Source organism: Dermochelys coriacea, chromosome 26 (assembly GCF_009764565.3).
Source record: "Dermochelys coriacea isolate rDerCor1 chromosome 26, rDerCor1.pri.v4, whole genome shotgun sequence".
Taxonomy (NCBI): domain Eukaryota; kingdom Metazoa; phylum Chordata; order Testudines; family Dermochelyidae; genus Dermochelys; species Dermochelys coriacea.
In genome coordinates this window covers 13,831,033-13,969,816 of record NC_050093.1, presented here as the reverse complement: position 1 = coordinate 13,969,816, position 138,784 = coordinate 13,831,033, and the positions used below count along the sequence as shown (strand labels likewise).

The window sequence follows — 138,784 nt, the reverse complement described above, 5'->3', positions numbered from 1 at the left end:
TCAGTGTCCTCGGAGAATGTGGGGTCCTGCCGCTCTGGTATTGAGATGGTTACCATGCGTGTCACTGCTGGACGGATGTGCACGAGTGTATGCTGGCAAGACCCAGCCAGCTGTCCCGGCATGCCTCAGCAGGGTCCGCACCCAGGCAGTGCATGCGGGAGGCGGCTGGGCTGGGTACGCGGCCCATTCCCACAGAGCCAGGAGCTGGGCCACTGCGCTGGTCACGAGCAGCATGAACCACGGTTGGAGGTGACCCTGTGGCTACCCAGTTTCCAGGATGGCTGCGACCCTGCACCAGCCCCCCGCAGGGCGGGCGAGGGGGAGAGCTCCTGGCCTAGCAGTAGGGTCCGGGTGCATGAGCGACGCAGCGAGTGGGAAATGTGGCGACTCCGTGGCAGGGGTTGAGCCGGGAGCCCAGCCCAGGTGACCCCAGGCGCCCGTTTCTGGGTGTGGGAGCGGCTCAGCACCCCCTCTATTTGCCTCTCAGGGGCAGATGGGCAGCAGGTGCTGCTGGTGACCATTCCCGACTTCAGCGCCACCCAGACGGCCTGCCTCATCAATCTGCACAACCTGACCTGCCAGCCAGTCAGCTTCTCCGGCTTCAGCGCTGACGAGGGCGAGGGCGAGATGGAGATCAGCCACTGAGCCAGGGCGGGGCAGAGCCGGGCTGCCCGCTGGGGGGCCAGGCAAGGCGCAAATGGACCCAAATAAAAATACCTCCCTGCGCCTGCCGTGTTCTGGTGCTGGGGTGGCCGAGGGGGATCTCTGAGCACCCTGGCTCTGCAGACTGCCCAGTTCTGGGGGCCTGTATGCACCCCCCTCCAGCTCGCCCAGGAATCTGCGGGGATGGAGGTACCTGCGCTGGCCCTGCTACAGGGTGTTCCACTGCTGCCCACCGCTCTGGGCTGGCAAGGGGTGGTGGAGTCCCTCCCCAAGAAGCCGTGGCTGGGCCTGGCCTGGCTGAGTGACCAGCCGTCCCTGTCGGTGGGGCTCTGGCTGGTCTACACTGCAGAGCACCAGCACTAGCCCTTCGGATAAGGGCAAGGGCCTGAGCCTGCCACGCCGTGGGGAGCTGGCGCTGCTGCCCATGCACTGTGGCTGCCGGAGCCTGGCCATTCCAGCTTCACCACCATGGGATACAGGCCCGAGTCCGGGTTCCTGGCAGGGTGGGTCTGTTGCACCCCACCACCAGCGGCAATGGGGTAGGTGAGGTGTCTGCAGCCTCACCGATGGGGCTCTTGCTGTGGGAACACTCAGCTCTCCCCCCTGTGGCTCAGCCAAGCCATCCTCCCCTTTCCCTGGCGCAGGGCGTCCCCTTGGCCCCAAGCTGCCCCCTGCGAGGCAAGAGAAGACAAAGCTGGCACCTTTACCAACGTAGCTGGATTTATTCGTGTAACAGGAACTGCGTGGAGAAACCCATCTGCCCGTGGGGCTGTATTGCCCCTGCCTCCTGGGCCCTGCCCTGGAGAGGGTCCCAGCTCCCCCTGCTGGGCGGTGCAGAGGTACAGGGCGGGTCCCTCACCAACCCTCCCTCGCTCCCTGAGCCTGGCCAGCTCCTAGGGCTGCCCGGTCTCAAGGGGATGCCGTCGTCTCCTGCCCAGGAGGGTCAAGCACCCTCATGCCCAGCCCCTTGCGGGCAGCTACGTATCCCTGGACTCCTAGAAAGCAGCATGGTGAGCCTGGCATGGAAGCAGGAGGCCGGTGGGGGTGAGTGCTGGGGCGACAGCAGGCTGCCCGGAGCCATGGGTCTCTAGAAGCAGATGACTGCCTGCAGCTGAGCAAAGGGCGGCTGGCCGCGGGTAGCGAGCTGGCCGCCGGGCGCTAGCATCTGGGTTGGGCCTTAGGCAGCAGCGACCGGAGCGCCTCCTAATCGCCAAAGTTCACGGTGTAGGTCTCTGCCGTGGTCAGGGGCTGCGGGGTCCCTGTGCCCACCTCCCAGGCCCTGGCCTCCGTCTCCGTCTCCAGCTCGGTATAGGTCTCGGTCTCCCAGGTGGCAGCGGTGGGCGGCGGCTGGCTCCAGGGGGCGAAGGTGGTGCTGCTGAAGGCGAAGGGGAGGGAGGCGGTGGGGGCCAACGTGGGGGGGGGCGCCGGGGGTGGTGGCGTTCAGCATGCGCTGGCGGAGCCGCTGGCGGAGCCGCATGCGCTGGCGGAGCCGCTGGCGGAGCCGCATGCGCTCCCGGGGCGTCATGGGCCGCCCGGGGGGGATGCGCCGGATGGGCCGGTTCCCGTGCATGGCCATGATCTCCCGGATGCGTTTCCAGTTGGAGCGCGAGAGGATGAAGTTGCACTGCGTGGCGCCGATGTCGTACAGGACGTTGCAGGTTTTGACGCTGGGGTTGTAGCCCTCGGCCCTGGCCACCACGCGGTACTCGCCTGGGTTCAGGATGCGCCAGTAGTCCCCGCTGCTGGCTGCGAGGGCATGAGGGGAGGGGGGTGAGCAGAGCGCACGGGGCAGGGGCTGCCCAGCACCTCACAGGGTTGTCGGCAGCCTTCTGGAAAGAGGCTTAGCCTGCATGCCCCCTCTTCCCCCCGGATCCTTTCAGAGGTGTGCCATGGGGCCAGGTCTGGCCTGAGCAGTCGGGGCCCCCCTGCCGCTGAGAGCCAGGCACCTCCAGCCGTGGCTGTTGGAGGTGGGGCTGGCCAGTTCGGCTGCGTACGGCTGCTGCAAGATACCTGCCGGGTGTGTGCTATGGTGTAAGGGCAGGGAGAGGTGGGGGCAGCACCCGTCCCTGGGTAGGCACAGGCTGGGTGCCCTTTGGTGGAGGGGGAGAACAGCACCATTGCAGGCTGGGTGACGGGGCGGGAGGAGTAGGAACAGTACCTGTCATAGGCTGGGTGCCCGGGGGGGGAGGGAACAGCACCCAGCATGGGGGTGGGGAGGTTGGGGCACCTCAGGGCTCACTGCAGGGTGCCTGGGGAGGAGGGAACAGCACCTGTTGCGGGGGGGGGGGCGGGGCACCCAGGGACCTGCCGTGGGGAGCGGGGGACGTGGCCGTACCTGTTTTCACGTTGTGGTTGATTCCTCCCACGACGATGGTGGCGTTGGCAATGGGGTCCCCCTGCTGGTCTGTCACGACCCCCTTAATGCCTCGATGCACCTGCCGGGGGAAAGGCTGTTAGCCGGGGGGGGCTACTGCAGGCCCCCCCTGACCCCCTACTTCAGCTCCCCTCCAACTCCCCGCTTCGGTCCCCCCCGGCCCACCTGCTCCATGAAGGTGAGCAGCGACTCCTTGTTGTTCTCCCACTCCTGCTGCAGCTCGCTGGCGTGGGGGAACTTGTCGCAGCCCAGGTACACGGACAGCTCCAGGCAGTTGGTGTGCAGGTAGCTGAAGTCGTTCAAGCCTGGCCCGGCAGAGAAGGGGGGACGGACCATCAGCACTGGCCGGGGAAGGGCTGGAGCCCTCCTGTGTCACCCATGGGGGGGGAGCATTCCTCTCCTGAGGGGCCCTGGGGCGGGCAGTATGGCCGCAGTGGTGCCAGCCTCTGGGGCGTGCCCCCTTGAGCCGAGGGAGCGCCTGGCCTGGGTGAAGCAGGCCAGAGCGGTGGGAACGGGGGTGAGAAAGACCAGCTCAGCGATCCCCGCTTGCCAGCACTGCCGGGGGTGGGGGCTGGACCCCCAGAGAGTTCCAGGGTGGGGGGCATTGCGGACAAAGCTCTGGAGGGGGTGAGGCTAGAGTGGCCTGTGGGGTGGGGGGCATCCAGCTGAGGGGCCAGCACAATGGGGGCTGGGGGGGTGCCCGGCTGAGGACGCTGTTGGCACCCTTCCCAAAGGGAGCCCTGTCTGTCCTAGTTCCCCCCCTGCCTCGGCACCTCACAGGCAAGTGTTTGCTGCAGCATTACCCTCCCCCCCCCATCTCCACTCACTCCCGACTCGGGGGTGCCACTTGGCACCGCTGACGATGCCCATGCCGTTGGTCATGTCCTGGGTGTGGCAGCCCCCGCGGAAGGTCTCAGTCATGCTGAGGTGAGCCGAGGCATAGGAGATGGCCAGCCAGCGGAAGATGGCGTGGTCGGGGGTCTCCTGCGCCTCCAGGTTCTCGTCCTCGTAGTCGTCCGGCAGGCGTGGCACCGCCCCCTCTCCCTCCGGGGGCGGCCGCGCCATGTCGTAGGGGTACGACACCAGCTTCTCCCCACCGTGGAAGTTGGCTCCCAGCACGAAGGGGGTCTTCTCCATCCAGGCGAGGATGGCGCGCACCTCCACGGCCACCTGGGGGGGGCAGAGCCAGGGCCTGTGGGCACCTCCTGCCCCTGGCAGAGCCCCGCTCTGCCCAGTGGCCACGCCTGCCTGCTCCCCGTGGCTAATCCCGACCCCATGAGGCGGCCGGGCATTGGCCTGCACCCTGCCCACTAGTTTCCCCGTAAATGCCATCACGGCTCCCTGCCATCGCCTTCCCCACTAGCCCTGCGGGCAGGGTTCCCAGCCGCCCCGCCCTCCTGGGAGCCAGGGCCCCCACAGGCACTCACGTGGGCATCCTCGGCCAGGTAGTGCTCGGGGATGGGGATGTGGTGGTTGGGGACCCGGTGCGGGACCCACTTCCGCTCCTCGGCCGCCCACAGCACGCTGGCCAGGTCCGGGAAGTTCTCGAAGATGTCGTAGCCTTCCTCGTTCCAGTGGCCCAGCGCCCAGTTGCCCAGCTCCGAGCCCTGTGGGGAGGGGCACAACCCGCTCAGCAGCAGGCCTCCCCCCCCCGGCCATGCCCCAAGGGCTGAGCGCGGCTTCCCCTGCCCCATTCCCTCACGGCATCAGCAGGACCCTCCCCCCGCTTTCTGCCCCCAATGCCCAGCCACCCCACTGCATCGCCCCACGGCACACCGGCCCGAGGGCCCTGGTAGCTGGGCCATGCCGCTGTCGTGCCTCTCACCGCCTGGCTGGCGATCTCGTAGCCGTCGGGGTTGAGGGAGGGCACGAGGTGGATGCGGGTCTCGGTCACCAGGCTGTGCACACGCGGGTTCCCGTCCTGGTACTCCTTGCACAGGAACTGCATCAGCAGCAGCAGCAGCTCGCGGCCTAGCACCTCGTTGCCGTGCAGCCCGGCCGTGTAGCGGAAGTCGGGCTCCCCTGCGGGGAGAGGGCGCGGCGTCAGGGCGATGCCCGCCAGCCCCGGGTGCCCGCAGAGCCGGGCCCAGCGCACCGGGTCCAGGGGAGCCGCAGGCCGGAGAGACGCAGCGTTCCCCCCCCCCCCCGAGAGCGCCGTCCCGCGATCCGCCCTCTGATCCCGGTGGGGGGGGGCACGCCCAGGAGCCCGGTGCCACCAGCTCCTGGCCCCCCCCCCCACCGGCGTGGCGCTTTGCTGTACCGAAATCCCCGGGCTGGCGGCGGCTAACGTAGGAGGGGGGCGCCTGCCCCATTGCCCATGCCCCGGCGGGCCAACCCCAGCCCTGGCCCCGCCTCACCCAGCTCATGCTCCCCCGGCTTGTCCGAGATCTCCATGGCGTAGATCTTCAGGCCGCGGGAACTCTTGCCGATGTTGTAGATGCGCGTGATGCTGGGGCACTCTTCGTTCACCACCTTCATGAGCTGCAGGGAGCAGGGAGGCATTAGAGGGGCTGGGCCTGCCTGCCCCAGGTGGCTCCAGGGAGGGGACGGAGGTGGGGAGTCCATGCTGCCAAGAAGGCAAGGGGGCGCGGGGGAGGGGGCCTGAACTGCTCTCCCATGAGGGGAATAAAGGCCGGGGAGCTGCGGCTATTGGGACGCACCGCGGGGCCAGCAGCGGGCGCCCCAAGAGGCTCGTGGAATCAGCTGACGTCACCCACGCTGGCCCCAGGCAGCTCTGGCCCCCGGCGTCGATGAGCCGGCTGCTGGCTGTGAGCAGAGCTGGGGCGGGAGAGGAGCCAGGGTCGAACCGCGCTGTCAGCCGAACGGGGGGGGCCAGTCCCTGGCAATGACTCTGCCGGGAGGGGCCGAGATGCCGGGGACACAGGGTTGGCTATAGCACTGGGAAATGCTGCAGAGAGGAGGCACTTGCCCTGGCCAAGGAGCCGGGGCCTAATGCGGCAGGAGGCCAGGGCAGCACTAACCCCCCAAGAGGGGGTAGGGGGTTCCTTGGAAACACCCCAGGAGCTTGGTGCTGTCCTGCGGGACCCGCAGCGGGCAGAGACTCCGAGCCAGTGCAATGCGCATGGGATGGCTCCGAATGCCACGCCAGGGAGTGAACCCACACCCCCGTCCCCGGGGGGGGGGGGGGTCGCGCACGCACCTGCCTCATGTCCTTGTAGCTGTGGTGGCGGAAGTCCAGGTTGTCGGTGGACGTCACCTCGTTCTGCTGGCTGTAATAGCTGCTGATGGCTGGGGAAGGGGCAGAGCCGCTGGTCAGACACCGCAGCCGTGACCCGCCCGCCCAGAGCCTGGGAGCGAGGGGCTCGGCGCGGGCTGGGGGCAGAGGGGGCTCCGCGCTGCACGGGCCACGAGGCAGGGACCCTGGCGCCCGGGAGGGGCCGTGCTGTGACGGAGGCTCTCGGGCAGATTGTGTGGAGGAGAGCCCCTCGCAGCCAGCTGGTGAGCTCAGCACGCTGGCATTGCCAAGGGCTCTGGTGTGGGACCAGCCCCCTGTCCAGGTGGGCTCAGCCAGGGCAGGGCCCCCTCCTGGGCAGGCCCTTCCCAGTGCTGGTCTGGGTCCCCAGAGGGGTGGGGGGTTGAGCTGGGGGCTGCAGGACCTAGCGCCCCCCAGCAGCAGCCTGGCCCAGCCTACCCATGCAGGGCTCTCAGGTCTGTTCTGCCCCAGCCATCGGGTCCCTCCTGCCCCAGCGCCCAGGCCCCGCGCAGCTCCCCAGAGCCGCCTCCCGCCCGCGGCTGGCTCTTACTGGAGAGGGGGCAGCCCAGCACCTCCAGCCGCATGCACAGGCTCCCGTTCCAGGTCTGCGGGTACACCCGGATGAAGCGCGCGACCACGGGCTCCGGGAACTCGGTCAGCACCGGCGTGTCCTTGTCCACGTTGCCGTGGAAGAGCTGCAGGGAGAGGCCCGAAAGGCAGCGTCAGGGGTGGCACCAGGACACATGGCCCCTGGGATCAGGCAAAGGAGGTGGGTGCCGGGCAACCCCGCCCCCCCCCATGCTCTGCCAGTGCCCCACAATCCCGACCCACAGCCCCCGGCCTGGGATTCTCCCCTCCAGCCCTGCTAGTGCCCCTCAATCCCAACCCCCAGGCCTGGGCTCCCCCCAACTCTGCCAGTGCCCCTCAATCCTGACCCACAGCCCCAGCCCTGGGATTCTCCCCTCCAGCCCTGCTAGTGCCCCTCAATCCCAACCCCCAGGCCTGGGCTCCCCCCAACTCTGCCAGTGCCCCTCAATCCTGACCCACAGCCCCAGCCCTGGGATTCTTCCCCCCTCCCCCCATGTTCTGCCAGTGCCCCTCATTCCTGACCCCCAGGCCTGGGCTCCTCCCAGCCCTGCCAGTGCCCCTCAATCCTGACCCACAGCCCCAGCCCTGGGATTCTCCCCCTGCCCCCCATGTTCTGCCAGTGCCCCTCATTCCTGACCCCCAGGCCTGGGCTCCCCCCAGCCCTGCCAGTGCCCCTCAATCCCAACCCCCAGGCCTGGGCTCCCCCCAGCCCTGCCAGTGCCCCTCAATCCTGACCCACAGCCCCAGCCCTGGGATTCTCCCCCCGCCCCCCATGTTCTCCCAGTGCCCCTCATTCCTGACCCCCAGGCCTGGGCTCCCCCCAGCCCTGCCAGTGCCCCTCAATCCTGACCCACAGCCCCAGCCCTGGGATTCTCCCCCCGCCCCCCCATGTTCTGCCAGTGCCCCTCATTCCCGACCCCCAGGCCTGAGCTCCCCCCAGCTCTGCCAGTGCCCCACAATCCCGCCGCTGTGCCCCAGACACGCTGGAGGCCACCTGGGCAGGATGGAGGCAGGGCTGGGGGCGCAGACAGGAGCCCCCAGCAAGGGGGTGAGGGGGGGGCAAGGTCCATACCATCTCCTCGTAGCCGTTGGAGTACATCACCCAGTTCTGGCTGTCGTTGCTGAAACCCACGTAGAAGGCGGTGACAAAATCATCGCTGGGGAGACAAGAGCGCGGGGGGGACTCAGCACCCCGGGGCAGCTGGGGGCAGCCACAGCCAGGGGCAGAGAGTCTCTGGGCAGGGCGGGGGCAAGGACAGGGATCTTGGCCTCAGGACACAGCCAGGCAGCAGGAGGTAGGGCGGAATCGCAGCGTCAGAGCCCGCACCCCCTCCTGCGCCCCCACCCCCTACCCCAGCCCTGAGTCCCCTCCTGCACCCAAACTCCCTCCCAGAGCCCGAACCCCAATCCCCTACCCCAGCCCTGAGCCCCCTCCTGCACCCAAACTCCCTCCCAGAGCCCGCACCCCTCACCCCTCCCGCACCCCAACCCCCACCCCCAGCCCTGAGCCCCCTCCTGCACCTAAACTCCCTCCCAGAGCCCGCACCCCTCACCCCTCCCGCACCCCAACCCCCACCCCCAGCCCTGAGCCCCTTCCTGCACCCAAACTCCCTTCCAGAGCCCGCACCCTTCACCCCTCCCGTACCCCAACCCCTACCCCAGCCCTGAGCCCCCTCCTGCACCCAAACTCCCTCCCAGAGCCCACACCCCGCACCCCAACCTCCTACCCCAGCCCTTAGCCCCCTCCTGCACCTAAATTCCCTGCCCCAGGCTCAGCCCCCTCCCTCATGCCGAACCCCTCGGCCCCAGCCTAGACCCCGCGCCCCTTCCTGCACCCTAACCCCCTGCCCCAGCCAGGTGAAAGTGAGTGAGGGTAGGGGAGAGCGAGCAGTGGAGAGAGGGGGAACGGAGTGAGTGGGCCAAGGCCTCGGGGCAGGGGGCGGGGCAAGGGTGTTTGGGTTTGTGTGATTAGACAGTTGGCAACCCTAGCCTGGCCCGTATGTACTAGATCTGGGAACCCCCCCAGGGCCCGGCCCGTACGTACTGGATCTGGGAACCCCCCCAAGAGCCCGGCCCGTACGTACTGGATCTGGGAGCCCCCCCAAGAGCCGGCCCGTACGTACTGGATCTGGGACACCCCCCGGCCCGTACGTACTGGATCTGGGAGCCCCCCCCAAGAGCCCGGCCTGTACGTACTGGATCTGGGACACCCCCCGGCCCGTACGTACTGGATCTGGGAGTCCCGGCCCTGTGTGATGACCCCTGTGAATTTCGTGGTTCTCCTGGTGTCCACCTCAATCCAGTGAGCCCGGGTGTCGTCCTCGGCGCACCAGGCACCGTCGAAGAAATCGTCCTCGTTGGAGCCGGCCTGGGGGGGGGCAGAGGGAGAGGGCAGGGTCTGCCCTGAGGCCAATGGCAGGTGGGGGCACCCCGGGGCTGGGGGTGGGGCTGCTCCTACCTGCATGTTGAGCCGTCCGCGCTGAGCGCCCAGGCCATGCCGGAGCATGGACGAGGCCAGTATCTGGTCGTCTTCGATGCGGTGGGACTCCATGCCAATGGGGGGGCACACTGCAAGACAGGGGGGGCAGCGCCCGCGTGACCGGGGTGGGAGGGGCTCAGTAGCCCAGTTCCCTGCCGGCCCCCCGGGTTCCCAGGCTCGGTGCCACGCCCGCGCGCCCAGCTGCCCCCCTGCCCGGGAGCGACCCTGCTGTGCCCGCTGCTGGTGGCGGAGCTCTCCCTGGCAGGCAGCAGGTAGCAGTCAGGCCCTTGGGCCCAGTGTGGGCACCAACCAAGCAGAGGTGCTGAGGCTCGGGCAGCTTGGCTGCCAGGGGCCGTGCCCAGTTTCTGCATCTCCCAGCCCTGGGCAAACCGGCCTCACTCACCCTCCTGCCCCTTCATCATTCCTGCCCCCTGATCTCCAAAGGGGGCACGTGGCTCTGATTCCTGCCCCCGCATGCCTGGCTGGTGGGCTGGGCCCCTGGCACAGGGTCACTCACTTGTTTTCTCCTCCGCGGGCTTCCATTCGTCCTCATCTGTCTCCCACTTCTTCCCTCCCGGCTTCTTCGGCTTCCCTGCAGGTGGTTGGGGTGGGGGGTTAGTGAGAGGCAGCAGGAGGATGCCATGGCTGGGGCTGGGTCCCCTGCTCTGGGCAGGCGCTGAGGGTGCCAGGCAGGGGCACGGAGAAGAGGTGGGACAAGGGCCCATTGCCCTGCACCCCTTGGCAGCAGAGCAAGGCCAGAGCAGCTAAGGGGGAAGGGGCTGGGAAGGGCAGAGGGGGTAGGGGTGGGGGGAACCGTGTGCGCGTTTCTCTAACTCAAGCTAGCCTGGCCAGAGCACCTGGAATTACCTATGCAGGGCCAGGCTGGAGAGCGGGCCCCACTGAGGGTCCTGGGTTCAGTGCTCCAGGGCCAGGCCCCGCTAAGGGTCCTGAGTACGGTGCCCCGGAGCTGGGCGGGATTCTGGGTACGGTGCCCCAGAGCTGGGCCCCAGCCAGGAGAGACGTGGTTCGGGGAGGCAGCTCCGCACTCACCTTTCCGCTCCTTGGTCTTCTCCTCCGCCCACTTGTCATCCTCCGTGTCTACCTCCTCCTCCTCCTTGCTGCTGCCACCTTTCTTGGGCTTCCCTGCTCCAGGAGGGGAGAGGGGCAGGGTCAAGGTCAGTGTGGCCGAGGAGGGAGGGTTAGACCAGGCCGGCGGGTTCCTTCTGCCCCGGCCGCTTGAACACTGTGTCCCGGGGGATCCCCGGGGGCAGCCAGCAACACTGGCCAGCTGGGAGAAGGGAGCCCACATGGCCAGGGGTTTGCTCTACTGGGGATGCGAGCATGGTCAGCATATCTGGGACCGCCCACAATTCACCTGGCCCCGCCCCATGTCCCTGGCCCCTCCCACAATTCACCTAGCCCCGCCCCATGTGTCCAGACTCTCCCACAATGAACCTGGCCCCGCCCCATGTTCCTGACCCCTCCCACAATTCACCTGGCCCCACCCCGTGTCCGTGGTCCCTCCCACAATTCACCAGGCCCTGCCCCATGTGTCCAGACTCTCCCACAATGAATCTGGCCCTGCCCCATGTTCCTGGCCCCTCCCACAATTCACCTAGCCCCGCCCCATGTCCGTGGTCCCTCCCACAATTCACCAGGCCCTGCCCCATGTGTCCAGACTCTCCCACAATGAATCTGGCCCTGCCCCATGTTCCTGGCCCCTCCCACAATTCACCTGGCCCCACCCCGTGTCTGTGGTCCCTCCCACAATTCACCAGGCCCTGCCCCATGTGTCCAGACTCTCCCACAATGAATCTGGCCCTGCCCCATGTTCCTGGCCCCTCCCACAATTCACCTAGCCCCGCCCCATGTCCGTGGTCCCTCCCACAATTCACCTGGCCCTGCCCCATGTGCCTGGACCCTCCCCCTGTGTGCCCTGCCCCGTCCCATCGTGGGCAGCCCTCTCCTTACGTGGCTTGAGTCGCTCCTCGTCCGTTTCCATCTCGCCTTCACCCTCTTTCTTGCTGGGGAACTTCTTGGGCTGGGGCAGGCCGTATTCCACTGCGGGCAAGAGCGGGGCGCACTGAGGGGCCGGCCGGGTGACAGCACCCCGGGGGGGACGCACACAGGGACGCTGCCTCCGAACGCAGCGGGAAGCGGGGGAGAACACGCCGGGGATGCCACAGGACGTGACGCTGGGCCAGCGTGCAGCCAGGCTGGGCTGTGTAAGCACGGGGCATCCCTCCCCGCAGGACCTCAGCCCTGCCCAGAGTCACGGCCCCCCCAGCTGGGACCCCCCCAGCTGCTGGTTCTAACAGGGGCTGGAGCCTCTGTTAGCTCCTGGGGAGGCCAGATCTCCTCCGGCTGGCCTAAGCCGCATGCACTGGCTGGGTGGCAGGCCAGGCCCTGTTGGGGGTGGGAGCGGGTTCATATGGAGGCCAGGGCTGTGGAGGGGGGCCAATGGCGCCTGACTGTAGGGCAGGGAGAGGGGAGGGGGCAGAGAGCTGTGGGGTCCGGAGTAGGGGAGAGGCGGAGAGAGAGCTGCAGGGGTGGGGAGAGGCAGGGTGCTGGGGGGGAGGGCAGGGGCCGAGTGCTGGCGGGGGAGGAGGGTGGGTTTTGGGGGCCTGGGGCCCATCCCGCTGCAGCCGACACTCACCGTCGTCATAGTCCGGCAGTGGCGGCAGTGGCAGCTCCTCATCGTAGTCCCGCTCGGGGGGCGGGGTGGGGGGCTCCATGGGCGGCTCTGCCGGGGGAGAAGAGAGGCTGTGTGAGCCTCAGGGAGGTGAGTACAGCCAGGTGCCCCTGGAGGAGAGCTGCCAGGGCTGGGGGGACTTAGCCCAGGAAAGACCCTCCGACAGGGCAGGCAGGGGGCCGTTCACAGGACAGATCATGGTCCAACCCTCCCCATTGATCTGTGACATTATAGGGTGCTAGTCTGTGTATGAGGTGCTCTGAGGCCAATTCAGGGACAGTGGCTGGAGCAGACCTGAGGGCTGCCCTAAATTGCCCCTCTGCTTCACTGGCCCCTGGGGGACTTTGCAGGGGGCCAGAATAACCCCGGTGTGGGAGCACCCCAGCCCCTCCCGCACTGAGCAGGCCCTTGTCCCAGGCTATGTGGGTCACAGATGGGTGGCTAAGGGGCAGAAGCAGAGTCCAAGGGTCTAGTTGAGCCTGGGCATGTCACCCCAAGGGCACCGCCCCTGCAGCAGAGCCTGTGGGTCCCATGGGAAGGGCCCTGATACCCAAGCAGTGGGGAAGTGCTTCTTTGCATGGGGGGGCTGGGCACGAGGAGCGGGCCCCTCTCCGACGAGCGGGCACACGGCCCAGGGCACTGGAACCTTTGTAAAAAGGGGAGGGGCCCCAGGCCAAAGTGCCCCCTGCCGCCCTGCGGCTGGCTGAGCCAGCTGCCCTTCCTTCTGGTGCCACAGCAGCCCCTGGTGGGCGAAAGGTGTAATTGCAGCGCCTCCGCAGCAGACTATTATTCTGCGGGGGGGGGGGACAATCTGCAGAGGACACGAATTCTGCACTTATGTGTCTTTTGTTTAAAAGTGGAGGGAGCGGGGGATGGCTCCCGGGTCCCCCCGGTTTGGTGCTGGTGAACACAACAGCCTCTGCGCCGATGCAGCCTCAGGCTCACTCAGGGGGTGGCTGACTCAGGGGGTTTTCTTCCCTGTCTGTTCCCCAGCCCCCTTCCTCCCTGGCTTGGGAAGACTCAGGGACATAGGAAACATACTTGGAGGTGGCTTCTCCTCCACCTCCAACGGCGGCCTCTCGGGTTTCTTCCTGCTCGGAGGTTTCTTGGGTTTCTTCTGCCGCCGGATGTATTCGACTGGGGGGAAGGAACGCAGGTTTGTCATTGTCCTGCTGCAGGAGGGAGAGGGGGGGCTCCAACCAGGGGGTTTCTCCCAGGGATGCGGCAGGGGGCTCTCACGTGGCATGAGGGGACAAGTGACTGATGTGTCCAGAGCGGGCAGAAAAGGCTGGCAAGAGGAAGCACCCCTGGTCATCCTCCTCCCCACGCAGGGACTGTGGGCCCAATCCTCCCCGCCTGGCACCGTGGGCATCACTGACCCCTGTTCCACATCCAAAGGGGGCCTTTGCCCCTGCTCAGCCCTGATGCCAGGCACTGGAGGCTCAGGCCCCGTGGGACTTCGGCCCGAGGGGTGTCAGGTGTTTAAGAGCCATCTTACAGGATCCCAGCGCTGGGGCTCCAGGCTCTGCTCCGTCCCCGGCTGTTGGGTAGGGGCCGTTCTGTGGCCCAGACCCCTCACTGCAGCCCCAGGGGAGTGCTGGGGGACCTGGGGAACAGGGGCTTAGGGGGTGAGGCTGCCCCGTCCCAGGGGAGCATTGGGGGTCACAGGCAGGCCCCTTCTCCTTGGTGTGGGGGGGTCCCTGGGTTGCACTTGCTCTAGGGCATGGCTGTCCCCAGGGGGCCAGGGCCCAGCCGGGGAGCAAGGGTCTGGGCAGAGGGGCCGCGGGGAGGTAGCAGCAGCCCCGTACAGTCCTCGTAATCCTCCCGCTCGATCTGCTCATTATAGTCCACGGTGGGCGGCTCGGGCTCTTCCGTCATCACTGCGGGGAGAGACAGACACAGTCAGCAGCTGCCGCCTGCGAGGGCAAGGGGCCAGGCTGGGGCAGGACACGGCAGGGGATGCTCTCTGCTTTGCCAGGCTGGAGCCAAACAGCGGGCAGGAGTGGGCAGCGCAGTCATTGCTACAGCCCCATCTGGGAGGCTGCACCAGGACTGTGGGCCCCACGGGATGTGCCAGGGCCGGGGGCTCCTGGAGATTCTCCTGCCTCCCTGAGGCCAAGGGGACGCAGCGGGGCGCCCTGGAAAGGGCTCTGGCTTCAGGACAAGGAACTGAGGGGCACATGGCCGGGGGCAGGCCCCACGCAGCTGGTGAGCACTCACCGGAGTCGGGCGCCGGTCTCTGGTCCTCCCTGGCGGGCTCCCACGGCTCCGTCGGGGGCTCATGGAACTCATCTAGGGAAAAAAACCCGTTGGGTGGGAGGGGTCCTCTGGGCTGGGCACCTTCCCGCTATGCCAGAGCCTCTGCAGCCACCCCTGCCCGCACCCAGCTGCCCGCTCGCTGCATGGCCCACACGCCCTAACCATGTGCCACCCTCGCATGCTGTTCCCCCCAACGCTCGCCAAGCTGCTTCAGCTCCGGCCGGGGTCCAGGCTTCTGTGTCCAAGGGAGATGGGGCCAAGCCCGTGAGAAGTGCCAGGGCACTAGCTGCAATGGGGGCAGATCCGCCCCCCCAACCTCCACCGCCCTCCCCGAATCGCTCTTACTCTGGCGGCTCCCCGGCTCCTGTTCTTCAGCCCGGCGCGGCTCAGCCGTCTCCTCGGGAAATCCAGCTGGAAAATACAGGGCAGGAGTTCAGAGCACTGTGCCGGGGGCTGGGGAGGGGCGGGAGGGCATGGGGCTGGGACCAAACAGCTCTCTTGATCCCTGTGGGGAGAGTCGCATGGCAGGAGTTCAGGCTGCACATGGACCAGGCTGGGCAAAGGGCTCAGCGCCACCCTGCCGAGAGGAGGAGGACCTCTCAGGGCCTCGGGAAGCCACATGGTCCTTATCCCTGCAGGGACAGACTCAGTATCCGGTGGGGACAGTCCCTGGGGGGTAGGTGCTTGGTACCCAGCCGGGACAGTCCCTGGGCAGGGAGGGTAGGCATTCGGTACCTGGCCGGGAGAGTCCCTGTGGAGGTAGGAGCTCGGTACCCTGTGGGAGAGTCCCTGGGGGGTAGGCGCTCGGTACCTGGCCAGGACAGTCCCTGGGGGTATAGGTGCTCGGTACCCAGCTGGGACAATCCCTGGGGGGCTAAGTGCTTGGTACCCAGCGTGGGGCTCAGTGGCTGGTGCCAGAGGGGGGTTGCTCAGCACCCAGGGACCGTATGCTCGCCATGTTTCCCCCGCCATGCAGGTTGATGGACAGAGCCCAAAGCTCCAGATTCTCCCAGAACTCTCTCCGGAGCCGCCCGCGCTCCCGGCAGGGGCAGGTGGGGCCGGGAGTGCTGTGGAATTAGCTATGGACACTCCCTGCCTTCTCTGCTCCAGGAACCAGGCCCATGGCATGCGTGTAGCTGGGCTGGGCGTGATGTGTGCAATTAGCAGACGGGTTTATCCAGAACCCTCTAGGCCCGCTTTGTTCTTTCGAACTATCGCTGTGTGCTGGGTAATGGGCAACAGACCCAACAACTGGCAATGTGGAGGGGACCCTAATCCAGCAACAGAGAGAGATGGAAAGTGACACGGAAACTGGTCCTGCAGGGAAAGGGTTTTAAAACATCTGGCTGTTTGGCAGAAATGCAGCCCTGGAGGGGACTGGACCAGCTCTATGCCTGAGTGGAACAAGCACGAAATAGCTAATGGTATAACTAAGACGACTAAAGCGGTGGCTTTACTGCGTGGAAGGGGGAAGCTAAATCTTACAAGCTGGAACACAACCCTCCAGGCTTCTCTTACTCAGCAGATGTTTGCTGAGGTTGTGGAAATTCTCCCAAATCGTCTCCCCCCTAGGCCCCTGGGCACCACGGAGTGTTTCCACTTTTATAAATAGAATCAAACAGCCATTCCCGAATTTGCAGCTGGGTCGAGGAAATTAACGGAGCATTGTCAGTTTGGAGAGAGTTTCAATGGGGTGTTCAGTTACTGTGCAGTTTGCAAGATAGAACAGTTGACTGAGGTTGGTTTAACGTTCACATGTGCACTAGAAATTGCATGATCGATGGAGAGAGCTGCTAAAAATGCCCGGGAGCTGCAACAGCACCCATGCACCAAATAAATGGGAGGTCAGCCCAAAATGGACAGCACTCTGGCTGCATGCTCTTGCTGTGGCAAGCAGTTCCTCCGTGCAAAGGGCTGCAATAAACTGGGGCGCAGACAGGGTGATGTGCAAAATGCACAACCACCATCTCACAAGGACAAGCCCGGGGACTTTCGTCAGCTTGCCGGTGACAGCATGGAGTCTGCGGAAAATGCTGGGGCATAAGAAATAAGAGCGGCCAGACTGGGTCAGACCAAAGGTCCAACTAGCCCAGTGTCCTGTCTTCTGACAGTGACCAGGGTCAGATGTCCCAGAGGGAATGAACAGAACAGGGAATCATCAAGTGATCCATCCCATTGCCCATTCCCAGCTTCCAGCAAACAGAGGCTAGGGACACCATCCCTGCCCATCCTGGCTAATAGCCATTGATGGACCTATCCTCCGTGAACTTATCTAGTTCTTTTTTGAACCCTGTTATAGTTTTGGCCTTCATAACATCCTCTGGCAAGGAGTTCCACAGGTTGACTGTGCGTTGTATGAAGAAATACTTCCTTTTGTTTGTTTTAAATCTGCTGCCTATTAATTTCATTGGGTGACCCTAGTTCTTGTGTTATGAGAAGGAGTAAATAACACTTCCTTATTTACTTTCTCCACACCAGTCATGATTTTATAGACTTCAGTCATATCCCCTTTAGTCACCTCTTTTCCAAGATGAAAAGTCCCCATCTTATTAATCTCTCCTCATACGGAAGCCGTTCCATACCCCTAATCATGTTTGTTGTCCTTTTCTGAACCTTTTCCAATTCCAATTCCATCTCTCCAACAGTTTGTGTAATAATAAAGGGTCCGTTACACACGTCTTACACACGGACGGAGCAAGACATCAAATGGATCTGGATACCGGGTCTGCCATGTCCGTGTCGGATAATCCAAGGCTCTTTAAAGAGGGGAAGTTGCAGAATACTCGGTGCTACTAAAAACATACATGGGAAATCCTCACCCCCCTGGCGGTTATTACACTGAACTCAACATACAAATGTGTACTGTTAAACCTCTCTGCTGTGAAGTGAGAGGGTCAGGTATTATTTGACAGAGTGGCCGAGAGAGATTCAGGTGGACAGCAGAGCATAAAAGTTCAGATCCTCCCACGTTATTTAGACACCTAATTCCCGTTGATTTCAAAATGCCAGCAGATTTACAAAACTGTATGGACTCTGGCCCAAAACAAACCTCTTAGACAAGGCAGAGGATGTCGTTCAGGAGGGCACCAAAACCTTAAAACACCTGCAAGCAAAACTTGTGCCTGAAGAGGGAGCAATTCCTACATTTTGCAAAGGTGGTCCAGCGCATTTTGCCATAGGGTGCTTACAGGACTCCAGAATTATACCCAAGGTCAACTGGAGCAAATGGAGTGAAAAAGAACAGGGATGGCCACATTTGTGGTGATTTCGAGGTTGCATGAAGATCAGTATCCCTGGCCTAGAAGTCAGGCTGTAATTGCCTCATTAGCTGGTGGGAGGCATTTCTCTGAGATCTACCGAGCCTGAGCCGATCTACAAATGGAGATTGAAGAATTTCTGCGAGGGGTGAATTGCTGCTTAGAAAAGCCCCTGGGGAAAGGAATCCTCACGGAGACTTTGCAAGCAGTTTACAGCAACTGAAGGTATGAAAGTGACTTAATCAAGAAAGTTTCAGTTCCTAACAGCCAGAAATTTTCTGTTGTGAATGGATCCACCGACTTTCCTGTTGAAAGATCCAGTGTGGATAGCTTTGAGAAGGTCTCAGATGGAGTGAAAGCTGTTAAGAAAGTTGAACAGTCCTATAACCAAGTGGCTGGGTTTGGCCAGCTTGTTGGGGAGACAAGGTTGTTGAGAGAGGAATATGTCGATGCTGATTCTGTGAGTGAGCAGTCTGTGTCTCAGGTTCAGAGGGAAGACTGGGGAGCTGAGTCTGCAGAGCAGAACAGCTAGGCAGTTAATCTCTGGAGAATGCAGGTATTCTCTCATCTCCAGACACTCTGGATATGACTTGTAGTTTCTCAGTGAACTTAACATCTAATTCCATGTGGAAGCAGAGGTTGGTAAGGGAAGGACAACAGAACTTTGAGTCTAGCTGGTTAGTGAAAATGGAGGGTCTCTCTTTAAGACAGAGTCCAGCGGTGGAACTGGCAGCAGTTAAGGATCTGAAAACTGGTGAACTGGCTCCTGTCTGTGGTAATGCAAATTATTTGGCTGGCAGGGAGAAGGACCTGCTAACAGCTGTTAGCACAGAGGGCACACCCAATCAGCCAGTGAATTCTGTTAAGCAAGAGAAATCAGGGTTTGATCCTTCAGGACAAAGGGGGAAAGAGAGACCTTAATTCTGCAAAGGGAAGCCACAGGCTAACCCTAAAAGGCCCAAACCCCAATGGTATTGAGCCAAAGGTGTGGAATAACAAACATGAGTGTAGATGGACACTTGCTATGAATGTGTTGTTATTGCTCATGGTAATTTTTGTAACTAATGTGTTGCTATTACCAAAAACTGTAAAAATGTAGAATGTGCCTAATCTTTTGGGAAATCCCTTGAACATGTTAAAAGGATCACATGAGAAAACACTTTTTGTTAAAAGGCCTTGTTATATTGATGTTTCAGTTAATGCCTGTAAACAGTATTGGAACTTTTCACAGGGGAAAAGACATTCCAGACCTGATGTGCTGTATGGAAAGGGAAACTGAGGCACACTACCATATTGCTTTCATGGCTCAATGCCAAGATTCCTGTACTATAAACAACAGTAATATCTACATTAAGTTGATGTTAATTGGGTTCCAAACATTTGCCAGAGTTTGTATGAATAAAGTAGCTATGTTCTTTAGCTCTTGGCAAGATCACATGAGACATACAGGACCCAGGTTGCAAAAGCAAATCCAATCCACTATTGTTCTAACCAAGTTTTACCTTGAGCTTGTAAGGAGATTCAGAATAGCAGCTGTGTTAGTCTGTATCCACAAAAAGAAAAGGAGTACTTGTGGCACCTTAGAGACTAACAAATTTATTTGAGCATAAGCTTTCGTGAGCTACAGCATCCGATGAAGTGAGCTGTAGCTCACGAAAGCTCATGCTCAAATAAATTTGTTAGTAAGGTGCCACAAGTCCTCCTTTTCTTTTTAAGGAGATTCAATCATGTTAGAGAACATGACTTTGATAAACCATTTCTGTTATACACCAATACTTGCTGTAGTAAGACAGAACCAAGGGATGGGAAGCTCCACAAGTCACACAAGCAATTCCCTTAGACACTCCAGTTTCCCAGTATCAGCACCAGTGCCACTCATTATGGGGACAAATGGTTATGAAAACCAATACCCCAGTAAAAGAAAAAGGGTTCTCTCGATCCCAAGGACCAAACCCCAGACCCAGGTCAATATACAAATTAGATCTTACCCACAAATCACGCTGTTGCCAATCCTTTAGAATATAAAATCTAAATCCACAGGTAAAACCAACATCTTCTCCGTCTGGCTGGTTTGGTTTGCCTTGGTTTGCATAGAAACCCCAGCCTTGGGCTGTAACTGCCCTGCTTGAAGCAATTTGTCCTGAATTGGCACACTCAGTTGGGTCCTGCCAGAACCAGCATTGTTACAGCATGCTCAGTTACTACTGACCAATCTTACTAAGAGTCCTGCACTTAGGACGGAAGAATCCCATGCACCGCTACAGACTAGGGACCGAATGGCTCGGCAGCAGTTCTGCAGAAAAGGACCTAGGGGTTACAGTGGACAAGAAGCTGGATATGAGTCAACAGTGTGCCCTTGTTGCCAAGAAGGCCAATGGCATTTTGGGCTGTATAAGTAGGGGCATTGCCAGCAGCTCGAGGGACGTGATGGTTCCCCTCTATTCGACATTGATGAGGCCTCATCTGGAGTACTGTGTCCAGTTTTGGGCCCCACACTACAAGAAGGATGTGAAAAAATTGGAAAGAGTCCAGCGGAGGGCAACAAAAATGATTAGGGGGCTGGAGCACATGACTCATGGAGAGGCTGAGGGAACTGGGATTGTTTAGTCTGTGGAAGAGACGAATGAGGGGGGATTTGATAGCTGCTTTCAACTACCTGAAAGGGGGTTCCAAAGAGGATGGAGCTCGGCTGGTCTCAGTGGTGGCAGATGACAGAACAAGGAGTACTGGTCTCAAGTTGCAGTGGGGGAGGTTTAGGTTGGATATTAGGAAAAACTTTTTCACTAGGAGGGTGGTGAAGCACTGGGATGCGTTACCTAGGGAGGTGGTAGAATCTCCTTCCTTAGCAGTTTTTAAGGTCAGGCTTGACAAAGCCAGGCTAGGATGATTTAGTTGGGGTTGGTCCTGCTTTGAGTAGGGGGTTGGACTAGATACCTCCTGAGGTCCCTTCCAACCCTGATCTTCTATGATTCTAATTAACACAGCGGCCGTATTGTGAGCTGTTGCACAATGGACAGAAGTGGTGTTGGTCTATAGCTCGTCTCTTTCACCAATCGAACTGGGTACAATAAAAGACCTCACCCATCTTGTCAATCTACAGCCGTGGTTTTCAAACTTCGGGTTGTGACCCAGTACTGAGTCGCAGAATGCAAGGCACTGTGTCGCCTTGCTCAGCACCCAGGGACCCTGGCGGCTGGCCAGTAAAAACGAGTAGTCCCTATCTGTTCTGACACCATCAGCAGGTCTGGCTCCTAGGCAGGGGGGCCACGATGCTCTGCGCGCTGCCCCCATTCTGAGCACTGGCTTTGCACTCCCATTGGCTGGGAACTGGCCAATAGGAGCTGGGCGGGGGGGGTGGTGCCTTCAGGCAAGAGTCACACGGAGCTGCTTGCGCACCTCCTCTTAGGAGCTGGACCTGCTGCTGGCCACTTCCAGGGCACAGCAGTCTACGGTGCCAGGACAGGCAGGAAGCCTGTCTCTGCACCCCAGCTGCGCAGCTGACCGGGAGCCACTGGAGGTAAGTCCATGCCCCAACCCTGTGCCCCAATCCCCCGCCCCAGTCCTGAGCCTCCACAAACCCGGAGCCCCCTCCTGCACCCCAAACTCCTCATCCCTGGCCCCACCCTAGAGCCTGCACCCCTAGCCCAGAGCCCTGACCCACCTCCTGTACCCCAACCCTTTGCCCCATCCCAGAGCCCCCTCCCACACCCTGAACTCCTCATTCCTGGCACCACCCTGCAGCTCTCAACCCCCATACCCTAACCCTCTGCCCCAGCCCTGAGCCCTCCCACACCCCAAACCCCTCATCCCCTGCTCTGTTGGGTCATGGGTATCAACAATTTTCTTCAACTGGGTCACCAGAAAAAAAAGTTTAAAAACCACTGGTCTACAGTCAGCCACGGTTCTTGATGAAGTCAAGAAGCTTCCAGGATCAAGAAGGGTCCTTACCAACTACAGCGCACCTCTGCTTATGAAGATAGCTTGTGCCACCTCACCTTATGAAATTGGTGCAGTCATTTCACATGGGGTGGAAGATCACACTGTTTGAGATCTCTTGGCAGAAGGGAAGGGAGCTGTACCTGAATTGAGCGAGAAGCTCAGAGTGGAGTTAAAAAGTGTCACCGATCCCTGGTGGGCAACGATTCACCAACCGCTGCTTTCGGTTTTAATGAAAGGAGTCCTGGCACTGACTCCAGCATGGTTACAGAGAGGGGTGATGTTCTTGCACACACACAGTCATGATAGCGAGTTCAAAAGGGCCAGCTGACATGGAATGCAGATTGCTTGACATGCTGGCCCACTGGGAAGTGGCAGGTAAGCTGGCCTATGGAATTGGCACCAGAGCCAGGTACGTATGATCCATATGGCACAAACTGAACCCTTGCCATGGACAACGAAACCCTAACAATGACCCAGTGCCGGTGAAAGAGCAAAACATTTCGAGGAGTGGATGTGCACAGACAGCTGTGTCCATCTTTCTTTGCTCACAAAGAACCGTTACGTATATATCAAGGTTGCAAACATGGTTATTCCTATGGGGCTCAGGGCCCACGTAGTCCAAAAATTAGATGAAGACTATTTGGGAATTTCAAAAAGGCAAAGTCTGGCCAAGAGTCCCGGGTGGTGGGCAGGGATTGATACACAACGGAGGAAATGGCAGAACAAGCATCAAGATTGTCAGCGAACATAACACATGCCTAAACGTGCTCCGTTGCATGGACAATGGTGGACCGTTTCTGGGCCATATCTTGCCGTAGGTGCCCCACCTAACTGGCTTGCAGTATTCTGTGTGCATTCCACTAGTTCAGCGAAGAGCATTAAGACTCGGCTTTTCAGGACTGGGAGTTTCCAAGCAGATGGTGACAACGGAACCCAATTCACATCCGAAGATGTCCCATTGTTTGTCAGGAGAAATGGTATCAAACACAGCACCTCAGCTCCTCACCATCCCAGCAGAAATGTTCCTGCAGACATTCAAGCAAGCGATCTAGACTATGACCCCCGATAAAGGTGGGTTACCACACAATATTGCAATTTTTCTCTTGGCCTATAGCAATGCAGCCCATGCGCTTGCAAATCAGATGCCAGCAATGTTGCTTATGGGAGGTAATTTAGGGTCTCACCTGGATTGATTAAACTGAATGTTCATAAGAATCAGGTGGATGTGATTATTTGTGGCTGGGCGGTCAGGTTGGGCAAGAAAATCTTAGTGAGGGACGACCAAGCTGACTGGGGGAGCCTTGGAGTGACTGCATCTGGGCCTCTGCCTCAGTGGAGAGAAACGGCACCGAACATGCCCCAGAAAAGACTCATAACCCAGCCTTGAAGCACAAGTTCCACAACACTGCCGCCTCCTGGAAATCCGGAGTCGCGATACAGTGAGAAGAGCCTCCTGGCCCTGTTTCTACTCCAAGAGATCCTGACACTACAAAGTAGGGAGATGTCACTGACACTGCAACCCCACAAAGAGCAGATGGCGCCCCAGACACTGTTCCGATGCCCACGAGGCGTTCTCCAGGGAGAAGCCACCGCTCAGACTGGGCCATGCAGAATGTTGCGTGTTTAGTGACACTCACGGATTGGTAACTCCTTGGTCATGTCCTTTCACGCTAAAGGGGGAGGAGCCTGTCGTGTGTAGGAATTGGGGGTTGCCCTTGCAGTCGGGGGGCTCTGGGGAGGTGGCGGGCGATGGGGCAAGGCGAGGAGGAGTGCGGGGTGGGCAGGTGCCATGTGCTGAGTGACTGGCAACCCGATCAGTCAATCAGTAGCACTTACCTTTGTCCCATTCCCCGTACGTCCGGGATCTCTCCTCTTCCTCATCATAGGGTGCGGCAATTCTGGGAGTCTCGGGCGGGCTGTAATCCTTTTCGGCTGGTGGGGGAATCAGAGGTCTCTCGGGTTGCCGGTACCTCTCCTCTTCCTCATATGGCTGGGTGGGGGGTGGTATCTTGGGCCTCTTCCCGCTAGATGGCTTCTTGGTGGCTTTGGGAGGCTTCTCCTTGGGCTTCTTGGTGGCCTTTGGGCGCTTCTCCTTAGGCTTCTTGGTGGTCTTTGGGTGCTTTTCCTTGGGCTTCTTGGTGGCCTTCGGGTGCTTCTCCTTGGGCTTCTTGGTGGGCTTGGGGGGCCGCTCCTTTTTCCCTTTCTTGGGTTTCTCTTTAACCTTCACAGTTGTCCCTGTATAAAAGGAAAGAGTCAGTCCCAGGCCAGTCTCTGGGCCCCATGCAACCACCTGGGTTCCAGGTCTCTGCCCATCAGGCCTATGGGACCACCTTCTTCCACCCAGCTGGGCCCCAGGGAGTCATTGTCACTCCGCACATGAAGCCAGCCCCGCTCTGTTGGGGCCTGGCTCTTCCCCTGCCTTTCAGCAGGACATTAAACAATATCCCTGGGATTTCTGATGCCCATGGCCCATTGGGCACACAGCCTTGCCAGCACCTTAGGCCACAGCCTCTGTGTCTGGGCAGCTCCCTGGGATTCCTTCTATTTCCCACACAATGACCTAGGCTGCCCGCATTCTCCACCACTTCCACACAGAAGCAGCCCAGCACCTAGACATTTTAAGTCTCCTGCTATTTGGAGCCTGGCTTACAAGCTGTAAATGATCAGCGTTGGTAATGCCAACCTTGCAGCGCACCAGCCCTATCACACTGGTCATTCAGCCACCGAATCCGGCCGTGGCATGTCTGCAAACCGAGAGGGCGCCCATTGGAACAATTAGCTAGGTTTTTTGTGTGCGTCACTCCCGGCCACTCGCTTATTCAGCAAGCAACTTGGCAGGAGGGGTGTCGGGGGGTTCAAACCTCCTGTTCTACTGATTGGACACCATGATCCTGAGAATTGTTTCTACTCCCTGATGGGGCGAGAGCAATCAGCTGCCCCAGTGAATTCCCACGGTTATGAATATGAGGTTTGTTTTCTGGGAATGTTCTCCAGCAGTCACGGATCATCTCTTCTGCCCCCCCCCCCCCGTGTTCTGGGAACAATCCACCCTCGCCAGGACAGTCAGGAAGCCAGCATCAAAGGGTTGGGGGAAAGATGAGTAGGAAATATCTTGGCATAATTGTGCAGCTCCCGCCCCACTGATCTGACCCCAGGATGGGCCCCATGACAGAAGCTAGCACCTTGATGCACTGTCAGCAGGACACAGAGGCAGGGGAACAGGGAACAGCTGAAGGGGGAGTGGCACAGGTGGGAAGCGTGGGTATCTGGCTCTGTTAGTGCCCTTGCCCGGATGCCCCTTGCAGACTGGTGTGTGATGCAGAGGGCACTCCAGGTGGCAGGTGCTCTTTGGGCATATTGTCAGGGTGGGGGCTCTGAGATCTCCCCAGCCCAGGGCTCCAGCAAGCTCCAGCCAGACAGGGAGGCCTCACTCCATGACTCAGTGGCTGACAGGAAGGCGAGGAGGCTGCTGAGTAACGGCCCTGTTGCTCCACGGCAGCCGCAGGCTCATTCCAAAGCTCTGAGCAGCAGCGTTCCCACGTCCTCTGGTGCATGAGCAGAGAGGCCCAATCCTGGGCTGGATTTGGAGCCACCCCTGTGCCTGGAGGAACAGAGCAGAACTTCCCCCTGCCCTGAGTGCCCGCTGTCTGCCCAGCGCCCCCCCCAGAAGGGTGACCCTCACATGGCCCTGCTGAACTGACATGCCCAGAGCAGGCTGCAGGGAGCAACGAGTCCCCCGTGCAGCATATACAACAACCAGGGCCCCCTCCTCCCCCTTGCTCCCTCGTCCCTGGAAGAAGCCCCATTCTGGACAGAGTGTGTTTCCTCACTCCTTGCCCAACCTCAGCAGCAAATGGACGCTCCCACACCCCACCCAGTCGGTGCTGATACGCCCGGCGGCCGCGGTGGAGCAAACGAGCTGCAGGTTTCTGACAAAACGATCCGCCAGGAGAGCATGACGCGGCCATCGTGAGGAGCCGAACCGTTCATCACCGCTCCCTGCGATGAACGGCCCTCAGCTCACACCTCTCCACCACCTACCCTAACCCAGGGCCCTGCCCTGGGTGACAGGCCATTAGGGTCTCAGACAAGCCTTCCTGTCCCGCTCGCGGGCCCTGAGCAGGGAGCATGGCCCCCTCCCTGGAGAAGCTGGCACAGTCCCACAGGCTGAGCAGAACAGAGCGAGCCCCCGCCAGGGTCCAGCTGCACACCACACACGCGGGGAAGGGCTGGAAAACCTCACCCCTGAGGGCTGGGCCAGCAGCCAAACCCCACTCTGCAGGCCTCAGCCTGGAAAAGCTGACAGGATGGAGAGGGCGGCCCATTTCCAAGCCCAGAGGGCCACCTGCCAGGGGCTTGTGTTGTGGTCAGCACTGGCGAGAGACAGCGTGTGCAAGGCTATCCCTTTCCCCCACCCAGCTCTTCAACCCTGACCCACCCCCTGCTATCCCAGCCCTGCGATGCCCATCAGCTCAGACCCAGCATCCGGCACTGGTAAGGACAGCAGCACAAAGCTCTCCCATGTAGGATTCCCCTTCCTGCCCCATCACTCGACTTGGGTTGGGAGCAGGGGGAAGCGAACCCAGATGCCCTCCGTGCTCTGGGGCCTGCTCACAGCCTGGGAGAAGCCCTGGCAAAGGCACCAGCCTCCACAAACCCCACGGACACAGCCTCCTCAGGACGCAGGAGGGAGAGAGGATGGAGTTAGGGGCCAGCTGAAAGTTTTCCATCATGACCATACAGAAATTTGGCTTTTCCACCAAACCAGTTTTTTGTTGTTGCAAAAAGCTTCTCTTTCCTGTGGGGGATTTCAGTGGAAAAACCTAGTGCCAGAAACCTGCAATATTTAGATCCTGAAATGCTGCTGCGGTGCCCCATGGGAGATGCAGTTCAGTTGCCTCGCTCCCCTCTTCTACTCCATGTGCCAAGCTCCACAGGGGACTTCATCTCCCATGATGCTCTGCAGCCATAGGCTTTCCATGCCCCTCCCCAAAAGGGGAGCCCATTGTGCATCGTGGGAGATGTAGCCAGACCAGGGAGCTGGGCCCATAGCAGCCAATGGAAGGACGCAGCACCCAAACTACCAGTCCCATGAGCATGAGGGGGTGCAGGGGAATGGGTGGGGCTCCCATTTCCCAATCAAAATATTTGGGGGGGTTGTTTTTTTCACTGAAACTCTAAATGTTCTAGTTCTCAGTCACATGCCCCATGCGGCAGGGTTCACATTGCTATCCCCCGTGAGCTACCGCTGTGGGTCAGCATGGAGGAGGATGCCAACGGGCAGGATGGCCGGGGGTTGGGGATGGCTAAAGGCGCCTCCTGCCAGCCACCAGGAAAGCTGCACGACAGATCTGTTTTAAGGCTGAGAGTGGAAGCAGGCAGGCACACAAACACACACACACGGATGCACGGAACCATGTGAACACACACTCACACACATACATTGTGCATCCACCACACACACATACGGGGCACCTTCCCCAAAGACAGTAACCAGTCACATTTATTATTCTGCCAAGCCCATGCTTTCTGGGCTCCTGATTTTTGGGGGTGTGGGCCTGGTTCCCCACCTGGCCTAGGCAGCTCGGTGGGGACATTTTGGAGCTTGGCCTGGGATCGCTCTTGTGACCATCTGACTGGCCCACCTGTGAGCTGGTCCCAAAGACAGCCTGGTGTGAGGGTAACCGCCCCGCCTGTGCCCCCCTGTGGCTGTCTGGAGGGACACCGGGACATCAGCTCCCCACTCACCCTCTGCGCTAACAGTTGCGGGGAGGTGGGCTGGATTCTCAATCAACCCTCTAACAGGGACAGCACGGACTAGCCCCTTCCAGCCCTGCTCCTTACCTGGGCCATCAGCACAGGGGAGAGGAGGGTGCAGCTGAGCTCGTGCAGTGCAGGAGGGGTGGGCTGGGATTGCGGGGGGTGTGTGTGTGTGTGTGTGTGTGTGTGTGTGTGTGTGCGAGCGAGCGAGCGAGCGAAGAGAGACTGTCCATACAGGGGTTGCTCCTTGTAGCTATGACAGATGGGGGAGGGGGTGAGTGAGCCCTGGGATGTATGTGGGGGGAGAGGGGGAGATCTGCCCCAGGGGGCACAGACTCCACCATGGCTCCTGGGCACGCTGCACTAACACAGCCCAGTTTGCTGTGTAATCCCCGGTAGCGCCGACAGGCCTGGGGCAAGTGGAAGGGGCAGCAGCTCCCAAGGCATTTTGGGAAGCTCAGCATGGCCAGGGCGCTGGCTGCTCCGTTCTCCACTCCCCCTCTCCCCAGGGGCACCCAGCACAAACAGCAGCGGACCCCCACATCCTGAGCTGCACGTTGAAGCCAGCCCAGCCCCTCTGCTGGCCGTAGGTCGCTGTCAGCGCATCCCTCTAGGCCCAGTTGCCCCTGCCCAGCCCCTGGGTGCCAGTCACACCTGTGCAGAGTGGATGTAGGAAATCAGGTCTCAAGGGGGCTGGGCAGGATTGGGCCAGGCAGAGTTGGGCCCAAGGGGTGGGTAGGGCAGGATCAGGCCCTCTGTGCCCAGGTGCTCTCAGACACTTACCTTCTTCCACCTCCGTACCTTCTTCCACCTTAGCTGCCTTGCCCTTCCCTGCAGGCTTCAGCCTCCCTTGCGGCTCGGGGGGGGTCCCTCCAGCCCCTGCCCCCCGGCTTCTCCTCCTCGACCTCAGGGCTGACCTCCCGCAGGAAGCCCGCAGGAACCTCCTCGATCTCGTCGTCCGTGAGCTCCGTCGGGGGCTGCCCAGGGCTGGGGGTCAGCAGCCCCACGAGCAGGCAGAGCAGCAGCAGAAGGCGGCAGGCTCCGCCGAGCCCCATGGCAGCCTCACGCCCCCCGGGGGGGGGGGCTAGGGCAAAGTTAGAAACCCCCCAGCCCCAGAGGGCACAGACCCTGGCCTAACCTGGCCTACGGGCTGGCTGGCTGCGCAGGGGCTGGGTGTGTGGGGACAGGGCCCAGTGGGGGGGCGGGGGCTGTTTGTCTTTCAAGCTTCCTTCGGGGCCGCCGGGTCACCGGGCTCTGCAGCAGGCAGATGCGGTGCAGCTGTCAGGACGGGGCAGCTCCGGGGCTTCCGGAGAGGGCGGTGGAATGCGCGGCCGACGGGGGGCGGAGGGGGAGCCGGAGCCAGCCCTGAAGAATGCAGCTCCACACAGCTGGGCTTAATTCAGACCAGAAGGTTGTGGCTGCGTCAGCTTTGAAGTCAGAGGCAGCAGGCCAAGGGCGGGGAGCCAGCAGGCCCCCCCCGACGCCCTGGAGAGGTTGCCCCCCCGCCCACATCCAAAAGTGGGGGGTCCAGGCTGGACTGTACAGACCGGTCCAATACGCCCAGCGATCGCTGCAGCCAGCAAACGGCGCCCGAGAGCTCCGAGACACCTCGCTGTCGCCCAGATGCCCCCACCAGGGTCTCCTGCTCCCCCCACGCAGACGGGGCTTCAGAAACACAGTTCCCCGTGCTGCGGCTGGTCGCCGGGACTCCAATCTGCAGGGTGTGGGTGAGGGGGTTGATCCAGTCCCGGAGCGCAGCAGTGGGCGCCTTCCCCTCTCCCCTACAGCAGTCGGAGTGAACGCCGGGCAGCCAGAGGAGCCGTCTAGCTCTGCAGAGGAAACCAAGGCCAGCCTCCCCTTCCCTTTTCCAGGGGAGGGTGGATCAGAGAAGGCAGCGCCCTTCGCTGTAACCCCATCCTGCCTGGGGAAGGGGAGATGCTCAGGCACCACGGGTCCAGCAGAGACTTCCAGCGGTGTAGGAGAGCCATTCCCAGCCAGCGCTGGGACGGGACGGCAGAGTGCACAAGCCGAGGTGCCCGGGATGCCAGCCCACTGCTGAAGACAGGAGGCCCTGGGAGGATCCGATCCAAACCACCCAGGGGCCGGACGGCTCCAGATCCCTTCAGAGGAAGGAGCAGGCTCTCCCCAAATATACCGAGCAGAGGTGGGATTAGGGGCCCAAAGCCCAGGCAGGCACCCAGGGGGGCACGATTGTACAGCCAACAGCAGAGTCACCTTCTTCTCCCAGGACTCTTGTCGGTTCTGCAGCTGGACCCCTGGATTTTGTGGCCCACTGGTTTCCATGCCACGTCTACTGGACTCGGTGGCCAGGCCCCTCGCTGAACTCAGCGGCCTCTGGTGCAGCAGATGGGAAATTGTGTGCCTTAATGACAATGAACGGAGTCCCCTCTGCAAAGCGGGCCCCCAGTTGGATAGCCAGCTCCGTTTGCCGTGCGCTCTTTCCACGCTCGCTGTAAGCTGCTGGACGCTGCGTGATTGCACCACGGGAGCTGTCAGGGAAAGCCTGCAGGGCGTGGCAGCTGGGGAGGGACAGCAGGGGTCTGGCACCTACGAAGGCATCGGGAGATTGTGGGAGAAGACAGTAGCTGGCTCCTTCTGCTAAAGCAATCAACAGTTTGTTGCCCCTTCATGGCATCATTTGATCCACAAATGTGGTAAAGCTCCTTACTACTCCCTCCACAAAGACTTGGTGACCCACCTCAGGGTATAATCTGCACGTGTCATCAGTAAGGTTCAGAGTTAACATGCTCTGGCAACTTTGCCAGGTTACACAGGGCAGGTTTTCGTCAAAGAGCAATCACACATCAGCGGGGAGATCCTGGGGACCAAATCTGCACCCAGAGGAGAATTCTGCCGCACATTCCCTGACTGTGGACTCTGACGGGCCTCGGTTCTCAGCCAGGCCGTCCCTATGCTGAGTGCAGGACCGAAGGACGTGGCACAGCCAGCTTTAAGCTCCCTTTGCGTTCAGGTTCTGCCCAGCCTCCTATGTCAGCTACACCGGCCCCGCTGTGCTCCTCGTGGCCCCTGGAAACAGAGAGAGTTTCAGTGTGGTGTGCCCTGGTCAAACCAGGGGCTGGCTACCAGGCTGCCCCAGCAGCCACCCATCGATGGGGGGGCCTTCAGGGGGTGTTCCCCAGAGCTCCTTGGCCAATCAGGTATCTGCCCCAGCCAGGCGCTCTGGGATCACTCACGCAGGGCTCCCTGGGCACTGGGAGGAGTCTGTCCTGCCTCACCCCCTTAACACACCCCCAGATCCCTTCCCCAGGGATGTCCTAATCACTGGCTGGAGACCAGAGCCAGCAAAGTCTGCTGCCAATGGCCCCAGCAGAGGCGGGGGAGCTGCCCCCGGATTCCTCCCATAGCTGCAGAGTTGCTGGTGCCTGTGTGTCCCCTCCCGCTCCGGATGCCCACCCCCAGTTCCAAACATCCCAGCCTTTGGGAGACATGGATCTGTACCCAGGCCCGCCCTGCCAAGTGACAAACCTCCTTCTTGTCCCGGCTGCCAGCAGCTGGCACCCCCTGGAGTTTCCCTAGTGTGAGATTGTTCCCTGGCGCTGGGTAGCATTTCCCAGGCCCACTCTGTATCACGCCAATACTGGGCCCACCTCTCCCTCCGCCTTGTGAACTCTGGCAGTGCTCGGGAATGAGCCCCCGGCACCCACGTCTGCTGGGATATGGGGATGTCTCTCTTCCAAGGTGGTTGGACTTGGTCTGGCCCGGCTCCCCACTGCAGGCATGTGGGCCTCTTTCCATGGACCCTAATGGGAGTTGGTTGGACGCCATTATTCAGAGGTCTGCGTAACCCAGCCCGTCTCGTCCGAGGCAGAATCAGCAGCACGGCTGTGATTCCAAACCTGCCCCCATCTGCAAAGCCAACCCGTCGCTGGGCAGCGTGGTCACCGAGCAGCACCGCAGGGTGCCGGGCTACACCCACAAACATCGCTAGTGGCCCGGCTGGCTAGCGACCAGCGAGAATGGAAGGAAACCAGCCAGCTGGAGAGAGCTCCAGCCTCCAGCACTCTGCTCACGGCCCCTCCGGGACAGGCCTGGCCTCTTTCAGCAGATCATTCGACAGGCAAGGGAAGGGACCCTGGCTATTGCTACCAGGTAATTGGCCATCCAGGGCCAAGTGGCACTGGAGGGAGATGCTTGGCTCACAGCAGAGATGGGATCTGGGGTCAAGTACTGGGCTGTTGGCTCATCATCAGTGGGAGACACTGGAGGCCAGAGAGATTCCACGGCCAGCAGCAGGATCTCAGACCCCTTGATCAGCCCGGTCAACACCAACCTACCACAGCACCAGATGCTAGGGCGGAGGTGGCAGAAGAAGAGCATGATCTGGGCTGCTCTGTCATGTGCTCGCAGGCTGGTCCTGGGAGGGAGCGAGGCGCTGGTGGGGTCACACAGGGAACCCAGCCCCAGATCCCAGTGCCTTTTCTCTCCCCACGGAAAATGGGGGAAAGTCCCATGGAAAGAATGAGTCCTCCCAGGCCTGTATCAGAGGCCCAGGTGAAGAGGCTGCCCGGGACGTAAGGGCAGGTCGAGGGATCCAGAAAACTGGCAGATGACCCATCTCTGAGGCCAGCCCTGGAGGCTGTCCCATTGGAGCAATGACAGAGGGAGAAAATTAATAGCAGCTGCTGGGCTAGAGAAAACGGAATAGGGGTCCCGGAGCAGGCACCTGGCGAAGTGCCGGAGTCCTAGGGGCCAGGCAGAGTTCTCAGTGACTACGGGATCGGAGGAGGTGTCTGGCTCCAAGGAAGCTGCAAGTCCCGAATACTTTGGCTCTGAAGGCGCATTTGGCCAAGGCCTCTCTGTGTCGCGGCTGCTGGTGAGTCTGAGTCTCTGGAGGGCTGTTGGGTCCGACACAGCGTTGGATCCAAGGACACGTCCCTCGGCTGGGCCGATCTGGACTCGAGGGCCATGCCAAAGGAGCAGCTGTTCCTTACACGGCGTGAACAAGGCCATTGATGGCTGCAGCTGGCCGGGGTGCCAAAGAACCCCATTTCTCCCAGGGCAACCCCCCATCCATCACAGGCTCGTGAGCACATGTTCGTGTCCTGTTTACCACTTACTGACCCTATCCGGGACGCAAACCAAGCGAGAGGCCAAGGGCTGAAGATAGGAATCCTCTGCTAGCTAGGGTGGTCTGCAGTCTCATGATTAATGGGTAGAAGTTGGAAGCAGATGGGCCATTTCAACGATACAGCTCCTCCCCTCGCCCCCCTGCAAGGGCCCCGAGCTCCTTCTGGGGTTCATTATTTAGCCCTGTTGTCAGGAGAGTGAGTTAGCCAGAAAGAACAAAAGTGAGGCACAAATGTTTAACGGGGAGGGGCGAAGAACCATCAGAACCACTCGCTCCCAGACCGGGGGGGGGGGGGGGATTTCCAGTGCCGGGGCATTTTCAATTGGGAGGGGGGGCTCTTTCTAGTGCCGCACTAGCTCAACCACAAGCTATGGGCTGTATGCAGGAATCCCTTGGGACAGTTCTTTGGTCTGGGTGATACAGGAGGCCAGACTAGATGAGCATCATGGTCCCTTCTGGCCTCCGATTGTCTAATTGTCACCCAGACAGCAAACCGGTGACCTGCCGCTCCTTGGGAGAGGGGTAGCAGCCTCTCACCTGGCGAAGCACAGAACCTCTGCTACACCCGTTCCAGCCTCATCACAGCACATGCTGCTCTCTCCCCCACTTTGCAAGTCTCCCTCTCAGATCTCTTCACTGGCTGAGCCCCCCGGGGACTGGTTTGTTCTGCAGGGGCCAGCCACCCCCACTCTTCCAGGCTCTGCCCACCGTGTGGCAGGATCCAGCCCCCAGAGGTGTGGTGGATGGGCAGGCTGCTCTATTTGGAAATGGAATTTCTCATGGGTCAATACAAACAAGCCAGAAGAGCGACCGAGCGCAGGACAGCCTCTTCTCGCAGAGGAAGGGTGGCACAGTGGGTAGAGGACAAATCTAGGACTGAGGAGACCTGGGGTCCAGTCCCTGCTCCACCACAGCTGCTGTGACAACTTGGGCAAGTCACTTAGCCTCTCTGTGCCTCAGTTTCCCTATCTAACAGCCCTGCCCTGCCTCACCTCACAGTGGTGTTGTAGGGAAAATGGAGGTGCTGTTACTGCAGTAAAAGGGGACAGATAAATACCTTCAACAGGGAGGCTTAAGCCTCAGAACCCAATGGAAGAGGATAAAGGCAAGTGGACCTCACACCCTGTTCCCTTTCCATCTCCTTCTCTGGCCATGACACCCACTGGAATAACTATGGGCTCTGCTGCCCTTCTTCTCCAAGCAGCGCCCTGGGACCCAAGGCAGTAAAGCCATTATTGCTTAGGCAGCCCTGAGCGGGATCTCAGCCACACAGAAATGCATCCGATGAAGTGAGCTGTAGCTCACGAAAGCTTATGCTCTAATAAATTTGTTAGTCTCTAAGGTGCCACAAGTCCTTCTTTTCTTTTTGCGAATACAGACTAACACGGCTGCTACTCTGAAAAAAAGGCTCAGGATACACAAGGTAAAGGGGGGGGGTCTCTGACCCAAAAGTGCTTCTACATGAAAATCCCCTTCCCGCCGTGCTGCTAAGGGTGGCAGAATTGGGCCCGAGACGAAGGGCGTAAGGAAATATCTAGCCACAAAGGAAGACAGACATTTGGCCAGCAGCGATCGTGTTAAGTGCGGAGCCGAGCTCCCTGGGGAATGCCCAGAAAGAAGCTTGTTACTGGGTCTCCGTGCGATCAATAATGCTCTGGCATCACGGGAACCAGAGAGAAAGCGGCACAAGGTCACCAGTGAGCCAGAGGCTCACCAGCGTTGGTGAGTGGTATCGTCAAGTGCTTGGCCGCGCTTTGGTTCATTAGGAAATATGTGCAAGAGCCCAATAACCAGCGTCCGTCAGGTTACGAATATGGCACAGGAAAAAGGTTCTACGGGATACCAGTCTCCGAGGAAGCGATGCTACGTTCACCTCACGCAGAAGGTGTGCTGCTAAGGTTACACCTCTACCGCCACCCTTTTACACCCTGCTTGTTTACCAGAAAAAGATACCAGATACGGCATTTGAAACTAGATTCAACCAATTAGCTTCTATACTATTTTCTGATCCCATGAGATACTGTTCCCTTTGTTCTGTACCCACCATTCATTCCAGCCCATAATGCATCCAGCACCCTTATCTTTGATCTGGGTAGAGGCCTCGCAAGTACTAAGGGGCTTGGAGATACCTGGATAAACAGGCTTGGGAGGGTAACTACCATTCTGTGGCTATAAGGAACCAATTATATGTTCTGATCCTGATGGTTTTCCTATCTACTTAAGCCAAAGCTTATGTCAGCTAATGCAAAGTGTTATGGGATACTTAGCATAAGTGAACAGGTTTTACAACAGAGGTACAGGCCTTATATAACCATATAGCTATATAATTGCTATATTAATACTTAATGTGTGTACTTAATACCTACGTACGCTAGCCAGAGGACATCAGTCAGCACCAGATGCAAAGCAGATGCTGTTGATCTTAGGCCTTGAAAATGCAAAAAGCCGCTCCCCTCCGTTCCCAGGGGGATGGTGGCCAGTGGTGAAAGTGGCACCAGTTGTGAGGGGGTGGCGGGGAGCGGCACATTCCCATCCGCGGAGACTTGAGGAATTTGTGGGTTGGTTTTCCCTTCTTTCCCCTCCGCCTTGGTGCAAAACGAAAACCCCGTGCCCGGGGTGACTCGGTGAATGCCACGGGGCAGCCGACCCAACGCCCTGTCCATGAACTGTACTGGCTGACCAATGCACCGCAGCCATGCCCGAGCCAACCCGGAGCTCTCTGATGGTGTCTAGAGTAGGTGAAGGGGGTTTTCTCTTTGTTATTTGTCATGTGTATTGCGGTAACGCCCAGGAGCCCCGCCATGGACCTGGACCCCTTGTGTTCGGTGCTGTAAAGACACCCAACTAACACGTGTTAGCTAACCCAGACCTAACCACTCTCTCTTCCATAGTGTGGACGCAGATCATCTATCGCCTTTCACCTCCATTTCACAGGTTAAGGTCAACAATGGGAGGGGAGCGGCCATGTTACTAACCCCAGTCTGACCTGGGCCTCTTTTCCCACTGCAGCACTGTGGGGAATGGGGAGGAGAGCTCCAAACCCCACAACACCATGTGCTGTGGTCTGGCTCTGGCAATCAGCCAGGAGCTAGCGATGTTGGGGTTACGGCAGGAGGCATTTCGCGGGAGAGCTGGGCAGGGATAAGGGGAGGGAGGGAGCTTGCAGTTGAAAACTCACCAGCTGAGCCCCTGGAACGCACACACATGGTCACCGAGTTCTCTTTGAGCGACTGAGCCTCCTCCAGTCGGGGCTGTAGCCTGAGCCAGCAGCCATCACCTGTTGCCTGGTGGAGACTCCACTGTAGCAGATTGCATATAGCCACCTAGGTGCTCTCCCAGCCGATTGATCTCTGGTGCAGACCAAGTCCAAGAGCCCGGGGAGGGACGTGGTGTTGCTATGAGATGCTGACATTGCATGGTGACTTGCCTGCCTCGCTGGGCTCTTACCCCGGTGCAAATCAGGAGTAACTTGGCTGGGAAGAAACAATTGCCATGGCGTGAAACGGGAGGGCGAGAGATCAGACTCCGTACTGCCCCCGGCTTTGAAATCAGAGGCCTGGGTCTCTACTTATGCTGGTTTTAGATCAGCGCGTCTCCAGGGGAGAGGCGAATCGGGATCTGCCAGCACTGAGTACAGGCCTGGTCCAGCATTGTTAGGATCACTATGTGGATGCTCTCAGGGGCTGCACAGCTGTCAGTATGGGGATCCACAAGGTGTTCTGGGCTTCCCCTTCACTTGGCAGGCCGGCGCGTTAGTCCCCCGATCACGCCCCAGCGAGTTTGGCTACGTCCGGACAACGGTATCTCCATTTCCCCGGCGTATCCTCTGCCATCCGCCAGGGTGTGTCTGTGACCAGAACCCCGCTCCGCACTTTTGGGGGGACAAAGCCGATCACGGCTCTGCCCCAGGCACAGCTGTCAGGCCCTTCAGCGAGGGTAACGCGTGCAACTGCCGGCCACTCGCCAGGAGCATGGAACGTGGCGGATCATTACTCACAGGTAGCCCCTGCCTCTTTCGCTCCCTGCCCAGCACCCGCCAGCAGCCCGGGCTGGTATTTCAATGGGCCTAGTTTGTGGGAAGGGACCCACCCTCTCCGCCCTCCCAGGGCTTTGGGGGGATCACGCCATCACTGCTGCAGTGCTGGAGAAGGGGTAGATTGGTTCCTAGGGGGATTTCAAAGCGGGCCTTGGGCTTTCCTTCTGGGTCTGGGTCCAGGCCCACTTCCTCCCTCCCCACAGCGGCTCTGGGTCATGCTGGGGGGGTGAGTGCTAGTCGCCTCCCTCCCAGGAGGAGGGCACAAGGCCTCGCCCAGCACTCCAGGCTGTGAAGGGCCGGGAGCTCCAAGCGTACAGGAGGCAAGCTGAAAATTCCTGGTCTCCTGGCTCCCAGCCCGTGCACCTTCCCTAGGCCAGAGGGCATTCTGCGAGAGAAGGCTCTGGCTTGCCAAAAGCTGCAGGCCAGGGAGGCTCAGCCATGCAGCGGTTGGACCGTACCGTGCCACGTGGGGAGGAGCGGCATCAGATCAGAACAAATCTGCTCAGGATTCTGGAAGCAGCCCAATAAGGGGCCATGCTCAGGGGCTTAAAGGTATTGCCGTATCCCTCTCCGGGCAGCACGGTCTGCAGCTCTTTGAAGAGAGGGCTCGGGGTACTGCCTAGCCTGGCTGCATTCCCCCTCCGCAGCTCTCTCTGCGTTCTTGGCTGCCACGCGGCCTGGGGCCGTACCCTGAACTCCTGCCAGACTAAACCTTACATAAGCATTTGGGAAGTTTGGGTTGGCCAGAACCAGAGGGGGGCTGTTGGGAACCCGGGCTGGGAATGCTACCCACAACCTGAAACTGGAGCTCTCGCCTTCAGCAGGTGAGTGCCCTGGGTCTGCGGCAGGCTCTGTGCTCTGCCTGGAAGGAGCGGGGGTCCTGTCCAGCTGTCACTAATGCCGGGATCTGAACCAGAATCTGGGGGCTGCACATTCACATTCAGAATCGCCGACTGGCACACAAAGCCAGGTGGGAAACGCGTGGCAGCATCCACACCCTGCCAGCACTAGCTCTGCACTCTGCTGGAGGCTGGGGGGACAGAGCTGGCTCCCCCAAAGGGGGCTGGGTGCCCCTTGCACTGGGCAGGGCAGCAGGGGTATCCTCCCTGTGAGCTGGGGAGCTCCAGGAAACACAACAGGAGCCAGGGCTTTACTGGCACCATCTGGTCTCAAATTGGGAGCCAAAGTGCAATGGACTCCAGCAGCACCTACCCTGGCAGAAGGGAACAGCCGAGAGCCCCACGGCTTCTCCTGGCATCCCAGGAAACCGCTGAACTTACTAAGGCTTCCTGAGAGGTGGAGCAGCACAACCCCCAACCCCCGTCCAAGCCAGGTCGTCCCCTGTGCACCCCTAGGAACCAGAGCATCAAGCCCATGAGGAGCGAAGGCCTGTCCCACCACTGCACCGCCTGGCGATAAAGGAGCGGAAAGGCTGCAATGGGATGGGAATAACTGCCGAGCAAGGCACCAGGCAGAGCAACGCACGGGAAGCAGAGACCGGGCCTCAGGTTGCCAAGTATCTGGTTTTCAGCCAGAACCCCCACCCCGATCGAAAAGGGACCCTCCCCAGCCAGCCGAGCTGGGGGAGGTTCGTGGGGACACATGGTGGCAGCAGAAATTCCCTTGTATTTCTCAAGCGGCTTTAAAACAACCCTGCTGCAGGATGCCAGGCTGTGCAGAGAGCTGGAGGGAGCCGGGCGCGGCCTCCTCCGGAAAGGCGCTGCTGGAGCCCACGCGCCCCGCTGCGATCCGCGGCAGCTGGAGCTTTCCAACGCGCTGGCCGCAGATCCACGTTGGTGCAGCGCGGGTCCCTGCGCCAACCACCAGCAGCCAGCCAGCAGCAGGGAGCGAACTCCGCTCCGCGCTCCCTACTCCACAGCACCGTATGGGAGATGGCTCGCTCCTGCAAAAAGGTGATCTGCCAGGCAGGCACATAACCCACCCTGGGCAGGTTACCCTGCAGCAGGCCGACGGCGCCTTCCTTTCCGCCCTGCCTGTCCTGCGGGGGCAGGCTCTGATTTGGAGGCTGGCAGCAGGCGGTTACAGCCGGGCCACGTTCGCCTCCGGCACGCGGGAGAGCCGCCCTTGCTTTCGGGCACGTGCCAGGCCCATCCACGTGCAGAGCAAGCAGCAGAACCCGCCCACGGTCGCCGGGCCCTGCTGTGCTCTCTGGGTTTGCACGTGCAAAGGTACTTACGTGGCCCCCATCACCACAGTATCCGGGCAGCCTGCTCTCTGGCGTGCCGGGCCCGGGGGGGCTGTTTCTGTGGTTAGCGGCAGAAGGGGAATGCAACGTTTGAAAGTCCCATGTTTCGGGCATTCCCTGCGTGGCTTCGTTGGTCACTAATCTCCTAGAACGTCCTGGGCCTTTGGAGAATCGCGCGGCACCTCCCGGACTTCCTGAGAGCGGCGTTTTCCTCCAGCCGCCCAGATTGACACAGCCCAGCGTGCAAGGCTATCGTCTTCTAAAGCACACGTGCCAGTCGTGCAACGAAGTCGTGAAATGGGCTACGAACGCCGGAAAATAGAAGGCAGCCGAAGGTTTCACAAGTGCAGGGGCACCAAAGATGCTCCTCGCCTGGGGCACCATTTGCTCTAGGGCCAGCCCTGGGCAGGGCTGTCAGCCCCATGGCACAGGTGGAAGCTGACCACAGGGAGGCCACCCACAGCAAACTGACCCATGGCTCACAGGAGGGGAGGGGGAGCAGGGAGCGGACTGACCTATTGCAAAGGGGGAGCAGGGAGTGGGCTGACCCATGGCTCACTGGGGGCGGGGGAGCAGGGAGTGGACTGACTGACACATCCCACCTATGGCTCACAGGACGGGTGGGGGGGGACAAGGAGCAGACTGACCCATTGCAGAGGGGGAGCAGGGAGTGGAGTGATCCATTGAGAGGGGAGCACGGAGCAGACTGACCCATGGCTCACAGGAGGGGGGGGGGACAAGGAGCAGACTGACCCATTGCAGAGGGGGAGCAGGGAGTGGAGTGATCCATTGAGGGGGGAGCAGGGAGTAGACTGACCCATGGCTCACAGGAGGGGAGGGGGGACAAGGAGCAGACTGACCCATTGCAGAGGGGGAGCAGGGAGTGGAGTGATCCATTGAGGGGGGAGCAGGGAGCAGACTGACCCATGGCTCACAGGAGGGGGGGGGGACAAGGAGCAGACTGACCCATTGCAGAGGGGGAGCAGGGAGTGGAGTGATCCATTGAGGGGGGAGCAGGGAGCAGACTGACCCATGGCTCACAGGAGTGGGGGGGACAAGGAGCAGACTGACCCATTGCAGAGGGGGAGCAGGGAGTGGAGTGATCCATTGAGGGGGGAGCAGGGAGCAGACTGACCCATGGCTCACAGGAGGGGAGGGGGGACAAGGAGCAGACTGACCCATTGCAGAGGGGGAGCAGGGAGCAGACTGACCCATTATATACAGGGAACGGACTCACCCATTGCACACAGAGGGGAGGGAGAAAGGGGGGAGCGGATTGACCCATTGTTCATGGAGGGGCAGGGGTGCTAGAACAATGTTTTTAGTGGGGGTGCTGAGAGCCATTGAACCAAACTGTAAACCCTGGCTATAATGGCAACTACATCAGGCCAGGGGGTGGGGCAGCACCCAGCACCCCCAGTTCCAGCACCTCTGTGGAGGGGTGAAGGAAGGAGGAGTGCAACCACCCAAACTGCTGGGCTCTTTCTGCTCCCCCTCCCGTCCTGTGACAATGGGGAACCCCCTCTCTTCCACAGAGAGGGATCTGGACTCCCTCTCCCAGTGACCACACTGGGGCGGGGATGGGGCTAGATGCTGCTGGGGCCGGTCAGCGAGAGCAGCACTGTGGGGCAGACCCCAGCTCCCTCCTCCTGCAGCACGTCTCAGGGGCTGACGTGGGGGGCTGCCTGCGAACAGCAGAGGTGCTTGTGGGGGCGCTGCCCCCTGCTGGGACTACCCAGGCACAACAATGGTGCTGCTGAGACCCCCCCCCCCAAGCGGGGCACAGCTGCACGGGAGCTGGCCAGTGCCCTGGAGAGCGGGAGAGCGCCGAGCAGCGTACACCAGCTGCAGCTGGCTCGGGGGAGCGGCGGTGCCGTCTCACCCCTCTCCGAGCACCTGGCTGCACAGAGCAGGCCGCTGGCTCCGCGGGGAAGAGAAATGACCCATTTCCCAGGGCTCCACGCGCCGGCCGGAGAATCCCTCCCTGGGCCCCTGCCAGGGAGCGGGCCGGGCCTGGCTGATGTCGGCAGGATATCGAAAAAAACGGTCCCTTCCCACCCCAGGGGGGACCCCAGCGCCAAGTGCAAGCGGCGGCTAAAGCAATCAGCGGCATCGCCAGGGGTCAGGGCCTCCTCCGTGCAGAACGAGCGGCTCGAGGCAGAGTCCAGAAGGCTCTCTGGGTGCAGCTGGCAGCCCCGTTCCCCGGCCTGCCCGGAGCCCCATGCTGGAGAAGGCTTTGGCTCCAGCCTCAGGCATTCTTCTGTCAGAGAGTCATGGGGCAGGGAAGGGAGGGGAGAAGACGTCCTGGCTCTGACTGTTTGAAATCTTAAGAAGAAGCCCATGGAGGACCGGGGCCTGGTGGAGGCTCAGCACAGGGTCTGTTTGGAGTCACTCCGTGCTCTCTGGGGAGCAGCCAGAGCACTGGGTTTATCTCCTCCGGGCGCAAAGGATGCTCTGAGCTGGAAGAAGCCCAGTGGGGGGCTGGACCATCCAGATGCTGCAGGGGGAAAGGAGGCCACATGCTTTCAACAGGTGGCCCTCGGCTTCATTGCCTGCCCAGAACAGAACAGAAAGAAGCAGGTGAGTCTGGGGTTACGGCCACCGGCTGTGGGCACTGGGCCTGATCCAGCAAGGTGCCACGACCTCGGCCGTGTGACTACCGAGGGTGTTGGTGGCACTCAGCCCTCGCCACACATGTGCATTTGGAGAGCCGCATGGAAGGATTTGCACAGTTCCAGAGGAGCAAGTCTTGTTCCTATGGCCGAGACCCGCTGGTGAACTCGCTGCATAAGGAGGATTTGGCACATTTCCTTTGGAACAGCATGCTCACAGCAGCCGGGGGTGAGCCTCCCTGGCTGACACACGCAGCGCTTCGTTGGGTTGGTTTGCAGTGTAAGAGGAAAGGGAAACACAATTGTAACGGAGTGGGAATTTTCTGTAATGTTTTGAATGGCAACTGCCTCAGTTTCCCCTACAGGCTGCATTGCCACCTGGGGAAACTGAGGCACAGATATTACAAGATATTACAGCAAATCCCCAATCTGTCACAGTGACTCCCCACTGGGGGCGTTCGCAGGACATTTGGCCCCGACTGAGATCATGGTGCTAGTGTTATTATTATTATTTTCTGAATGTCCAAAAGTGTGGATGAAATTTCACCCCAAATATCGGTCAGCGTTTGGAGAGGTCAGCCACACACATTTGTGAATGCTGCTTCCCCCCCCCGGCTAAGGAGCGGTGGGGTCTACTCTGGGTTCAGCCTTGCTTGGCTGGGTAACCGTCGAGCCAGAATCAAACAAGCACTGTACAGATTGCCACAGGAATTGAGCTGCCAGCCCAGCTCTTGAAAACAATAGGTACAGCATTCTTTCCCAACCCCCCCGGGGATTTGAATCCGTGACCTCAGAAGCAAGAGCCAGACCTGTCTGCTACCTCCGCTGTGAATCAAAGATAGTGATTTTTCCTGGCTTCAGGCTCCGGGCTCGTTGTACAGAGCGGTGGCCGGTGTGATTGTAAGTTGCTGGTCAGGCCCATCAGTGGAAAAGGTGGGGAGAGAATTCAGCAGCTCTTGAATCCTACCTCTGAGCTTCAACTGTCAAGCAGCAGGTCCGGAAGCGTCCTCCCAGTCAGCACTGTCCCAGAACGATGCTTTTCCAATTTTTGTTGGTAGCCGTCGCTGTGTCGACCTTTCCGTCATCCTGGAATTTCGGGGAAAGTCTAATTCCTGGGGAGTGAAAAACTTTGCAAAACCAGCCAGCAAATAAATACATCATCTCATCGTCACTGTCACATGGATTTTCATTCACAAACATTCCATGAAAAAACAACAAGGAGTCCTTTTGGCACCTTAGAGACTAACCAATTTTTTTGGGCATGAGCTGTCGTGGGCTAGAACCCACTTCATCAGATGCATGGAGTGGACTACACAGTAGGGAGGTATAAATACACAGCACATGAAAAGATGGGAGTTGCCTTACCAAGTGGGAGGTCAGTGCTAACGAGCCATTTCAATTAAGGTGGAAGTGGCCTATTCTCAACAGTTCACAAGAAGGGGAGAATACGAAGGGAGAGAAAAATCACATTTGTAGTGCTAATGAGGCCAATGCAATCAAGATGGCCCATTTCAAACAGTTGACAAGAAGTTGTGAGTATCAGCAGAGGAAAATTAGTTTTTGTAGTGACCCAGCCACTCTCAGTCTTTATTCAGGCCTAATTTGATGGTGTCCAGCTTGCAAATTAATTCCAGTTCTGCAGTTTCTCGTTGGAGTCTGTTTTTTAAGTTTTTTTGTTGAAGAATTGCCACTTTTAAGTCTGTTACTGAGTGACCAGGGAAATTGAAGTGTTCTCCGTCTGGTTTTTGAATGTTATAATTCTTGACGTCTGATTTGTGTCCATTTATTTTTTTGCATAGAGACTATCCAGTTTGGCCAATGTACATGGCAGAGGGGCATTGCTGGCACATGATGGCATATATCACATTAGCAGATGCGCAGGTGAACGAGCCCCTGATGGTGTGGCTGATGTGGTTAGGTCCTATGATGGTGTCCCTTGAATAGATATGCGGACAGAGTTGGCAACGGGGTATTCACTCTCCCTTGGTATTCACCCCTTCTTGTCAACTGTTGAGAATAGGCCCCTTCCACCTTAATTGAATTGGCTCGTTAGCACTGACCCCCCCCACTTGGTAAGGCAACTCCCATCTTTTCATGTGCTGTGTATTTATACCTGCCTACTGTATTTTCCACTCCATGCATCTGATGAAGTGGGTTCTAGCCCATGAAAGCTTATGCCCAAATACATTTGTTAGTCTCTAAGATGCCACAAGGACTCCTCATTGTTTTTGCTGATACAGACTGTTACGGGGTCCGGACTCACCCGGTGGCGCCTCCTGCTGGTCAGCTGCGGGAATTAGCACATCAGCCTCTAGCACGCCCTCTGCCATCTGGTGACCCGCCTTACCACTGGCCTCAGTCCCTCCCAGTACCTAATAGGCCCTAATCTAGGCTTCGCAGCCTGGGGGTTTCCAGGCCGGAGCTCCCCTGCTCTCCTGGCCTTTCCCCCCAGCCCTGCTCCAATCTAGGTATCCCCTCAGGTCCCTGCAGCCAGGCCCTTCCCTCTCTGAACGCAGAGACTGGGTAAGCTTCAGCTGAGCAGCCCCTTTACAGGCCCAGCTGCGGCCATTTCCCCCATCAGACCAGCTTCTCTTGCCCTCAGCCCTGGCTCTCTCCCTGGGCTGGCTTTTAAGCCCCGCAGGGCAGGAGCGGGTAACCGCCCCGCTACACAGACTAACACGGCTACCACTCTGAAACATTCTGTGGCTTCACCCAGAGCTGAACTGGGGGCAAAGCCCATGAATGATCCTGGAAAGACACTGGGAATGACATGCCAACCGCTCACCTCCTGACATGGGTGTATTCAGGTTTAAAAGCTAGCCGCAAGTGGAGATCGGAAACCCCCAACCTCTGCCTCTGAGCGGGTCTGTGGCCATAGAACTGGTCTAAGGCCCAGGAGACCTGCCTCCAGTTCCTTCTTCTCTGAATTTAGCCTCCCGGCTCCCGTGGGGGCTGTTAGGAGTTACGTGGGAGGCAGCATGGCCTACTGGATAGAGCACTGGCCTGGGTTCTGTTCCTGACTCTGCTGCTGGGTGACCTTGGGCAAGCCATTTTGCCTCCCTGTGCCTCAATTTCCCCATCTGTACAATGGGGATAACAATAGTATCCTCCTTTGTAAAGCGCTTTGAGATCTCTTGATGAGAGGAGCAAGGTGGTGTTATAGCTATGGACAGGTGGGGAAACTGAGGCACAGAGCGGGGACTTGACCTGGCCAGAGTCATCCAGCAGGCCCGTGGCAGAGCCAGCAAACCCAGTCATCCTGTGCTTTGCTCACAGCTGCTCCTAATGGAGATCTGAGTAAACAAGGGGCTCTGATTAAAACCACATTTCTGCAGACAGTGATGTAACTTTTGGCCTCCCAATCACTTGAAATACCAGCTTCTGCGTTTCCTTGGTCACCACCGGTTTGAGCAGGGGGACGGGGCAGGGAGGAAAGGGGAGAGTTCAAGCGACAGCCTTCACCTAGGGGTCAGCTGTCATGGGGACTTGGCCCTGAACTTGGCTTCAGACTCAGGTGCGTTCCAAGGGACGCCGAGGATATGTCTATGCTGCAGTCAGAAGGGGTGATGGCAGCTTATGTAGACACACCTGAGCTAGCTTTAATCTAAACCTGAGTGCCTCCTGCTGCTGGGTTTGAGGATTGGCAGGTTCCTAGCCGGAGAATGACTCCGCGTGATGGTCCCAAGAGGCAGGGGGGAAGTGGGAAACAAGCCGGGTTCAAGGGGTGGCAGGTGGGCATCTGACCTGGACTGCATGTTGACCCAAGAATAATGAGGAGGAGCCAGGTGCCCTGGGGGAGGAGCTATGAGCACCAGGGAGGAGCCAGGGGTGCTGGGGGAGGAGCCAGGTGCCCCAGGGGAGGGGCCATCCTGGAAGATGTGAGAAAGAGGAATGGTTTTTGGAGGGAAGGAAAGTGTTAATAACCAGGTGCCAGTTTCTCCAGCTGCTCCATGGGGACGCTGGTCCTGCCTGCACAAACAGCAATTAGCGCGTTGGCTCCCCTCCCCACCTGATCTGCAGTCCCGATGGGAGCCGTGCCCGGGCCACGCTCTGTGCCAGCTCATTGCTCCATGGACCCCGCTGGCCACGGAGAGGAGCTGGGGTCACGTCCAAACATGCTTCTCATCAGGGAATGGAAAATGTCGGGAGTGGAATCAGGTCCCTGCAGGGGCTGCAGCAGCCTGGACTCCATGCCAAGTGCCCAGCTGGCTCCGGGAGGGCCACGGGGCAGAGCTGACGCAGCTCAGAAAGCAGCATGGAAGCACTGGTCCTGCTGGGGCCAGGGGGCCACAGTGCACGGGCTCCCTTTGCATCCAGTGCGGGGAGCCCCGGTAGGAAGGAAGCGTGATTCACCCCGGCTCCTGCTTCCCTTGTCTCTCACGTCCTGCATGAGGCTGGGCTCGGGCACTGAGAACAGAGGCCCTCCTTGCCCTCCCATCTGCTCAAGGATGACACCGTTCCGGGGGCTCATGCCAGAGCCTCGCGGGGGACGGGGGGCAGGGAGGGGCATTTCTCTGGGTCTCACTCAGTGGGGTGGCCCCTGGCCACCTGCAGCTCGCTCCGGCCCACTGGTCAGAGGCAGGTCAGAGCCCAGTGACAGGGTGTGGCTAATGGGACTAGGTCTCAGCTTGGCTTTCGGAGGAGAGGACGCCCCTGTGCCATAAGCCGTGCCAATGTCTCTGGAGGCCTTCTGCACCCCAGATCCCTGCATGGCTGACTCTGCACCCGGGATCCCCCCCACCGGGCCCTTCCACACCCTGGATCCCCCAGGGGCTGCTCTGCACCCCAAATCTCTGTGGGCTGATCCACACGCCAAATCCCCACAAGAGTCACTGCACCCTGGATCACTCTGCACTTCAGACCCCCAGGCTGTTCCACTTTCTGGATCCACCATGGATTGCTCTGTGCCCCGCACCCTCCCCACGGGCCACTCCATAACCCGGATTCCCCCACAGGCTGCGCCCCTGACTAGTCTCCCTCCGGCCACTCTGCCCCCCCTTCCCCCCCGTGCACCCCTGCCACTTGGCCAGCCACCCAGTCCCTCCAGCCTTGATCACAGGCCTCTGCCTGGGGTCTCTCCGACACCCAGACCAGGCCGGTGCAGTGGGCTCTGCAGCAGCGGTTTCTCCAGCCAGCCCCTCTGGGGCAGCAGCTGGAAGCGCTTGGAGCAGGGGCCAGGCCCAACTTCTCCTTTGACTAAGAGCCGAGGCATTTGCTGGGGCCACCCAGAGCCTGGCGCTGGGCCGGGGTTTGGCAGGTGAGGCCTGGCTGGCTGAGGCGCCTCCTTTCTGGGGGTTGGAGGACACTTAGGGCCTGGAGGAGCCAGTCACCCTGCACCCCTCCCTGGGTCTGGGGGAGTAAATAACCCCCCAAACGTACTGGGCCTGGGGTGTGGAGGTGAATCCTCCCTAACCCAGTGCAGGGGGGCGAGGCGTGGCTTGGATACAGCCAGTGCTGTTCACGTGCCCTGCCCCGGCCACAGGGCACGGACCCCACTGTCACCGAGCCGGATGGCTGTGACGGGAGCAGGACACTGCCTGCCCCAGGCATGGCCCCCCTGGCACATCTCCCGGGACACCGACTCCCAGCCTGTTACCCCTGCCCGGCAATGGGACCCTGCAGCCCCCCTGCCTTCGGTCCCCAGGGCCAGCACTGATCCCCCCCAAGCTACCCCAGAGCATAAGCACAGCCTCTCCCACACACCACCTGAAGGGGGAAATGTTTGGGGTTCTCTCTTCAAGGGGCCACATGGTGCATCACAGCAAGCACCTTACACAGGCTTCGGTCACTCACTTTATTTACTTGAATACACGGATCTGTACAAGAACAACCACCCCTACTTGCATTTCCCTGCCTCGGTTTCCCTCCCACTCCAGGGCGCACTCTGGGCTGGGGGTCAGGGTCCTGTGGGGCCATCCAGGAGCCTTCTGTCGCAGCCTGTGGCTTGGGTCCTGGAACATGGAGCTTTCTCCCCCAGCTTTCCTTCCACGAACTTGGCCCACCACTTCCCTTCCCACCCACCCCAGTGACTCTGCATTTCCCCAGACCACCCAGCCAATAGGGCTTTCAAGCCCATTGTCAACACCATGGTGTCTCCTTAAAGTTGATTTCAGAGTAGCAGCCGTGTTAGTCTGTATTCGCAAAAAGAAAAAGGAGGACTTGTGGCACCTTAGAGACTAACAAATTTATTTGAGCTTAAGCTTTTGTGAGCTACAGATGCATCCAATGAAGTGAGCTGTAGCTCACGAAAGCTTATGCTCAAATAAATTTTTTAGTCTCTAAGATGCCACAAGTCCTCCTTTTCTTTTTCCTTAAAGTTGGTTCGACACAGCTCTGTCAGTCGGCGTGAACAGCCCCGGAGCTACACCCTCGGCGAAGCAACAGCTATGTCAGCACAAGAATGCTTCCATGGACGGAGCTACCATGGTTCTGGGCAGTGGTGTTCCTCTACCGGTGGAAACCCCCTTCCGTCACGGCAGGTTGCCTCCACGCTAGAGGGTTACGTTGGCACAGCCCGGGCAGCACCGGTGGTGCAGATGTACCCTTTGGGCTGCTGCTCGGGGCTTTCCCACTCACTCCACCTCCCCAGTCCTTTCCATAGCTTCTCCCCTTGCCCCAAGGTGCTTTACCCTGAGCTTGAAAGTCCCTGCGAGAAAGTCCCTGGTCTCGCAGGCCCCTGCCAGCCATGACGAATACATGGTGACTTTGGGACCTCATGATACAGTAATTTTCACAGCCACCACTTCACAGCCTCCACCAGGAGTCATGAGCTGCACAGACATATTCCCCAATCATCACAGTCGCTGTAGCGGGGTCGTCTCCTCCAGAGCGGCCGGGGGAGGCCCTGCAGCAGCCCTGCCTTGGGGGTTTCCCCATCTCTCCCGGAGATTTGCATGGCTCAACCCTTGGTCCCGGTCATTCTCAGAGTTCAGCCCCCTTCCGGCCCCTGCTGGGCTCTACCCGCAGCTCTCCCCACCAGATGGGAGCCCAAGTGCAACAGAAATCAAGGAGTCTTCACCCCAGCCTGCAGCTGGGTCCAGAAACCTCCTCCCTGAGCATCTTCCCTCTTCCTGCTCTTCTCCAGCAGCAACCCCCAGGCTTTTCCTGGGTTCTGACCTCCTGTCTCAGACCCACCACTCTGGAGTCCTCTCCTCCCCGGCTAGCACAGGGTCCCTGCTTGCTCCCTTCTACAACCATCTGCCACCACCCATCTGCTTTCTCCCCTGGCCTCTGGGCTAGATAAAGGAGTGGGCTGGGTCACATGATCCACCAGTCACATGACCTTAATTTTCCCCACCTGGGGAGGTGAGCTAATCGTGCCGCAGGAGGGGCTGGGGCCATCTCCCCGGAAAGGGGCCAGACACCCTGTGACGGTCACTCTCAGGCAATAAAATGGGGGGGGGCAGCGTGAGCCCCAAGGATGATCCCCGAGTCTGGGGGATTCTACCCGACACCATGAAAAGGGGGGAGGGAGCAAAAGCTGCTGCCCTCACACCAGGGATCAGTGATGCACTGACCCTGGGTGTCTGTGCCAATGTCCTGTGCCAGGTGTCTGGCTGGGATGTGCCACACCGACCACCGACGTCACATCCAATGTGGCAAAGGCTGACCCGCCCTCCCCGTCTGTCCTTCCCCATCACATTTTGGCACCAGCTTTGCGGTGCCAGCGCTGAGCATAGGGTGCCACGAGGCACTGATCGGGGGTGAGTGTGGGGGCCTGAACGCCACGCTCCCAAAGTCACACGCAGGGCTCCCTGCAGCCACGTGCTCAGGGAGCTAGCGTAGCCAGGCCCGCTTGGCACAGGAATGAAGCAGAGGAGGAGATGAATCATCCTCAGCATCTGGGAACGCCAGCTCTGAAGAAGAGCTCTTTGTGGCTCAAAAGCTCGTCTCTCTCACCAGCCGAAGTCGGTCCAATAAAAGATATTACCTCACCCATGTTGTCTCAGGAACATCTAGAGACAACAGATAAATCCCTCTGTGAATTGCCAGTGGGGCTTGCATCTAATGCAACAACTCTGTGCTCTGTTGCCTAAACCCTCCCGTCTCTGGCAGTGGGCCTCTGCACCTGGAGAGCCATCCATTGTGCATCACGCTTTGCAGGCGTTGGAGAGACGAGAACTCATCTTAGAACTCACCGCGTCTAACCCGCTGCCTTGTGGTTCTCTGTGACACAGCAGAGGGAACCGGTGCATGAGTTCTACAAAAGTTGTCCCCTGCCCTGGAGGTTTCTCCAGCCAGAAGCACCCTTCCCACACTGGTGCACAGGGTCGGTTAAACCCCAGGGAATTAATGAAAATTATGCAACATTACATGCGTATTCATTTATGGTTTAAATACAGAATGTAGCCTTGCTAGAGAGACATGGAGGCCAGCTTCCATGAATTTTGTATTCGTATTGCCCATTTTATCAACGCGCTCAGTTAACGAAAAACTGGACACCAAACTGACCCAGCATGTGGGGTTTGTAAACCTAAAGAATAGGTTTTAAATAATGACTACTGAAATTCAGGCTGCTTTTTATAATGAATTAGGGCCCCAAAACATACTTCTTCAACCACAAAGCTGGTCTCTTCAAAGTCCAAGATTGAAATAAAAAAAAGAAAATGAAACAAAGGACCATTGTAAATTCTTGTGCTGTACAAATATATGCAAGGTAATTGCACAGCTATAGCGTGTCTTTCTTTCATACCAGAGATGGAAACACCAGCAGAAAATAATACCTTTGTTTTAAACAACTGAAATGCAGAAAGTGGAAACCAAATAGAAAGAGGGAGGGAGGACAATTTTGTTTTTCATATCACGTATTTTTAAATTCCAAGATTAAACTAACGCCAGCTCCTCCAGTTTACCTTCTGAAAGAGAACATCTTCAACCTTGAGAAGCTTTTGGCCGACATCCTCTGAAACCTGAGCATGAGTCTCAAGATTTAGAAAACGCTCTTCAATTTCTCAAAAGCAAAGAGAATGTGTGGTCTCTGGCTTGCGACATACCCATTCGTTCAAGGATTGGCTTGCAGATCTCAGCAATAAAATGCACCACAATCTTCAGTATTAAACACCGGGCCTCATCTGACATTATTAGTCTGCAGAAGAGAAGATTAGTCTACAGAAGAGAAGAATGAGGTGGGATTTGATAGCTGCTTTCAACTACCTGAAGGGGGGTTTCAAAGAGGATGGATCTAGACTGTTCTCAGTGGTGGCAGATGACAGAACGAGGAGTAATGGTCTCAAAAGTTGCAGTGGAGGAGGTTTAGGTTGGATATTAGGAAAAACTTTTTCACTAGGAGGGTGGTTAAGCACTGGAATGTGTTACCTAGGGAGGTGGTGGAATCTCCTTCCTTAGAGGTTTTTAAGGCCCCGCTTGACAAAGCCCTGGCTGGGATTGGTTGGGGGATTGGTCCTGCTTTGAGCAGGGGGTTGGACCAGATGACCTCCTGAGGTCCCTTCCAACCCTGATCTTCTATGATTCTATGACAATGTTCTTTTAAGCTCCTGCAACCTGGAGGGCGCTGAGTGGCCATAAACACATATTTCTTCTTCAACAATGCTGTGATAATATTCAGAGTCGTTTTGCGCAGTAATGAGCAGCAAAAAAGAGAGACGTGCCGTTTAGCTGCTACTGGCTCTGGGGCCATTGTCCTGGGAACGTTTTTCCTGAGATAATTTAAGTACCTCGTTTTCTTGCCCTCTGAAGCACAGAACGTGTGACAATGCACAGAACATGTGACAATGCATTGACATCCTCAAAACTTTCTCCCACCTTTGTAAAGCGCTTTGAGATCTCTTGATGAGAGGAGCAAAGTGGTGTTATAGCTATTGATTATGTGGGCAAGGCATGTAACATGGATGCTACAGGAAAACAGTCCAGACAGTCCAGAATTGAAAGCTTTTTTCACGTACGTTGTATGTTACCACATTGCGGTAAGCAATTGTGTACCGTTTGAACAACAGCTTGAGATGCAGAGCTGTGATTTGTTTGCTGGATGACGTGCATGTCAGCAAGATAAAAGCACACCTTTCCGGGGCTGTCTTTCACCAATGGTGCAAGCCATGCAATGCAATTGTGAAGTGTGTAACAGCCTTCATCAAAATGAAGACCTCCTCCATTTTGTCCTTAAGTTTATGTTGCTCACTGCTGCAGACATCTGTGGCTGGTAACTTCCTGGAATTGCACCACCATTCTTGACTTGCATGTTAAGAAACTGTCATAACAAAGGACAGTTTATTTTAGACGGTGGTCTATTTTCACTGATCCAAGTTCCGATCCAATTATAGATAACATTCAACCGCTGTTGTTGTGCAATAGTTGTTGTGTTGAAACAGGGTGAAATTGTGTGCTGTGTTTTATGAGATTCTCCTTGCAAATCTTACTTTCTTGTTAAAGGTTTCTGTGATTTGTTCAGATGGTTTGCAACAGCCAATCTCCACTCATGGTCAAGAACAATGTTACACATTTTGCAAAAGTGTTTTCCTCTGTCTTCAAATACTTCTTCAGGAAAATTTTTTGCTCTGTCCTTTGCTGATATATTTGCAAAATGAGAACTTTCTTGTGGCATTTTTTGTCAAAACTGTTTAATGCTACCTCTATCATAGAATATCAGGGTTGGAAGGGACCTCAGGAGGTCATCTAGTCCAACCCCCTGCTCAAAGCAGGACCAACACCAACTAAATCATCCCAGCCAGGGCTTTGTCAAGCCTGACCTTAAAAACCTCTAAGGATGGAGATTCCACCCCCTCCCTAAGTAACCCATTCCAGTGCTTCCCCACCCTCCTAGTGAAATACTGTTTCCTAATATCCAGTCTAGACCTCCTCCACTGCAACTTGAGACCATTGCTCCTCGTTCTGTCATCTGCCACCACTGAGAACAGCCGAGCTCCATCCTCTTTGAAAGCCCCTTCAGGTAGTTGAAGGCTGCTATCAAATCCCGCCTCACTCTTCTCTTCTGCAGACCAAATAACCCCAGTTCCCTCAGCCTCTCCTCGTAAGTCATGTGTCCCGGCCCCCTGATCATTTTTGTTGATTTATCCTGCACATGATCTGTCGTTTTACTATTATCCTTTTGGTTAACGGTCATATTACACAATATTACAAGCCTATGCCTAGTGAAACATGTTATGCAGCTGCATAATTGTATCATTCTCTGGGGTGTCATGGGGATGTGCTAAACAACATTGTCTTCTCGATCTGCGTCCGTGGCTTGTATCACGGATTCATATGTTCTAAGGCCAGAAGGGACCATTGTGATCACCTAGTCTGACCTCCTGTACAACACAGGCCAGAAAACTTCTTGAACAAAATTCCCAGAGTACCCAATTTTGATTTAAAAGTTCAGTGATGGAGAATCCACCACGACCCTTGCTAAATTGTTTCAAATGGTTAATTACACTCACTGGTAAAAATGCATGCCTTATTTCCGTTCTGAATTTGTCTAGCTTCAATTTCCGGCCATTGGATGGTGTTCGACCTTCCTCTGGTAGATTGAAGAGGCCATTATTAAATATGTGTTCCCTATGTAGGTACTGACAGACTGGGATCAAGTCACCCCTTAGCCTTCTACCACTGTGCCCAGGAAATTTACATGGCAGGTTTATTCTGCCGCAGGCACCATCGACGGGTCTGTTGTTGACACAGAGCTAGGCAAACATCAGTCCACACTGGGTATGGTGGCTCTGCTGGATGCAGGTGGGACGTTCTCATGCCAAGCCCATCGCTCCTCCTTCCCATGGAGTGGTCTGAGCTAGAAGCTGAAGATTCTAAGTCTGATCCTGGGGTGATCTGATCCTGGGGTGATCGCTGTAGTGGATAGTCTGTGAGTAAGGGGTTGGGTCACTCTTGACTAGGGCGTTAAAGCTAAGAGACCCCAGACACTCCAACATAAGCACCTAAGCACTAAGTGTGGCTAACGGAACAAGACACCCATAGGTGCCTTGATAGATAGATAGATAGATAGATAGATAGATAGATAGATAGATAGATAGATTAGATGTGTAATAGGAGAAAACTCTGAATTGTATTTGTTTAATTGCAGCAGCTGTACTTTGCATCAGTCTCACAAAACCTGTTTCTCTCTCCTGTTCACATCCTCCAGGCTCCAGCACGTCAAGTTTCTTTTCCATTGTAGTTACTCGTATTTATTTGGCAAAATTACAGAACTTAATCCAACAAAGCAGCTCGCTCATCTTTTCCCATAATATGATGTTTGGGTCAAAAATCAGGTTTCTTTTCCACAGCCAGGCCACCAAACCCAGCACGCTTTTGTGTGGAGAATTTTCACAGTGAGGCTAATTAACCGTTAGAACAACTCACCCAGGGACATGGCGGATTTCTCCATTGCGAAGAGTCACTTGAATGTCTCTTTCGAAGAGGTCATCTCCAGCTCAGGCTGCAGGAATCACTGAGCAAGGTTCTCCAGCCTGTGCTACGCAGGAGATCAGACTAGATGATCACAATGGTCCTTTCTGGGCTTGGAAGCTGTGGAACTGTGACAACTCCATCCTCTGGACACAAGCCCTGGCAACGTGAATGTAGGCCCAGACCCTCCTCACGTCCATTGAACACAATGGAGAGCTCTTTCTGTCTCTGTCCTTTTTGCAGTAAGGTTCTCCTGCGTCCTGTGGCCCCTGCATCCTGCTGCACAAACAACACCCCAGAGTCGGGCCGTCCTGCCGTCCAACTGGCTCTGAATTTGCAAAGGAAGTGAGGAAGGGCCAGAGAACGTTCCCGCGCTGAGCCCAAACGTGGGCCAGGGACATGGGCCTTGCTGCACGTCCCGCTCTTGCTGAGGAATCTTTCCCCTGCCGTGATTTCTCAGTGCCCCATGGGATCCGGCAGTGTGCACAGAGGGGGCTGGGTGTGAGCAGCCACCCAGCACCCCATCTTGGGCTCTGGGACAAGGAACAGAACAAGCGTGGGGGACCAGCCAGCTGCAGTGTTACAGACAGGGAAACTCCCTATGCAAATGCAGACAGAGTCAGGAGGAAACCAACTGACCATGAACGCTGAGCCACAAAGGAGAAACCAGCAATGCATCCCCTGGAGCCCCTCCAACCTTTCCCCCCAGAACCTCCCCATCCCCCTCCTATCCCACCACACAGCCTCCCTGGTCCCCGCAACCCTCCCCCCAAAGCTCCCCCAACCTCCCAGAGCCTCCCCATTCCCCCATCCCTCCCTCCATCCTCCCAGAGACTTCCTGATTCCCCCACCTTCCCCCAGAACTTCCCCCATCCCACCCCCAGAGCCTCCCCATCCCCCTCCTATCCCACACCAGAGACACCCTGATCCCCCCAACCATCATCCCCAGAGCCTCTCCATCCCCCCAGAGACTCCCTGATCCTCATACCGTCGCCCAGAACTTCCCCCATCCCACTCCCAGAGCCTCTCCATCCTCCTCCTATCCCCCAGAGACTCCCTGATCCCCCCCCACCATCTCCCTAGAGACTCCCTGATCCCCACTCTGTCCTCCCCAGAGCCTCCCCATCCCCTCCTATCCCACCCCCGAGACTCCCTGATCCCCCTAACCCTCCCCCATCCCGCCCCCACCCATCCCCAGCCCATTTGCAGTCCATCCCCTGATGCCAGCACAGCTGGCCTGGGGCCTGTGGCTGCTCCCTGGCTCTGCCCCACACCTGTCTGTGCGGGGAGGGCGACACCCTGTGGTCCTGGCGGGGAAGCGTCAGCCTCATTGCTCTGGGCTCCCTTTTGCAGGGGCGCTCATGGTACCGGTGCCTCCGTCCAGCTGGGAGGCCTGCTAGGGGCAGGAGGGATGTTCCAGTCTGGGCCCATGGGCGCAGGGGGTGCTGGCGTTCGAGGCTTGAGACAGGGAGCGGGGGGGAGACAGCTGGGGTGGGTCGTTAGTGGGTTACAGATCGTTGTACTCCGGTGTCAGTGCTCAGGCCCTGAGTTTGAGCATCTAGCAAAGTTATGAATGGCAGCTCCCAGGTTTGCCTTGAGAAAGCCTGGTGCGGGTTTCCCTTGAGGCTGGGGGCCAAGAGGCAAGCTGTAGGGCGATCGCTTTGTGACGAGTCGGACATGGTGTTCTGCTCACTTGCTTTAGCGCCGCTTCCCTCTCCCTTTTGCTGCCCTGTAGAGTCCCCCTCCCTCCAAGCTGATTCAGCCCTTCACGGATGTGATGAAGCAGGACCGTTCTTAATGTTTTCTCTGAATACTGTAGGGGTGCCTCAGTTTCCCCTGTGCATTTCTTAAGTCTCTAGGTGGTGGGATAAGGGGGTGTAATTGTTGCAGAGCAAAGGGCCAGGTACATAAATGGCCGACACTCTGTCTCCTGGCAACTGATGGCCTGGCACTTCCCCCCTGCAAGGTGAGAACTAAAGGGTTGGAGAACAAAGGAATCCGGTGACCTCCTGGCCCGGGAAAGGGTCAAAGCCCAGAGAAGTGGGGGGCTGGAGAGAGTTTCAGTTTGGGGCTGGCTGGGGACGAGGAGTGAAGTGCAGATGGGGTTGCCTGGCTCACTGCCCCCCAAAATGGACCCAGCTGAGGGGTCCTGTTCTCTGCACCTACAAGCTCTGGTTTAGACCATGTTCCTGTTGTCTAATAAACCTTCTGTTTTACTGGCTGGCTGAGAGTCACGTCTGACTGCGGAGTTGGGGTGCAGGACCCTCTGGCTTCCCCAGGACCCTGCCTGGGCGGACTCGCTGTGGGAAGCGCACGGAGGGGCAGAGGATGCCGAATGCTCCGAGGTCAGACCCAGGAAGGTGGCAGTTGTGTGAGCTGCTTGCCCTGCAGACAGGCTGCTCCCAGAGAGGAGGCCCCCCCAGAGTCCTGCCTGGCTTTGTAGGGAGCAGCTCCAGAGCATCGCCCAGGGACTCCGTGACAGTTTATTTACAGACAGTTTCCAGATCCCCCCCAACTATGTACTCAGCTCTTGCTCCAGCCAGTGTTTGCCAAAGCCGGGGCACAGCCCCAGGGCGAGAGCTCAGCACTAGCTTGGGGGGGGGAGGCACAGACATTCCCGTCCACTGTTCCCCAGAATCTCAGCTTACATTTCAAAACCCTCCGTCTGGAGCTGTGTGAGGCTGATGACGAGGCACCTGCCGGAGTCTGCAAAGAGCCTGAGACAAGAACGAGGGGGGGCTTGCCTTCCTCTGTGGCATGGGCATGGTTTGCCTGCCGGGATCATCCAGACATGTCTCCCCTGAGCAGTTCCTTCAGCTCCGGGGCAGCTGGTCTCTGCCTGCAGTATGCAACTCCAGTGCACTGAAAAGATTTCGTCTAACGAGAGACTTTGGGCTCAGTACGGGTGTAGCTGAAGGACTTGGGCTGAGATGCTCTAATGGGTCCGGGGGGGCTTAAACCCTGTGAGACTGTCCCGTTCCTTGCAGCAGGGGCTGAGTGAGATGACCAGATGGAGGAGGTATTTTTGAAAGGCAGCTGTGAGGAAGGGTTGAGGGGCAGCCAAAGGCCTATGCACGCTGGGAGGGAGACAGTTCAAAAACAAAAATGCATCCGATGAAGTGAGCTGTAGCTCACGAAAGCTTATGCTCAAATAAATGTGTTAGTCCCTAAGGTGCCACAAGACCTCCTTTTCTTTTTGCGGATACAGACTAACACGGCTGCTACTCTGAAACAGTACAAACACCGAGGCCCTTGGCTATGAAAGAACTGGCTGTGGCCAGAGTAGTCTTGCCCTGCTGGACAGGGTTACGCTTGGATCGGCGTCCCCTCGTCCCTCATTAATGGACCAGTTTTCTCTGCAATGCACCATTCACCCCTCACCCCCACCAGGGAGGCAGCGGCGCTAATGCAAATGAGCATGGCTTTATGGAGAATGGGGATTGTTAAATAAACATGTGGTCGTTCTTTGATGAGATCACAAGACGGCTGATAACGGTAACTGTGTTGACATAAATACTTAGATATGTTAGTTTTACTTAGATTTACTTTGTTTCTTTGGGGGCGAGGATGGTCTTGTTGGTCTGTGTTTGTACAGCGCCTGGCACAATGGGGTCCTGGTCCGTGACTGGGGGATCCAAGGTGCTACCATACTGTAAACAGTAAATAATAATGTACTTGGATTTCTGTAAGGGATCAGTGCTGCATAGAGTGACCAGACAGCAAGTGTAAAAAATCAGAACAGGGGGTGGGGGGTAATAGGTGCCTGTATAAGAAAAAGACCCAAAAATTGGGACTGTCCCTATAGAATTGGGACATCTGGTCACCCTAATGCTGATCAATGTTCTGATCAAAAAGTAGCATAATGCCGAATCATCATGGGATCTAATCAGTGAGGTGAAAACTGGCTAACTGCTAGAGCGCAACATGGAACGGTTAATGGGGAATCGTTACCCCAAAAGGTGTTTCTAGGGGGGGTTCTTCGGAGATCTGTTCTTGGGCCAATGCAGTTCCATATCTTTATCAATAATCTGCAAGGAAATATGCAGTCATTGTTGGTGACATTTGCAGATGACACAGACTGATGGGGAGATAAATAATGGACCTGAATCCCCCACTGGGGTTCACTTTGACTAGCTCCATCAAGGTGGGCTCCACTCCGGCGCCTTGTCTCCACTAGGATTTTGCATCGAGTTCATTATCTCGGTGTAAAAAACACCTTTTCTGAAGTGAAGCCATAGCCACAGCCTCTCTGTTTAGACCCAGCAGGGCCGGTGCTCTGCGTAGGGCCTTTATTGCTGGGATCACAAAGCTACTTTGCTCAGCACTCAGGGAGCTCTAGCCTGATGCACGTCTGGTAGCACTGATTACCCAGCAGATAGCTTATCTGGAGAGTTAACCTCCCCCACCAGCACAGCCTCTGGTTTCAAAACTGCGTCATTTCCATCCCTTCTCCCCAGTGGGGGCTGGGTGGCCAGTGCCCGTGGCCCGCTCTCCTTTGCTGTTCACTCCTCGGATCCTCCTCCCCTGAGAGAAGGGAGCCTCTCGCTCTTTGGGATTCAGTTCCAGTTCCCTGGCACGGTCACCGCCACAGACATTTAGACCCAGTCCCACTCCTCCCCTCCCCGCCCCCTATTAACTCCTCTATCGTCTCTGCTGACCATCCCGCCGGATCGGGATCGTGGTCCTGTGCCCAAGGCCACAGTCTCCTTCATTTACTAAACCTCCTTCCTCGTGTGGCTTGTTTCCCTGCTCTTTGCACGTGTGCCCAGCACATAGACACCCCTCTCCAGCTCCATCTGCTTTGGCAGAACTCCATCTTCTGCCCTACCAGGTGCTGCAGCAGAGATGGGGGTGATGACAGGTGACAGGGCTGGGGTAGCAGGGGGCTGCAGGTCGGGAGTGAGGGACACCGGCAGCGCTGGGGGGGGCAGGTGTTAGGGGGCTTATTCCTTCACCTGCTTACTTCCCTGATCCTTCTTGCGTGAACAGAGAGCACCAATACCCAAAGTCCAAAGGTGCAAACAATTTGATGTTTATTGGGGTGAACTTCCAGCAAGCATGATTCCAGTTTCCTTCCTTAGTGTCCCCCTTCCCAGCTCTGACACCACAGAGCCTTAACTGTGGCCCTGTTCCCATTCCTGCCCTTAGCCAAACATGATTCCAATTTCCCCGTCCCCATTCCCTGTTCCCATTTCCCCCCCACCTTCCTGATTGACTGCAGACTATATAATGACAGGTTTCAGAGTAGCAGCCGTGTTAGTCTGTATTCGCAAAAAGAAAAGGGGTACTTGTGGCACCTTAGAGACTAATAAATTTATTAGAGCATAAGCTTTCGTGAGCTACAGCTCACTTCATCGGATGCAGCGAGCTGTAGCTCACGAAAGCTTATGCTCAAATAAATTTGTTAGTCTCTAAGGTGCCACAAGTACTCCTTTTCTTTTTGCAGACTATATAGTAAAACTTGAGTTCCACTTAGCTATACCTTAACCAAACATTTTACTGAAATGTAACTAACCAATCCTAACATATTGTAACAAGATTATGTAACCAATTATATCCCACCACCTTAATTAGTTTACACCCAGCAAAATTAATTATACAGCAGACAGGAACAATCAGAGATTGTTCAGACAAAGATTATGCAGACAAACAATGGGGAAATGGGGACTACAGTGATAGAACAGGTTTCAGAGTAGCAGCCATGTTAGTCTGTATTCGCAAAAAGAAAAGGAGTACTTGTGGCACCTTAGAGACTAACAAATTTATTAGAGCATAAGCTTTCGTGAGCTACAGCTCACTTCATCGGATGCGTGAGCTGTTTTTTCCACCAAATGCATCCGATGAAGTGAGCTGTAGCTCACGAAAGCTTATGCTCTAATAAATTTGTTAGTCTCTAAGGTGCCACAAGTACTCCTTTTCTTTTTGCGAATACAGACTAACACGGCTGCTACTCTGAAACAACAGAAATGAGGATTTCACATCCCAGCTATTGATAAGTGAGTTCTTGCCAGACAGGATGCTATCAAACTAAGTTTCCTTTTACATCTTCTAGGCACGTCCCTTTCTCTGGAGGCGATAGGACAGGATTGTATCCTAACAGCCCAATAGCACTTGATTTCAGTGTGACTAGTTTGGGATGTGAGGAGGTGACCGGTCGCTTCTCAGCTTATGGCTGCCCCTGCTGCTTAGCCAGAGATCTTAGCCGAAGAACAGGGCCCCAGATTGTCACAGTGAGAAAAGGCCCTTATACAGGCAGACTGATTTTGATTCTTTCTTTTATTCCTCTAGAACTAGCCAAGTGATAAGGATACACCTACATTCTTAGAGTTTGGCCTTTGCAGACAGGCCTGAATGTCTATAGCCTAACAGCAGGACTGGGGTAGCAGGGGGCTGCAGGTCGGGAGTGAGGGGCACCGGCAGAGCTGTGGGGAGCCCAGGGCTGGGGTAGCAGGAGGCTGCGAGTCAGGAGTGAGGGGCGCCGCAGAGCTGGGGGGAGCCCGGGGCTGGGCTGGCAGGGGGCTGCGGGTCAGGAGTCGGACGAGTCCCTGGCCCAGAAGCGCCTGATTCTCCTTCTCCCCGGCAGCCACCGAGAAGCGAGGGGCTGGAGAGGAACAGGGTGTGGGCGAGGGATGGCCCCTCCCAGGAAATCTGATTTTAAACTCTACAGCGAAAGGTTTTGCCGTAGAGGCTGACGACTCGCCCGGTGAGTAACTTCGCTCCTCCGCTGCCTCTTCCTGTTTGCCGCAGGCCTCGTTAGGCAGTAAGGGAGCGTGAGGGGGGTGAACCCTCCTCGCCCAGTGCTGTGTGCAGGGCAGGGGATCAGGGCTGGCTTTTCCGGCAGAGGCACAATAAAGTGTTTCCTGGCAGCCTGGCTTGCTCGTTCAGCCAGCTGGCTCTAGCTGAATCGCCGGGCAGACGCCTCTCCGGGGTGTGTCCCATCCTGTCACTTACAGGGAGCTCAGCACTGGAGCCCGACTCCCCCAGGCTGGGCAGGATCGGGGCAAGCGTCCCCAGCTGGGCCTTGTCCCAGTCAGGAAGGACTCGAGTTGCCAGTGTGGGTTGGCCGTGTGGGGGTTTAACCCATGACATAATCCTGGAGGGCCGGCAGCGCTAGCGGGGACGGGAAGTCGGTCCCCAGACAGTTCTACCGTGTGCTGAGGCTGGCGACAAGGGGGACGCACCCAGGTTTGGGGGCAGTTGGCCTGGCTTGCAATGAGGGCAGGATCCATCACTGCCAGGGGGGCACTGTCAGGCGGGCGGCTGGGCCAGGGCTCCGGGGCTCGGCAGCCCCGTTGTCAGCAATGCAGCGGTTTGCACCGCGGGTCAGGCTGCACCACCTCAGCAGATGAGCAGGGATTTCATGGTGAGCCTGGCATCCGCGCCCTCCGGGTGGCTGCAGACAGCCACTGGCTCCCAGGCTGTGCAGCTCGGGGAGGGGCATAAAGCCAAGGGCCCCGGGTTCGAGTCCAGCTCAGCAGGGAGCCAAAGCTTCTGTGCAATGGGCGGGCGGGGATCGGCTGGGCCAGGCAGAGGGCACCAGGAGGCAGGGGTGCTGGTGGGAGCGGGAGTGGGGAGCCGACTCTGGGGCTGGCAGCCGGCCCCTCTCGGCAGGACGGCAAACGGCTGGGAGATGAACAAGCCTTTGGAGCGGAGCTGGGCAGCGGCTGGGGCGGGCAGGGAGGCAGATGAGAAACGCGACACATGATTGACCACAGTGGGCTGTGAAGTAACAGGGAGTGGGAGCCTGGAAGGATGTCAGAGCCCCCAGGGAATGACACCCAGCACACCCGGCCCTGCCTTGCCAGAGCCAGCACTGGGGGGGGGGGGGGCGGGGCTGCTTTCTCTGGGCCAGCGCCCACCCCGACGTGGGGGTCCCTGCACCCACATGCCCAGCCCCACCTCCTCCTTCCTCTGCCCGGCTGGGGATGACTCAGCAGCAGCCAAACCGGTTCTGATACCGTCTCGGTGAGCAGGGCGGGAGAGGCCCCCAGCCCCGCCACGGGGCAGGAGCCCTCACCCGCTGGCATGACGGGCACCTCCTGGCCAGGGAGTCAGGCTGTGCCCGGCCCTCTGTCCACCCAGCCCTAATGCTAACCAGCTCTTCTCTCTCCCCAGGGCCCTGACACTATGTACACGGCGATCCCCAAAAGGTACCTAGCCAGTTGCCCTGAGTCCCCCCAACCCCACACCCTGGATTTACTCCTAACTCCTGCCCTACACCCCTCCTCATCTGGATTTTTCCCAACCCCTCGTGTTACCCCCTATCCCCTTCCTATGTATCCATCCCAATCTGGATTTACCCCCATCCTGTCCCTACCACGCTAAGCCCCCCCTTCCGGATTCACCCCAGCCCCTTTTCGCTCCAGCAGCGGCTCCCCCTTCGATGCCTCGGTGAACCAGCCAGGCCTGCACATCTGGCGGGTGGAGAAGATGAAGCCGGTGCCGGTGCCGGCAGAGTCCAAGGGCATCTTCTACTCGGGGGACTCCTACCTGGTCCTGCACAACGGGCCGGAGGAGCAAGCCAACCTGCACATCTGGATCGGTAAGGGCCGGCTCTCCGGCATGGCGGCGCGAGCCCCCAGCCAGCCCTGTGGGCTGAGGCAGCCTGGAGGGGAGAAGCGGCGTGCTGGGGCCATGGCCCAGCTGAGGGTGCCAGGGCCCGGAGCTGCCCTTCTGGGCTGGCAGGGGAGTGAGAGCCCAGCCAGGGCCAAGCTCGGGCTCTGCTCCCTGCCCTACCCACACTCCCAGGTGTGGCAGTGCCAGCCCCCCTCCCCCACGGGGGCTCCTGTTACAGGGTGAGGGGACTTCAGGCTCCTCGGGCTCCCTGCTGAGCACATCAGCCCAGGCCCCCTGGCCACCCTGGAGGGCTCCCAGCCCACGGCGCAGCCAGTCCTGGTGCCAAGGGGCACCGGCAGGGTTGCCAATGTTCTAATCGCAGAAAACCGAACACCCCTGCCCCACCCCGAGGCCCCGCCCCTTTTATGAGGCCCCGCCCCCTCTCACTCCATCCCCCCTCCCTCCGTCACTCGCTCTCACCCACCCTCACTTGCTCCCTCATTTTCACCAGGCTGGGGCAGGGGGTTGGGGTGCACGAGGGGGTGGGGGTGAAAACTCTGGGAGGGAGTTTGTATGCTGGAGGGGACTCCAGGCTGGGCAGGGGGTTGGGGTGCGGGAGGAGGTTCGGGGTGCAGGCTCCGGGTTGTGCTGACCTCAGGTGGCTCCCGGGAAGCATCGACATGTCACTCCAGCTCCTAGGTGGAGGGGTGGCCAGGGGGCTCTGCATGCTGCCCCCAGCCCTGCAGTTTCCATTGGCTGCAGTTCCCAGCCAGTGGGAGCTGCAGAGCTGGTGCTCGGGGCAGGGACAGTGCATGGAGCCCCCCTGGCCGCCCCTCCGCCTAGGAGCCAAGGGACATGTCACTGCTTCCCAGGAGCTGTGTGGAGCCAGGCAGGGAGCCTGCCAGCCCCTTGCCAACCGGACTTTTAACAGCCCAGTCAGCGGTGCTGACTGGAGCCACCAGGGTCCCTTTTCGACGGGGTGTTCTGGTCAAAAACCGGAACCCTGGCAACCCTCGGCACCATGCCCGGGGCCCCTGCCAGCCGGGTGACAGCTCAGTTGTTGCTCTTTGTCCCTCACCGCGCCCAGGCCAGAGCTCCTCGCGGGATGAGCAGGGTGCCTGCGCTGTGCTCTCCACCCACCTCAACACCCTGCTGGGCGAGCGGCCCGTCCAGCACCGCGAGGTGCAGGGCAACGAGTCCGACGTCTTCATGGAGTACTTCCCCCACGGCATCAAGTACCAGGTACCGTCCCCAACTGCCCCCCACCCCGGCCTGCCCCATCTGACCCCTCACCATCACCCCAGGCCTGCCTTCCTTCCCGACCTTGACCCCTCAACCTGCTCCCTCTGCCAGGGGTCAGCCCCTGCCTCCCCTCCTCACCCCACAATCCTGGTCTACTCCGTCTGCCCCCCACCTTCCCAGCTAGTCCCTGTGCTCCCCGCCCGGCTCGTGTTCAGGGCCCCACTCTGTCTCTGCCCCTCAGGAGGGCGGGGTGGAGTCCGCCTTTCACAAAACCCAGTCCAGCCAGGGCTCTGGGCCCATCCGCAAACTCTACCAAGTGAAGGGCAAGAAAAACATCCGGGCCACCGAGCGGGAGCTGAGCTGGGCCAGCTACAACACCGGGGACTGCTTCATCCTGGACCTGGGCGACGTAAGACCACACTGGGGGCAGGGGCCGGGAAGACACAGGCCTGGCTATGAATGGAGGCATATGTCTGTATTCACAGCCGGGTGTATTGGCCAAGGCGGGCGGTGGGTGCATTAGCACCCAGGGGTGGAGGGGGATCAGCCAGGGCGAGTAGCAAGTGCGTTAGCACCCAGGGGTGGAAGGGGATTGGCCAGGGTGAGTGGAGGGTGCATTAGCACCTGGGGGTGGAGGGGGATCAGTCAGGGTAGGTGGCAGGTGCATTAGCACCCAGGGGTGGAGGGGAATCGGCCAGGGTGAGTGGAGGGTGCATTAGCACCTGGGGGTGGAGGGAATCAGCCAGGGCAGGTGGCGGGTGCATTAGCCCCAGGGGTGGAGACTGACTGGCCGGTGTGTGGGGGCTGGGTGCGCATGGGGCAGGCAGGCAGAGGCGCTGGCAGGTGGCGGCATTGGCATTGCTAGGTGGGTAGGCAGGGAGGTTGGCAGGCAGGTGGATTTCCAGGTGTGCCTCTCTCTCCTTTCAGACTATCTACATGTGGTGCGGTGAGACATCCAACATCCTGGAGCGCAACAAGGCCCGGGACCTGGCGCTGGCCATCCGGGACAGCGAGCGGCAGGGCAAGGCCCAGGTGGAAATTGTGTCCGACGGGGAGGAGCCGCCCGAGATGATCCAGGTCTGGCCGTGCAGGGGCTGGAAGCGGGATTGTTGTTGCTCTGGTCCTTCCAGGGCAGATCCAGGGAGGGCTCGGATTGGGGAGGGGACAGGGGATGAAGCCGGGGTTTGGGGGGCAGGTCACCAGGTGAAGCCTAGCTTGGGGGCAGAGGGAGTGGGCTGGAGAAATATGGTGGCTGCCAGGGATTTCCCTACACCCCCACTATGGGGGTGTTTACCCGCCCTGAATTTCCCTAACACATCCCCCCCAGTTTTGTGAACTAGTTATATGCAGTGTTGCCAATTTAGTGATTGTTGGAATTGAAATTGAAACACTAATACACACTTTAAAAGCATATACAGTGTATGATAAAATATGTGTATCTGAAAAAGTATCACAGATCTGAAAAGTATGAACATGGACTAGCTTCCTTATACAGCTGTTGTTTTTATGACCATGTCAGTGCATTCATAATTGCACTGTACATAATTGCAGGGCCAACCTAATAATTTCAAATGATGATTTGTGAACAAAGTCTAAATGAGCTCTCCCTGACAGCTAGTGATGGGCTGGGGGGAAAGGCTTCAGGTCCAGATTGTATTTACATTCACACCTAATCTACCTAGGTATCCAGCAAACAGAGCTGTATTGCCCAAGTGATAGATTTTGGCTGGGGTTGGGTTACAAATCACTTGAATGCGGGGCTGGGGGGGGGGTAAAGAAATGTTGTTATTCTTATTGTAGGAATAAAGGGCAGTAGAACTGTGCTTAGCCTCTGCTGATTAAAGACATCAAGAGAGAGGGTGGGGGCAGGTGTTTTGCTTGATGTCACAAGTATGATTTGACCTGCCCCTCTCCACTGTTTAAAGACAGCTGATTAGGCTCCATAGATAGTCTTTTGTTCTGTAAAGTGACCACTGCACCTGAAATCAGTGAGAATCAGGTCTAAGTGCTCAGACCTGCTGTGGGACAGTGTTTCTGTGGCAGAGATGGCCCAGCCTGCACTAGCAGCGAGGTTCCCCCACTGAGAGCTCAGCTGAAATCACTGGACCCTCAAGAGACCCACTCGCAGAGGTCATAGCAGCAGGTGGCAGCAGAAGGTGACAGTGCAGGGCCATTGGCAACAGAGCGCTGGAGTGAACGGTGGCACAACGAACAACAGTGGCCAGAGCGAACAGTGAGCAGCTGGAGGAACGAGCAAGGTGCCTTCTTGCCGCCCACCTGAGAGGTGAACTTGTGTGAAAGCACCTCTGAACTCTGAGTCTCCACTGGGTCTCCACCAAGGACAACACCGGTGAGTGTTAATGAGGCTGTTAAGAATGCTGGAGACACAACACACTTCATGCAAACAAACACGGTTGTGGCATCATACTGTCTATTAAGCAAGCGATACCACACACTACAAACTGGAGGCCAATGTTAAGTGCATTGTCACTTGTTCATCCTGAAGTTGAACACTGGTTCCGAACAAGACCAGCAAATGCTCACCATCTTTCTCCAACAAACTCAACTGACTGTCTAGACGCATGTGGTTCAACTGTTGAAAAAGTGAAGAACTCTCTCACCACATTAAAAAAATTTGCATACATGGCTGATGAATGCACCGATGCAAATCGGCATCAAGTATTAAGTCATTGCGTACGTTATCTTGATGTCAGTGGTAGGCCAGTAGATGCATTTCTAGATGTTCAAGTTATAGAAAACAGATTGGCTGCATCTGTGACAACCCACATCTTAGAAGAGTTAAATGCTTGTCAATGGGACCCCAAACAGATGGCTGCTTGTGCATTTAATGGAGCTGCAAACGTCTCTGGAAGACATGGTGGAGCACAAGCTTTGCTCAGAGAAAAGCATAACCCTAGTCTCTCCTATACATACTGCAGAGGCCATCTACTCCAACTAGTGCTAGTATGAGCTGCAGAGTCTTCAAAAGACATTTAAAAAGCTATACATTTAATGTCTTCATTATATTCTTTTTTCAGCAAGAGTCCAAAAAGACTGAATGTCTTGGAAAATATAGAAGATGCCCTGGGACTGAAGTTCAAATTACTTCAACCTGGGAAAACCCTCTGGCTTTCTCATGAGCGATCCTTGGCTGATGTCTTAAAATTACTCCAGCTGTTATTACTGGCTTTGGAAAGTATCTACCAAGATGGAATGGATCTAAGTAGTGAGGCTGGTGGATTACTTTTGCTACTACGTTCAGAGAAGACTATTGCTGTTCTCTCTCTTGTAAGTCTACTGTTGAAACCACTTGGGTCATTAAACAATGCCATCCAGGCATCTGCTACAACAGTAGTAGATCTTTGTCCAGCAAGAGAAGCTACATTTGGATCAATCAGAGAGCTAGCCATTGAAAAAGTACTGGAAAAAGCAAAGACTTCAGTCCGGAAGTTGACTAATGAAGGCGTTTATATTGAATCCTTAAGTGAAGAGGACAAGAAGTGTTTGTTAAAACAATTGAAAAAGTACACAGACTTGATTCTTAAAAATCTACAACAGCGACTTCTAGATTCTACTCACCCTCTAGTAGTTTTTACAGATCCCTGTCTTATAAAACACCGACAGCTGAGTGGAGCGAGGCACTACCAGCAAGGGGGCTGCCATGTACTCAGGACAGAATAGAGAATTTGAACACAGAGTGGAATATCATACAACGAATGAATGAAGATTTGACTTCAACTTCTTTTTTTACCATCACAAGTGGCTTGACCCGATCTTTGTGCTCTGTTTCCTGGGCTGAGAGAAGTAGGAATTCATCTCTTGCTACTCCTAGTCACAAAGGCTACAGTCAAGCGTTCTTTTTCATCATTGAACAGAATTTTGTTTTTTTGAAAGAAGATGCCTTCTGCCTGATCATAGGAACGAACTAATGAGCATATCAGTTGAAGGAATGGAAATACCCAACCCACGAGAAGCCACCAAAGATGAACGCAGTGCATTCAAGAAGTTCATTAACAAAGTTGTGCAAAATTATAACAAGAAACCAAGAAGGAGGTAGACATTGTGCTTCATCGAAGGCTTGAGTAGCCAATTTTTATTAGATTTTAAAATCATCACACAAATTAAATGGTCATGAAACATTTTTCAGTTTTTACTATGGTGCCATACAGCCCACCTTCACCCTCACGGTCTCATTGGCCCTGACCCCCACCCTGTAAATTTGAAACCCCCCCTAATTTAAATTCCTGGGGAAAACACTGGGGCGGCGCTGGCTCTGACAGATTTCCCCTTTCCCTAGGTGCTGGGTCCCAAGCCCGCTCTGAGGCAGGGCAGTCCCGAGGAGGACGCCACGGCGGATCAGAAGAACGCAGGGGCGGCTGCTCTCTATAAGGCAAGGGCTCCCCACCCTATCTCCGGAGCTCCCGCCCCACCATGGCCTGGGCGCAGCGGGGCACTGGGGAGCAGGGCTAGGGTTGAAGTTGGAGGGGGCTGGGGCTGCAGGCTGGGAAGCACGGTTGGGGCTGAAGTGGGGGGGCCTGGGGCTGTGGAGCAGGGCTAGGGGCTGCCGGCTGGGGGGGTTGTGGAGCAGACTGGGGAACAGGGCTGAGTGCTGGGTGAGGGGCTGGGCGCCCCGGGGTGGGTTCGGCAGCCTAGGGGGAAAGCCGCTGAAGAGATCCGCCTCTCCTTGTCCCCGGCAGGTGTCGGACGCAACGGGGAAGATGAACCTAACCAAGGTGTCCGGGAGCAGCCCCTTCAGCCAGGGCCTGCTCTGCACCGACGACTGCTTCGTCCTGGACAACGGCCAGTGCGGCAAGATCTACGTGTGGAAAGGTATCGGGTATGGCCGCCCGCAAGGGGCCAGCTGGCTCTGCAGGGGGGCAGAGACACACGGCCGAGGGCCCGGGCGGTACCAACGAGCCTCCTGTGTGGGGTGCCCCCAGCCCCACCTCCCCTCCCGTTCACCCCACCCCCAGCCCCACTCCCACCCGCCATGCCCCCAGCCCCACCTCCCCTCCCATTCACCCACCCGCCATGCTCCCAAGCCCCACCCCCCTCATGTTCACCCCACCCCCAGCCCCACCCCCCTTCCCCTTTGCAGGACACCCCTGTACCAAGCAGCAGCAGCTTTCAGGGTACACACAGCTGGCTTTAATGCACTGTGGCAGCTGGCACCAGGCAGGGGAGCTCCCAGCCGCCTGCTGGGCAGAGAACGGGTGCCACTGCGTGAACTTACCCAGCCGTCCCGTCCCACCCGCAGGGAGCCAGGTGGCCGAACCCCTCACAAGTCAGTCTCTTGGGGGTTCCCCTGTCTCTAGGAAGGTTTGAGCCGGGATTTCCCTGCCACTCGCCCTTCCTGTCCTGCCCATTAGCTGCCTGCTGAGCCCTCACCCAGAGCTAGTGTAACCCCTCTGCTGCCTTCCCCCCCAAGGTGTAGCCCGCGCCCACCGCCAACAGCCCAGGCTTTCAAAAGCCTCCTTGGGGTCCCATCTGGAGCTGCCTTTCAAGGGGTCTGGATTTCCAGTCAGCCTAAAAATGTGGAGCGGGTACAGAGCCAAGTGTAGCCCCCCCCGGCTAGCCTAGATCCCCTAAGGGATTTAGGCACCTAACTCACTGAAGTCAATGGGAGTTAGGTGCTGGGATGCCATTCAGGATCTGGGTCTAATTGCTCTGGAAAATGGTGGCCATTCTCGTGATTCAGCCATGGCACCGGCCCATCGGGAGGGTCACTGTCTCGGGCATCACTGGGTAGCTTTCGGCTCTTGGCGGGCACTCCCTGCATAAGGCCATGCGGCAGCCCGGTGCACTACAGTCAGCGCTGTGGGAACGTCCACACAAGGGCATTTCCTGCTCTCTCTGTGCCCCGAGCTCTGCCCCCGTGGCTGGCGGGGCTGAACCCCCTACTGGCCAGAGCTCACGGCCCGGTGCGGGGGGCACGGATGGAGGCACCGCGGCTGTGTTTTCACTGCCCGGCCACCCTCCTCCCTTCCCCTGCCCTCTGCCTGCATGGGCGTTTCCCACTAGTGGCCCCCCGCCCACTTGGGCTTCTTGCTTCAGCTGAGCAGCCCAGCTGCGGTTTGAGCCCCTCGGCTGAGTCCCCAGCAAGGGAGCCAGGGTGATCTGCACACAGGGATCCTGCCGGCCCTGGCCTCGCCCTGCTCCCTCCCCCAGGAGCTCCTTCCCAGCTGCCCTGTTCTTCTCCATCCCAGGCCCTTCCGGCTCCCTGCCGTCTGCGTCTGCCCCACGGTCACTCTGCCCAGGGTTAGCACCGGACCCTGGGCACCTCCCCGAGCGCCAGGGGTGCTCAGGGGAGCACGCAGCCCTGTCCCCGCAGACTTGTCCCCTCTGTGCGGGGGATCGGCTGCCCTGACCCTTCCCTCCCTCCCAGGTCGCAAAGCCAACCAGCAGGAACGGGAGGCAGCCCTGAAAACGGCTGAGGATTTCATCTCCTGTATGAAGTACTCCCCGAAGACTCAGGTGAGTGAGCGCTGGGCCCCAGTGGGCTCCTTGGTGGGGGGGGGGAGGGAAATGGGGAGGTGATGGGGGGCTCCCTGCCAGTAGGGTGACCAGACAGCAAGTGTGAAAAATCAGGACAGAGTGTGTGTGTGTGTGTGTGGGGCGGGGGGATAATAGGTGCCTATATCAGAAAAAGCCCTGAATATCGGGACTGTCCCTATAAAATCAGGACATCTTTGGGCCAGGCTCTCCAGCCTGGCCTGGCTTCCCCCCACAGAGAGCACAGAGGTGGTGGCCAGGGCCCTTCACCCCAAGGCAGATCTCTCCTTCCATGCATGGGGGGAGTCTCTGGGACCCCACCATGCCCCCAACCTCATGCTACCTCTGTCGGCTGCAGGTGGAGATCCTGCCCCAGGGCCGTGAGAGTCCCCTCTTCAAGCAGTTCTTTGCAAGCTGGAAGTGAACCCAGAGCCTGCCCCAAGGCCACCGGATGCTGCTTCATCTATGAGCCTGCCCTCCGCTCTGTAGCCACCGAGCATCTCATTAAAGGACCCGCACGGGGCCCCATCTGCCTCCTCTCGCCTCCTAACCTTGACTGGGGCGGCTGGGGCGTTTGCTCTGCCCTCAGGGGGGTGGGGGGTGGAGAGAGATTTGGAAGGGCAAGGACCAGAACAGGGCACGGTGCCATTTTCCCCCTCAGCCCCGGCGCCAAGCAGTGCTGGCAGCTCCTGGCTGCAGGACAACAGCCACCCATGGGGAGGGACATGGGGAACAAGGAGTCCCGAAGCGAGGGATCGGAGGGCGTCTCCCAGGCACGGATGCAGAAGGGGCTCCGGAGCTAATGTAGCATCTCCCGGCTGGGAAGAGGCTGAGCAGGGTTTGGCAGAGGACTGCGGGAGACCACGGCTGCTCAGCAGATGGGGGCTAAGGCAGAGGGGCCGGAGAGAGGGGACGGGCACTGTGGAGCTCATGGGGAAGGCGGGGCAGGGTTTAGCAGAGTCCAGCGACGTTCGGTTGCTGCGGATGCCCGTGGGAGGCTGCCCGGGGCTGGAGCCAGCAACCGGAGGCCATGGGGCTCTCTGCTCTAGCCCTGCCCCTTGCAGCCTGGGGGCCTGTCTCTGAAGCTTCAAAGGGGGCGGGGGGCTTACTATGGGGCCAGGGACCCCGGCCGGAGCTCAGCTCAAAGCTTGGGGCACGGGCACCACAAGCCATTGGCATGGTTTTAACAGGAGTGCTAGCTCTCGGCTGCTCCCGCACCTGTGCCCGGCCTCACCTCTCCCCCCATGCCAGAGGGCAGCCCCGGGGCCATGGACGGGGGTGCGAACACACTGGCTCAGCAGGGCTTGGGCTAGGCAAGAGAAGCACTGAGCAGATACAGGCTCTGCCCTAGTAGGGTGCAGTCCCCGGGGCCCCTTCGACCCTTCCACCCCAAGTCCACTCTGGGCAGGAGGGTGAAGGGTCGGGGTCCCATCCCGGGGCAGGTGGCAGCGGCTGCTCGGGGCTCCTGGGTCATTTGGGCCCCTGGGCGCCGAGCGCCAACACCAGAGCACAGAGGCCGGCTGGGAGCTGGCAGGGTGTGGGGCAGGCCCAGGCCCCAGGTGTATAATATAGCTTCCTGGTCTACAAGTTAAGCTGGAGTGGAGCATCCACCCCCGCCCCCCTCCATTCCTGCCCCCCAGGTCAGTGCCGGGAGCACCTGAGGCAAGATGGGGTGTGGAGGGGGGCAGCTGGGGCAATGGTCGGGGGGAGGGGGGGATCAGGGAGATGGGGACACAGAAGTTGAGGAGACAGAGAGCTGGGGTAATGGAGGGTGAAGTCAGGGCGATGGAGAGCTGGTGCCCCGTGGCAGGAGCTGGCATCATAGTCAGTGGATCACGAAGGGCCCATCACTCGGCCCCCTGCACTGGGTGCAGCTGACAGGCCCTGGCCGAGGTGCTGAGGCCAGGCCCTGGCTGATGCGGGCCCAGCTGGGCCATCTGGGTGCCCTCCCGCCCAGCCATGGGGGGCTGAAGGCCGTCGGGGGAGAGTGGAGGTGGCCTAGCCCGTCCCGGCCCCTCACCCGGGGACCCGTCCCATGCCACTGCCCGCAGACAGAGGAGGCCCTGACTCACGGGCATTCGCGGGCATGCTCAGACCCCTGCAGATCCCCTGCACCGAAACCCGGCCTGCAGCGCCGAGACCTTCGGGGACGCGCCCCCATCCCCAGGGTTCCCCAGCAGCGCCCTGGCCTGGCCTGCTGCCTCCAGGGTTAGTCCGCAGGGCGTGGGCAGCCCCGGCTGGCAGCCTAGCCAAGGCCCCCCAGCAGCAGCAGCAGGGCGGCCAGCGGCCAGCCGAGCGCGGCCCGGGGAGCCGAGCTGGGGCACACGCAGCCCTCCACCTCCAGCGGGGGGCCCCGCCCGTCCGGCTGCAGCTTGGCTCCCGTGGGGGGGCCGGTGGGGGCGCTCAGTGGCGGGTAGAGCTCCCCGGTGCAGTCCAGCCAGTCCCTGGCAATGGAGCGAGGGTAACCCTTCTCCAGCTTGAGACTGTGCCTCTCCAGCTTCCAGTACTGCCTGCCCTTGAAGGCGTAGACCTCTCCTGCAGGGAGACAGGCGTCATAAGCGCGTCAGGGCTCTGCAAACAGCTAAAGGGTGGGGGAGAGGGGCTGAGGGACAGGGCAGGGCACAAGGGGTCCCCTTTAACATGCAGGAACTGGGGGCTGGAGACACAGAGCAGGGAGTCTCTATAGGGCACAGGGGTGTATCCTTTACCCGGGTGGGGGGCAGAGTGACAGGTTGGGGAGTCTCCATGGGACACAGGGGGTCCCCTTTAACACGCAGGAACTGAGGGGCTGAATCACCATGAGGCAGGGGGCGGGAGCAAGGGGGGCGACTCACCATCACTCCCACTCAGCATGTCGTCCACAGGGGTGGGGAGCTGCCCCCCGAGCACAGTGTGGGTGGGGGACCCCTCGTCCATGCGCCCCAGGGCCTCATCATAGGACCACTGCAGCCCGCCCTTGAAGAAGTAGGTTTTCCGGTCGTGCGGCCGAGAGAAGGCGGCATCCACTCCCCCCTGGGGCAGGCCAAAGTCCGTGACGGGGCGCGGGTACCCCTCCTCCACGCCGTTGTCCCTAAACACCCAGTAGAGGGGCCCTGGGGGAGAGGGGGGAGCGGTGAGCGAGTGCCAGGCAGCCTGGTGCTGAAGGGAGCAGACGGGGCACAGGAGACAGCTGGGGGAGACAGCTCCCCATTCCCCTGCCGAGGCCTCTCCGCTCAGCTCCGAACCCCAGGAGAAGATGAGATGCAGGGGGATCGTTGGTGGTGGTCCTGCAGCCCCACCCAAGGGTGCCCAGTGTGGGCTGCTGGGGGGGGTGGCTGGGCCTGCGGGAGCAGAACGAGGGTGCGTTCCACCCCCAGGGCGCAGGACGGCTCCTCGCCATGCCCCGGCTGGCCCTGCGGTGCCCGTCACTTTGCTGCCCCGAGCCCCCGGCTCTCACCGCTGAAGAAGAGGATCCGATGGTCCGTGTGCCTCTCGTAAACGGCGTCCACTTTGCCCAGGCTGCGGGGCAGGCCTCGCCAGAAAGCCGCGCTCAGGGCGGGGCGCAGGGAGGTGAGGTGTCGCCCGTGGGTCAGACGCCAGAAGTACTGACCTGGCTCAGGGGGAGACAGGAGGTTCGCAGCTGCCCCCTGTGCCCAGTGGCACCAGGCCAGGGAGAGCGGATGCCACAGCTGGGGCCCCCATTCAAGGAAAGCCCCTGGCAGTGCAGCGCTGAGGGGCCCCGGGGAGAGATGGGCCCCGCGCCCGGCGTGGTTTGGCCAGGCATGGCCAGCACCCAGAGGTGAAGCTGGTGCAGCCCCTCGCGCCCGGGTGTTGCATGGGGGCAGCTGCAGGGCTGCTGGGGTGGCTCTGAGCAGAGCCCCTCGGCCGGGGGCAGACTCAGCCCCCCTGCCCCTCGGGAAAAGCCTCTGCCAAGCCAGGGGCACGAGGAGGAGGGGCTGCCCCTGGAGCTGAGAGACAAGGGGCCTTTTCCTGCCTACAGCTGGGAGCTGGGGAAGGCACGGAGGCGGCCCAGGGCTGCCGGGCGGATGGGGCTATTGGCACAGCAGCCAGGCTGGGGGCCCCACGGGACGAGGGCTGGGGGCCACGAGAGAACAGGGAGGGAAGGGGCAGCTGGGGCAGGGAGGAGGCGGGTCTGGCAGCACGGGTGGGTGAGGGGAGGAGGGCAGGGGCATAAGGGAACCCCCACACTGTCTCTCCCCTCGCTAGCCGGGGTGCCCTCCCCACAGCACCCCATCCACATCCCACCCCAGGCTGTGCCACCCCCCCTGGCATGGGAGCATGCTCCCTGCCAGAGGTTGTGCCCCTGCAGGCCTGGCCCACGGCTTTCCCCTGGGGAGCTGCCCCCCTGCCACAGGGCGAAGAGGCAGCTGGTCCCACAGGCACCGGGGTCACCCCACTACACCATAATACCAGCGTCCCCGTCCCCCCGCGTGTGGGGCAGAGGGAGCCGGCTGGTCCCACCACAGAGTTCAATGGGCCAACCCCCCACGCGCAGGGACAGACCTTTGAAAAAGAAGGTTTCCCCACGGATCTGGGCGACGGCGTCGATGCTGGAGGAGCAGCGATCCGGGAACTCCTTCTCCGACCTGCCACGGCAGCGGGCAGTGCTTCAGCAGCACGCGGTCGGCTCCCCTCCGGCCCTCCCACGGGGCCCGGGAACCTCTGCCCGCAAGGAACCTCTGCCCGCAGGCAGAGCCACGGAAATACCCCCAGCCCGGCAGAGAGGCTGGGGTTGAGGTTGTACCTGCGTCCGGTCACCCCATAGGGCCCCGCATGGTCTCTGCGCCTCGCTAGCCCCATTCCCACCTGGCAGCACAACTGCAAACCCCACAGTGGCCTAGGTTTGCCAGACGGCGTCAGATCCAAGGTCCATCTAGCCCTGTGTCCTGAGGTGCAGGAATCCCACAGTCGCAGGTGGGGACAATCTGTCCCCTACTTTAGGTCTCCAGTAGTTAGAGATGGGCAGGTTTATGAGGCCTTCCAAAAAATGTTATAATCCTTAACTCTGGAGAGTCCAGTTTATCCACAGAAATACCCAGTCTCTGCTGGATTCCGGCGGAGTTCTTGGCCTCACTGACATCTTGTGGCAATGAGTTCCACAGGCTCATCACGCTGTATGAAAGGGTTGCCCCCCGTAGCAGTGCTGAATTCCCCACCTTTCAGTTCCACTGAACGTCCCCTTGCTCTACAAGAACAGATGCCCCCGCTCCTCCTCCTCTAAACCAGCTGTGATTTTAGATACGTTTATCCTGCCCTCTCTTATTCCTCCCTTTCTACGTGAGGCCTCCCCCCGTCGTTTCAGTCCAACTTCAGAGGAGAACGTCTCCAGCCCTGGATCGTTTTCCTGACCCCTCTGAGATGCATGCCCAGGTCTCTTTCCCCAGTGGATGCTGTTAACACAGGACCCTGCTAGGTGTCTGCCGCACGTCTTGACCCCGACTTTCATTTGCCAGTGTGCTGCTCATTTACCTGGCTCTAGATTCGTCCAGGGGCCGCTCAGCACACAGGCCTAGAACCAGGGGTTCCCCGGTTCTGAATGAACTGGATACCCCACAGAACCCGCCGGGGACAGCGGGAGCTGCTAGCTGACCCTTGGGATCCCAGCCGGGCCAGGCCCACACCCGCATGAGGGGGCAGCGATGCTCCATGGGTCTGAGTGCAGGGTGGGGAAGGAAAAGGGATGGTCTCAGCTCACCTCAAGGCAGGGAAGTCATGGGGCAGGGACGGCGGGTCCGGGAGCAGCGACGATGCCTCCGGCTTCTCTGTGGAATGCAGGACAGGGCTTCCTGGATGCGGGGTGAGAGCACGTGGCCGTCAGCCTCCCCACAGTCCAGCCGCCACATCCTGCACCGAGCTAGTTCTCAGCCCCACACAACGAGCTGCAGGTCAGTGCAGCCTTGCCAGGCAGCAGATGCTCCGAGCCCCACCCCGACAGCTGCTTTATCCACACTGCTTGCTCTCCTGGGAGATGGCAGTGCACCCCAAAAACGAGCTCCAAGTTCAGCTCATCCAGCACTGGCTGGCTGATGCTCAGCACTGGCTCACTTGGTGCATGGGACAGACCTGCCGGATCGGCCACCCCACCGGTGCTAGTCCCCTTTCAAAGGCCTGTTTGCAACAGCTGGGCACAGAATCCGGGTTTCTGGCTTGCAGACCGTCCTGGAGACGCAGCCTGGCATTAGGGCCGCGCAGAGAGGGCTCCCACCCCAGTCCCGCCCCGCCGGGCCATACCGTAGAGCCTCTGGATGTCCGCACGGTCATCGGCCTGCAGCTGGTACTGCAGCGGGTCCCCCACCGGGCCCTGGTAATACGGGCGCATGATGGAGTGCTTGGAGGACGAGTGCGCCAGGCCCAGGCTGTGACCAAACTCGTGTACGGCCACAGCAAAGAGATCCATCCCATAGTCATCTGCAAGGTGGGGGGGGGGAAGTGAGGAGCCTGGCGCTAATGCGGGGGAGACGCAGGCAGGCCTTGCCCAGACGGGGCGCCCCCTCCCTGTCCCGGGGCCCACCTGGCGAGCGGAAGGTCCAGTCCTCGTCGCTGTCGAAGTGCACGTGGCCGGCGCGCTGCAGGTCCCCGGGGAAGAAGGCGTGGGCCACCATGCCCCCCGGCCCGTCGAAGGGGTAGCTGTCCTGGTGGGACAGGCGCAAGAACTCCACCGAGACGTCGGCGCCGGATCCACCCACCTCGTGGAAGGTGAGCGGGGCGGCCTCGCTCCACACCTTCAGCGCGTAGTGCGTGAGCGCGCGGATGGTCTCCCGGCTGAGCCGTGCCTCCCGCGGGTACGTCTTCACCCTGCCAGGCGGAGCGCCAAGAGAGGGGCCCACGGGGACCGGGGCCAGCCCCACGGTCAGGAAACAGGCACAGCCACAAACCAGCTGGGGGTGAGCCATCTGTGCCCCTCACTCTGGCCCATAGCCCCTGATATCCCAACCTCAGGCTCCCCACCTCTGCCAGTGCCCCTCAATCCCAACCCACAGCCCCTGCCAGCCCAGCCCTGGGCTCCCCACCCCCGAAGCTCCGCCAGTGCCCCTCACTCCCGACCTGCATCCCCTGCTAGCCCAACCCTCGGCTCCCGCTCCCCCCACTCCGCCCGTGCCCCATTGCTCGGGCGTAGGGCAAAAGTGCAGCCCAGCAGGTGCCTCTGCTTCCTGCAGCAACGATCCATGCGAGCGAGGTGGCGAGAGAGAGGGGGGCACTGTCATGGGGGCGGCTGCACCAGGGTGAACCCAAAGCAGCCCGTGCACCAGGGGCGAGCTAACGGTGCTGAGAGCCGGCAGTTTTGCACCCCCTAATATGGGCGATGGCCCTGGTGTCACCGTCTCCATTTTCCTGGGTCCATTCGGGTCTTTGGTATTTAACAGGGAAAGCCCAGGGCCTTGTGGGGAAACCAGCGTGGATTCTTGCGGCTCAAAGCCCTTGGTTTTCCAGCAGTGCCCGTGGACGCGCTGATTGGGCAGGCCTCTCTGCACGTCTCCATGCGATACTGGGCTGGTTGTCATCTCCTGCCTGCGTGTCTAACTTCTCCGAGGCCTTTTGCGTCAGCGCCTGGCTCCCCCAGCTGACGCCAACCCCCAGCTCCCACTTCAGCATCACCTGCAACCTCCAGGTTCTGCTGTCGCTGCATGATCAGCCTGGCACCTGCAATCCCCATGGGCTCGCTGGTGACAAACCTAGTCACCCTGGCAGTGGCGTGTCAGCACCCCCTCGTGTTACACTCTGACATTCCCTGGGAAGACCCTGCCCTACTACCCAGCCACTATCCTTCCCTCTCTGAGCCAGGGCTCCCGTCTAAGTGCTGACCCCAGCCTGGCCCTGCTTTGCTCACACGATCTGACAGGGCTGCCACCCAGAGGCTGTGACCCCAGGTCCCCTTATGGCCTCCAAAGCAAATCCAGTGAGCGCTGCCCCTGGGTGAGGTGGCACAAGTATCCGATGCACCCGCAGGGCCAGCTCTGCCACCTCCCACGCAGCCACGTCTTCAGAGGAGCTCACACCCCGCAGTTCCTGTTAAGGACAATGGAAAATCCCCCCCTCACCCCAATAATGGGGGCTCCTGGGCACCAAGGAGTTTGGAAAATCTGGTGCCAACTCCTGATGCAGCCATCTGGCCATGGTATTTCTGTGGCCCCTGTGATGAAGTGGGGGATTTTCTTGGTTTTGTCAATGGTTTGCATGCAGAGGGGGTGGGACTCAGTTTCTCTGGGTGTTACGGGTTTAACAAGGTGATGGGAGAGGTAGTTTGTTGTTACAGAGGACCAGCGAGGGAACTTGGGACCCCGGCCAATGGCCTGGAGAATGGAGACCCCAGCAACTGGGGGCCTGGGAGTCCCAGCTGAGCCGCCACAGCCGGATCTGGCCAGCATGGGGACAATGGGCTGGGGAGAGAGGACCCCGGTGACCTGACCAGCCCGTTCCAGCCAGAGCGGGACAGAGGACGGTTGAGAGGGGAGGGGGCCCAAGTGATCCCGTTTACCTGAACAGAAGACAAAGGACAGAGGCGGGGCTTGGGGGCAAGGGGATATCGGATGCCCAGCTGGAAAACGGGGGTCTCTGGACTGGGGAGAGGGAGCAGGGAGAGCCCACATGGATGCAGGGGAGACTTGGATGTGCTGGGCTGAGGGAGGCCAGCCCTGAGGCCCTGAGAGTTTTCTGTGCTGTGTTCAGACACCCAATAAACCCTCCTGTTTGACGCTGGCTGAGAGTCGCTCCAGTCTAGAGATTGGGGGGCATTATTCCCTCTGGGAGTGGAGGCCCTGGGGGTCCAGAGCGAGTGGACTCCCTGAGGGGGCTCACGGTGAGAGACAGGCATGCTAAAGGCTCAGAGAGGTGCAGTTCCAGGAGGCGGAGTGGACCCCCGAGAAGGGCTGTCTCACTGAAGAGGGTTCCCCCCAGGGACCATACGGGGCCAAGAGTGGGCATGACCTGGGAGTCTGTGACAGCCCCCATCACCGCAGCCTGTGGGCAGCTCACCACTGTCAATGGATTTAGCCTCACAACACCCCTAGGGCTGTTACCCTCACTGTGCAGATGGGAAACCGAGGCAGAGCGGCAAAGCGACCAGCCCAAGGTCTTGCAGGGAGTCTGTGGCAGAACAGGGAATTGAACCCAGGATGCCCAAGTCCCTGGCTCGTGCCCTCACCTCCCTCTCCATGTGTAGCCCTGCTCCAAATGGGGTTCTGCATAGGTCCAGGGTCCACCCCGTGCAGACTGCTGCAGGCCCAGGGCCTGGCACTGCCTGTCCCTCAGAGGGAGTGGAGCTGTGGCAGGGCTGTGCAGACCAGCCCTTGTTGTTCTCTGGGCTCAGACACCGATGCTCTGCTGCTTACCGGGCTCAAATCTAGCGGGGTTTTCCTCTTGACGCGTGGGTCGTTATTTTGCGCAGGGCAGCGATGGGCTTTAATCAGCCATGATGTCATTATCTGTCGAGTGACAGCACCTGGGAGCCCAGGTCATGAGCCAGACCCCCCTGTGCCAGGCGTTGCACAAACACAGAACTAAAAGCCAAGGCAGCCCCTGCACCAAAGAGCTGATGGTCTCTGTACCTGCCAGATGATGTTCCTGCCCCTTTCAGAGGCCTCGGCCTCCAGGTTTGCTTTGTTCCAGCTGGCTTGTACCCCCCCACCTCCCCGTTCCCAACTTCCCCCACACTAATTGCTAGCGAATGCAGCGGATTGATTAGCCAATTTTCTTTAACTCCCAAGAACCCCACTCAGCCCGGTTGATTTATACACATTTTGTCCATGCCCCCTTCCCCATTCTCTAGCCACTGCTATTTGGAGATCTGTTACTTCCTAACTGTCCAGTTTTCCTCTGACTGGGGGGTGTCTGGGGGTGGGTCCTGTGTTAGGGGCAGGTTTAAAAACCCCGTTCAGTAGCTCAGCCTTTTGGAGCCCTGGTTAATTTCATTACTGGAGTGTGAGAGTTTGGACAGCGCCAGATTAGGGCTAGGAGAGCCAGGGGGGTTTATTTAGCCAATCCCTGATTAACACACTTTGCTGAGCGTGTCTCTGAGCAGCCTGGCCGAGTTACACCCCATAAGACGCAGTGGCACTGGAATGCCCTGGGTGCCTAGCCATGAGGTTTACTCCAAGTTGCCCTGTCGGGTCTGTGTTGGCCTCACGTCCCAGGCCAGTTGGGGAACAGGGATCTGATGGCTGCCAGGGCGGGTCGGTACCTACTTCCAGGAGATGTTCCTCTTGGTCCAAGCCAGGCCTGCGCTCCGCCTGCCCCGACTTTCCCTCCTCTTCCGCCACGGCCTCCCGTTCTTCCTCTCGAGCAGCTTTTCCGGGAGCACGTCAGGCAACGAGCAGCGTGGCGTCCGGATCAGGGCCAGCGTGGCATCGTCTGGGCAACATGGCGGGACACACAGGCACGTCACCGGCCGGCAGGTCAGAGCACCGCCAGGATGCAGCAGTGCACAGAGCTGTCAGTTCTCAGCTGGGGGGGAAGTGAGCCCTGCCGGCAGACTGCCTCTTGGAGAACAGCCTTAGGGGAGAGCCCGCTCTGCACCCGCCTGGACCCCAAGTGCCCCTGAAGGATCGCCCTGTAGCAATGGCAGAGGCCTGGGCTGGCATGAAGGGGGGCACTGGCTGGCTCACGAGCTGGGTCACAGGGCTCCTGCTGAGCCTGCTGCTTTCCCTCAACATCCAGGCAGGGGGCCCAGCAACAAATCCTACCCGGGGGCCCCTGGGCAGCGTCTGGGCCAACAGGGCAGGGTGGCAGGGGAGGGTTAAAGGAGCTGGAGTCTCCCAGCTGAGAGCTGGATCCCAGACCGACAGACAGAATTTGGAGGTTCCCTTAACAGAGCAGGGCGGGTAGCCGCTGGGGGCAAGGATGGGCTGATGCAGAGGGGTTGCCAGGCAGACGGGAGCAGGTTGGCAGATGCAGGCGAGATGGAGATGGATATAAGAGAACCAGGAGGGGAGCCTGTAAAGGGAAAATGGGGGTCCAGGTGCTGCAGGCAGGGGCCAAGGCAGAGTATAGTGGGGGTGATGGTTGGGCTGGGGCTGCAGGCTGGCCTGGAGCACTGCAGGTTGTCACAGGTGATGGGCATCTGCGGGGCTGCAGGCGGGGACAATGGAGGGGCGGGTGGGCTACAGGCTGGGACGATGGAGGGGCAGGGGCTGCAAGCAGGGACAGGGATGAGGGCTGTAGGTGGGGACGATGGAGGGGCGGGGGCTGCAGGCGGGGACGATGGAGGGGCGGGGGCTGCAGGCGGGGACGATGGAGGGGCGGGGTGGCTGCAGGCGGGGACTGGGATGGGGGCTGCTGGCGGGGACGATGGAGGGGCTCTGGGGCTGCAGACGGGACGATGGAGGGGCTCTGGGGCTGCAGGCAGGTGCAGACTCTGCATACCTGGGATCCCAGTCTCGGGGACGCCTGCGAAACGCTGCATCACGCGGATGGCACTGGTCAGAGCTTCCCAAGTCTGGAGCTGGCCGGTGACGGGATCGGCGGGGGGGAGGTAGCCATACTGCGTCAGCCAGGCCTGGCAAGGGGCACACATACAGACAGGAGAGTGACACCGTCACAAGCACCCGGCCCGCTCGGCTTCTCGGCGCCACTGGCTCTGGTGCCCCACCTGAGACACAGACCGGCCAAGCTGGGCACCCCAGAAACTTCTCCCCTCAGTGACTAACTCCCCAGGGAGAGCAAAGGCCCCACCCCCTTCCCCGCCTGGGTTCAAATCTTGATACGAGACAGCAATGCCCATTTGTCCGCACATCACGTCCACACCGAAGTGATGTGCCCAGGGCTGGGACAACAGGAAGCTGTGGGTCGGGACTGAGGGGCACTAGCAGAGCTGTGGGGGTGGGGTAGGAGTGCTGTGAGAGATCCTGGCCCCCACATCCCTTTCCTCCCCAGCCACCCGGGTAGCTGGAGGTTGGGGAAGGAAGCAGAGGCCAAGTGAACGTTGTCAAGAGGACAGATTAGGGCCCCCCCCCCCAGCCCCATAAGCATGGCTGTGTGGGACTCACCACAACCTCCCCGCTGTCATCCACCGGGGTGGGCACAGGAAGGGCACTGGCGGGCAGTGCTAGCAGCAAGAGCAGCGGTACCACCTGTGCCAAGACGGGGGGTGCTGTCGTCTCTCGCCTGAGCTCTGGGCGGCACTGCTGCTCCATGGGGTGTTTGCTGGGCAGAGGCGCTTCTCCAGCCTCCATGCGCCTCCCACACCGGGCCTGGTTTGCACGGCAGACGGCCCTGATCCGCAAGGGGGGGTCCTCGACGCTCCCAATCTCGGCAGCTTTATCTGCCAAGCCTTCAGCTAGCGCAGCCTCTGGGCCGAGGAGCTGGAATCCCTGCTGCCTGGAGCCTCAGCATGGGCACCGGGATCCAGGACACCAACATCTCTGCAGCTACAGCCTGGCCTCCTGCTTTGGAGATGGCACAGATAGACACAGCTGGGAGCCCTGCTTGGCCGGGGAGTGTCCAGGGATCACCCCTGAGCTCCAGTGACCTGACATTGAGCGGGCAGCAAAGCCAGCCCCGGGGAATGCAGGGGTCGGGACTTGCTCCGCATGGGATATGCCCAGATCTGACTAGCCCGTGGAAGCATCCGGGCACTGGGACCCCAAACCGAGAGTGCCCCCATGCAGCCAGGCACCGCGACAGCGAGCGTGCCAGCAACAGCCCAGTGGGGAGCTAGCGAGCTGGCACAGGTAGAATAGCCAGTCTAGGGCCAGGCTGTACATTGACAGCCAGGCCTGGGAGATGCCAGGTACGTGACACCAGCCCACCGGGGCAGCTGCCACTGCAGCAGGGCGCAGGAGGCTCCCCAGCCTGGCACACAGGACACCTCGCGTCCAGCGTCCCCAGCTTGGTGCTCACCCATTTGGAGGTGGGGGGGGAAAAACAGGGTGTAACTAGCTCAGGTGCCACATTACATGAGGGCCCCCCCACTGCCACCTGCCTCTGCAAACTCCAGGACACTTTCCCCGAGCTGGGGACACCCCTGTCCAAGGCTGTTCCCCTCTCCAAGGCTGGGAGACCTCCACAACTGGCCTTGCTGTCTACCCCCTTTTGACAGAAAAGAACCCCCAAGCTTGTAATTGGGCAGGAAGCAGGCTTGTCATCCTAGGACAGCCCCAATTCCTGCATCCCGCCCCCCCCCCATGCCTGCGTACCCGGCTCCTGCCATGCCCCACCACCCCACGCTGCAGCGTGGGCCGAGGGATGTGCCGGGCGTCCCAGACGCAGCCGGGCTGGGCTGTGTTGGTCCAGGAATGGGAGCTGGTCCCCCACGCCCAGGGAGCAGAGTGGGTGACTCAGTAGTGGGCACTCTCCCCTCTTGAGTTGGCGCTGACCACACTGCCACAGTGCTGGGCTGGGGGCACGGGTGACTCATTAGGAATAATACATAGCAGGGGCGCTCTCCCCTCTGAGTCAGCGCTGGCCCCAGGGCCCCCCCACAGTGATGGGGGCGGTGCTGCACTGTGGGTGGTGAGGAAGGCCCTCAGCCTGGTAATAGGGGCAGGGGGGCTGGAACAATTTGTAGAGTGGGGACGCTGAGAGCCATTGAACCAAATTGTAAACTCTGTATAGGATGAAAACCACTTCAAGCCAGGGCGAGTGGCTGCACCCCCAGCTCCTGGTGCTGCGGGAGGACCCAGCTTCCAAAACTGAAGTTCTGAACCCCCCCGGAAAGGGCTGTGAGGCTCCACCCCAGACACAGCTGCATTTAAAGAACAAAGGACCTGTGGGTGCGTGGTCATTAGCTAACAGCACGGGTCTCCGGCTGGGGGTTTGCGGTTAGTGGGGATGGCTTTACCCTCAGTGGCTACATCTCGTGACTGACTGTCCTGTTGTAAGCCGGACTGAGCGAAGGGCTGTGCCAGGCGCTGTACAGACATGCAGCAAGAGATAGGGAGCGGGGTTGCTCTGCCACTGCCCTGGAGGGAGGGTCGTAGGCGGGGCGCAGGGGGTATCGCTCTGGCGGGGCGCGGAGGGGGTTGCAGGGTGGGTGGGCATGTGGCTCCCCCCTCGCCCCGCTGCCCTCCCCTCTCTCTCACTCACCTGGCCCCGAGGCTGCAGCCGGGCTCCCCCGGGGCGCTCCCGTGGGCACGATCCCGCTCCGCTCGCCGCCTGCTGCACTACCCTTCCCCTAGCCCGGGGCGCCGGCCAGCAGGAGCCCCCCATGCGCCGTCCCCGGACCCGCGCCCCCAGCGCCCGGCTCGCCAAAGCGCCCTGCGCCCGCGGGCGGCGCTTGGAACCGGTCCGCGCCCTGCTGGCGGGGGCTCGGCTTCCCCGTCTCAGCTCCGCGCCGGCTGGGATTGCCCCGGGCCCAGCCCAGCCCAGCCCGCTCTCGGCTCTGCCCCAGCCCCGCGTCTCCTTCCCCGGGGCCGCGGCTCCTCCCGGGACCCTCCGTCCCGCACCAGCCGCTCGCCAGCGCCGGAGCTGCGGGGGAGGGCGAGGGCCGGCTGGGAGGAAGGGAGTGTCCGGGACCGGCTTAAAGGGACCCTCCCCCTTGTCTTTTCTCCATGTGCCACCCCTCCCGGCCCTGGGGCTGCCCCCTACCCCAAACCCGCTTCACCCGTCCAGGGAGGGTCACCTGCTTTCAGCAGACACGGAGCGAGGAGCCATGGTGGGCGAGTGGGCGCAGGTGTGGACAGAGGTGCAGGATGGTGAGTGCGCAGGGGTGGGTGGGTGGGTCTGTGGGTACATCTGGATACTAGCCAGGAGGGTGAGGACATGAAGACACAGCTGTCTAAAACCCCAGAAACCTAGGGCAGTGATCAGTGGATCTCTGTTGGGTTGGAGGCCTGCGTGGGGTCCTGGCATAGGTGCTGGGAGTCGGGGTGTGTGTGTGGGGGGGCAGCAGCAGCCCCTGGCTTGAAGCGGTTTCCATCATATGCAGGGTTTACAGTGTGGTTCAGTGGCTGTCGGCACCCCCGTTACACAAATTGCTCCAGCATCCCTGGGGCCCCAGTTCGGCCTGGAGAAGGCTGTAGGGCAGACAGTGAGGAGTCCCTGCTGGGGAGGAGTGGGGGCCGTGTCCTGGAGAGATGCAGTGAGTCTCACCCAAGACCCCAGCCTTTGCCAAAAGGGAGGAAATCTAGCTGGAGCCCTAAGAAAGCTTAACAGCTCTGACTCTACCTTGGGTGAGGGGACAAGTTCCCAAGGGAGGGGGTGGAACCGGCCTTGCTGGGGAACACACAAGGCTCTGACTGGAGCTTGTCGATCAGGGGTGGGTTAGGAGACAACAAAGTCAATGCTGTGCTAGTGTCCCACTGGGGGTGCACCATGTCCCACTGGGGGTGCACCATGTCCCACTGGGGGTGCCTTCCCATCCACAGGCGTCTAGGATTCTCTGGCTAGGATTCTGAGCTGTGAGGAGAGGCACTGCCCCAGGAAGGTCTGGCCTCGTTATTCAGACCCAGAGCTTGTATCAAGACTGGAGGTCTCTTTCTAAAAGAGCCGCTCTTCCTCATCCAAGAGCTAATGAGTCAGATGCAGCAGGCACTGGGGAGGGTCTCCGGCCGGAGTTATGCAGGAGCTCAAACTGCATGATCTCAGCGGTCCCTGCTAGCCTGGAAATCTGTGAAATGGGGAGAAACATGGCTGCGAAGGTTGGAAAGCATTCGTCCACCTCTGCCCAGGCAGGTTGCACTGGGAGAATCCCAGTGAGGGCTGGGGAAACTCTACAATATCCCCTTGTCCCTCTAGGAGGCAGTGCTCCTGCCTTGCCTGATTTGATGGCCAGTTTCACTCTCTTAAAGCCCCAGCTCCTGGAGTCAGGTGGTCATGTGGGACTCTCAGCTTTTCTTTTTTAAAAGAATCTCCTAGCTCTCCGGACTGCAGAGGAAAGTTTGACCCCAACAGGCACGTAACCCAGCAGCCAGTAGAAAGACCCTGACATTTCGTGATTATTTTTAAAAAATTGCATGTGTTTTGAGCCAATCCTGGGATTGTTTTGCCACCCGACTCATGATTTGGGGCTGGCCAGGATGCAGAGCAGTCACGGCGTCGATCAGATCCAAGTGCGAACCCATCCTAGCTGGGAGATCCTGATCTCTGAGGGGGAGATGGCTGGGGACAACTCTGCCCTGCTCTGTGCTCGGGGGCACATTCCCGCTGTGAGTGATGGCAATTCCCTAGCCCCCAGCTACTTACATTAATGGGAACAGATTCCCCCCTTGGGAGAAGCCTGATCAATTCCTTGTCTCTCCTCTTGGCACCATCAGGCTGCCTGGTCCCTGCCCTCCTCCTCCCCTTCCCTAGTCAGCTGCCCGATGAAATGAGGCACAGTGTCTATAGCTTCTCCCACATGGCGGGGGGGGCACCTCTCCCGGCCCTGTTGAGCAGACCCCAGCCATTGTAACGTTTGGGGACCCCACAAGAGGTTGCACGGGGGTCCCGTGACACAGGAAGCCCAGGCTCAGGGGCTGCTATATTGGGCCCTGGGGGTTGAGCGGAGTCCCACCCGTTTCCGCGCAGGAACAAAGGGAGCCAACAATGCAGCCATTGCTCTGCTCCCAGGCGCCTTCTGCCCGGCTGGGCCGGAGGTCGTTCCCCTGGTGACGCGGACTATGGGGGCCTTGTGTCTCGCTGGGGATTTCCGTAAAAAACAACCCAACAAAATATCAACCTCAACCGAGTGCCATGGAAACTGGGAAAGGCTCTTCCTTGACCCATCCAGGATAGGGGGTTCCTCCGGGGAGGACGACACCACCAGGGAGCAATGGGGGCACATGAGGGAGCAGTGGGGGTTTTCCCCCAGGGCCGGGGACTCATAGGGGAGCAGGGAGGGGCTTTCCCCAGGGCAGGGGGGAGCAAGGGGCTAGGGGGTCTTTTGTCCCTCCAGGTCAGGGAGCTCAAACAAGGCCAATGGGCAGGGTATGCATGGGAGAGCAGTAGGGAGAGTTTCCCCGGGACAGGGGGCTCAGGAGGAAGCTAATGGGGGCCAAATGGAAGATCCCTACATGCAGCAGGTCAGCGATCTGGCTCCGAGGCTGCTCCTGGCGCCGGCACTGATCCGAAACGTCCAGGCCACCAGGAACAAAGACGGGGATGGGGTGGGGGGAACTTGCGGGGGTGGCAGCCTGGACCCGGGACAGGGCAGCTGTTAGGCTGCATCTCCCAGCGGGCGTTTCTTTTCCTTGCTTTCTTTTTCTTTCCCTGCTCTACGCTTCTCCTTCTCTTCCCCTTCTCGGGGGTGCATCCCCCTGCCCCATAGTCCAATCCCCACTCCTGAGTTACTACCCACCCCCTCCTGCTATGGTGCCCCCACCCCACAGGTGCAACCGCTCACGGTTTACCCTGCTTAGCTCCTGCCAGAGGTTACAACGTGAGCTGGACGGAGCCGAGCCAGCTTCAAACAGTCCACACACACAGTCACGAGTGGTTTAGCTAGCGTGGTTGCAGGTGGCACCTAAGGGATGGAGCAGGCCCCATTGCCTCCTGGAGAGGGGAGAGAAAGGGGCCAGGGTGCAGGTGTGATGGCCGGGGGTGGAGGAGAGGTAGAGCAAAGGCAGCAGGTACGGCAGGGAGACAAGCAGGGGGGAAGGCGGGGGGGTCAAGGAGAGACATGTATGGGGGCAGCAAGGATACATGAGGAGTGGCAGGGAGAGCAGGGGGCTGTAGGGATATGTGGGGGGGCAGGGATGTGGGGAGGGCAGGGTAACATGAGGGGACAGCAGGGAGAGGAGGGGGTACTGGGCTATGTGAGGGGGTGGCAGGGAGAGGAGGGGGCACTGAGCTAAGTGAGGGGGCGGCAGGGAGTGGAAGGGGGCGGCAGGGCTATGTGAGGGGGTGGCAGGGCGAGCAGGGGGCAGCGGGGTAACATGAGGGGATGGCAGGGAGAGGAGGGGGTACTGAGCTAAGTGAGGGGGCGGCAGGGAGTGGAAGGGGGCGGCAGGGCTACATGAGGGGGTGGCAGGGCAAGCAGGGGGGTAACATGAGGGGATGGCAGGGAGAGGAAGGGGTACTGGGCTACGTGAGGGGGTGGCAGGGCTACGTGAGGGGGTGGCAGGGCGAGCAGGGGGCAGCGGGGTAACATGAGGGGACGGCAGGGAGAGGAGGGGGTACTGGGCTACGTGAGGGGGCGGCAGGGCCGGGTCCAAGCTGGGCGGCAGACAGGGAGCTGAACAGTAATGGCGATTAGGCGAGGTTATGAGAGTTTGGGACATGGAAAGCCAGATTGAAAATCCCAGCTGGGGTTACCGTGGGGGCGGGGGACACACAATAATGCCGCTGGAGGAAGCTGCTCCCAGGCCCTAGTTCTCCTCCCAGGGCAGGAGATTTGGGGCCAGAAATCTCTGGTGGGTGGTTTGGGGATGCTGCGGGGAGCTGTGTATGGGGGCCCCGTGGAGGCCACGGCTTCCAGCAGCAGAACCAGCAGCTGTTGGTCAGAAAGACACTGGGCCGGGGGGTGCCTGGCTGGGCATGTTCTGCCTGCAAGGATGCAGTGGCCACAGCTGCAACGAGCTGCATCCAGCCTCAGCTCCCATCCCATGCGGCTTGCCAGGAAGGGAAGCAGAGAGATGGAGCCAGGCTGCCAGCTCCCTCCCCGCCCGGCTTTGCAATAGGAGGGCCACGGCTTTCCAGATGTTTGAACCCCTGCAGGGGGAAGGGGAATGCCCTGCCTCCGCTGGATTATGCCACTTCATCCCTTTAAGAGGATTGGGGCCACGTGGGCACCAGCCAGCCCTGTAACAACACGAGCCGACAGCCGCATCAGCTGGAAACGCGTTAGGGGCCACCTGGTTGAGGGGGGCCCCGCCCTGTGGGGAGGCCAAGCCAGGCAGCCCGGGCACCCCCCACACGGACCCTGCAGACAGCAGGGGAATCCCATATTGGGGCCACAGGATGCAGGGTCACCGGCGGCCTGAGAAGCGCTAAGAGGGGGTGCAGGCCCAGAGGCCTCTGCAGGCCAAGGGCCTGAGCCCTCTGCACTGGGGCCCCTTTGTGCCAGGGGCAGCAGGAAGTGCAAACACCCTCCACTGGGTGGAGAGAGCCCAGCCCACCAGCTCCCCACTGCTGCTCCAGCAGCCCTGGGCACAGGGGGTGGAGCAGGCGTGGAGCAGAGGGGGACAGGAGGAAGGGCCGGGAGGGGGCATGGCAGGGCAGCCTCTGTGCCCCTGCAAAGCCCCCCATTGAGGCAGAGCCAGACCATCCTACCCAGCCCTGGAGTCAGTACCGAGCCCTACAGGCCCGGCCTGGGGGGGGGGCACTGCCACCCCTTCATCTTTGCACAGCTCTGACCCCTGAGTCCCTGAGCCCCCACCCCCCCAGCTAGCAGGGAAAGCCAGCCCTCGGGCTGTGTGGGGCCATGCCAGTCCCCAGCCTTGGGGAGCTGTGTAACCCCAGTGCGCTGATTGCCCCGTTCTCAGGGCGGCCGGGAGCCGGGCCCCTGCCCTGTCACGTGCCCCGGGGATAAACGGGGGGCGTTGGCCTCCGGGGCTCAGGCCTGGGCTCGTCTAGCAGCGCTGCACTCCCTGTAATGAAAGGGGGAGGAGGGGCTGTGCAGAGAGAGACAGACAGCCGAGCCCAGCCGCTCCCCGAGCCCCGGCGCTGCCATTAGCCTAATGGCCTCTCTGCAGCTGGCTGGGGGTCCCCGGAGAAGGACTCCCCGGGCTGGGGCGGAGGAAATGAAATGGAGGGCCAGGCCGCAATCCGATTATCCCTCTTGCTCTCTCTGCTGCGCCCGCCTGACCCCGTTTACTCGATCCCACGCCAGCTGCTGCCACCCCCGCGTACCGGCTCGCAGGGACTGACCCACTCCAGCCTCGGCATCCTTGGCTGAGTCTGGCTGAAAGGCCTGGGGGGGCCGACTTTCAAACCTGCCTCCGACCCCACGGCTACAGGCTGGAGCGTGGGGGGAGCAAGGCCATGCTGGGACCTAGCACAGGGCGTGGGGGGTCGGGAATAAAAATGAATAAATGAGCAATTGCCCAACCCCTTCCCCCCATCCCCGGGTGGTGGATCTGAACCCCCCCCCCCAGCAGTCTGGCACTCTTGGGCCATAACAAGGCTCTGGGCTGAGGGCAGGGGGTCCTGTCATGCCAGGATAATGGCATTTCTTGGTGGGTCTCTGAGGAAGGGACTGGGTGGGGAGGTGATGAAGAGCGTGAGCCCCACTGGAGTCTGAGTCAGAGATGCCAAGCGAGCTTCTCTGCCCCATTCAGCCCAATTCCTGCAGACACATCCCCTGCCAGGGCCTGACCCTGCTCTCCCGCACGCAGGAGCGCACCCACTGTTAGCTCCAGTAAGAAGGGGAAACTGAGGCACTAGGTGGGGTTGTGACTCACCTCGGGTCAGCAGGTGAGCCTGGACAGAGCCGGGCGTGGAAGCCTGGCAGAGCCCAAAGCTGGGTACAGGCCAGAGGCTGCTCTTCTCCGTGTGTCCAGGCAACGTTCTCTCTCCCTGCTCATTGGCTTCACCGTTTTCTTTGTCCCCCAGCCCCTCTGCCCAGTCTCCCGGCAGTTCACTGGCATTTCCATCCTCTCCCTCTAGCAATGGCCCTAGCCTACCGCCAGAGCTTATATTGCGCCCAATATCTTCTAAAACATTATCTGCGTTGCCTCCCCACGACCACCCCCAGGAGTTACCAGCCTGGAGTGGCCCAGGGTCCACCTCGCTCCGTGTCCTGACCACAGTACATCAGATGCCTCACAGGAAAGTGCAGGAAACGCCGGAATAGCAGATGGGGGATAATCTGTCCCCACCTCGGTCTCATCCTGATCCCTAATAGAAATTAGTTGAAGCCCTGAAGTATGAAAATGGAATTTCCCCCCCCTCCATGACGAGGCTCCTCACCCTGGGCAGTAACTAAGTCTCCGACCTGGCTCCCCCTGGGAGTCTCCAGTTCGGGGCGCGGGCACCTCTCGAGCCCTGGCTGGGAGATCTTCCGCTAGCAGTGTCCATTCAGCCAACACGTGAGCACCGTGCAACCTCAGCCCGGGTAGCTAGGGCTGCACCGGCCATCTGCTCAGTCCTCCTGCAGCCGGACGTCCAGTGAAGAACAGTCCAAAGCAGGGGGGAAGGAGTGTGGGGAGCAGAGCACCCAGAAGGGGACATCTTGAAGTACAGCAACTGCCCAGCATGAGAAACCTCACCTTCTTCGAGTGGGTTTTTAGCTGCCCTAGTCTTCAAAGGTCTCCTCGTGCTGGGGGGTTGGTAGAGGGGACTTCCCAACCTGTGTGTCTCTGCAATGGGGCCAGAGGTCTGACAAATGGCTGTCACTTTGCAGCCCAGGATCCGTCTGGCCTTTGGTGGGGGGGGTGCCATATAGAAGAATGGGTGGCACTCAGAGCTGCTCTCACCACCCCTGTTGTGGAGGAGGATCCTTGTCACAGTGTGGTACCCGAGGAAGAAGCGTCTTGTGCATCCACAGGCCCGACCCACGAGGTCAACGCCTCTGAAAAATTTGTTAGTCTCTAAGGTGCCACGGGTACTCCTTTTCTTTTTGCCTCTGACTCCGTAGCAGGAGATTGGGGCCTTTTGAGAGCCAGCTCCTTGTGGGTGGGAGACCAAACTCCTTTTCTCCGCAGCCCTCCCCCTTCTTACAGGAGACCTGGGCTGAAGTCGAAGGGGGGCTGGATCTGTCCAGAGATCGAGGTACGAGGGGATCTCCTGACACAGTTCCAAAGCAGGTGCAAGGGAATGCTCCACCATCCTCTCACGACTATCTAATTCTATAGTGAAAACTAACATGAACCTAGTGAAAACAACTGCAGAACAAGCTGAGGCATGCACAAGGGGGACACCCTAGGGCTCCGTCCCAGGGCGAAGCAGGAGAGAATGAACTGAGGATGGTGGTTCACCCGCAGTCCTATGCATTCAGTACATCGCATGAGGCTGTACAAAGTGCATGTGCAGGCTCAATGGACACTGCTAACAAAGACTCCAATCGAGCTCTTGAGGTACACGTGCCCCTGGAGCACCCACGGGAACACTACTGAAAGAACTCCTCGAGTTAGCATTCACTCTACCTGTTCTCATTAGCCATACAAATGTCCAATCTCTTACCCAATACAGCTACATTCTTGGCCCCCATAACATCCTGTGGCAGTGAGTTCCACAGCCTAATCATGCAGCTTGAAAAAGTATTTCCTCTTACTAGTTTTGAAATAACAGGTTTCAGAGTAGCAGCCGTGTTAGTCTGTATTCGCAAAAAAGAAAAGGAGTACTTGTGGCACCTTAGAGACTAACAAATTTGTTAGTCTCTAAGGTGCCACAAGTACTCCTTTTCTTTTTTACTAGTTTTGAATTTCCCACCTTTTTGTTTAATTGACTGTCCCATGTTCTTGCGCCACCCCTGCCGGCCACAGCCACAGGTGGCTTCAGCATCTCATATGAATTGGGTTATGCATTGAATAACTGCTAATTTATGTTCACTGCACTCCACTTCCCCTTTTTCCCCTTGTTTAGCTAGATGTAGTTTATTATTGGTGCTTTCACTTCCCTGCTTCCCCAGGGTGCCCTTTTAACAAAACAAAACTGTCTTTCAGGATTACACAATCGTGGTCGTCTGAGCCACTAGCTAAGTATTTTTTAACTCCCAGTTCTTGTTCAACTGTTGTTCAAACATTTTCCTCTCAATTGATTTTGCTCAGAAGTTGTTTTCCACTTTGGGAAATTGGCCCTTTTAAAGCAGTGTGTGTGTGTGAGAGGGGGGAGGTGTAGGCATGCAAACACATACACACCCCATACATTGTGAAGCAACTTGACATGTTATGTATGTACCAACCCTGACTTGAAGCCACAAAACCACAGAAATGAAAATTTAGGCCAACAGACCTCTCCGAAACTCAACTCCCTTTTGGTAGCCAGTCCATTCCCTTTTACACTGCTCACCCTGTCTCCGGCCTTTAAGGACCCCATCCACAGCAGCCTCCCCCTCCCATCCTCGGATTCACTCCCTCCACTTTTGCTTCCTTTGCCACTTCTCTCACTGCACCACCTGTCCCACTAAAGCACTATCCACCTCCACCCTAGCTTGCAGAACAGCTTTTGTTTCATCTTAGTCCCCCAACCTCTGGAGCAAACATGCCAATCTTGATGTCTTGTTCATGGGGAAACCGAGGCACGGAGCAGGGATGTGACTTGCCTAAATTCACCCAGCAGGCTAACTGCAGAGCCAGGAATAGAACACACGTCTGCCGCGTCCCAGTCCAGAGCTCCATCCCCCTAGGTCACGCTGCTGCTGAATGACTTCTTTCCATCAGTCTTCCCTGTAGAGGAGGATGGGGGAGACACCTTCCCCCAGAACTATTCTATGCAGGTAAGAGAAATACTGGACAAGAGCCCAGGTGGTCACACCGTTACGGTTGTGGTCAGGGATCTCTGAGAGAGCCTGAGAATCAAGCAGCTGGCAATCTAAGCAGGTACAAATGCTGGCCCCCACTGCTGGAGATGCTATATGGAGCCCAGCCTAAACAGGACAGACTGAGGCAGACAGCGGAAACGTTTCCAAGGATGGGCCAAGTCCAAGAGGCTACGGGACCAGAGTAAGGCATTTCATATGGCCACAAGTTCTTGTTTAAGATTCAAACTGTTGATTAAACACCACAGGCTCTGCCTGCCCCAAGCCTGTATCCAAATGCGAAGCCTCCACCGTCAGCAGGAGGTTCTGACCAGAACAGAAGGAAGGGTGCAATCGAAGCCCCAACACACTGATGAGCCCTGTAACCAACAACTCTAAGGGTCAGTGACACCCCAGCGACTGGCTGCAGCCATCACCACAGAAAAGCCCTTTATTGTTTCCATCAGCACTCCAAAGGGAAAAAATGAGAGAGAAAGTTCACACAGACACAAGCCCACGAGGCGGGTGAGGCAGGATGAGCAGATGGGAAGGAAGCAACACACGGCTTTCAGAGCCCACATGGCACAGAATCGGCTTGGAGTAGTTCTCCCTGCAGCTGGAGAGTCCTAGGGTGGGAGGAGTCCGGGCTGGAGCAGCCAGGACATTCTCTCTGCAGCTTCAAGGAGAGTGAGCAGCCGGGAAGGGGCAAGTCAGAGCTGGGGAATACGGGCTCCAGCGTCTTTCGAACCATGTTTGTTTGTTTGTTAAAGCAACATAAGGGAGGAAAACTTGTAATAGGAAAGAAGGAGGGTAGGAATAGCTGAGTAAGGATCCCCATTGTTTCTAGGGCACAGTGATAGTTACTGTATTATATATAAGGCAGGGGACACCGTGATTAAGGAGGTAGGGTTCATTACAAATCTCGAGGTTTGCCTTGCTCAATTTCCCAGAAGAGTCTCCTTTTGGGGAAAAGACGACTTTGAGCACTTTGAGAAATCTACGCGACCCCTGGGTCCCCATGGCTAATAGAAAAGATTACTGTGCACCCATTGCTAGTCCCTGGTGAGGAACCCCTCTGGGAGAGGCCAAGAGGACTTACGGTAAATGAAATATTGTTACTATGCATGCAGGGCAAATATCCTTAGCCGAGTTCTGCAACTGACCACTGCCCTGAAGGAATTGTACAAGATGCTGCAACAGCCTGACAAGCAACTGCTCAGCTCCATATAGTGTTCAGTTGCGACAGGGATTCATCCTTTTCATTCCCACCTCACACGCAGTGGAAACTAAATGCAAACCGTGCTGGAGTACAATGGGCAGTTTGCGAGCTGAAGCCCCACAGACAGCAGAAAATGCAAAAAATCAGGATTCTACGAGCAACGGTAACTTGACCTCGCACCACCCGTGCAGCCGCACTGGCTAGACTGTAGGACGTATAATTTAATCGCGTGTGCTCAGGGAGACGGTGTTGCTAATAGAACGCTAACTCGCGCATTGCCCGACTGCTTGGTGTCGGTCTTTGCAGCATTAACCCTGCTGAGCCATATGGAATGTTAAATCAGAGCCCGTCTGATTACCATTCCCTCGCAGATCTGGCTGGGGGGCCCTTTTCCTCCATGAGAGACCCCTGTTCTGAAGTGGGGGCACTTTTTTCCTGAATACCAGGTAGGGAGCAGTCATCCGTCCCTCCCCCTTAAAAGGTTTCAGCTTTTGAGTGAAACGTGTAGGCAAGTTATGCAAGTGGCCACGGCTCACTTCAGACCTTCACCAAGAAATGCCCATTAAGTTGGAGGGAAAGAGGCAACAGAGCACTGCTGGGTTCTGCCCTGGTGCCAGGGGAGCAGAGTATGGCACGTCACGCCTTAAAAGCCACACAATTTAAATGCTGAAGAATCAGATTTCATCAAGCCACTTTTAGGGGTAACTGCTCCCCATCCTCCTTCCCCCACGGGCCACTTATTCTATCAGTTCCACGTAGTTGGCAGGGAACATGCCGAAGTGGCCATCTGGGCCATAGCCACGCCACCAGCCCTCATCGATCATCTCGATATTGGTGATGATGTTCTCAGGGTCAAAAGAGATCTCCGTGTCATCGGCTGAAATGAGACAGAGCAGGGGAAGGTCAGAAGCTAACTGACGTCACACAAACTATTGGGGAAAATACAGGGACACACTGAAAGCTCTCCATCCCTAAACCCCGTGGCTGCCTAAGGTTGCTCTTCCCCTTTAATGGCATTTTTGGTGCCCTGCACAAAATCCATCTGCGAGAAACACTGTTATTTGTATTACTGTAACTCCTAGGAGCCCTAGTCCTGGAGCAGAACCCTATCATGCTAGGCAGCAGCTTTAACCATTGTCAAGTATTCTGCAGGCATAACAGCAAAGCAGAATTTCAAGGAGGGATTTGAAGGTGGATGAGGGAGTTTTGCTTGTGTTTATGGGGCACTTCTCCCAACCTGAGGGGCAGTGTAGGAGAAGGCACAAACAGTGCCTGTTTGAAAATTTAACCAGTGGGCGATGGAGGCTGGAATCACGGGCAGATTGGAGGTGGAGGCCAACCTTTTGATACTGAATAAGAGACACTAGTCGGCTGGGGACAGGTCGTGAGGGGTCTTGAAAGTTTTACAAAATATGTCAGGTTTTGTTTGGAATCCGCTGTCAAAACACAGACTCACTGTGGACTCATTTTCCCTGCTCTTGCTATGTTATCTAGGATAACTGCTTTCTGTGGTCAATGAATCTGGAGGCCCCATATCTGTGGAGCTGTCATGGCTGCATGGTGATTTGTATTTAAAGCAGGGCTTAGGGGGTAAAATTTTCAAAAGCACCTGACTCGCTTAGGAACCTGCGTCACTTTGGGTGCTTTCCTCTTTGTTATGGTGCCAGCCTGACTGTCACTCTTCAGAGCAGAGCCATATTTTAAGGGTAGCAGAAAATGATGGGTTAGATCATCAAAATGTTATAAGTTCATTGACATCCACTAAGCTACTATGATTTACACAAGTTGAGAATCTGGTCCAGTGTTCTTGGAGGCCGAGGGAAAGGAGCCAGAGGAGAGAGACTGGGAAGGTAAGAGGGGTAGGGAGTTCAGGAATGGAAGGGATGGCATCAAATACTGCATTGTTTTTGGATACAGGCTGTATGAAAGACACTGTTGCACAGCAAGGCTGCATTGCACTCGCAGCTGTGCGTGGCAACAGATTGCCAAAGGAAGTTACTTAGCTGCACTGCTGTGCTTTGAAGTACGCCAGGCTCCATCACCCGTCTGGATCCGCATCACTGCACAGGATACAGGTGGGACTTTCCCAGGCTCCCCTGAGTGCAGGTGAGTACGTGCACACTTAGAGGCACTGGGGTGGGAATGTGTGTGACACAGAGACCACAGGGCTGTCAATTCTCAGGATTACAGAGAGATAAAGGAAGCCACGTACCGGCCTGATAGTCGTACAGCGCTCGGGCACATAACCCTTTCCCCTCCAAGTCTGGCCTTTGCTGGTACTCCACAGCATACTCATATTTGGCATCTTCAAGCTGTTCCTTTGAAGGCAAACAGAAACAGACCATGTTAAATGTGAATGAGTTTGCATTTGCTATTGGAGTGCCATGGGCAGCACTAACTCAGAAGCCCAGCTGTCAAGGCCAGTGTCAATGTGGAGCAACCTAGCTCTTTCCCACCGCTCCAAACAAGGCAAACAACCCAGTGCCACACACAGATCCTCTACCCCGGCACTTTCCACCATCCGCTCCCGCTCCGAGGAATGGAGGTAGCAGTCTGTTCGCCAACTGCAGTCATGTTATAAGGACTGTGCTATGGGGACACATACCAGACCATCCCATGCAAACAAACACCCCTGTAACAGCGTGAACAGAACACATGTAACCATTCAAATATTGGTCTCTGTCCCCAATAGAAGAACAAGAGGGTTCTCCGCAGGCAGATTTTCTTTCACCTCCCCAAAGGGCTGCAGTGGAACTCACTGCCCAATGGTGAACCTGACAACAACAGAAAGGCACGGATGGCTCTGCTTGTTGGACCACAGCTACTTTATCCCGTCCTGACACAAATCAGAGAGGCAGCATGGCCCAGGGGCTAGAGCACTAGCCTGGGACATCGGAGACTGGGGTCCAATAGACTACCTGCCTGATCCTGGACAAGCCACTTGTCACAGAATTATAGAAATGCAGGGCTGGAAGGGACCCTGAGTCTCTCTCTGGGCCTGGACAATGCGGATCATAGCACTGCCCTACCTCATGGGGTGCTGTCAGGATAGATAAATCCAGTAGCGATTGTGAGGTGCTGAGATACTACCCCACAGGGGGGCAGAGAAGTACCCTGGGTACAAACTAGGTTACACTGAACTACAAAATCTGTAAAAAACTCGAGAAAATATGGACCAGATACCAAAAATAATGCAGGAATCACAAAAATGCCAGCTATGGAAAAATCTTCTCAATGTTTCTAAACGAGCATTAGTGCCAAATAGCAAAGGAGATGAAACTTGCAGTTTAAAAGGCAGTATCAGAAGCACTGACATTCTAACTGCACAAAGAGGGACTGCAACGCAAGAAAAAGGAAGTTTGATCTGGGCTGATACCGCCCAAGGGAGGAGAGCTCTCCAGCTTCATACTAAGCTTGTTGATATTAATCTATGCAACATTTACCAACCTACCGTATGCAACTACAGGTTGATGCTTTAAACTGAAACATTCACACTATGGGAGTGGAAAAACTACCACAAATAAGGAATCATCTTCTGCTAAACCCAAGCCTGGAAAGAATTTAACCCCAATCAAGAGAAAACAAATCTTTATACACTACTTCACCCAGAAAAGCTTAGAAACAAACAACAAAACCTTTAAGAAGTGACTTTGTAACTCTACAGGCCAGAAGTACCCTTATGATCCTCAAGTTTGATTTGCAAATCACAGACCAGAGACCACCACCAAGAGATTCCTGGCTGAGCTTTAAAAACATTAAGAAAAAGGGATTTAATCTTGATTGAATGATCAGAAGTGATGGAGAATCCACCACATCGGGTTGTTCCACTGGTCAGTTACCCCCCCATTTTTACAACATTTGTGCCATATTTCCAGTTATTTGTCTGAAGTTTTAACTCCCATCCCTGGGATCTTGATAGACTTTACCTTTGTCTGCTAGGTTATAGAGCTCTCTGCAGACAGATATCTTTTCCCTCTGTCAATGTTCCCTCCAATTTTTTCCATCCATGTGCAGAATGAATTTTGCTATGTCCACCAATATGGAGGTGACGTGTGGTGGGGGTGGGGCCAAGGGGGCTCAGAGCTGGGGTGCGGGAGGTGAGGCACTGGCTGGGGTGCAGGCTCTGAGGTGGGGCCAGGGATGAGGGGTTCAGGGTGCGGGAGGGGGCTCAGGGCTGGGGCAGGGGGTTGGGGGATTGAGGGCTCCAGCTGGGGATGTGGGCTCTGGGGTGGGGCTAGGGATGAGGGGCCTGGGGTGGAGGCTGCCCCGAAGCAGCAGCGGGGAGAGAGGACTCCCCCCAGCTCTCTTCCCCCGCCGCAGCAGCTCCGGGGCTGGGGGGAGTTCGGTGCGTGGCCCTTGATGGCCTCCTACATGGCCATGCAGGCATACACCTTACAGGGAACTTAGCCCCCTATATGTACTTCTAGGCCGTGATCTAGTCATCTCAATCTTCTTCATGTCAAACAGATTGAGCCAAACACCCCTGTTTCCGTGACGAAACCCACCTGAGTGGGGGGCTCTTCATAGACAGCGGACTCATCAGGGGGTTCCTCGTATAGAGCGTCCTCTTCCACTTGCGGCTGGGATACCGGGGGGACTGGACTGTACTTGGTGTCCTGCACAGCAGTGTCACCTGGAAAGAAACGCAGAACAGCTTGTGGCGTCAAACCCCTCACACACTGGCCCCTCCCTCCCGTCAGAGCCACGTGCCGGTCAGCTTTCTGAACCAAGCTCTGACCCATAGACAGAGCCTGAGGAGGTACCAGATCACGATCAGACTTGGGTATGCAGAAGGGGGCACCCGGAGGAAATGATCAGTGCATCAGGGTTGACAGCTTACAGCTCCTTCCATCCCTCTGAGTTTTGGAGAGAGGGGTTGGGCCTGGTTAACACTTATTTCGTATGGAAAATAGCTCCCCATCCAATGGAAAATGTTGCCAAAAAATCCATCTGTCAAAATTTTCCAGTTTTCATCCCCCACTGTCTCAAAAAAAATTGTAAAGGGCTGGGGGGAAATCACCTCCTAACCAGCTCCAGTAACAGGAAGACAAGGAGCAAGAAGGAAGAGAGGAGACCTGAGAACAGGCGGGTAAGATCACATTGGGCCACAGAGATGAACACAAGGAGCGTGCGTTAGAGCCCAGGAGGAGTTAGAGGAAGGGGCGATGGAGCTAGAGAGTAATGATTTTAGCAATGCTTTTTTGGTAGATTGGAGACGAGGAAGGGGAATGGGCAACAAGATTGGGGTGTGGGAAGGAGAAAAGGTTCAGAGAATCACAGAAACTGGAAATGGACAAGCTTTATCAGATCCTCCAGCCGCTCTCCCGGGGCTATACAAGCGTGGGACCTTACATAGCATTTTCTACTATTGTATCCAGTCTGCTCAGAGAGCTGAGAGAGTGGAAACCGTCAGAGCCACTGTGGGACTTCCTCACCAGGAACAAGGGTGGTGGGTCTCGTGAGACATCTAAACCTTTAGGCCAAGTCTACCTGATGAAATGCAGGTGTGGTGTACCGGGGTTGTCAGCAATCGCATTTGCTGAACATGGTTTGTTCTTGTCTGCCCCTACAGCCAAACTGCATGCAGACAGGGTCATTAGGGGGACATTTCAAGGCACTAGAGGTGCTAGGGAGAAGCCTGTGTCCATGGCTGTGTCGATGTAAGGAATGATTAAAAAAAAAAAAAAAAAAAAAAAAAAAAAACCCACCTCCTGGAAGCTAAGTTTAGATGATTACAGAGGCAGCTTAAAGTTCAAGTGCTCTGCCATGACCTTCTTGAAATGCTTCTGGTTCCACATGCAGGGCCATTTAAACGGGGGGGCTCCAGAATCTCAAGGGGTGGAAGATGATGTTGAGAGGAGAGGTTAAGTTTATTAGATGCAGAACTGGCAGGGGAGCCTATTCAAAGGAGACAAGCTCCATCTTAACCAAATCAGGCACTGGAAGAGGGAAGGAGGTTTATTTAACTAAAGGCCGATTGGGAGCTGAGAGGCTGGGGAGCACTCAGTTAGGAAGACACACCTGATAGAGGGGTCAGCAGCAACAGGGAAACTATGCAGGCAATAAAGGACAGGATGGATGTTACAGCTGCTCTGGCGGAAGGACAGCATGAGGTCACAGAGACATTAACAGGGTTTCCCTCCCCAAACTAATCTGTAAGCAGAGCTGTATCCTCCTCCAAAACCCTCCCGAGACGCACTTCTCCCCTGGGGCCTATGGGACATCACCAGTGCACAATGGCCAGGCTAAGGCCAGACATCTTATTACCAACCCAGCCCCCACCCTCGACCCTGAAGACCGTGCACACAACCAGTCTAGGTAGCCACAGGCGCTCATCACCATTCCCCTTGTCCATCTTCTTCCCACGCCCTCTGCTTGTTAGGGGCTGTCCTTTCCTATGCAGAGCCCAGGTCAACGGGGCTCCTGAGAGCTGCTAGGCAATGTGCGAACAAGCCATTTCAGATCACAATGTCAGCAGCTGCCTGCTTCCCCTCAGGATCCCATACAGCGATGGGAAGGACGCAATCCAGGAGACGGACTGACAGCGGGATGCTGCTGCTGCAGGTTAGCCCTAAGCCTGACCAAGTTTAGGGTTCTCTCTCCTCCGCACAACAGCGACCCCTAGTGGGGAATGCATGAATACATACCAGTTTCAACACAGTGATAGTACGGAACCTGCTATGGTCTCATGTTCCTTGAAATACAGAAGCTGGTTGCTTCAGAGTCAGAGTTTAAGCCCAGAAGGGACCATCAGATCATCTAGTCTGACCTCCTGTTTAGCACAGGCCATCAGCACCACCCAGCACACGCACACACTAAACCCAACCACCCAAGTTAGACCTGCTTTGTGCAGCGCCTCCCCCGCATGCAGCTTTCAGGGGCTCTAGTGGTTTGTGTCTGAAGGAAAGAAGCAGGCGGAGAGGAGAGTCGGTCACCAGCTCTAATCCTAGACCCGTGGCACCATCCAAACCATCTCTCCATGCTGAATCCCTGCAGGGCTGCCTGTGAGAAGGAACCAACCCTCTCAGCACTAAGGGAGAAAACAGGGGGTGAAGGTAGCAGGTGCCAGGACCAGGTACGGGAAGAGGAAGAGATGCAGCAAAGAGAACTTCACTGCAATGTGGCTGATGCATATTCAGCGGAGCCAAGTAGCTATAGGGCAGCACGCTTGAGTTAGAAACTCATACAGGGAAGGGGCTGCTTCAGTGCTGCAAAGCATCAGCTAGCTGGAGGAAAGGCCATTTGCAACTCAAAGAGGCATGCAAGGAAACCAGAAACAAAGCAGGACTGGTCAGAGAAGGCTAGATCCATGGATAACTTTGTCCTATATGTCCGTGCTGCCCCTGGTAGGAAGCTCTCTGCAGCAAGGACACTGCCAGGCTTCCCTCCCACTCTGAACAGTCAAAACATTTGGCTCCTGAGGACACTGTTATAAAAGAGACGTGATGTCTCAGAACGTACATCAGAGAATTAAGCCTCTGGCAGCTTTGCTGTAACCCAGGGATCAGGCCTATTGTCAGCTTCCTTATCACCAAAGCCAGAACAACAGTAATCCTGAACTCTTCCAGCTCAAAGACCTCATTATCCCCATTTTACAGATGGGAAAATTGAGGCACAGAACAGGGCAGTCACTTTACCACTTGTTTACTGTGTGAACGTGGGTGAGATGGGAATAGAACCCAGGTCTCTCAAGTCCCAGCCCAGTGCACTATTCAACAGGCCAGACGAGCCAAGCACATTGAGACTTGTATTTTATTACAGCATTTGGAGTAGTGGACATAAGAACAGCCACACTGGGCCAGACAAAAGGTCCATCTAGCCCACTATCCTGTCTTCCGACAGTGGCCAATGCCAGGTGCCCCTGAGGGAATGAACAGAACAGGGAATCATCAAGTGATCCATCCCCTGTTGCCCATTGCCAGCATCTGGCAAACAGAGGCTAGGGACACCATCCCTACTCATTCTGGCTAATAGCCATTGTTGGACCTATCCTCCATGAACTTATCTAGTTCTTTTTTGAACCGTTATAGTCTTGGCCTTCACATCCTCTGGCAGGGAGTTCCACAGGTTGACTGTGCATTGTGTGAAAAAATACTTCCTTTTGTTTGTTTTAAATTTGCTGCCTATTAATTTCATTTGGTGACCCTAGTTCGTGTGTTACGAGAAGGAGTAAATAACACTTCCTTATTTACTTTCTCCACACCAGTCATGATTTTATAGACCTCTATCATATCCCCCCTTAGTTGTCTCTTTTCCAAGCTGAAAAGCCCCAGTCTTATTCATCTTTCCTCAAATGGAAGCTGTTCATTTTTGTTGCTCTTTTCTGAAACTTTTCCATTTCCAATATGTTCCTACGAATTTTACAAGGTGGTTATACTGATGTACCAAATTCCCCAGGTTCCCTTGAACCTCTTGGGATGGAACCTTTCTATGTTGGGTCCCAGAGAACGCATTCTGGGGACAATCTGAAAGAAAACCCAGAAGTATCCTTTTTCAGCTTTAAAAAAAAATAGAGATGTTCTCCACGAGTAACTTAAAAATGGGTGAATTTCAGTACTTCAACCTTTTAGCACTCTGTCCTCCAAGAAGCATAACCTTGTAACAGTGCACAAAGGAAATAAAAGGAATGTTGTACTCCACAGTAAAAATAATTTGTGGAGGAAAGGGGGTGTCACAATAAGCCTGGGTGTCACTTTAAGTATGGAGTTGCAACCAGCACCTCTACAGCTCAGGAAGATTAGGCAAAGCAGAATCATAGCCCATGACCCCGATGTGCAAGGTGCTGTACAAACACAGAACTCCTCCATGTTGTATGTACTGTGACATTTAGGTCATATTAAATAGCCTAACTAGAAATAAAAATAATAATAATATTAAATATCTGCAATGCAGGGGAGTTTGTGTTACTGTGAGAGATCCTTCCCTTTTGCACACTCTGGATTTTGCATCTGAACATGCAACGTAAACGTTGTGTTACTGTTGATTTAAAATACATTGTATCCTTGTTTTGTTTTTAAAAGAAAATAAAGGAAAAGAAGAGAAAAGGAGCCACCTGTGTGTTTTACTTAATTTTAATACATTTGAAAAGCACCTAACACACTTAAATACATAAACTGGGCCCTGCTAACTGAGCACATTCAGACAAGCGCTCTCAAGTATGCTTGCTTTTAGATTTTTAGGCATCTCTTCCTGTCATAAATATAAAGGGAAGAGTAAACACCTTTAAAATCCCTCCTGGCCAGAGGAAAAACCCTTTCATCTGTAAAGGGTTAAGAAGCTAGGATAACCTCGCTGGCACCTGACCAAAATGACCAATGAGGAGACAAGGTACTTTCAAAGCTGGAGAGGGGGAGAAACAAAGGGTCTGTGTCTGTCTGAGTGATGCTTTTGCCGGGGACAGATCAGGAATGGAGTCTTAGAACTTAGTAAGTAATCTAGCTAGAGATGCGTTAGATTCTGTTTTCTTTAAATGGCTGAGAAAAGAAGCTGTGCTGAATGGAATGGATATTCCTGTTTTTGTGTCTTTTTGTAACTTAAGGTTTTGCCTAGAGGGATTCTCTATGTTTTGAATCTAATTACCCTGTAAGGTATTTACTATCCTGATTTTACAGAAGTGATTCTTTTTACTTTTTCTTCTATTAAAATTCTTCTTCTAAGAAACTGAATGCTTTTTCATTGTTCTTAAGATTCAAGGGTTTGGGTCTGTGGTCACCTATGCAAATTGGTGAGGACTTTTATCAAATCTTCCCCAGGAAAGGAGGGTTAAGATTTGGGAGGATTTTGGGGGGGAAAGACGTTTCCAAATGAACTCTTTCCCAATAACTGGTGTCAGCCGTTTGGTGGTGGCAGGGAAAGTCCAAGGGCAAAAGGTAAAATAGTTTGTACCTTGGGGAAGTTTTAACCTAAGCTGGTAAAAGTAAGTTCAGGAGGTTTTCATGCAGGTCCCCACATCTGTACCCTAGCGTTCAGAGTGGGGAAGGAACCTTGACACTTCCCCACAGCGAAAGCCTGCTGGCTCATAAAGACCATTCACCTGCACAGTTTGGAGCCCAGCCATTGGAGTTATTGGTGAGCAAAAAAGACAAAATGCTGAGAAGCTGGATTATTCCCCACTCTCCAATAATGCCAGCAGCTGAAAGGACCGTCTTCAGACTTAACAAACAAAGTCATTCCTGGTCTGATATACAGCAAGCAAAGTTTCTGATCCAAAGGAGATTTTTTCAGAAAGTTATGGGCATGTGAAGACAGAATGAAACTAAGCCACGACAACCTTAAAAATATCTTGTACTACTGCAGAAGCCACAATAGCTGGCAGACCTGCTCCGAGAGCCAAAGTGAAAGCTCTCCCCTGGTGACATAGGTGCTGGAACTAGGGGGGCTGCTGCACTCCCTGGCTTGAAGTGGTTTTCATTATATACATGGTTCACAGTTTGGATCAATGGCTCTTAGCACCCCTACTATAAAAATTGTTCCAGCACCGCTGCCTAGTGACCTGATGGGGAAGGTAAAGCAACTCACCTGAGCCAGGAATCGGAGAGGCTGGAGGTGTCTCCTGAGCAGAGGGATGGACAAGGGAGGGTGGATGAAAGGCCTGGGCAGCTGAGTGGACTGGGGAGGCCGGAGCGTGGACAGGGCTGCTCTCCTTCTGCAGGAAGGGGCTCCGTAGCTTGCCTGGGAAGGATGAAAGCAAAAAACACACTAGGCACTTCAAGCAAGCAAGCGAGCTTTTCAGAGAAGAGTACAAATGGGAAATACCTACTCTTTGCTCCACCATCTCTGCGCTTACCCCTTTCGAAGCAGCTATAGCAGTCGGAACCAACTGTTCCGGTGCGGCACTGCTCTGAAAAGTGACTCGGGAGAAACGGCACCTTCTCACTCAGTTGATCTGCCCCCGAAATCTGTGGGATTTACTGTCCGAGACACAGTCTTATTGCCTAGTATTCCTGAGTCCCAGTCCAGGGACTACCACAAGAGCATCCTATCACTTTCTATATCCCCTGCTACACTGTTACAACAAAAGGCAGAATGCGAGGCGGGGGTCCTATGGACAACAGCCTCATTCACTCCCCAAACCCGCTTCAGCTGCTATCCATCCTGTGCACTAAACAAGGCAGGTGTCCCTTTGGAAGCATATGCACAAGGAGGCCAAATTAAGGTTGCAGGGGAACCTCCATTTTGGCATTGCCTAACTTCTGAGTGCTTGACTTTGCAAAGGTAATATAACATTCTTTTAGTTTACTTTTCCATATGACATTTCCTAGGTTTTAAGAGAAAACTGCAAAAACAAAAGTGCCCTCATGTGGAACCACAGACTGCAGCCGTGGGTCATCAGCAGGCTTTGACCCTCAGTTCTGTAGGAAAGTCCTCTACCCCCGGAGCTAAAGGAATAGAAACTAGCTACAGGCAGCTGTTATCGTCTATGTCCACCACTAGAGGGGGATGTTACACACACTTTCCCAGCAAAAAGAAAAGGAGTACTTGTGGCACCTTAGAGACTAACAAATTTATTAGAGCATAAGCTTTCGTGAGCTACAGCTCACTTCATCGGATGTGAGCTGTAGCTCACGAAAGCTTATGCTCTAATAAATTTGTTAGTCTCTAAGGTGCCACAAGTACTCCTTTTCTTTTTCCCAGCAAGGCTCTGCCTACCCTGCACAGTGCACAATTCTGCTAGACAGCAGTGGAGTGTGGAGTATCACGGGTCTTAGGTTCTAATCGTGGCTCTGGGAAGGGACTGTTACAGCAGCGATGGAGGTTACAACCTAGCCAAGTATATAGCCGTGTTACTTGAGGGAGGCAGTGTGGCTAAGTGAATAAGACTCGGGTCTCATATTAAGAAACCCGCGTTCTGTTCCCTTCTCTGCCAGACATGACTATGTGAGCCACAATAAGGGTTGTGAAGCTCAAAGCAACATTAAAAGCAGTCAGCGGGAGAGGCACGATTTGAATTACCACTCGCCTGGCTTCCAACACAGCGTGATCTCAGACTAAAGAGTATTTTGCTGGGAGGGTGCAAGCGGGTAGCTATTTAACTGAGCGAGGCTTTTGGGCATGCCCGGTGCAGACAGGATGTTCAGTGAATTAAGTCTTGAACCAATACTACGATGCATATACAAATGACAATTTCCTGGGACGAATCACCAGGTTTGGCCAACTTGACTTTTAGGACAGCAGAGGCACCTCTTTCACAGCAGGACTATCTGCTGTCAAATTTCAAGTACCTACTGCAAACCCTGGAGATGCCAGAGTTGTTCGAAGCAGCAGATGGAAAACGTCTAAACATCGGAAGAAGCATCTGTTTTTCCTGCCACTTGTGCTCAAAAGCAGCAGCAATATTTCTGAACTTTCAGCGCCGTGGAACACAAAGCAAGACATTTTCCACTGCTCCACTAAGCTACTGCTTGCTTATTTACCAACGGCCATACAGGGAGTCTGTGGCAAAGCAGGGATTGAACCCAGTTCTTCCATCCTAGTACCCTAGCTACATCACCATTCCTCCTTTTAAGAGGTCTTCCCTTGTGGTGCTGAAGATCCCTGGTTCAAATTGGAGTGGTGAAGCTAGTGAAAATCATGGAAGACAGGGTCTCTTCTAGACTTAATATTCACAAACCTATTTTTGCTGAAGCATTAAAAAAGTTCAGGAGACAGCAGAGACAAGCATGGAAAATCTCAGCCTCAACAGCCAGGTGAAGTTATTAGCTGCTGAAAAAGAGAAGCTTATAATGGGAAGCGTTTGACAATCTTATCTCTAGGCATTGCTCCACCTATACTGCAGGTCACACAGTGGTGTGATAGGAGTTTTATCAGAACTGGAATGACCACTGTAACTCACATGCCGCCTCTGGCACTCAGGAGTCACATGCCTATCCCAAACACATGCTGATAACACCTTCGTATCACACGTTCCCTATGTATTTACCTGTAAGCTGTATGTTAACATGGCATTGACAGTGTCTTTCCTGAGGAGCTTTATAACCCCTGAACAGGCTATCAGTGCTCTCTGCTGATGTCCCACTCTTGCTTTATACCTGGTTGGGAACTGAAGGCTGCTGTTTCTGAGGGCATAGACCTCTCCTTCTGTTTGAAGATGTCTCGTGGGTTCACTGATCTTTGTGCTATCAGCGATGCTGCTTCCTGGGAGGAAAAAAGAGAGCACACACATCCACGTAAGACACAAGCCACTATTCCCATGGTTGGATAATCGATTCTGTCACCTGGCTCTTCAATACGTGATGCTGCCGATGGTTTGGTTTTCAAGGTAAGAACCCATCTCATTTTCTAGATCCCTGGGTATTGTTCACCCACTTGCCTAGAACAGCTTTAGAACAGTTCTGTTCATTTCCTTCACCTAGGTACAAGTCAGTGCTGAGAGGTCACTTGTATTCATCAGCTCCAAAGTCCTAGAGGGGTTTGGTTTCATCACTGTTACTGTGTGAGCTGTAGCTCACAAAAGCTTATGCTCAAATAAATTTGTTAGTCTCTAAGGTGCCACAAGTACTCATTTTCTTTGTGCTGTGTACGTTTTCAACTGAGTAATTAACCAATGGTACAATTTACCCAGGGTCGTGGTGGAGTCTCCATCACTGAGCGTTTTTAAATCAAGACTGGATGTTTTTCTAAATCCTCTAGGAATTATTGTGGGGACTCTCTCTAGACTGTGTGATACAGATCAGACTAGATGATCACAATGGTCCTTTTCTGGCCTTGGACTCGACAAGGCCTCTGGTAGAATGGATATGGTGGTATCATGGGACGTAGTCACAACCCTCTGATGGCACCAAGGCCTATGTTACCACCTTGCCCTGTGATTCCTTCTCAGCCCTGGCCCTCGGCCTGCATGAAACAGGCAGCTGGAAAACATGGTGTCACCAGTATGGCACATGGAGGCTCTTGCTTGTTCTGTTAAAGTCCTCTATTGGGGAGCTCTACACAAGCAGCAGACAGGCCTCACTTCTGACTGGGAATTCAACTGGGAAGCCTAAATTTCACCTCCCCCACCCAGAAATACAGGAAAGTTGTAGGAAGAACAAGACCCAGCCACTAGGGCAGGAGACCAGCAGCCATCAGTGGAGGCCTGGAGCAAGCCCCTGCACCCATAGGATAGGCTGGGGGAGGGCAGCGAAAGCTCCCCAGCCCCCAGGAGCATCAGGGACAAGCACCTATGCCACCAAGAGAAGCATGGGCATGAGGAGGCAGATAGGAATCCATACCCCTCAGAAGACCCACAGCCCACAACAAGGGGAACAGGCCAACCAGCTCTCAGGAGACCCAAAGCCAGCTGTGCGGGCCTTAGAAAGTAATTCAGAGCCCCCAGGAGAAAAGCACCCAGCTGAAGAGCCAGGCAGGTGAGGCAATACATGTGACTGCTGCATCTGAATAGTCCACGCTGGCTCCCCAGCACTCTGAGGGGAAGGGAGCAAAGGAAGGGTTACAGCGAGGGTCGGTTCACTCCGTGTGCACTTAGAAGTGGCAGGAAAAGGAGGGCACTGCCCCGCCACGGACTGCCCGTGGGCCCGGCTGGCGCAGCTGGCAGCAGATCATGGGAGCGCCTCCTCTCACGTACCTGAGCTTTCTCCACAGACTCACTCCTCCGGAGGCCCCTCCGCTGGGCGGCCTGATGCTCCTCTTCCTGCTCCTTCTGCAGCACAAGACAACCCTTTGCTCTCGCAGTCACAGAGGCAAGGATCTCTCACCCAGCCCCCATGTCAAATCCCGCCCTGAAACGTGGCTTCCCCTGGCTCCAGGGGGATGGGAACGAGGAGCAGCGTTGGAAGGAGGGTCATTACAGAGCCAGCCAGCCAAATTCTGGATACACCCAGTGTGCCCGGCTTTGGAACCTGCCTATGAGAGTGGCCGACAGCTGATGCTCTGACAAAGCCACTCTCTGTCCAATGGCCAGATGGACAGTTCTGCAGGTGATGGACGAGTCATTCCTGACCCCTACACACGTTCCGCATGGGAAGCCCTGACACTGCCTCAGCCTGTCTAGGTATAATGTTGCTCTGTCTGGAGCTCCCTCAGACGCAGTCCACGCTGCGCTATTCTAGGAGACCCTGCCCGTTCCCCAGATTCCCCCTCCCTTCCTGCAAGAGTCCCGAATAAGAGGTCAAAGGGACGGCGACTGTCAAAACTCACCCATTGCCGCTTCTCCTTGTCCCTGCTCTGGGTATCCTGCTGCTGCTGGAATTTCCTGCCGTTGTAAATAAACTGGAGTTAAATAATAACCAGGCCAAGTCGCTGGCTCTGCCCCCCATGCAGCCCAGTTGGGCGGAGCTCCCCGGCTCTCTGCTGCTGCAAACTGCACAGTCAACCTTACAGCTGGGTGCGGCCCTCACTCCTTCCCCAAAATTGTCGATTTAGGGGCTCCCCTCTGTCATATGAGCAATCCCCATCCTTGCCATAGCATTCACAAGGAAGGACCCCCCACCCACCCATTCCCAGACTTCCTCATCACCGCAGCAAGCACCTGGCAGCCGAGCCTGTGGGGCAAACAGGCTGCAGCGCAGGGGCCCCTAGGGCTAGCTCCAGGAGCGGGAGGGAAGGTGAAGCATTCCCCAAGGTTCCAGCTTAATATGGGAGGGATGGGGCGGGGGTGAGGATAGATGTGTCAGCCCCGAGAGGAGACTACCCCCTACCCCACTATCACAGTCATGTAGGTGGGGCCCCTGGGCAGCAGCAAGGAGATGTGGCCACTCCAGCTTCTCTGATCGCTTTTCACGCAACATCACGGGGCCCTTTCCCTCCCAACACACCCTTCAGGGGTGGCGGAAAGAACTCCCTGACCAGAGGGGCCTGGGCAGACACAGACTGGGGGGCTGTTCCTCCCCCTCAACCCCGGGCTCTGTGAAAGGAATGCTGAGTCCTGGCCCCACTGGAAGGACGAAGGGAGATCAGAGCCCATGTGGACAGTTTCTAGTGGCAGTAAAATCAGCCATCACTCTCCCTGCCCCGTGTCCTTAGTGGCAGAGAAGTTTGGGGGGAGGAAGGGGTTGCTATATCCAGCCCCCGCTCAGGAGGGCAAGGGGTGCGCATTGCTGCCTGTTTCTTTGGCAGGGGGTGGTGCTGGTACCCATCCTACCCCCTGTGCCTATCAATGCATGGCTTTGGGGATGGGCTTGCTCCCTGCCAGTCTATCATGCTCCTTGCTGGCTCTGGGGTGCCTCTGGTGCACTACTCATACCGCCGCTGGGGGTACAGGACCAATGAGACTCCCTGTCAGACTCCAAGCAGGGCCAAGGCTCACTCTTGTTAGGATGAGCTATAAAACACCCCCAAAACATACTACAGTCTCACACCAAAAGGGTTAACAGAGTCAAGGTTGCCAGACTGCAGAATCCACCAACACAGACCCCCAAAGAACATGGAAATAAGCAGTTACATTCCTCAACAGCCCTGCACTGCAACCAACAGGCACCCTTCAGCTCCAGCCACATTTGCTGCTTATATTGTGTGGCCTTGAGAGATTGCAATGTCCTAGAGCTGTAGGTGTGTGTATTTGGGGGGGAAGGGAATGTCCCTAAATGCGGGACAGGGTCAGAGTGCAAATGGTGAATGTAAGAGGTGCTACTGTAGCATTCAGGGAACCTTCTGTGAATGGGTGAGCTGTGCTTTCAGCCATGGTTTCAACACCTAGCATTTGTTTTTAGGTAGCAGCGACAGAACTGAGATCTGCGCGTGTGCCGGGGCAGTAGACATATTGCCAGCGACCAACACAGTAACAGCCTGGGCATGGACACCACTGTGGTTGTACTGTACAATACTATGGATGGCCACAAGGTTAGATATCAAGATGAGAGAGACACACCTCTAAGGCTGGGCTTATGGTTGCGCCAGTCGGAGCCCTGGTCTGATGGACCGAGCAAGGTCTGTTAGCTGGGGCTCCTCTCTCGAGTCTGAGGGGGCTGTTTGAGGGAGAAGGCAGTTCCAGGGTGCAGGAGGCAAAGTCTTGCCCGTCAGACCAGCCTCCATGCCCTATTGAGGACAGGACAGAGAGGGATGGGGCAGGAAGACTTCAGCTGAAGTTGCTCAACAAGCAGAGCTCTTGGCTCGGCTGTGGAGAAGGCACCTCCTCTGCCTAGGTGATTTACCAGACGGGAGCCCCATCCAACAGAATTTACTAGGCCCTTCGGACCGGGACTCCAGGGCATAGCCTTAACTCTGACCTCAAAGACTATGACACATTAGCGAGTGACTCTTCGTCATACTGCCTAGCAACAGGCAAGCCAGTCGGAGGCTGGAGCTGCGTGTGTCTCCTCACAATTGGGAGGGTGTGTACTGTGGGTGGCTGGCTGTTTGTACAGGAGGCGAGGGTGTTATGGAAGCGAGCAGCCTGGGTGCTTCTGAAAGTGGCTGTTACCTGAATGGTGACTTCCTGGATTTTCAGCAATTGCACGGACACGAAATGCACTGGAGGAACTTTAACCGAGCACTCATGTTGTTGTGTGCGGACAGACAGAGCGAGTCTGCCACTCCCTGAAACCCACCAGGCCACACACTTCCCCCCGTCTGCTGACAGGAATGGGGAGACTGGCACAGTGAAGGGGACGTTGAGGAGAGATGCCAGAGATCTGGCTGGAAGGGCACTGGGACTGTCTTCTGAGGTGAGGGTGGAGCATTCACTACATAGGTTCTTGCCCCTGAGTCCTACGCTCTGCAGCATGAGATTGCTAGCCTGATGGGGAGAATAAAGCAGCCCCTGGGTCAGAGGGAAGGAGACCTGACAGACCCCCTGAGATAAGGGAAGGAAGCTGTTAGAGCATCTCAGTGCAAAGAAGAGACTCACTTCTGAGCATCAATCTCACTGGATCTCTCTTTAAATCTTCGCTCACGCCCAGCTGCTTCCTGCAGCTCCCGCTCCTGGTGCTCTTTGTCCAGCCGCTGTCGCTCCTCATCCGCTCTCCTCTTCTCCTCCAGCCGGCGGTTCTCCTCGTCTTTCTAAGCACAGGAGCATGCCAAGGCTGGTTAAAGCTGCCAGCACGGAAGAAAAATCCCCACAGCTCTCTCACCATGTCTTTGTACTTTAATCACCAACCGTCATGGGAGATTTACAGCTGGTTACCGTGTTGTCCATTACAGCTGGGTGCATCATCAGCTGGACTGTGTGCAGCCCTGATTGCTCTAACGTCACCCCACATACTCCTGGGAGGGCTCCTTCAACCTCCAGGAACTCCACATGGAGGGCAGACCCAAAAACACAGAATCTTCCCTCGAAGACCTTTCTGGCTCATGTAAGCACAAGTCACAGACGCCCTGACAGCGATCAGGGCCATGCCCTGAGACCGAGCCCTCCCCTTCCTGACGGGAACAGAGAACATAACACCTGGGACCTGTAGCCATAGGGCTAGCTTAGCTTTTATTGTAGTCACTGTAACACAAGGAACCTACAGGCCTGTGCTCTGTAAGACATTAGCATAAGCAAGTTAGCATAAGTATAGTCATGTAAAGTAGGCCTGTTACCCTGGACATAGATAAATGGCCTGACAATGACCCTTAGCTGTTGGGGAACTAGGAATAGCTGGCTGAATAGCAGGAGTTGGAACCTAACGGTAACTGGTAACCACAGGAATGTGGAAGCGATAACCACAAAACTGCTTGAGAATGAAAGGACAGGTATGATAATGAGAATTAATATGTTAATCTATCGGTAAGGCTGCAAATCATTCATGGAGGTCAGGGAAATCACGGCTTCCATGACTTTCCATGATCTCTGTGAATTTTGCAGTGCTGGTGTGGCTGATCCCAGCAGCTGGGGAAGCCCTAGGGCCAGCCGCAGCTCTGGCAGACCTGTTAACTCACTCAGGTACTTATCCAGCTGCCATCACCACAGTATCTTCACACCTGATAACCTCCAATACATTTAAGGTCACACACACACACACGCATGCACACACGCGCACGCATGCGCACACACTCCCATGAGGTAAGGCAGGGCTACGGTCCCTATCCTACAGGCAAGGCACAGAGCAGCTAAGTGATTTCCCTTGGGACACTCAAAGGAAGTCTGTAGCAGAGCAGGGAATGGAAGCATGGTCTTCCAAGACCTAGTGCAATTGCCTAACCATTGGACCATCCTTTCTCTGTCTGGCCAGGACTGAAGAAACCACCACTTGTCTCCAGGGTTTAACCTCCGGCTCCTAGGCAGGCTCATGGTTGGTTTACACATGGTATGCATGCAGAAATAACTAGCCTGGTTTCTAAATCTGCCCTGAGCAGCTAATACACAAGAGACTTGCAACACCACCCTACGTGCCAGTACTCTGGATACCTCCAGGCCAGGACCCAGAGACAGCACCGGCTGCTCTGGTAGATGGCCTACCCCATCCATAGCCAGCCTCACATCCTGCTGCCCCTCTCCACAGCATCTCAGAGCATCCATCACCAAATGCGCCTGTCACGTATCCAAGAGGCTGCAGGAGGAACAAAAATGACCTGAAGTGGTTCCGGTCCTTCCCCTCAGACTGAACCCAGAGGGTCCTTATGAGGAGCTCTTCCTCCAACACCCTCCTCAGTGGAGCCCCACAAGGCTCCATCCTCTCCCCATATACAGGAAGCCATTGGAGGGCTGATGACACAGCATGGGCCTGAGTGCCAGCAGGACAAGTACGACCCCCAGCTCCAGACATCCTCCGTGTCAAACGAGGCAGCACCGCTGCCTTGCTCTCTCAGTGTCTCGTCAAAATCGAAAGAGCAGCTGCCCAAGCTGAGTCCAGGCCAGACTGGGTGGCGGGGAGCGCTTTGGAGAACTTGCTTCCTTTGTAACACCGCTCACTGTCAAAGGCACCCGCCCTCAAACTGTTAGCTTGGCCTGCAACCTAGGGCTCCTCTTCAGACTTCTCTCTGCTACCGCATGCCCCAACAGGTGTGGGGCAAAACATGTCCACTTCCAGCTGGGACTGGCGGGGAGATTGCGCTGTCCCATCGGACACAGCCCTGGCCACGGAAATGCTCACATCCGGGACCTGCAGGCTTCATTGTCACAGGGATTTAGATCCAGGGAGGAGTCAAACACCTGTTAAGGACTGCAGCGGCCTGACTGCTTAACCAAACCTGCCGCAGCATTCCACTCAGCACACTGGTTCCCTAGTCACTGCCCTCTTGGGATCCGACCTATTTCCCCGAGAGACCCCTTCCCCTCCAGAGCCATGACCTCCCACGACAGCTACACCCCACTTCAACTGTGAACCTGCCGACCATCAGTGGGAGCCTTGAGAGGGCAGGAGCCCAGACGCTCGCTAGAGCTAGACCAGACTATGGAACTCACTGCTACAAGAGAGAAGAGACCACAAATCTCAGTACATTCAGAACTCAGTATATTCAGAATCCTTACACACACACACACACACACACACACACACACACCTCATCAAGCTAATGATTCAAAAGGCTGGGGAAGAAGAACAGAGCTTATTGTTATTTTGGAAGCTCTCAAGTGCTATGAGATGAGGACCAAACAAGAATCTAGATGGGCACTGAGGGACAGTGCCACAGAGATGAGCTGCCTAGATATGAAAACTTGCACGTCTCCAGTTAACTTTCAGCTGAAGCACAATTTCCTTCCCGCCCTCGCTCCTGCATTCTGGGTTCATGTAGAAATATCAGGACTTCTGCTTACAAACCCGTCAGGACACGCGGGAGTCAGGACTGCTCCCAATACTTTCTCCAGTCACTTCTATAGCCACTGGAAACAGCCACCCCCAAGAAAGCAGAACAAACCCTTCCCATGCCATGAATCCATTACCCAGGAGTCAGCAAAACCCAGCCTTAGGAAGGGGAGGAAAAAGCAGTTAGTGACCCAAAAAGCTCACGTTTAAATCTGAACCCCTTACCCAAATCAAGCCTCCCTCACCAATCCAATGCTTGGGGACTCACCTCTGCTTTGGCCCAGAAGTTATCTTTACTGACCCTCTTGATTTCAGACATGGCGTTTGTCTTCTGATAGACAGAACTCTAGAGGTGGACAAGAGAAACACACAGCTGAGGCAGTCTGTATATAATCAGGATCTAGTGGTCAGAAAATTGCAGCAGACTGGCAATACAGCCCAGCATCTTTCAGGTTCCCCTCCCAGGATAGCGCGCCCAGAACTGTTCAACAGGACCATTAAGTACCTGCTTCTGTGCAACAGACCACACAGTCTCCACATTCCCCCAACCTTGGAGAGGGCCCTGGAAAGGGAAAGTCCAATGGAATGTTGAAGGCCAGTTTATGACTCCACATGGGCCAGACTCTGAAGTCTGGCCCAGAGAGAGATAGGAAATTGTAATTGGAGAGCTGCATTTTAGAGACAGACAAAACTGGCGGGGGGGAGGGGGGGGAAATTACCCAAAAGGGAAAAGACAGTGGTAAATATACAGATATCTGAAGAATAAGTCCCCTACCCCACCCTGCTATGTGGCAGAAGCTAAGGAGCTGAGAGCTTATCACAGGATCAGCAAAGGATCTTCAACAACAAGAGAAAGGAAGACAGAAACAGCACCAAGACACGGATGATTAAGTACCATTTAGTGACCAAGCTGAGACAGTCAGCAACCTGACCCTGACGTATTGTGTGTGTGGATCTTTTCTAGTGTTTAGATGAATTGATGCTTGTGCAATGTTTGAAAAATGAAAGCACAAAAATTGATGTCTGAAATTGAAAAGAATTTGCTCTTACGTTAATTCTTGTGGGCTAACACACATGAACTCTAACATCTTGAGAGGGGTGCTTCAGAAATTCAAATGTTGTTGCTTCGGAGTCACTATAGACAAGACAACACTTGAGAATACATGGAGGCTGGTCTCTCATTTCGCACTAGCACTAGCCATCAGCTCCAGAGAAAGAGGTTCTGAGATACAGAGGGTGAGGCCATGAAGAATACCACGGCTAGCTTCAGAACAAGTGCATCGTCACGCCAGGATCAGAACTGAGCAGCCCTATTTGCCACGCAGCTGAGTCACTAGCAGCTAGATTCCTGCTGTACCTGCAGCCCAGGGATGCAAAGGTTACTTAGAAAGGTCCCAGGAACTCACCACTGGTGTCTGAGGGCCTGAATCCTGGAACCTGCTACTTTCTTTATGGAAGTTGTAGTTTGCGCCGGATGCCTTGGCAACTTTCTCCATGATTGAGTCAGGTTCCACGTCCTCCTCTGCCCGAGCATTTATCGTCACATGGGCGCCCTGGGCAGAGAAAAAGAGCAGCACAGTTAGGAGAAACTTGACTCTGAGGGCTAAAGGATGACATCCTTCTGCTCAAAGACACACACTGCTGCGGAGTGACCCAAGAGCAGACTGCCCTGATTTCACTACTGCACGTGTGGGGCAGACACTTCCTATGGGAACAGAGGCCTCCAATCCCTCTGGCTGCCTTTTGTACGACCACCAGAGAGGGGAAAGAAGGGAGAGGCAAAGAGAGCCATTGGGATCTGGTCCCACACTTCATGGAGTGTGAAGTGACACGGTCAGGCTGCTGCTGTCACCCATTCTCCTCCAGCTCCTGAAGAGGATGCTGGGCTGACCTGAACTTTCCACTTTACAGACCTGAGCCACAAGCTCCTTGAAATTTCTGGACTCGATACCGAATCTAAAACAGCAAGGATGAAGGAACCCCAAGGTCAAGCGACTGAAAGAGAGAGGGCAGAAGGAGACATGACATGCCCCCCCCTCTGCAGCAGTCTGTAGCCTCTGGCAATTCCACGTCTCCTTTTAAAGTGATACTTTACATAGCTCCCCACTGAATTACTGCAACTGAAAGCAGGGTTTAAAGAAGCCATTTGCCCACAAATTGCAGCTCAAAGGGCTGCCAGATATGAGGGAGAACTGTTAATCTAACAGATAAATATCCACAATGTAAGAGAGAAAGGGTGTTTGTAGCTCTTCCCTTCCGTGTGGTCTCTTTTTCTATCAGGAACTATTTTTCATCAGGGAAACCCCCTAAAACATATTGGTTCTCAAAGGAACTTAGAAGAACATGTCTACCAGCAACAAGCCCCCACAGGATGTTCAATGGGTTCACTTCACAGGTGGTTAAGGGGACTCAGCTGAGTGTCAACGGCATTTTAACGCACACCCTGCTGTGGCTTTCTGCTGTGTTTCTGTTCCAGGAGAAGCCCATGCTCACCCAGGAAGATCCCAGGCTGTAAATATGGAGTAGCCAGAGCCCTGCAATACTTGCGGTATCTCCCTCGAGCCTTTCCCAGCAGGAAGGTCAAAAAGCCAGGGCTGCAGATCTGGAATAATAGGGAGGGCAAACAACAGCAAAGTCCAGGAAGATCATCATAAAAACATGCCTGTACCTTTAAGAAGTTTCCTACAGTGCTGACATGGTTGGCACAAGCTCCCTTTCTCACATCGTTCACACCTTCGCCAGTCTGCAAAGAGAAATCATCAGTACCTAGAACCTCATCTCAAGGATGGTGTAGCACTCAACTGAGACATGGGCCCCCCCGCATGGCTCCTTGAAACAGGACATCACAGCTATCACCCATGAGATGAGGTGGAGGCCAGATTGAGGGGAAGAGATGCTGCATGCTCAAGGCAAAGCTCTGGCAGCATTGCCTAACGCGAAGGAGAGGAATGTAAGAGATGAATGTAAAATAAGCATGCAAGTGGCAGACTCCCTCTCTGCTAACTCTCTCTAGCACTACCAGTGCCTGGTTCCTTGAGAACAGGATCCTACTCCCACACACTGGGCCTGTAAACATGGCTGCCATCTTAGCTGACACACCAGGGATTGAACTGAGAACTTCAACAGCTGAAAGCAGGAGTTGCTACAGCTTGAGCTGAACAGCCAAGGTGCCAAAGGTGGGGCTGCAACAGACGCGCATCTTCCCCCGGATCAGGCCCAGAGTGGGACCTGTAACACACACGGATCGGTGGGTATATCGGCACTAAGGACCATCACAAACCTCACCACCTTCTGCTCCAAGCACAGGCACTGTCTTTGACCGGCCTTCTAACATCAATACGAAGCAACATGTACATTTAAAAAAAACCTAAAACCCTCCCAAAACAAGACACTCCACTGCACAGGCTTCTCCCCCAGAGAGAGGACTGAGAGAACAAACACCACATGGCAGATGTGTAGTCACATGGCTTCCACTGTAGTGCTGGAAGGCACTCAGACACTACAGTGACGAGCACAGTACAGCCACCTATACAGAATAAAGAACAGTGCAGTGCATGCTCTGTTTGTGGGATCTCAACTCCAAGTCTTCCTCACTTTCAAACATTTTATTCTAGCTACAATGCTCTAGAGGGGTTATTTTCAAGATATTTACAGCCTTAATAACCTTAACCTAAATAACATAATAATATTTACTGCTAGTTTAACTACCATACTAAACCATCGTGCGCCCACACCTTGAATACTGTGTCCAGTTCTGGTCAGCCCATCTCAAAAGGATGTAGTGGAAACGGACAAGGTTCAGTGAAGATGAAAGATAATCAAGGGTATGAAACGGCTTCCATACGAGGAGACACTAAAAATATTAGGACTGTTTAGCTTGAAGAGACATAATTAAACGGGGGCTGGGGGGAGGATGATAGGAGGTCTATCAAATCATGAATGGTGTGTGTGAGAAAATGAATAGGGAAGTGTTATTTAACAATACAAAAACCAAAGGTCACCCCATGAAATTAACAGGCAGCAGGTTTAATACAATAAAGAGGAAATATTTTTTCACACGACATACAATTAACCTGTGGGATTGTGCCATGACAGTCAAAGTATAACTGTTCCAGAAAGAACTGGATAAGTTAATGGAGGACAGGTCCATCAATGGCTATTAGCCAAGATGGTCAGAGATGCAGCCCATGCTCTGGATGTCCCTAAACCTCTGACTGCCAGAAATGGGGAGGGGAAGATGGGTGGATCATGCCAACTGCCCTGTTCTGTACACTCCCCCTGAAGCTCTGGTACTGGTCACTGTTGGAGACATGATAATGGGCTAGAAGAACCATTGGTCTGACCTAGTATGTCAGTTCTTATCCTCTTAACAAGAGCAGAGCACCTCAGAAGGCCTAGGAACATCTCCCCATTTTGTTCATCTGAATTCTTAGCATTTTGCAGTACACTAGAGATTTGCATGTGTTTTTTGGGGAGTCTCTTGGCCATTCCAAGCATTAGCTATCTATAAGGCTAAGTTTTTGTCACAGATATTTTTAGTAATAAGTCAAGGACAGGTCTTGGGCAATAAACAAAAATTCATGGAAGCCCGGGACCTGTCCCTAACTTATTACTAAAAACATCTGTGACAAAATGGGGAGGCGGATTCAGCACCCTCTGCTGCTGGGGCTCCTGGGTCCCCCACCGCTGCAGTGAGTGGGTCCCCCTGCCTGCGGGGCTTGGCTGCTGTGGGGTCTCCCCAGCCACCCACTGTGGCTGAGCAGCTGCAGGGTCACCCCAGCAGGGCAGGGGCTGCAAAGGAGGGCTGGCTAGGAGCTCCAGCCCCAGGGCAGAAGATGTCACAGAGTTCAATGGAAGTCACGGATTCCATGACATAATTGCAGCCTTAGCTTTCTAGATGCTGGCAGCTCTGGTTCAAGGGTGTATGGTTTTCCACCTGGAGAGAGAATCAAACATATACCTAAGGTTCCACATTCTAATAGAAACAATCTATCTCTGCTTACCCAATTGATGATGACGTACTTGGGAAGGCCAGAGTTGGGATCCTTTACCCGACAGAAAGCATACATCACTTTACCACTGTTGAGTTCCTCCACCAGCTCCTCCAGGCCACCATCTATACAGTTATTTTCACAGAGGGAAAAAGGGAGAGAGATGAGCAGAGTGAGATTGATCCAACCAGCTCAGTCTTGAGAAGAGGAAAAATTACCGTCAGCGTCCCTCAGAAAAGCATCCAACTAAGCAACATACTGTTGAGAAAATAAAACTGAACTGTCAGCAGCCTTCATCAACAGTGATGTGTCCACGAAAACGGGACCTGAGAGTTTGTCTGCTTCTGATGCATATTCCTACCTACCATGATAATGATGTTATAAAAAATAATAAAGACATCTATCCAAGGCGCCAGGCACCCTAACATAACCACGCAAGAAATACAATTAAACCTCAGCAAGGCTGAAACCATTCCACTGGAACTCGGGAGGGCAGCCAGCTTTCATCATCTAGGAAGACCCTGAGCTTTTTCTCCAGAGCCTTGCCAAGCAGGTGTCTCTTGCAGTGTGCCCTGAAAGTCAGAGTTGAGCTTTTTCAGACCAAGGCAGGAAAGCAAGTTCCAGTGTCCTGGAGCCCTCACAGAGAAAGCCTTGCCAGCCACCTCTCTCTTCTATAATGAGAGGGATCCAGTTTGAGCACCCCCGCTGACCACAGCTGTGGCCTAGGAGAGGGGAGATTCCTCAGGGAGGCCAGTGCCAGGCCACTTAGGACTTTAGCGGTCATCGCCAACACCTTGAACTCCACCCGAAGACCAATGGGCAGCCAGTGCTGACCCTACAGCACTTCTTCCCAGCAGAAAGCCCAACTCGATAACCAAGTCACTACACTGTGCACCAGCTTTGGTCTCTGAATGGCTCTAAGGTGCAGCCCCATGTAGCGTGCATGGCAATAGTCTCACCAAGATGACAAAGGCCTGAACAACATCCAAAAGAAAAGGTCCAACCTCCTAGCCAAACATAACATGGTAAAAAGCTGACTGGGTTACTGCTGAAATCATCAAACAGCAACTAGGGGTCGAGAGTCACCCCTAAGCTGCAAACACCATTAATGAAAGGCAGAAGTACTCCTCCAATCAAAGAGGCCAATATTACTTCCACTATCTTCTCCAGCTGCTTCCCCCAACCCACCATCCTCACCTCAGTCTTGTCCAGCCCAGCTTCAGCCAGCTCACTCTTGTTCATGCCCCAATCTCCATTAGACATTATGGCAAGACTTCCAGTCTCTCGAAGAGAACAGATCACCAACCAGCGTGAGTCCTCCATCAGTGCACATGGACACACAGAACAAGCACAGTCCCCGACGAGAGTCCTATCTGTGGATGTGTACAGTCCCCACTCCTGAGACACAGCCCTTGGTGGCTTTCTCCCACTGCTTGGCCATGAGTAGTCAGAACAAACTCAGCTCCCGGTGAGAGGCCTCCACCTAAACCCAACAAATTCACACAGCTCTGCTATGGTTTGCAATTTTATGGATCATATGGAAGAGGTAGGACCTCTTCAGAGCTCTGGCATCCTTACAAATGTACCTTCACGTTTCATCTGGAAAGAGGCCAGATTCCTACAGGGTCTAAAATAAAAAGTATATCAAATGAAAACCACTCTTGCCATAAATGGACATATATTCCAAAGCATTTCATTGTAATTAAATATTTCAATACAGTGTCTGTTTTCAAAGCTGTAGCAGATGGCTCTAAACTCTACGCACAAGTTTGTACATGAAGTAGTATTAAAACAGTAATCATAGAATATCAGGGTTGGAAGGAACCACAGGAAGTCATCTAGTCCAACCCCCTGCTCAAAGCAGGACCAATCCCCAATTTTTGCCCCATATCCCTAAACGGCCCTCTCAAGGATTGAACTCACAACCCTGGGTTTAGCAGGCCAATGCTCAAACCACTGAGCTATCCCTCCCCCCTAAACAGCCTGGTCCCATTAAAGTCAATAGGCGTTATCACTGATTTCAGTGGAATCCAGATTCCTTAAAGTAATATGCATAAGTGAACGTGACAGGAACAGAAGTTCAGGAACAAACACCGGTCACCTCTCTGGATGTTGCTTATTGAAGGGGCTCCTGTTTAACCCGAAACGAGACCAGCTTGACAAAGTCTCCAGCTGTGTGTTCCTTCCTCCCATTTCATTTTAGCAGCAAGCTCAAAATAAGAGAACATGCACACACACAAACAGGAAAGCCAGCTTCCTCTGAACTCCCTGCACAGGCGTCTGGTCAGCACAAGTGGTTTCTTGTCAGCCAGCAGCACCCAGAGCAGTACCCAGAAGTCACCTACTACAGGACAGGCCCAACAAAGAAAACAACAGAACGCCACTAGCCATCACCTTCAGCCCCCAACTAAAACCTCTCCAACGCATCATCAAGGATCTACAACCTATCCTGAAGGACGACCCATCACTCTCACAGATATTGGGAGACAGGCCAGTCCTTGCTTACAGACAGCCCCCAACCTGAAGCAAATACTCACCAGTAACCACACACCACACAACAGAACCACTAACCCAGGAACCTATCCTTGCAACAAAGCCTGTTGCCAGCTGTGTTCACATATCTATTTAGGGGACACCATCATAGGACCTAATCACATCAGCCACACTATCAGAGGCTCGTTCACCTGCGCATCTACCAATGTGATATACACCATCATGTGCCAGCAATGCCCCTCTGCCATGTACATTGGTCAAACTGGACAGTCTCTACGTAAAAGAATAAATGGACACAAATCAGACGTCAAGAATTATAACATTCAAAAACCAGTTGGAGAACACTTCAATCTCTTTGGTCACTCGATTACAGACCTAAAAGTTGCAATTCTTCAACAAAAATAACTTCAGAAACAGACTCCAACGAGAGACTGCTGAATTGGAATTAATTTGCAAACTGGATACAATTAACTTAGGCTTGAACAGAGACTGGGAGTGGATGGGTCATTACACAAAGTAAAACTATTTCCCCATGTTTATTCCACCCCCCACTGCTCCTCAGACGGTCTTGTCAACTGCTGGAAATGGCCCACCTTGATTATCACCACAAAAGGTTTTCCTCCTTCCCCCCCTGCTGCTGGTAATAGCTCATCTTAAGTGATCACTCTCGTTACAGGTTTCAGAGTAGCAGCCGTGTTAGTCTGTATTCGCAAAAAGAAAAGGAGTACTTGTGGCACCTTAGAGACTAACAAATTTATTAGAGCATAAGCTTTCGTGAACTACAGCTCACTTCATCGGATGCATTGTAGCTCACGAAAGCTTATGCTCTAATAAATTTGTTAGTCTCTAAGGTGCCACAAGTACTCCTTTTCTTTTTGCGAATACAGACTAACACGGCTGCTACTCTGAAACCAGTCAGTGTGTATGGTAACACCCATTGTTTCATGTTCTCTATGTATATAAATCTCCCCACTGTATTTTCCACTGAATGCATCCAGTGAAGTGAGCTATAGCTCACGAAAGCTTATGCTCAAATAAATTTGTTAGTCTCTAAGGTGCCACAAGTACTCCTTTTCTTTTTACTCACAGCAGTGTGATTTGTAGGTGTAACAGGGCACGAGACACTCAGCTATGCAGCTAAATTAGCTGCAAACGTAGGTGGTTTCTATACACCTTCAGATTTTCACCATTACTGTGGTTACTCTGTTGTGTAAGAAGAGTTTGCTAGGTACTTTTCCTATAAAAAACTTCCATGTCTGCAGTCTGCCATACACAGAGCAGCGCTGTGGATGTTACACATGGACCCACGGTTGCAGGAAAAAGATGGGATAAGCCTATGTTATGGTATAATTTGAGAGATGGCCTGGACTAATTGAAGAGTGTCAGAATGCAGTTTGTGCACAAAGAGGTGGAGTTAAAACTATGTGGGCAACATTAACTTTGTCCTTTTCTGGCTTTTGCATGCAGCCTTCGTGCTTCATTAACGGTGCAAGTTAATATCTGGCACCTTAATACCAGGCACCAGCCTCAAGAGAATTTTGAGCAGCTGAACTACTGGCCTAGACGGCAGCACGCTTACTGGAGGCCACCAGGAAGAAGCCGCTCAGCAGCAAAGCTCCTAAGGTGCATCAAAGCAGGGCGCCCTCCTCTGCATGGGAACTCTCCCTTGTTCCCTGTTCACCTTACAAGGACCACATGCAGGGCTACTTAGATGCACATGTGGGGTCAGGCTGGTCTTCTTCAACTTCCCATTTTATGAGGTTAGCAGGAATGTGGGCGAAATTCAATTGAGTTTGTGCAGCACAAGGTTTTCAAAGCTAATTTTCACAGGACTTGCAAAGGCTTTCCCTGCCAAATTTCAACTTCAGTTTCCCCACCCCTAGCTGTTGCGTGTGTACGGCTCCTCAAAAAAAAAAAAAAAAAATTGTTGTCAAGAAGTTACATCATGGGGAAAGCGCATTCCCTCTCCCACCAACAGCTGATATTCAAACTTTAAAAGGAAAAAGAAAATTCACCCCTAGGCAGTGGCCAAGCCTTGAATATCTCAACCTGGAAGTTGAAAGGGATGAGAGTGTGAAAAGAGGGACTAGAATAGAAAGCGCTACATTACCCATGATACCTCTCCCACTATAATTAAATGCTAAAAACTACCATGAGTACAACATTAACACTGGAGTAGTAATCAAGTGCTCACATGTCAGTAAAATTTCACCATCGAAGGTTCCTCCTGCAGTGTTGGCTCAACTACATTAAATCACCACAAAATGTATGAGTTGCATATTAATCATCAGGCATTGGTAGCAATTCCAGAATGAAGGTTGCATTTAGATTTGCAGTTGAAGCAGGAAGGAAATCCCTATTTTCCCCCACAATTAAATAGTTCTATTCAGTCTCCAAATTTAGCCCAGTCATTTCAAATGGCAAATAAATTTTCCATGTGATGTTCTCAGAAAAATACTCACTAGTGTTTGCAGAAGAAAAGTTTAGAAATTTTCCCTTTTGCAGCTGCCTTGACAATCTCACTTCTGGGGGGGTTTCCTCTCAACACACAACCCTCGTCCCCACAACCACCAAACTGCACACGCTCTGATAAGATCTCAGATCCAGAACACCGCTGAACTTTTCAAGTTGTAATCACCTTATGTCATCAGGCAAGGAAAGCCAACAGAGCCACTCAGCTTTGTCAGCAACTTCCATTTTCAAAGCAACAGGGGTCAAGCTGCCTCTGTAGGAGAGCTCCAATCTTGAGTCTTTCAGAGTAGCAGCCGTGTTAGTCTGTATTCGCAAAAAGAAAAGGAGTACTTGCAGCACCTTAGAGACTAACACATTTATTTGAGCATAAGTTTTCGTGAGCTACAGCTCCGGTGAAGTGAGCTGTAGCTCACGAAAGCTTATGCTCAAATAAATTTGTTAATCTTGAGTCTGGATTTCAGATTTTCTCTTCTCCCACCATATCTTAATCCTGTTAGTAAGACGGAGCTACAGAAAGCACCCTGTGGTTCATCAACTGTGAGCCTAACTGAATCAGTGAACATGTGGGTGCAGCCTAGGTCCAAAATTCAGCTGTTGGATTGGGGCAGAGACATGAGGGGAGCCAAGCACAAAGGCTGGCAGTGGGGCTGTAGAGCAGAGCCGGGCTAAGAAGCGACCTTCCAGATTCTCTGTTCCGGAGGCCCTACTCCCTTAGCCCCATTCCAAACATAACATTATGTCCTTTGCCTTACGAATATTTTCACTCACTGAAATGAAGGTAATTATCCTTCTGTCTGGAAGGCAATTTAATGGGATGGGGAGACTCCTAAAATTAGGGCATCCGAAAATCGGGCTTGGAAAAGTGGGGTCTAGGAATGTGCTGGCAGCTCAGCCCTGCTGCCAAATTCCTTGGCTCCCTCCTTTACCAATGCCCCTCCCTAGCAGTTAAAACTCAGAGGAGATTCTCAGACTGATTCAGGAGCTCAGCTGTGGGACAGAGAAGCTCTTAGCTCCTCTACTGAGGGACCTCCAGCTACAATTATCCCTCTCTTCCTGCCCTATTGCTATCACCAACAGGGCAGGGACAAGAGTTACCAGCTGAGCAGTTTCTCCCCCAGACATTTCTCCAGAGGGGAGTCCTAGTTTGGCAGACTGGAGGAGGCTTGCTTGACTGGACTGCTTCGGATCTCCTAGGGCCTCAGGGGCATAAATGCATCTAATGCGTCAATGTTTAAAATCTGATCATGGTAGATAAGTAAGGTGGCATGAGAGGGAGCAGGGCTGCCTGGGGCGTGCCAGTGTGAGAAAACACAGGCGAGGAGTACAGTTCTGCAGAGGGCATAGGAGATATCAAGGCCCCAATCAGCAGAGGCCACATTGCTAGTTAGCCAGGTGAATAACTACCCATAACGATACACGTTTATTACAAACCTGTCCATTCCCTGAAACAAAAATACTCATTCATTTGGAGTTAAGGCTCCTTGTTGCATGAACTTTAAAAAGCAGGGAAAATAAGCGGCTCTATCATTCAACACACTATCTACGCTCCACTAATTCTCAACTTCAAATGCCTCTCTTCGACCACCATGGCCCTTATACCCCGCTCGCATCCTCAGCAGCCACATATAGCCTCAACGCTAACCATAAACACACTACATCAAGGCAGATTTTAGTTCTGCAACGTCTACATAAAAATAGGAGTACTTGTGGCACCTTAGAAACTAACAAATTTATTTGAGCATAAGCTTTCGTGAGCTACAGCTCACTTCATCGGATGCATTCAGTGGATAAATATACTACATAATAAATATACTACATAAAAATACTACACAGGGAACCATCACGAACAGCCACACATCACCCCTTCACGGATTTCCTGAACACAACCAAAAAAACCATCCTTCAGCTACCACTTGCAGAGTGACACTGCCCTTCATTTTCCGCCAAATTCAAAACCACATACAGAGCTACGTAAAAGACAATTTCTCAAGGTCACACTAACCCAGTGTCAGTCACATACACGTATAACCAGCGAACATGGTTGGCATTCAAGGTGCCTGTTAGCTGATGCGTGTGGCGACACGGGGGAGGTGAAAGGAAAATATGAGGTTGGGAAAGGAAACCGATGAATGGAACACAGACAAAATGATACAAATACTTATTTCCTTGCTTTTAAGCTGTGTGTTGGTGGGACCTACAGTTTAGCACTCTTAGCTGTAAATTAGTAAGTTTTCATGTGGAAATCAGCAAGATATTAAGTGTTACAAATAACAGGGAAACCCGAATCGGAAAATACTCTATATGAACAGGTTTCAGAGTAGCAGCCGTGTTAGTCTGTATCCGCAAAAAGAAAAGAAGCAAGTCAGAATTATTGTCACAAGTCACCTTGACTTCAGAGTGCGTGGCTGTGCTACCATTCTGTTGCATTAACCCTAGTTGTGTTAAAATACAACAGGAATGAACTGAACTGTGAAGAGTTAAAAAGAGGTACCGGAATTTTTTTTTCAAGTTTCTTTAAAAAAAAGAAAAAAACAACAACAGAAAAACCCACACAAAAGGGGAAGGAAAAGAAAACGAGCCAAGGCTGTTTTGAGAGTGACTGAAACTTGCCTTCATGTTACATGTGACTTCATAGTCCCCTACTAACTGCCCTCTTTCTGCTTTTACGCTGCACGTCTTCACTGGAAAAGCATCACCGCCAGGCACTGTTACTGGATCAGTGGAAAAGATAAGATGCATTTCCACCTTACGTCCCACAGTACGTGTTCCAGGTCTAATCCAGGACTCTTCACAACTTCTTCCGTGAGTCTGAGCAAGCAGCAAGGTGCTGAGACCACAGCCCCAGAAAGGAATGTCCTTTGTTAAGCAACTGGGGTGAAAGAGGAGGCAGAATCTCCATCCCCAGAGCTATTCTATACAAACACGGGACACCAACAGCCAGCACTGGGTAACGAAGCTGAACAGACATCACAACCCTGTCAAGCTAAACCATACCACCTTCTATGCACACACTCAGCAACCAAGGACCCATCCTGACCCCAGACGGGGACAGCTGCCCCACATAGGGGGCGGCCTTCCCCAGATGCACTCACCTCCAGTGCCAGCCACTCGCAGGTCATTACTGTTGCCTTCGTAGGTAAACAAAGCCCTGAAATAAAGCATAGGGATGTCATTTTAGCAACTAATGCACCATTATTCCTCACCAGCCCAGCCTCCTGCACTACCCCATCTCCCCGGAAAGGATGCTGGCCCCCTCCTCCTAACCACCATCCTTCTTCCCTTCATATTCTACTGTTAATTGAATTGTCGCATTAGCACTGACCCCCCCCCACTTGGTAAGGCAATGCCCATCTTTTCATGTACTGTGTGTGTGTGTGTGTATATATATATATATATACGCGCACACACACACATACACACACACCTGCGACTGTATTTTCCACTTCATGCATCTGATGAAGTGCCACAAGGACTTCTAGTTGTTTTTGCTGATACAGGCAAACATGGCCGCCACTCTGAAACCCGTCACCATCCTGACTGTTTCCCTCTCTTCTGCACATGCCACCCCTGGTTCCATACAGCCCCCACCCCACCCCATGCCCTCTTGCATCATCCTGGATGCCACCCACTCATCTCCTACACCAACCCACTTGCTCGCTCACATGCACAACCCTCCCCAACCACTAACCACCCCCATGTCTGGTTCGACAGCCGGTGCGACGCCGCCCCAAGCAGCATGGCCCCAGCGCCATCGAAGCTAACGTGAAACACAAGTGCCCCCCCGCCCTGAGGCCCCCCAGCCAATGCCCTGCCCCCTAGAAGGCCCACCCCGCATCTCCATCACCTCCAGCCCTACCCTACTGCGAGGGAAGGGGGGGGAGGATGTCTGGAGTGGTCCCAGTCCTCACGGGGTGCGTTGCTGGTACAAGGGGGCAGGCCCGAGCCCTGAGAGTGGGGGGCCTGGTGGGGGAGGCACCAGCCAGTCCAGGGGGGTGGCGGGCTGGATGGGGGGGCAGGGCCGGTCCTGGGGATGGGGGCCCGGCAGAGGGGGTGGGGGGACTTGGCAGGCTGGAGTGGGGGACAGGGCTGGTCCCGGAAAGGGGGGGCCCGGTGAGGGCCGAAAGAGGAGAAGGGGGAGGGGGACCTGGCGGGAGAAGGGGGAGGGGGCCAGTCCGGGGGGGGAGAAGAAGGGGGGAGGGGGCAGGTCCTGGGGAGGGAGCCCGGGGGGGGGGGGAAGGGCCTGGCGGGAGAGGGGGTCGGTCCCGGGGGGGGGAAAGGGGGCCTGGCCGGGGCGGGAGGAGGGGGGAAGGGCCCGGCAGTGGCAGTGGGGGGGGGCCGACAGGGGGAAAGGGGGGGCCCGGCAAGGGCGGGAGAAAGGGGGGCCGGGCGGGGGAGAATGGCGGGGGGCGGGGGCCCGGCGGGGGGAAGGGGAAGGGGGAGGAGGGGGCCCGGCGGGGGACTCGGCCGGGGCGGGAGGAGGAGGGGGGCCGGGCGGGGGGCCCGGCGGGGGAGAAGGGGGGCCCGGCCGGGGCGGGAGGAGGAGGGGGGGGGCCCGGCGGGGGGACGGGGGAGGGGGAGGAGGGGAGCCCGGCCGGGGCGGGGGGGGGCCCGGCGGGGGGACGGGGTAGGGGGGGCCCGGCCGGGGCGGGAGAAAGGGGGGCCAGGCGGGGGAGAATGGCGGGGGGCGGGGGCCCGGCGGGGGGCCCGGCCGGGCCGGGAGGAGGAGGGGGCCCGGCGGGGGGACGGGGGACGGAGGGGGGGGCCCGGCCCCTCACCAGTCGGTCGGGCTCCCCGCGGCCACCACGCGGCCATAGGCCTCCTGCAGCGCCGGCCCGTTCCTGCTCAGGTTCAGCGCCATGGAGCCGCCTCCGCCCCGCCGCCTTCCGGCTCCTCCCGGCCGCGCCGCGCTGGGGCGGGGCTGCGGGGGCCGGGCAAAGCCGGGGGGGCGCCCCGAGCGCCCAGACACCCCCCCGCGACATCCCCCCGCCCCCCGACACCTCCCCACAGACACCCCCCGACATCCCCCTGCCCCCCGAGACACCCCCTACGCCCCCCAACATCCCCGTCCTCTCACAGACACCCCCTGCCATCCCCCTGCCCCCCTGAGACACCCCCTACGCCCCAACATCCCCGTCCTCTCACAGACACCCCCTGCCATCCCCCTGCCCCCCTGAGACACCCCCTACGCCCCAACATCCCCGTCCTCTCACAGACACCCCCTGCCATCCCCCTGCCCCCCTGAGACACCCCCTACGCCCCAACATCCCCGTCCTCTCACAGACACCCCCTGCCATCCCCCTGCCCCCCTGAGACACCCCCTACGCCCCAACATCCCCGTCCTCTCACAGACACCCCCTGCCATCCCCCTGCCCCCCTGAGACAGCCCCTACGCCCCCCAACATCCCCGTCCCCTCACAGACACCCCCCAACATCCCCCTGCCCCCGAGACACCCCCTACGCCCCCCAACATCCCCGTCCCCCCACAGACACCCCCCAACATCCCCCTGCCCCCCGAGACACCCCCTATGCCCCCCAACATCCCCATCCCCCCACAGACACCCCCCAACATCCCCCTGCCCCCCCGAGACACCCCTACACCTCCACAACATCCCCGTCCCCCCACAGACACCCCACAACATCTCCCTGCCCCCGAGACACCCCCTATACCCCCAACATCCCTGTCCCCCCACAGACACCCCCAACATCTCCCTGCCCCCCCACAGACACCCCCTACTGTCCCCAGACACCTCATTCCTACACCCCCAGACACCCCCTACATCCCCACAGATACCCCAAACACTACCTCGCCTACACCATCCCCAGACACCTCATTCCTACACTCCTGCAACATCCCCCGGCAGACACTCCCACACTCCCTATACCTCTACAGCGTCTCCAGACACCTCACTCCTACACCCCCCAACAACCCCCAGACACCCCCAACACCCCTACCTGAGGGGAGGCTGAGAGATGGTCATAATTGATGGGGGTACTGGGGGATGAATGAGCACGTTGGGGTTGGTGAGCCGCTGGAGGCTCCAGGCTATCAGGCAGCTGGGAGAGCTCCCACCCCGGGGGGCAGTATCCCCACCCTGAATATGTTTGGGAGAGTTGGCAAAATTGCTCGGCCCACACACCAGGGTGAGGCGGGGAGCCAGGGGGGAGAGTGAAGAAAAAAAAAAAATCAACAAACAGCCCCAAAAATATGTAACTTTAAAAAACCCCTCATGTTTTTCGGGGGCTGACAGTTCTGCTACGTGGAGTCGCGTCTTTGCCCCAGACTGGGGCAGACACGTTGTCCCTGATTCTCCAGCCGCTCCAGCTGGGGAACTAGCATGGTGCAGGACTCCTCGTTGTTCGACTGGAGGGGAGAGGGAAGCAGGCTTAGCTCATAAGCAGCTTGCTGTCTTCCGGCGCCTACATGCCTGCAGACTAGCCCTGCTGGACTTTCCTTACCGCACTGTAGCGGATGGGAAATGAGAGCGAAGAGCGAGGAACCTCGGAGCCGCCAAAGCAGGGCATTGACCCCAGCCAAGGGATCCAAACTAGGTCGCATTGCCCTAGCTCACCTGTGACTGCTGGAAGCTGTGGTTATTTATTACATGTGTTTGCTTGGTTTCTTTTAGTATCAGCTGGGCCACAGGAAGGCAGGGGGCACACGACTACAGTCACACCTTCAGTCTACATGGGGCTGCTCAAAAGAAAGCCAGGCAATTTCTCTGAATCCCAGGCCGGGAGGAGCAGCAGCAGTAGCAACACCACCACCTTTTCCAGGTACGGGATGCAGTCATAGCACCAGTGTCCTCCCAGCAAACACCTTCTGTAACCCACCACGCACCCGGTTAGCTTCCTTTCAGGCTCCCCCACCCACCTGGCTAACACCAGTCAGCCCCAGCTCCCCTACCACACCACCACACTGCCCCAGCTGCCCTCTCAGACCCCTGTGTACTCCCATAGAGGCACCAGGGTGTTGTCTCAGGATGAAACACAGTCCTGGACGGACATAAGGGGAAGTCCTGGCCAAATCAGAATGGCTGGCAAGTCTGGTTTTAATCAGTTTTGTTATTTAGGGTTTTGTGTGTTGGGTTCTGAAATCAGTATTTGGAAAAGGTGTGGGGTCACTGTTGCCTGGGGTTGGCTTCTTGGGGTATGTCTACACTGCATTGTAAACCTGGGTCTGCGACTCCGTGTTTCCAAGCTCATGCCTGAGCATCCATGTTGCATTGTAAACCTGGGCTTACAATTGCTGGACCCAGGTCTCACGGCCGGGTTAACTCAACCATAGTGCACTACACAGACCTTCTGACTCAAGTCTGCAGCTTGAGCTGCGTCCACACTGCAAAATGGCAAGGCTTGGACCCAGCTCATAGCGGGATTCAGGCTCTGACTCAACCCTGTAGCAGCATCCTAGGACCCAGGTCCTGAGTGCTTCCTGACCTGAGTCAGACTGATTTATGTGTGGACAGAAGGGGAACTTGGACCCAAACCTGAGTCAGATTCATAATCTCTTATTCTGGAATATGAACATCCAACAAGGAGCTATTCTGGAATAGCTCTTTGCACTTTAAATTCACACTCCCACTTTGTTCTGGAATAACTTCCCCATGGACCAGCGCTTACTTAGAGAACGCTCCTTGCTGTGTCACAAGTTCATGATTTTATCATGAACCTTGAAATATCTTGACAGGTTTCAGAGTAGCAGCCATGTTAGTCTGTATTCGCAAAAAGAAAAGGAGTACTTGTGGCACCTTAGAGACTAACAAATTTATTAGAGCATAAGCTTTCGTGAGTTACAGCTCACTTAAGTGTTACTTTAAGTCAATCTCATGAGTTTTGGGGCCTAACTCATGATTTTTGAATGTTTGGGCCTTGTGACCTTGCTCATGTCTCAGTTTGTTTCACAGCTGATTCTCTTTTTGTGTTCATGTCCTAACCCGCTGCTGTCCAAGGGGCATGTAACTGTCTGCTGTAGAGATGATGTGGGGAAGCATAGTACTGGCAAGAAATCAAGATGCTTTCACATCCAACCATTTCCCTTCCCCCTGCCTTGTTTCCTTCTCTCTATTCAATGTATTATGTTTTGACAGTACCCCTTTGGACTTTTCATAAACTGTGGCTCTAAACATTAGTCCCAGGGGACCGTCTCTTTGTTCTGGGTTTGTAACCACCTAGAACAATGGGGTTCAAATAATAAATAATAATAATAATATAATATATGTATTTGCATCATTTGTTTATCATTCCTTTGCTACCATAGTGGTGCTTAGTGGTTACAGCACTGACCTGGGACTCGGGAACTGTTCCTGGCCCTCCTACTGGGTAACTTTAGACATGGCACTTCACTACCCCATGCCTCAGTTTCCCCATATGTACAATGGGGATAGTGATACTGACCTTTCTAAAGTGTTTTGATATCTATTTATGCCAGGGGTAGGCAACCTATGGCACGCATGCCAAAGGCAGCACGTGAGCTGATTTTCAGTGGCACTCACACTGCCTGGGTCCTGGCCACCGTTCCGGGGGGCTCTGCGTTTTAATTTAATTTTAAATGAAGCTTCTTAAACATTTTAAAAACCTTATTTACTTTACATACAACAATAGTTTAGTAATTTTTTATAGACTTATAGAAAGAAACCTTCTAAAAATGTTAAAATGTATTACAGGCACGCGAAACCTTAAAATAAAGTGAATAAATGAAGACTTGGCACACCACTTCTGAAAGGCTGCTGACCTCTGATTCATGGCAAAGCACTAATATTTGAATGTTGCAATGTTCAGAGTAGTCACTAGGTGGCAACAGTATCACAATAACGCCATGCAGGGTTTCATAAGGAATTGGGAAATTTAATTAAGCCTGGCATGGTGAGTACCCATTAATTATTATTATTTAGTGCCAGTGGCGTGAGAGTCTCTTCACAGACACAAGAGGAGCTGGCTGCAGCCCCTATATTTAAGCTGACTAACACTTTTCGTTATACAAGATTATTGCAACTTTTAAAAAAAAGTATAAAAAGGTTGTACAGCTCTGTTGTTGGCAGCAGGCCTTTGACCTTCAGTGGGGATGCCCTGGGGCTAGGGAGGTACATTCTGCTAGCCTCATGAAACTCCCTTCAGTTTTGTCCAAGTTATAAACTGCTGAAAATTGCCGTTTCTCATCGGTGGCTTGGGTAGTATAGCTGGATTTGGGCAACACATCAGCCCTCCTCCAACCCCCAATATTCTAGCCCTGTATGTGCCGGTGTCTCACTGCAGCATACTGTGCATACCGTACTGCTAGAGGAGTTGTAATGGCAAGGGAGCGCTGGAGCCGGGCTCCTCCCTGCACAGATCAGCATGTGGCCCCAATGGCCGACATCCCTTTTTGAGATCATCACTATGAGCAAAAGCTCTCCCATCTCCTGGAACAGCACAAGAACCTTTGGAGCAGAGCCACTGGGGGAGGAGTAAAGCTTTCTCCTGCTGCTCACTGATCTAGCTAAGCTTGCTGCTTTAGCAGCGGAAGCTGTGTTACAATGCTGGAGGCTTAGGGCTCAAATGCTAATGATGGAGGTGGGGTTGTTCCATACCTTGTTCAAGGGCTCATGGTGGGTGCCATGAAGGCCGGATTCCCAAAGATCCTGTGCTTACGTGGAGTCTGTTTTTCGAATACCAGTGTCTGTGAATGAGTCTGGCTTGAGTATTAGAGATGGCATGTGCCCCTTGAGTGAAATTATAGCATTCACTTGGGAATTAATTCTGCCTGCCTAGAAATGCACAAGCTCCTCCACAGGAGACGGGAAGGGCTAGACAGGAAGCAATTTTCTGGTGCTGAGGTTTCACCCTTGCTCTGGATGCTGAAGGTCCTGAGTTCAAATCCTCCCCTTGCTCTTGCAGAGGCTGTGATAAGTTGAATACCTTTACGTCTTGCCTCGTGCCTGACTTACCAATTGCTTTGAAGGGGAAAGATGGGTGATTGATGTAGTACATGTTTCTGGTTTTGTGTTCCAAAGGTCTACTTCGTTCCATTAGGGAGTAGGGTCATAAGCCAAGCATCCCACTCAAGCCCTGGGAGGACCAGGACCTCTCTGTGCAGGACCAGGACCTATGCCTCCATGCCATGCCTTGGTCCTTGGAGGGGATGGCGTCTTTGAAAGTATCATCCTGCACCTGCCCCCAAACTGCCCACTCCTCCCTGGCCTGTCCACTGCCTGTCGACTGCCCACCCCTTCCTTGCTCAGCAAAGAGCCCTTCACGGGCTCCTGGGATGGGAGGAATGGTGCCAGAGCAGGCTAACTAACCCCCTCTCTATGCAGGAGGGCTAGAAGAAACACTAAGTTCTCTAAAGGGCAGGGGTGCTTAGGGACGTCTCCAGGCCATAGTCCTTGCTAGACAAGCCAGCTGTGATGGCTGCATGAAAAGACTTGTTCTTTCTGCTGACAGGTTCGGAAATGGGACTGAGGTTCCCAATGCAGTGCCTCCTCCTCCAGCTGGGACAGTGGTGGCTTCAGAACAATCAGAGACAGCTGCTGTGGAGTGGGGTTTATTCACACATTATTAAGGAAGTAAGCAAGGAGCCCTGGTGCCCGTCCCTGCAGGCGCTGCCAGAAACTGTCCGTAGGGGGGTCTATTAAAGTGGAAGCGTACATTTGGTTGTACTGCCGGTGTGTGTCTTCCACTCCACGGGGCCAGCCTTCCCAGCTCTGCTGCTGGGCCAGTGGAAGAGCTGGCTGGTTCACTGCCAGAGCCCTGATAGGCAGAAAATCCCACCTTTACTTGCAGCTCTCCTCTCATGGGAAGATGGGAATGGCACGCTGGCAGAGCCCCTACTGCTGGGGCATGAGCTAGATGCAGCAGGCCTGGAGCCTGAGCTCTTGGGCCGGGAGATGGGTCTGGACTATGCAGTTTGGGGTACATTATACAAGTCCCATGGAGTATATGCAAATCCTGCCTGCCCGCAAGGCACAGGAACCCCTGTTTTCCCCATTGGCCCACAAAGGGTGCCAGAGAGCCATGTAGGCAGCAGGTAGGAGACTCCCTCAGTTCCCCCACTTCACATCTAGAGGGAGTGCAAGAGCTTTTGTTCCCAGGCCAGCTGGGCCTGACGCTTATGGAATCAAGTCGAGTTTCCCAAATTGGGGGAAATCACAGGGTTCTGCACACCCGCAGTGCAATGGATGAGCCTCACCCTGGGAAAACAACCTTCGTGATCATGGTATCTCGCCTGCCAGGTAAGTATCAAGGCCTGCTTATCCCTGAGCATCTGTCTCCACTGATGGACGAGTGGGAGAGTCTTCCCTGAGTCTTCCTTTGAGGGGCTGCAGGCGAAGGGTGGAGGAAGGGGATTTCCTCACGTACTCTCCCCTGTATCTTCCTCCTCTTAGCGGGTTTAGCCATGCCTTGCGGTAGCTGCTGGCGTGTGAAGGAGGCTCTGACAGTGTCCCTGGTGCTGTCTGGAGGATCGCAGCGATTTCTCTTCTTCAGCTGCCCCAAACATGAGATGAGACATCATCTGCGTGGGGAGGTTTTGCACTGATGTAGCTACCCCAGTGCTGACCCCGAATGTAGACATGCGGGACTGGCATAAAAAGGGACCTGCAATAGGGCTGTCTACCCTAGTTTGAAGCCAGAGAGAACTGCTCTGGTGTGGATGCTATATGGGACAGGGGCCCAGGACATGCACCTTCCAGTTCCATTCCTAGCTCTGCCACTGGCCTGCTGGATCACCGTGGGCTAGTCACAGCTCCTCTCTGTGCCCCAGTTCCCAAATCTGTAAAATGGCAAAAATGATACGGAGCTCCTCTGTACAGTGATCTGAGATCTGCCACTAAAAGCATGGTATCGTAATTACGACATTGCAGCAGCGGGGATTTGCACCGACTTTGGTTCAGCGACCCCAGTACAAGCAATCCCAGTACAGACAAGGCTTTATCTAGCCGTTATTCACCTGAATAGATGGGGAGCAACCCCTGCTGTGCTTGGGAATTGGCTTTCCACGCGCTCAGCCCCGGAAGATGTGTGGATACTGCTTTGGCAGTGAATCTGGGGGCGCCCAGGAATGCATCTACAATAGCAGAGGCGACTTGGGAGATTGTAGGCACAGCATGTGCATGGCTGCAAGGCCATGAAGCTACCTGTCCCAATTCATGTGCTAATGAATCATTTACATATGGTAATTTCTGCTGCACACCTAAAACTGACCAGTGCCCAATATGCCAGAGAAGAGGCCCATGGAGGCAACTGACTGATTACAGCACTGTCTTTGCTGTGTCCCTTCATCCCCTACCTGTCTCAGTACAAGCAAATTGAGCAATGCTCCCCTTCCACATTCTGCTTATTACTCCCCACAGAGCCCTCAAGGCCTGTCTGAAATCTGGACCCAATTGCCACATGCCTTCTGTCCCCCCTTGCTCCCCATTTCTCACACTCCCCTCCAAACTCAACTGACTTGTATGTGTGGCATGCATACTTGTGTAGGGAGGGTGTGCCTTTGTGAGTGCCCTTGTGCATGTATGGGCACCCTGGAGTGCATGTGTGTCCATGTGCAATGGTGTGTGTGCATTATTTTGCATGTGTGTGTACACGTGTGTAGGACTTTGTGTGCATGCATGTGCATGCATCTGTGTTTTCTACTTCAGTTCTCTCTGGTACGCTGGAGTAGCTGGCTGAACAGCTAGCCGAGGGGTGAATGGAAACTTCCTCTCCTTGAGGCTCCCGGGCTGCCCTTGCCCAAACCTTGTCTGCCTGTGATTCAGGGGGACGCTCTCAGTTCTGGAAATGGGCGACGGGCTCCTCTCTCTGTGGCCCCAGCCTCTATCCAGCCCGTTTGCACATCCCATCTTTAGGCATGTCCCCGGATCTTTCCCCTGTCATTTGCCCCATCACTCCCTCTCCTACCAGCCCCAACATCAGGTGTTGGGCCTGCTCAGTGTTTGATCCATCTCTGCAGCGCAGGCAAGTTGGAGGCTCTGAAGAAAACAAATTTCACTTTGTGGCAGCAACCTTTTCTTCCAGGACTGCCCAAGCAAGCCAGAGGAAACAACTGTAACTGGAGACGGGAGCAGAGCGGAGGCAGGCAAGTGTCTGCAGGCAGGAAGGCCTTCATGAATAATCACGCTGTCAGGTGCCTGGGGGGGTCCTCCAGCACCGACTGACCCACCTTCCAGCTAACCCTGCACCGTCATTAGCAGGAAAAGCATCTGTGCCTCCAAAAGGAATTAATTCTGCAGAAAACAGCTGCAGAAAACACCGGCACAGTCAACTCATCAGCAGAGGAGCCAGCGCATTCTAATGGCAGAGTAACTGGGGTCTAAACTCAAGCTGATCAGTCTTGTGTTGAGGCCTCCCCGGGGGAGGGCTGAGGTCGAGTTTAATGAGCTCCACGGAGACCCCCCATTTGTCAATCAAAAGCAGCTCCTGACACCAGCACTAGCGCCAAGTGCTTTTTCTCGATGGCTTCAGCCTTCGGGTTTGGATGCCGCTGAGACAAACAACAGCTAAAAAATATGATTCTTCCCCCACCCCCCACTGGAAAAAAAGATCAGAGAGGAGCCCAGGAAAGGGAGTAAGCCCAGCCTGTCCAGGAACATGTCACAATCATGAACTGATGATTGGCTTGGCCAAGGCATGAACCCCCCTAACTGCAGAGCATCTCCTGCTCCATTCGGTGAGAGAATCAGGGCAAGCCATCTCTGGAGGAACAGATAGGAAACTTCCCCAGGGGCGTCTCGTTCACGGCCTGGCAGCGTGAGGGCTCTGTGCTTGGCTCTGCTGTGTAGTCAGGATTAGGGGCGTCTCCAGCCTCACTCCTCTTTCCCGACATCTAGAAGTGGTGGTTCAGGATGATGCTTCCCAAAGGGCGCACTGGCTCCTGCAGATGTGGGGGCAGAGGGGCAAAATGTGGCCGTGGCTTGGGCACCATTGAGTTAAATGACAATGGAAGGGGAACAAAG

At 56.3% G+C, this 138,784-nt stretch overlaps 5 protein-coding genes and 1 pseudogene across 6 annotated transcripts in view; 2 read left to right on the top strand and 4 right to left on the bottom strand.

Moving 5' to 3' along the window:
- The window catches only part of POLD2 (DNA polymerase delta 2, accessory subunit), a 16,536-nt gene extending 15,811 nt beyond the window's left edge, over window positions 1–725 (top strand). Inside the window, exon 11 of the mRNA XM_038384685.2 lies at window positions 488–725. Coding sequence (XP_038240613.1) covers window positions 488–645 — 158 coding nt within the window. The 3' untranslated portion in view covers window positions 646–725. The remainder of the gene's footprint in view (window positions 1–487) is intronic.
- A 636-nt stretch (window positions 726–1,361) lies between these two features.
- Window positions 1,362–39,040, bottom strand: AEBP1 (AE binding protein 1). Its single transcript, XM_038384682.2, is given in 25 exon segments — window positions 1,362–2,082; window positions 2,084–2,409; window positions 2,999–3,098; window positions 3,203–3,342; window positions 3,865–4,207; window positions 4,465–4,644; window positions 4,863–5,059; window positions 5,395–5,518; window positions 6,198–6,286; window positions 6,802–6,946; window positions 7,912–7,996; window positions 9,068–9,207; window positions 9,298–9,407; window positions 9,836–9,910; window positions 10,369–10,461; window positions 11,290–11,379; window positions 11,975–12,061; window positions 13,052–13,147; window positions 13,819–13,890; window positions 14,231–14,302; window positions 14,615–14,680; window positions 23,302–23,700; window positions 28,009–28,090; window positions 28,092–30,273; window positions 38,569–39,040. Coding segments are annotated over 24 exon segments (3,516 nt in total). The 5' UTR covers window positions 28,281–30,273; window positions 38,569–39,040; the 3' UTR covers window positions 1,362–1,866.
- Window positions 39,041–60,141: 21,101 nt separating this feature from the next.
- Window positions 60,142–70,369, top strand: CAPG (capping actin protein, gelsolin like). Its single transcript, XM_038384691.2, has 10 exons — window positions 60,142–60,246; window positions 61,659–61,693; window positions 61,913–62,085; window positions 63,187–63,341; window positions 63,583–63,750; window positions 64,269–64,418; window positions 67,639–67,731; window positions 68,039–68,171; window positions 69,727–69,815; window positions 70,192–70,369. Exons 2-10 carry the CDS (start codon window positions 61,671–61,673, stop codon window positions 70,255–70,257), a joined length of 1,050 nt encoding a protein of 349 aa, XP_038240619.1. The 5' UTR covers window positions 60,142–60,246; window positions 61,659–61,670; the 3' UTR covers window positions 70,258–70,369.
- A 31-nt stretch (window positions 70,370–70,400) lies between these two features.
- On the bottom strand, window positions 70,401–84,438 carry LOC119848635 (matrix metalloproteinase-17-like). Of its 2 annotated transcripts, none has more exons than XM_038384684.2 (11): window positions 83,853–84,438; window positions 81,815–82,213; window positions 81,192–81,324; window positions 80,015–80,180; window positions 76,345–76,628; window positions 76,065–76,241; window positions 75,529–75,619; window positions 74,337–74,419; window positions 73,270–73,422; window positions 72,668–72,925; window positions 70,401–72,368 (listed from the first exon to the last, which is right to left on the bottom strand). In XM_038384684.2, the coding sequence occupies exons 2-11, from the start codon at window positions 81,998–82,000 to the stop codon at window positions 72,079–72,081; spliced, it is 1,821 nt and encodes a 606-aa protein (XP_038240612.1). In that variant the 5' UTR covers window positions 82,001–82,213; window positions 83,853–84,438; the 3' UTR covers window positions 70,401–72,078. The 2 variants fall into 2 exon arrangements, with proteins under 2 accessions (XP_038240612.1, XP_038240611.1); XM_038384683.2 differs by having other exon boundaries at window positions 81,815–82,210.
- Window positions 84,439–93,514: 9,076 nt separating this feature from the next.
- DBNL (drebrin like) lies at window positions 93,515–129,766 on the bottom strand. Its single transcript, XM_038384940.2, has 14 exons — window positions 129,632–129,766; window positions 127,949–128,004; window positions 119,904–120,016; window positions 117,569–117,643; window positions 116,307–116,453; window positions 115,169–115,246; window positions 112,083–112,234; window positions 109,436–109,490; window positions 108,864–108,938; window positions 107,329–107,434; window positions 104,819–104,971; window positions 98,806–98,933; window positions 96,513–96,618; window positions 93,515–95,177 (listed from the first exon to the last, which is right to left on the bottom strand). The coding sequence occupies exons 1-14, from the start codon at window positions 129,712–129,714 to the stop codon at window positions 95,038–95,040; spliced, it is 1,467 nt and encodes a 488-aa protein (XP_038240868.1). The 5' UTR covers window positions 129,715–129,766; the 3' UTR covers window positions 93,515–95,037.
- A 6,152-nt stretch (window positions 129,767–135,918) lies between these two features.
- Window positions 135,919–136,071, bottom strand: LOC119848843 (annotated as a pseudogene).
- Between the last annotated feature and the right edge of the window lie 2,713 nt (window positions 136,072–138,784).

What these genes read in the sequence shown, in the direction of transcription:
- LOC119848635 (XM_038384684.2), bottom strand. Translation starts at nt 82,000, where the DNA reads ATGGAGGCTGGAGAAGCGCCTCTGCCCAGCAAACACCCCATGGAGCAG. An exon ending in GGACATCCAGAGGCTCTACG is followed by an intron (nt 75,620 to 76,064) that starts GTATGGCCCGGC and finishes CCCCGCATCCAG; the next exon opens with GAAGCCCTGTCCTGCATTCC. An exon ending in GGAAACCTTCTTTTTCAAAG is followed by an intron (nt 73,423 to 74,336) that starts GTCTGTCCCTGC and finishes CCCCTGAGCCAG; the next exon opens with GTCAGTACTTCTGGCGTCTG.
- CAPG (XM_038384691.2), top strand. Translation starts at nt 61,671, where the DNA reads ATGTACACGGCGATCCCCAAAAG. An exon ending in TACACGGCGATCCCCAAAAG is followed by an intron (nt 61,694 to 61,912) that starts GTACCTAGCCAG and finishes TCGCTCCAGCAG; the next exon opens with CGGCTCCCCCTTCGATGCCT. An exon ending in CAACCTGCACATCTGGATCG is followed by an intron (nt 62,086 to 63,186) that starts GTAAGGGCCGGC and finishes CACCGCGCCCAG; the next exon opens with GCCAGAGCTCCTCGCGGGAT.
- DBNL (XM_038384940.2), bottom strand. Translation starts at nt 129,714, where the DNA reads ATGGCGCTGAACCTGAGCAGGAACGGGCCGGCGCTGCAGGAGGCCTAT. An exon ending in GCGGGGAGCCCGACCGACTG is followed by an intron (nt 128,005 to 129,631) that starts GTGAGGGGCCGG and finishes GCTTTATTTCAG; the next exon opens with GGCTTTGTTTACCTACGAAG. An exon ending in ATGAAGAGCCCCCCACTCAG is followed by an intron (nt 96,619 to 98,805) that starts GTGGGTTTCGTC and finishes TTGCCTTCAAAG; the next exon opens with GAACAGCTTGAAGATGCCAA.